The 144179-nt window shown below is 40.4% G+C and overlaps 4 protein-coding genes across 6 annotated transcripts in view; 1 reads left to right on the top strand and 3 right to left on the bottom strand.

Annotated features, from left to right (window-relative positions):
- Positions 1 to 1725, bottom strand: part of ADRB1 (adrenoceptor beta 1) — a 19594-nt gene extending 17869 nt beyond the window's left edge. For both annotated transcript variants that reach the window (XM_068399132.1, XM_068399131.1), the window contains exon 1: positions 390 to 1725. In XM_068399132.1, coding sequence (XP_068255233.1) covers positions 390 to 1664 — 1275 coding nt within the window. In that variant the 5' untranslated portion in view covers positions 1665 to 1725. The remainder of the gene's footprint in view (positions 1 to 389) is intronic.
- A 60903-nt stretch (positions 1726 to 62628) lies between these two features.
- NHLRC2 (NHL repeat containing 2) lies at positions 62629 to 97270 on the bottom strand. 2 transcript variants are annotated; one of them, XR_011048008.1, is made up of 12 exons: positions 96969 to 97270; positions 94780 to 94932; positions 89554 to 90009; positions 87065 to 87186; positions 85463 to 85592; positions 76218 to 76317; positions 75512 to 75743; positions 74928 to 75050; positions 73648 to 73857; positions 72292 to 72517; positions 68571 to 70589; positions 62629 to 62700 (listed from the first exon to the last, which is right to left on the bottom strand). XR_011048008.1 is itself a non-coding variant. In XM_068398892.1 (11 exons), the coding sequence occupies exons 1-11, from the start codon at positions 97129 to 97131 to the stop codon at positions 70324 to 70326; spliced, it is 2181 nt and encodes a 726-aa protein (XP_068254993.1). In that variant the 5' UTR covers positions 97132 to 97270; the 3' UTR covers positions 62832 to 70323. The 2 variants fall into 2 exon arrangements, 1 of the variants encoding a protein (XP_068254993.1); XM_068398892.1 differs by lacking the exon at positions 62629 to 62700 and having other exon boundaries at positions 62832 to 70589.
- A 555-nt stretch (positions 97271 to 97825) lies between these two features.
- Positions 97826 to 117021, top strand: DCLRE1A (DNA cross-link repair 1A). The gene is made up of 9 exons (XM_068398865.1): positions 97826 to 98705; positions 100297 to 101865; positions 103770 to 103903; positions 105076 to 105194; positions 106902 to 107045; positions 107968 to 108113; positions 109169 to 109323; positions 115439 to 115580; positions 116234 to 117021. The coding sequence occupies exons 1-9, from the start codon at positions 98288 to 98290 to the stop codon at positions 116398 to 116400; spliced, it is 2994 nt and encodes a 997-aa protein (XP_068254966.1). The 5' UTR covers positions 97826 to 98287; the 3' UTR covers positions 116401 to 117021.
- A 10371-nt stretch (positions 117022 to 127392) lies between these two features.
- Positions 127393 to 143976, bottom strand: PLEKHS1 (pleckstrin homology domain containing S1). Its single transcript, XM_068399779.1, has 15 exons — positions 143946 to 143976; positions 142629 to 142720; positions 142417 to 142523; positions 140919 to 141053; positions 139504 to 139579; positions 139306 to 139413; positions 138516 to 138611; positions 134851 to 134961; positions 133764 to 133864; positions 133622 to 133624; positions 132240 to 132446; positions 131895 to 131996; positions 130333 to 130468; positions 129446 to 129537; positions 127393 to 127723 (listed from the first exon to the last, which is right to left on the bottom strand). Exons 1-14 carry the CDS (start codon positions 143974 to 143976, stop codon positions 129469 to 129471), a joined length of 1374 nt encoding a protein of 457 aa, XP_068255880.1. The 3' UTR covers positions 127393 to 127723; positions 129446 to 129468.
- Positions 143977 to 144179: the final 203 nt, after the last annotated feature.

Raw genomic sequence — 144179 nt, 5'->3', positions numbered from 1 at the left:
CAGCACCCCCGTGCTCAGGTTCAACCACCAGCACCGTCCTGGGACAACTCACCCGAGCGAAGGGCGCTGAGCCACAGCCCCTTCCGAAAGTGCTTCTCCTAGACATAAGCTGGCTGTCTTTGGGACGGGCTGTTTATTTCCTTTGTTCTCTGGTCAGTGGGTTTCCTGTTTGCTGTAGTTTCGGATGAGGTATGTCGTACACGAGTTCACCTGCTTTTATTCCTAAGTAAACACCCGCTCTCTCCCCGCTAACACAGGGATCAGGTTTGCTTGGCGTTAGCCTTACCACCAGGCAGCTGCTGGGGATTTCTCTGCTCCTGCGTGTCTCCCTGCCTGCCTTTCCCCCTGCCCCGGGTCCGACGCGGCCCCCCACTCCCCCCTCCCTATACCTTGGACTCCGAATCGGACGTTTTGCTATTTCTCTCCTCCAGGCTGGACTCGCTGCCGCCCTGCATGCCCCCGTTGCAGTCAGACCAGGTCCCTCCCAGGCTGCGCTCGGGGGAGCCCACGGTGCTGATGAAGCCCCCGGGCAGCCGGGCCAGCTCCCCGCCGCTGGCATGCAGCCGCCGGTCGGCTTTGCGGGGGCAGCAGAGCAGCCTCTTGAAGGCCTTACGAAAGTCAGGGCTGCGGCAGTAGATGATGGGGTTGAAAGCTGAGTTGGCGTAGCCCAGCCAGTTGAAGAAAAGGAAGAGCCAGTCCGGCACCAGGTCCCTGTTGAAGACGTTGACGATGTTCACCAGGAAGAAAGGAAGCCAGCACAGGGTGAACACCCCCATGATGATGCCCAAAGTCTTGAGGGCTTTCTGCTCCTTCATGGCCATGATGCGGGAGCTCTTCCGTTTGCTGGCTCGGCCGTTGCCAAGGATGGGTTGGTGGTGAGGGGGCGGGGGCGGCTGTGGCTGCTCGTGGCTACCGTAGAACCGGCCCTCGCACCTGTCGATCTTCCTGATCTGCTCCTTGGCCTCTCTGTACACCCGGAGGTACACAAAGATCATGATGAGGAGGGGGATGTAGAAAGAAATGATGGACGAGGCGATGGCATAAGCCCTGTTGGTGACAAAGTCGCAGCAGCCTGGGTCCTGGTAGCACTCCAGTGCCTGGGGGTCCTCGTCCCGCCACCAATGCATCATGATGGGCAAGAAGGAGACCAGGGCGGAGATGGCCCAGACGGTGCAGATGATGCCCTTGGCCCGACCCTTGGTCATGAGGCTCTGGTAGCGGAAAGGCGAGGTGATGGCCAGGTAGCGGTCGATGGCGATGACGCACAAGGTCTCGATGCTGGCTGTCACGCAGAGCACGTCCAGAGAGGTCCAGCACTCGCAGAGGAAGGATCCCCAGAGCCAGGTTCCCCGCACCACCAGCGTGGCCCCGAAAGGCACCACCAGCAGCCCCATCACCAGGTCGGCGCAGGCCAGCGAGGTGATGAAGAGGTTGGTGAGGGTCTGCAGCCGCTGCGTCCGCCCGATGGCCGCGATCACCAGCACGTTACCGGCCACGATCAGCAACACCACCAGGGCCATCAGCAGGCTCATACCCACAACCCACTGCTGCGACAGCACCTCGGGGGGCAACTGCCTGCTCCCGCCCGGCGCCGCCGTCACCTCGCCGCCGGCCACGGAGCGGTTTTGGGAGCCGCAATCGGGCTGCAGCCACCCATCTCCCATGGCTGTACGGGGGGCGCTCCGGCAGCCGCGCCCCGGGCCAGGAAGGCGGCGCCGCCGCCGCCTCCTCCTCCGCCGCTGCCGCCACCGCTGCCGCCGCCACCGCCTCCCCGGAGCTGCCGCATGGCCCCGCGTCTCCGCCCCGCCCCGCCCTCACCGCCCGCCACCAATCAGCATCGCAGAGGGGGGCGGGGCACGCCCTCGCCCCGCCCTGCCCGCGCGCTGCCTGCCCTGCCCGTACCCCTGTGTCTGCCCTGCCTGCGCCCGCCCCGCCGCTGCGGCGGGCGGACACCCCCCACCCCGTACGGGCGGGTGGGTGCCCCGGGGTGGGGGTGTGTGGGGGGGTGTCCGCCCGCAGCAGCGGTGCCCGGTGCTTGGGGGGAGCAACAGGATGGGGAAAAAGCAGGTTTATACCCCAAATATTTACTGCCAATATTTTACTCCCCCTGCAGCCCCGAGGCAGGGTGGGTTCTGAATCCCTGGGAAGATGGTGTAAGTGTTGGGGGACATATCTCATGCCAGAGATACCTCGCATGCCTCCGTCGACAGGCACAGCCATGCGAGCTGCTGGAGCGGGTGCTCCCCCTTCTTTACAGCTGGAAAGCAGGAAATCCCAAATACCAGCGCTTGTCCGTATGTTTAGCCTGGAGAAAAGGAGGCTGAGGGGAGACCTTATTGCTCTCTACAAGTACCCAAAAGGAGGTTGTAGCGAGGCGGGTGTTAGTCTCTTCTCCCAGGTAACAAGGGATAGGACTTGTCCCGTTCTGGGCTCCCCAGTTCAAGAAAGACCAGGAACTACTGGACAGAGTCCAGCAGAGGACTACAAAGATGATCAGAGGGCTGGAGCATCTCCCTTATGAGAAGAGCCTGAGACAGCTGGGTCTGTTTAGTCTGGAGAAGACTGAGGGGGGATCTTGTAGATACTTTCAAATACCTTAGGCGCGGGTGTCAGGAGGATGGGGCCAGACTCTTTTCAGTGGTGCCCAGCAACAGGACAAGAGGCAACAGGCACAAACTGAAACATGGGAAGTTCCATCTGAATATGAAGAAAAACTTCTTTACTTTGAGGGTGACAGAGCACTGGAGCAGGCTGCCCAGGGAGGTTGTGGAGTCTCCTTCACTGGAGATATTCAAAACCCGCCTGGACATGACCCTGTGCAACATGCTCTAGGAGAACTTGCTTTGGCAGAGGGTTAGATGATATCCAGAGTTCCCTTCCAACCCAAACCATTCTGTGATTCTGTGATTCTGTGATGAGAGGAAACAGCCTCAAGTTGTGCCAGGGGAGGTTTAGATTGGGTATCAGGAAAAATTTCTTCACCGAATGGGTTATCAAGCATCGGAACAGGCTGCTCAGGGAAGTGGTGGAGTAACCATCCCTTGAAGGTATGGTTATTTAAAAGACGTGTAGATGTGGTGCTTAGGGACATGGTGTAGTGGTGGACTTGGTAGTATTAGGTTAATGGTTGGACTCGATGATCCTTTCCAACAAAAATGATCCTATGATTCTGTGATTCTTCATTGAAAAGCAATGGACACCCTCCCATCGGACGTCCCTACTGGGGTCAAGACCCGTGCTCACATCCCATGCTCACCAGTGCCTCCTGCCCCAGCCCTGAGCACCCCCAGAATCCCACTGGCCGGAACCCCATAGAAAACCTGGCCTAAGCGATGGTGCTACCAGCTCCGTGCAGGGTCTGTGGCTATGGCTTCTCCCCATCGCACGCCCTGTTTGCTCCATCTTCCCTGGCCCTGCCAGACCAAGCCACTGCAGGGCTGGGAGGTGGAAGTCCCAGCTCCCATTTCTGACTTTCCTCTGTTGCATTGGGCAGGTCTCTCTGGACTTTTTAAAATGCAGCCAGTAGCTTTTACCCAGTCTGGTAAAACCCACACTAAATTTAGGGACTGCTCTAAGTATTAGTACTGTTATTTGGTAACAGGCAATAAAGTACATGAAGCATCCCAGGGCTGTAATGCCCAGATAACAGACAGCAAGCAAATCCCTGCCCAGCTCCCACCCACTTTCATGAAACCTGCTGCTAGGAACTAGTTGGGATGGATTTTCGTTTCCTTGCTCAGCCCACTATTTGGCTCCGAAGCTGGAAGATTACTCTTGGGTGCATTTAACTGTTTTACTCCTCTTTTAAACCTCTTAAAATAATGTGAAACAGCTGTTGGGTAAATGAGAGCGAGGTCCCCTCTCCTTTTTTTTTAATTGTCAGCATGTCTTACAGCAGCATCAAATGTTCCCCACAGCAGTAGTCTGGGAGCAACTGGAAGGCACAGTTATTTTTTTTTTCCCCTATATATATTTATTTTGCTAAGGCTGCTCCCCTGTTCCAGCTGGACCATAAAAATCCCTTCCAGGCTTAGACTTGATTTACAAGGTTGCAACCTAGGAGCAATTTATTTATTTATTTACACGCTGTTTATTTAACCCTGGCTAAAGGCCACACACCAGTACAGACCTGCTGCTTGGCAAACCATTCCCTCGCGTTCCCATGGACTTTGCTTTGCTGCTTGTCATCTGCTGGACCAAAGCGAGGCCCTCTTTGGTGGGAAGGGAGGGAAGCACGGCGTCTTCAAGAACAGAGGGAGACCTGATGCTGAATGAAAAGCAGAAAGATTGTGGCTAGGAATATTTGTCCAGAACTGGTATCTGTAATGCTGATTTAAAAAAAAATATAATCTGAAACCAGGTTAGGACAATGGATCTTTGGGATAGAAACAATTTTTTGTTTTCTGTCTCTAGGTGGAACACTTAAAGTAGGTACAAGCCCTGTGGTGCATGACCACACCAAAGCTTTCCCAGCTGAGACTCTCAGATGGATTTTGTGAATGTGCATAGTGCATTTTAGTGCAAAACTGGCCAGATTAAAATCTGATAAAATCTTAAATACTTTTCCGAAGGTGACACTGACAGTGGGAAGCAGTGTTGGGAGTACCACGTAGCTGTTTTGCTTGCTATTCCTGGAGCATTATCTGTCTGTCATCTGTTCAGATCCATTATTGCTATAGTATCCCTATATGGTTAATACAAAACGTAACGTAATCAAATGCCAGCTCTTTGCCTATCAAGTTGTCCTATCAGATCTCCAGCTGAAGATCCTCATCCCGCTGTAAGCTTAAAGGCTGAAGAAGTAAAGGAAATTACTAGCAAGTATGCAGTAAACCAGAAGACGCAGAGTCATGCATTGCTTCCCAGTATCTTTGTTGGTTCAACAAGCATCAATCTGGAATGCCCGATCAGAGCTGAAGCCAGAATGTCTTTGGGAAACAATGCATCTCCAAAGGAAAAAATAAACAAATTTACGATTTCTGTACAGAACATCCCTCTGGCCCTTGCAGCACAGAGTAGCCAAATAATCACTGTAGGCTTAACCCCTTTTAGAGCATTATCTTTTGCAAATCCCCTTTAACTCAAAATTTCCTAGTTTTTTTAAGTTCAGACAGCTCCTTAACATGATTTTAATATAGCTTTCGTTTTTTTTGCATATTATTTAGGAATGTCAGGTTAAGAGAAGATCTTCCAGAACAGAAAAGGATTGTTTCTACTTGCTCTCCCAATCACAGTTTTTAATGAACAACTAATTTATTTTTCCCCTTGGAAGTCATTAAAAAAACAAAGCCCAGACTCTCAGTAGTTATAGGACAGATCAGTCTTATCTTGCACAGAGGATAATGGATAGATCTGATGAAAATCAAAATGTATTGCATTTGCGGAAGCCTGTTGGCATGAGCTGTGAAGCTTCAACATTTCAGGAACTGAAGTGTGTTATCTACGTATATTTTTAAACCCAGTCCTTTGAGATGCTTTGCACAGCTTCCTGCTTGTCTTCTTGCCTTGCTCTCTCCACACAAAACAGATTGCAAGATGAGGGTCCTGTTGCATGGGTATGCATCTATATACACAGCTCTGGGGAATGTCAGCAGCACCAGCAGTAGGGCAGGAGACTGGAATGGGGCTGGGCACTGGGGCTAACCCCTTCCTTCATTGTTGCAGTGGCTGGGGCAGCACTGGGGGCAGTGGGTTTGCAGTTGACAGATGTGTCCTGGGGACAGGCAGGCGACTTGCTGCTGGAGCCCATCCCTGGATCTCCAGAGATGCTCTGAGCTCTGTGTACCCATGTCTTGTCACTCTCACGTGGCCGGCAAGGTTGGTTGGAGAGGGAGGATGTTGACAGAGAGGTGATGAACGTTTAAAGAAGGATGGTGGGGTTAGAAGATGAGGAGAGTGAAGAGACAATTTTACCTTGTTGAAGACATAATCTCTTAATGTAGTTGGAGGAAGAAAAAATTGTCAGGGAGGGAGAGGAATAATTTAGATGAATACCAGGAGATTCAATGAGTGGTAAAGTGATGAAAGGGAAAATTTGATATGAATATCTGAAAGAGCTTTTAGGACATCAAACCCACTAAGTTTCCAGGAGTAGCAGTGGATGTATTATCACTTGGGCCTTTACAGTTAGGTTTGACAAAACTCTAATTCTCAACTTTGAATCAGATTGCATCATGCCTAAGATCTGGACTTTTTCAGCTCTTACTTTTAGCTTTAACATGGTTTCTTACCATATCTCAGCAACTTGGGTCTTGACAAGTAACCTTCAGTTTTCCCCATGCAAAGAAAAATAAACTCTGTCATCTTTGTTACTGGGTAACCAGCTGGATTTAAGGAAGCTTTACAGGATAAATGAAGTGAAGGAGCAGTTTCTCTGTGGCTGTGAGGCTGGTGTGGACAGAGCAGAAATCTCCCGTGGGCCAGCAGCCAGGATGAGCAGTTGCCTGCCAGGAGTTGGGATGACCGTACTGCAGCTTATGACCCAGAAGGATCTTGTCTTCCTTCTCCAGCCTTGGTCCAGTCATGCCCTCATTGCAATCAAATTCAGGCACCACCGCTATTAACGTAATATCCTCTTAAAATATTAACTGTTTGTTCTCTTAAGGAATTAGTCAAAGCCCACTGAAATGCCTGGAAGGCCTCCCATTGACTTCAGGGAGCTTCATGTTACTGTCATACTTCCTCTGGAGAAAAAGATCTATGTAAAAGCAAATTGAAAATGCATTTACTGTCCCTTTTTCTCCCTGCTGTCTTTCTAAATCCCTTTGTAAACTTAGCATACATGTGAGAAACCATTTTGTGTAGGTTACCTGGACAGTTTGACTAAAGCCTGAACTGAAGGAAAGCAGGTGAGAAACAACTCCGCAAGGCTTCATGTGAAGTGATCAGGCTTCACCCTCTCTGTGTTGTCCCAGGAAGAAACTGTCACTTGGCTCTATTCACATTGGACATTTGTTATTAGAGAAATAGAGACATGATGGAACATTGCCACAAGATCCGTGTCTCTTGTTTTTAAAATAAACATCTTGGCTTTGACTTGACGTTTATTTTCCATAAATGCCTCAGATTCAATTTGGCATTTCAGCAACAGCGGGAGGCTGTTATCCTGTGACAACATGCAATTCCATTGACATTATCCCTTGATTACGTGTGACAGTGCGCCAAATACTGTATGTAGTTGCTTTTAGTTAAACAAAGCCACGAAAATCTAGAACAAATGTATTAAATAACAGAAGCGGCCATACTTTCCAGCCCTATACTGTGCGTGTGACACTGTAATTACACCAGGTACGCTATGTAGTAGTGTGTGCTATGTTAGTAAGCACACTCTGAATTGGACTTGGGGGTCCAGAGTAGTGATGCCTATTAATTCCCCTTGACTCAAGGGCTGTGGTTGATGTGTTGGTCAGCATGTACAGGGCTGAGCATAACAACATTTTGAAAAACTCTAATACAATCTGAACACACACAAATAAGTCCTGATGGTCTGGAAGACCCCGCCGCAGTAACCCAGACCTTGTTCAGAGCATTTTTTCCTTAGGACACCCTCTTACAAGCATGCTGATTCATTAATTCCCTCCAGGTGATAAAAGAGAAGCAATGATTCTCTGTCTTTCTGTCTCTCATACACTGAGTAAAAAGATGCTGAGGAACAGACAAGCCAAAGGCCTCCTTGTCACCTGAAATCTGTGTTGTGTTGTTGCTAAAAAGTCAAACCTCAGGAAAATCCTGAGTTTGACCAGTGAGTTCAACTCCATTCAATCCTTCCAGAATGGACTGAGGACTATTTTTTTTTCCTAGTGCCCTGTAGAAGTGCCCATATTTTGAAGAACCTCTGATTTCCTCTGTAGGATTGAGGCCAGGTCTCTATTTTTCTGTATTTCATGAGAATTGTGATGCGTTTTGTATCCTACCCACAATATTTCAGAAGTGTAAGGCCCTGTACTGAGGTGAGTGAACGAAGGGACTCGGGAAATGTGTCCCGTTCAGAAGGTGGGCTTGGTCTTGTACATGCAGAAGTAGTTTGTACTGGGAGTAAAACTTCTGGCTCATGCCAAGCATATTTATTTGTCATACAGAAGCCTAATTCAAAAGGAGTTACACCAATGTATGCTAGTCGAAGAGCTGGCTCTTTGTCTGTCTAGGTGATGGTTTTCAACATTCCCTCCCCCAGCCTCTCTCTGTGCCTCTCAGAGGAGGTCTGCAGTTCAACTTTTAAGTATCTCACTCAGGAGAAATTCTTATTTTGCCTTTCTCGGTGACATTTTGGCACCTGCATGATCTAGACTTGCTGTTGTTGACTTAGCCCTTGACTGATGTCCTAGTTCATAAAGTGCCTTTACCATTGTGTTACCATTCACCCCACAGCAATGAATTCTCCTTGGGCAAGAGCAATGTTCAAACTTTGCTAAGAACAAGCCAGGTTTGGTGTTTCTGGAAGCAGAGTGTTCTTTTTGCTATTGATGCAATTTTTGCAAAGTAAATCTCCATAATTATTTGACAGACACGTTTCATTTACAAACTGAACTAATATTAATCTGGAGCAATACTAATGCGCTCATTAATACAGATTTTAACCGAGTTGCCTTTCATTACTCCAGTTGCCAAGTCTCACTGTCTGCATCTCCCTATACTTTCTTGACACCCAGACTCCTCCACAGAGACACTGGCACTGTGAGAAAATCCTGACCAAGACTGCCTCTTTTTTAAGCATCAGTGATTCCTTTGAGAGGGTTGGTGAAACATTTTACAGCAGGCCAGAAAACACTGCGGTGGCCAGAGCCTTTGTTTATACAGAGAGATTGTGGTCGGAGACCATAGCGGAGGAGTGATGACTAGGAGTCCTCTGAGATTTTACTCTATTCCTGCTTCAACGCATACTGGCTGCAGGAAGTTGCTTTAATTCTCCATCCTGAAGCTTACCCATCTGTAGGATGAAAGTTGCACGCTTTGGGAAATATCATCTCACATTTTAATTGGAACAAAAAGCTAACCCTTTACAAGCACCTCCTGAGGTGTGGACATGAGGTGCAGTAAAAAGGCACAGTGACACTGTTTTGGTGTCAAGCAACATGCTGGTTAGTGAAGTGTGTAAGTCAAGAAACCGTTTCTTTCCCCTTCACATCATGGAGGACTACAGCATATAAGCTAGTGGCTGGAATGTGCAAAAAGACTAATTCAGATGTCTTGGGATGGAACCAGGATTTTCAGATGTTTGGGAAATCTGTATGTATGTTCTGGATGGCAAAACACTGACTTGAGCAGCGTGGCTGGGGGTCCAGCTCTGGCTGGCTGTGATGGTGGGTGCATGGCTGAGAGTGATTTTGACATCTGGGCAGCCTGGTGTTGTTGGCTGAGTGTCTCCAGATGTAGGACTGAGGCTTTGGATTTTTTAGGAAAATGGGCTAGGGCTCCCACTGGGAGAAAATATATTCTGAATTTTTTTAAGCAAGAAAAGTCAATCGCAGTTCATGCTAACTGAGGGCAGTACACTGGGAAAGAGCTCTGAATAGCTGAGACTATGTCACAACATGCGAAAAAGCTGAATGGTTATTCCTTTTTGTTGGCATTCAGAGTGCCTTGTGAAGCTTTTGGGGGAAGCCGAGTTGCAAATTTTATTTTTTGAACCTGTTTTTCAGGCAGTTCATAATGTTCAGTGGTAGGCTTTTTCTAAGTAACGATCCTCATAAGTTGCCTTAGTATCTTTTAAAAGAAGTGAACTTTTTTTTGTTAAGGGGATGAACAAGCCTTGCCTTAGATTTCATAAGCAGTAATTGCTGCCTGTTAGCATCCAGCTGTAGCCCTGTGTGTCCTCTCAGCTCAAATATGCAGGTAACAGCATATTTCTGATGGTAAATCCTCTGTTTAGGTACCACCCATTGGGAAGTATCTCTTCAGTTTGCACTTAGCACCAGACACCTAGTATGATAAGGTGAAGTGCTCAGCATTCCTCAGTTTCATGGAGGTAAACGAGATAAACATGTGCTCTGGACTTCTAAAAATCTGGCCAGAATTTAAAGCTGTATAACTACACCTTTCAATAAAATTACTGTGGTCTTAAAGCACAGATATAGCTAGAAATAGAGCTGAAGTGACCCTGGGTCTGGCTTTGGCCTCAATGCCTTTCTTTTCAACCTAACTTGTCCCCAAGTCTTTTTTGAGCTAAATTACTCTCCTGCATTTAAAACTCTGTGTTGTGTTGGTATTAGAGTCTGACAATACTCTTCTCTGGCTATAGTCTTTGCTCAGAAATTTGTATCTGATTTTCTCTCCCTGTTACGGACTCCATAAACTCCCAAGCAACATAGCGTGATCCGCATGTCAGCCCAGCCTTGGCAGCTCCAGTCCATCCCTACGCCTTTCCTGACAAGCTGTGCTGGTGGTGCAACCACCAGACTTCAGGGGTCCTTCACGGACGGTGAAGCTTGTTCCTGGAGCCTCACATGCAAACCCAGACCTGGTCTTTCTGCACTGGTGCCTCCACCCCACCACAACACTGGTGAAGTAATAAGGTTAATTTTAGTGTCTTAAAACTAAAGCAATGGCAGAGGGGAGGTTCTGATCCAAACAGGTAGTGCTGGATCAGATTCCCAGGGATTAGGGGAAGACTGGAGAGTACTCAACCCCTTGCAGGCTTAGGCCATCAGTGAACACCCCCCTGATAATTACGAAGTCCTCTTGTTAGAGTCCTCAAGATGAAATTAATTTAAATTATTTTATGAAGAGGAGGGAAGCGACATGCAGCATTACTGTTAGTAACCTCCTCAACATGATGCCTCTTCACGGGGATGTCCCAAAACGTGTTTCTCTTGAAATGACATTGCCTTTTACAACAGATCTGTATTTGCCACCTTAACCATTCTATTCATTTTTATGCTTAGAAAAATTGCCCAAATTCTAGAAATTATATCTTTTTGATCAAAAAAGATGAAGACAGAGGGGTAGTCAGTCAGTGTGAGTAAATCACCAAAGTTGTAGTGACTTCACTGGAGCTTTACTGGAGGGATTTAACATAGCTCTGCCAGTCCTGTGCTTCTCTAGTTTTGTTCAGAGCCTGGTGAAAGAGTCATTCTTGAGTTCTAACTCAATTTTCATTGTAAGAGCCTAATTTTGAATTCAACTTAACTAGACCACCCTTTTCACCCTCCCCTTCAATCAGCAAGACATTTAGTAATATACAAATACCTCACTGTGGCTTCAAGCTAAATTAATTTATGACCAAGTGACATAACTGACACCTGCAAGAAATTCTTGATATACCTGCTGCTTATATACAATGCCTTTGGACAAAAAAGGAGGTTAACCATTTTTTAAAAAAGTTTGCTCTGTTAGCTATTATTCTTAATGCATATAACTCCCTCATATCTGAGTAGCAAAAACTTACATCTGCCAATAAATTTTAAATGCATTAGTAACAATGCCATAATCGCATCTAATAAATACTCTCTCTGCCCTCACTGGGCTTTTGTGAAGCTGAATAGCTGTGAACCACTTTGCAGTCCTCATCTGAAAGGTCTCCTACAGACAGAATAATATTACTATTTTAAATAGCAGAACTGTTATTGAGACACCTCTGTGTTTGAGCTGTTCTTGACGGTAACCACAGGCTACTCACTGCAGCCTCGAAATCTGAAACTGCTAAGCTTGTAGTTAGCTTAGCTTTTCTCACTCAGCAAGCACCTTGTTCCTTATGATTTATTTATCCCTTTATTCTGCAGACTATCCAGGAATGAGATTGGGGTTTTTTACACCTTAATTATTCGTAACGATTCAAGGAGTTTGTTTCTGCAAACACATTTCAGGCCACAGGCTCTCTATGAACTCTTTGCCTTCCTAATTGCTTTCCCTATTTGCTGTTCATCGCGTGTTGTCTGCAGAACTCACGGATCACTGCAACATATCATGTGGCATTGCTTTTTTTCTCTGACTCATGAGTCTCAAACCCAGGAAAGGCATTTCTGGAGTGCACAGGAGGGCTTCTGACATGAATGTTAGGGCTTCTTGCTGTTTCCCAGGTCTCTGCAGCTCTCATTCAACTGTTTCTGAAATCACAGATTCACTCTCACATATTTCTGGAGTCTTGGTTGAGCAGCTGGCATTGCTCCTAACTTCTTACTTCAGTTGCTACTACAGTTGTACTACAGTGGAGGTTGGTGGTTTCAGTGAGATAGGAAAATGACAGAATCTGGCTGTGGTAACAGAAGTACCCTCCTACAGACCTAAACCAGGCTAGTTAGATCAAAGTTAGGAGGAGAATCAAAGGGACAGACAGGTTAAATGACTTTCCCAGTGGCACCCAGAAGGACTGTTGCAAGGTCAGACTGCAACTCGCAACTTCAGCATCTCCATTGGTGTTCAGTCAGTGAAATTACTGCCTACTGATTCCACCCAGCTTGTCTTTTTCTCTTTATACCCATTTCCTGCTCTTATTACTCTGGGCACCAGTTACCACACCATGAAAAGACATTCTTGTGGGAGTAGGACTAAGGGGGTAGGGCCAGTGAAAAGGTTTAATAATACTGACATGCTGTAAGGTCACTGGGGAGTGGTGACCGCTCTTACACAAGCATCACAAGCAGGAGTTACATGCAAGACATAAAATAATCCCTCCACTCTATTGAAAATAGAGTAGCAAATCAATGCCTGGCATTAGTCTACTGGCATTGCCTGTGTCCGGATTTGGGTGCCAACTTTTAGAAATATGTGAGCCTAGTGGCATGATCCCAAAAGCATGCAATGAGAACAGCCAGAGGCCTTGGCATCGTGGCTGGAGGGGAAAGACTGGAAGAACTGGGTTTGTTTACTCCTGAGACATCACTAAGGGACACAATGACAGTGTAAATTGTTCCTGCAAAGAGGAGAGGAATAAACTATGGTCTACTGGATACAGGATGAGAAGGAATGGACATACACTGCAGGTGCAGTAGAGACAGCTGGACTCTAGTCTGGGTTGCCTGGGAAGGGAGTAACTTTATGCAATTAAGTGAGGTCTGCAGGTTAGGAGCATCATTGAGCTTTAGAGTTTAGATGACTTCTATATGTAGGAAAGAGAGATGTTAATTCTGGCTGTGCTTCAACTCTCTTTGAAGAAGCTTTTATCTCTACATTGACTAGTGAGGGAGCCCAGTTTCCTACATTAGCCAAATCATTTAAGTGCCTAAAGTTAAATGGGATGGATCTGGGCCTCAGTGAGTTGCCCTTACCCTATGACTCATCGTCAGACCCTGTCATGGTCTCCAGTTTCTGCTTTCATCGTTGCTTTTCAGTTTCCTTGCTGCATTCAGCAGTGAATCTTTGCTTTACAGAAGTTTGAACAACCTTAGCATAATACATATTTCCTGTTCTTCAGGAAGGTTAAAGATTTGTTTACTGCACCAAACTGTTTAATGAATTGCCCTTTGAATATATAAACATGATTCTGAAGGCTCTATCAGCTAAACCATTTATCTTCTAAAATAATTGATAATGAATAACATTTTACCTAATGGGTCGTAATCCAGTTTAAGTGCTAAAAAGCCAGATTTTAGTCTCAGTTTTCAAAGATTCATTATAAATATGATCAAGTAGAGTAAAAAAACTAGAAAAAAATACTAGAAAAAAAACCACTAGAAAATAACCTAGGAAAAAACCCATGGCAACATCCTAATAATCTGACTGTCCTGTCAGGTCAGAAGACGTAGCATTAAAAAAAGTCTATCTGTAACCCCATTACTGTGGACTAAGGCAGTATTGGGGGATTGTCTTAGGTTGATTAACACCAAACACTGTTTTACGGCAGTGCAAAGATCCCCTCCCCAGAATAATCATACTGGCCTAAAAATCTTGAGGCTGGACATTTAGAAAAACTGAGGTCTGTCTTAAACGCTGTCTGTTTTTTTGTGTGTTTTTTTTTTTTCCTGAGCCTTTGGTGTGGGCTTGCTTTGTTTTTCACATTGTGTGCCTATAATGAAGTAAAAGGTAAGTGTCTCCAATGAACTTTCTGGAGCAGAAACTGGGAAAAGCATAGACTTGAGATTTAAAACTGGAATCAAAACACTTGCACTGGAAAAGCTGTTGCAGCGTGGCAAGAGGTCATACACTATATCCGTGCTTCCACGGTCCCTTTTAACAGGAGAAATGAATGCTGATGGGATGACTGCAAAGTGTGATGATGATTCTAGCCTGTCTTCTCAAGGAAACAAGACTTAGAAACTCACACCCTCAGTGACGTGTGCACATACAAGTCTTTCCTCGTGTCAGCTAATTTCAACCAAGGTTGGCAAAGGACATAAGATCTCCAGTAGAATAAGCTCCTGGAAATGTTAATGGAAATAGTAGTTAGGTAGAGTAAAGAGAGCCTACTAGTGCCTTGCTTCAGGAGAGGCAGCTGAAGACCTCCTTTCACAGCAGATACCAAAGAACCTGCACAGCATAGACCTGTTTGAAATGAAGCTTCCCACAGTTTTAATTTTCACAGGAGTAATTGCTTAAAAGATATTTGGTTGGAGTTATGGCATGCAGAGGCTCTGCTGCCACCTACTCCTAGTCTCCCCAGCCCCAAGTACTTTGAACCCCTTTACTTCATGTCAACAAACTTAAAAAAAGGCAAGTTAAAACAACTCCTGGCAATTACATTTCTCTGTCCTGTGTTTGTTCCCTATGGCTAATCTTTATTTCATACTCACTGCAGTTATTGTTACAAATCAGGGTTGACTTTTTTTTGGTTGCCAGCTCAACCAGGTATACTTGATCCCTTATAATCAAGCTGTAATTTTCTTCCAGCTCTATAAACAGTGAAGCTCCTGGACTCAGCTAGATGGTAGCTACTGCTCTTACGCTGCTGTAAAGGCATGAACTGTATCAGAGCACAGCTTGCTCCTGCAGCTGCTTTGGCTCCAGAGGGGTGTTTGTGTCAGTAAACTAATCACACATGACTTGGACAAGAGGCAGGCAGGAGCAGATAAGGGGCTGTTTTTGCAGAGTCCGTTCTTTGTCCGTGACCATGTTTTGGTGAATGAAATCATCGCAGTGCAGACAGCAGTGTGACTGAACAGGAAAGGAGCCTGGTTGCCCCTTAGTTACAATCCCCACTTGGTTATATGCTCCCAGCCTTGGACAAGGCATTTAACCCTTGTGTGACTTCTTCCCTGTGCAGTAAAATTTTGTGTAAGAACAGTGTTGTCTGGAGGTGGGAATTTTAATACCTCTAAAAATAACGTATATACTAAACAGACAGACAAATGGGAAACATGCTTTAATTTCCACCTAGGAAAGAGAAGTAAAAACCTTCCCAGTGATTTCCTTATATGTGTGACAGAATAGGGAAGTAGCATTTTTTTTTGTAGCGTGAGATTTGTCTCTCCAGTATGAGTGGTAAGCTAATAACTGGGACATTGTTAGTCCTAGTGCCATGAGCTACTTATGGCACAGTGTAGTTCCATTACAAAAAATATATGCTGTCTCTCTTCCCTAGATGCAACACGAATAAATCAGCAGTTTCCTAGCTGAGAAGTTCCCACATTTGTCGTTTTGGTGAGTGAAACAGAGACGGTCTGTCTGTGGGTGCTGCCCACAGCATATCAGCCTGGCTTTCTCCCTGCACAACACAGCCCAGACGCTGGTTTGAAATGAGGGACTCCCCTCTTGTTTCCCTGGGTAAACACCATGACCATTTGTAGCTGGATGTGCCAGGCAAGTACCAATCATTTATTCTTGCTGGTTTTATGGGGTGCTCACAGTGGCCATCTGTCTGGTGTGTAACTGATTTTGAACCACCATGAGAAGAAATGTGGCCGGGGAGGAAAGTCTACCAACCACGCTGGACCTCCAAGTCCTTGAGATCCTGCACAGTTGGCAGAGCAGCACATTTCTTAGTTGCAATGGGGAAACAAAAGAGAATTTCAGAGAGAGGAGACAAAAAACCTGGAAGGCTTTTCTGGCCAAATTGATAGGTAAGACCCCAATGTTCACTTGTGTAGTCCAAGGGGAAGTGAGACACGTTCTCAGTATGGAATTTCTGGTTTCATCAGAGATGAAAGCTTACCTCTGACTGAGATCAGAAGAGCTGGGACTCCCTCTCTAGTGCCTGGGTGCCCAGCAGGAGCCATTCTCAACAGCCGCAGCAGGTGAGCTACGGTGTGCCCTGCTGGGCTTCAAAGCAGGTATGCCTTCAAAACAGGAGCTAGTTTTGAAAATTTGACTGCCTGCATGTGTTCTTAATTTCACAGGAAGATGATTGCAGGAAGGAAAGGGGCACAGGTGAGCTGTGAAGGGGAAGAAAAAAATGTTATATGACAGATATCAGCCCTGTTACGCTGCTGAAGAGGACTGCTGTGAACACAGATGGAGAAGAACTTGTGTGAAAAGGAGTGGGGTTGGCAACATAATGGGAGATGTTCTGAAGAATGACTTTGAACAAGACATTTGAACATACCTAGGCCAGCTGAAGAAGAAGAGGAATATCAAGCAAAACTTCCTGCTAGTGTGATCTAGTAGGCTATGGAGTAGTCTTAGAGAAGCAGCAGAGACCCCCAACATTACAATGCAGAACACAAATGTGATCAGTCATGCTCAAGCAGAAAGGTATGGACTATTCCTGCTTTTGGAATTCAACATAGCAAGGGCTGTCTGCTTTGAGAGAGAGAAAAACTGAGACTAGAGGAGGAGACGACTAGCTAGAGATTTATTTTTGTAAAAACAGAAGACCCATGGACAGGCTGATCCACACAGTTTATTAAAGAAGACAGGCTGGCCTCCATCATTCCTTATTGTTTTATATGTCTTCCCTGCAAAGCTCAAAAATATGAATCTTCATCAATTAAACAATGCTGGATATATTTTTAAAACCTTGCTCAAGAGCCACATCCAGAAACTCAAGACAGCTGGCTGGATCTGTGCCAGTGCGTTTTGACTTGAAAACAAAGAAAACCCTCCTATGAACTGAGATCTGTTACTATCAGTTTGTCTTTCTCTGAAAACAACCATTATCTTCTTCCTTAGGATCAAAGGTAAATAGTTCATGAACACAAGAGGAAAGGAAAGAGGAATCCTTTAGCCAGAGAACTACATTTTGAGGCAGCCTGTTGTCAGGTCATGGCGTGGTGTTTGCATTGTCACTGGTCTGATTAAACAGGGAAATAGGTTATTAAAAAAATGGGTAAGCTCACAATTTTTCATAGGCACGGGCTTCTTGCAGTGATCAGCATCCAGGGTCTTCAGATTGTGACTGTCGGACTTGTACACTGCCCCTTCGATTTCAACTCACCCAGCCTGAGTGGGTGGAGAGTACTGTGTCACAACTCACACTTAGCATGTGTGTTTATTAGCACTTTTGTTGAGTTCTCTTCTCCTACTTCTCTCCATTTCCCACCTCTTTTACAGTCTCAAGGCATTAGACTGTATTATATGTTTGATCCAGAGGTTCCTCTTGCGTCTTTCCTGGTTGGATGGGTTGAGTGTGGCATTGCAACCATGCAGAAGGGTCAGTTTGCAGGTGTTAGGTCAGGCTGGAATAGCTTCCCCTGTATGGGGCGGATGCATGAAGAGAGAGGGCAGGGTGTATCTGTAGGTCCTCGGTTCCATGCCTGCCCTTCCTAATTCTTCTCTGTTTACCCATAGCCTGCTGAGGTAGGGCAGGGAGTTGGGGTCTTGACCAGGCAGTTTTTGGTGACTCACTGCATGGCTGACCATCCCTTGTGCTGATCAGCACAGGTTCTGGAGTCTTGTATGTTGGGGAGTCTGTTATCACAGGGGCGACACATAACTGCTTGACATTGAATGAAGTGCCTCTGACTGAAAGTGCTGGAGGGGGCATGAGGGAGGTATTATGGAGTTTTCAGTAGCTGGTGGTGTAACAAAAACTGCTTACTGCCTGTAAGCAGGCAGAAGAGTAAACAGTCCAACTACTGTTACTATCACAATTTCCCTCTTAAACCCATTCGTAACCAGCCTGAGGTTTGTCACCTGATACTTTTCCCCCAAGTAATCATTTTCACCAAGGAACACGTCCTGATGCTTCTTCCCTACAAGCTCAATAATCCAGCCCACGTTCTGGGTGGAGATCTGCATGGTGACACTGTAACCCTCGTACTTCATTCTGCAGACTGGTATTTAGTGTGTAGATCAGATTTTGATTTTCTGGAGAAGCTCTTGCTGATTTAGGAGGACTTTGGATTAGTGAGACCTAGGCTGGACCGTGGAAACAGCCTACACAAACCCTTTTCTGTGCCTCGTGGCTTCTGTCTCATGCCCACTAGAGCACTAGTGTCCATCAATACAGATAGGAAAGTTTGGATCATTTCATCAATAACAGGTAATTTGTCTCTACTGTCATTATGTTTCGGACTCTGTGCTGGTTTGCTCCTCAACACAGTGAAATCTATCAAGTGTTTATTTCTGTCCTGGTTACCTTTCTCTCAATGCATTAACCATGCAGAGAAACCCCCATTTTTTATCACACTCATTGTCATGGCAACACGTTTGTGCTCTGCTGCTTGCCATTTTATAGCCTTTAGAACTGAGGAAACAACACTGCTGTACTTCAACTCTATGAGCCACAGTACTTCACACTCTTGCTCTGCTCTGAGCTCTTTCCTGAGCTCATGTTAACTTCTGTTTACTTCCCCTTCTCTGGGGAAAACAGCAGGAAGAGGCCAAACAGTTAAAGTATGGGGTGATGTCATGATGGGCCAAGGGGGGAATGAAGGGAAAATAAGAAGTGGCATTAAAATGATTGAGACAAACCTCCACTGTCATAGCACTGATAATACGGGACAAATCCACCCATCCTCTTCTCACTTTGGATGCTTAAACATGACAATCTATTTAGGTAACCCATTGTCTCTCAGCCTTCCCTTTGCTGGAAGATGTTGCAACTTGATAGAAGAAGAGAATCCTACTTTCTAAGCAACTTTTTTCTTTCTTGTCCTCAGTTTCCCCATCTGTAACTGAGGAAGCAATTTAGCCTACTTTAATATGCTATATGAGCCAGGAATTATGTTTCCATGAACAGGGGATGTCATCCAATAATGGGATCACAGCTAGTGCTATATTCTGACTTCTATTCTTCTAAGCACTAAAGATCCCATCTAAATTATAGAAAAATGCCAGTGATTATGTTAATAAATATGACAATCTCAATGGGTTTTAAATAGCACTTCACAGTTTCTACATGCCTGCCTCAAAATTTCCTTGCAAATGAGGAAGTTAACACCTGGTTGGGAAATTTATTAAAATTGCAAATGTTAATTTGCTTCTAGCTTGGCTTGGGTCACTCATCTTCTGCAAGAAAATTGCACAGAGAGATTTGACCCAAAACACTGAATTATTTGAAGAATACTTCAATTTCAAGAATATCTGAATTGGTGAAAAATTTAATGGAAATAATTATGTTCTTTAGAATACATTGATCAGAGCCTACCTTGATGCTACAGAGTTTTCCAGACTGGCCTGGTGGATGCCTCCAGGGACTTTACTTATGATCACTGCATGGAAAGTTCCTGTTACACATTTTTTTTTTTCCCCTGAGAGAACTAGTGCCTCTCCTGGCCCTTGCAGTGCCATAGCAAAAAGCACATGAGAATACCACTCGTGGTGAAGCAAAGTTTGCTTGACACATAATGACATGTAATTGGAAGTGGAGTTGTCTCTGGGAAAAGAATCTGCAGCCTTAAACTTCCTCTCAAACCACTCATGACCATAGGACTGTTTTCTGCATTACTAACACATAACACAAAGATTTGTGTTACCATACAGGCAGTGAAAGGGGACTGAAAAGCCTTTCAGCCCTTGGCAAATGAAAGGCGCCACATAGTAAGATCTGGATATTAATTTGGGTGGAGCGTCCTTTCTTTGGCCTGATGCAGTGAGGGTGTAAATCAGTCACATCTCTGAGTTTCTAACTTGGTACCTCAAGCCGTGGCTGCTGAGTTCAGGGAGGATCCTGGAGTACAATATCTGCAGCTGCCCTCACTTCAACTCTTGTAACTCCCAAGTCTCTGTGGCTCAACAGGGTGATAGACTGGAGTAAGACAGGTGGACTGCATCTCCTGGCGAGGTTCTTGCCATCCCTGTTTTCTGTCATTCTGTGTAAATGACTACGAGTTTGCCTGGTACAACTATCTGTGTTGAATTTCCCCAGCACACAGCAAGTTCTGCCCTTCCTGGTACACAACCTAATTTGTTCCCGTACCCCAGGGAGAGAGATATCATCCCAGAGGATCTGTCCAGGTCTCTCTGGCTCTGTCCCTTCGCCGCGTGAGGCCATTTGGGTGCCAAGACTCGCAGATCCTCCCTCTCAGCAGCTGATGTTACTTCAGCATGAAGAGAAAACAAAGTAGGTTAAGCTTGATTTTAATTAAACATTTCCTGCTTTCACAATGAAAGTGGAAAACACATGTGGGTGTCTCCTCACAAAGTATGAAGGACAAAACAATGCTTTATAGGAATGGCGCAGATGTTAAACCCTTTGGCACATCTTGTCCAGCTCCCTTTCCTTTGAAGTCAGGCTGGGGTGATTTACTTAAAATGCTTCCCTCCTGTGCGTGTGATAGAGTCCTGTAGATGATGAGGAAAAATGAAGACATCCTTAGCGAGCACACTCTTTCAAACAGAAAGAACTCTTCAGAGAAGCAGTCTGTTTTCCCCAGTTCCTAGCTCTGTAAGAAATGATACGATGTGAAATATAATTTAGATTCAGTCTCAGAAAGGGGTATGATATTTTGATTTCAGGATGGCTGGAGGGAATTGATTGTTTCCCCTAACTCTGTGCGTACAAGTTACAACGCTTCTACCTGGGCAAAACCACCCATGACTGCAAGATGCCACTATTGCCCTGCTGCATTCCTGCCACTTGCCAGTATCTGGAACTACCTACCTCCAAAGGTGCCTTTCTGGAGAAAGGAGCTGATTTACAGGAAAATACACAGGAGCAGTCAAATAGCAGTCACAGCCTGATTAACTAGATGGGCTACTGATCTGGCTCAATATGACACTTTATAGGCTCGCATATCTCATGGATGTGATAAGGACACTTACACGTAAGTCTACATTTCCTAGAAGACATGGAGTTAGTGGTTGCATCTATTGTTGTTTTGGCTTAATTCCTGTAACTGAACCCAAACTAGTTGATCATGTGAACTGATCAACGCTCTGGCACTAGGTTTGAGTGAGTTGGCCTCTTGAGCAGAGGGATTAACTGGAGGGCACTGAAGGTCAGTCAGGGATGTTTTCCTTGGAGTGCTGCCTTCCTCTTCCAGTGCAGCCCTGAGGGCAATGAATTAAAATGAAGACACTCTGAGGAAGTACGTAGAAAACACACTGTTCTCCTGCACAACCCATGATCCTGCACAAGTTGTGTGGACGCAACTGGCTCTAACCACAGTTGGCTCCGAGAACTCAAGCCCAAATGCCAGCATAGCAACCAAAGACACGACCATGGAAAGTAGGAGAGGAGGGCTCCACCAGCCCCTGCCCCTCCTCCAGGACAGAACCAACTTTGCCTTTGTCATTCTCACCCATTCCCCACTTGTTTTTCAAAATCTCTTGTGATGCAGATTCTGTGCCATCCTCAAGCAAGCTACTGCACAGCTTCCCTACACTTTCAATTAAAAGTTTTCTTTCCTACAGTCTGAATCTCCCATGTTGCAACCAATGCTTCAGCTCAGGTGTTCCCAGCCTCACATGCAGCAGGGTTACTCCACCTGCCTTTGCAGATTAGGCTCCCAGCCTGGGCAGCCCAGCATGCTGCTCCCCTCTTCAAAGGGACAACATCGAGTCCAGCTTGTAATTCAGTTTGTCCCCTTTCCTGCAGTTAGGTTTGATTATTTCTGCCGTGCCCTAGTCCCTACTGAATTATCTTTTTTCCAGACTTTTTTTTTTCCTATTTGCCAAGGTATTTTGGTATTTTAACTGTGACTGACTGACTTGCAGCCCCTCTCAGTTTAGTGGCCTCTGCATATTTAGCAGGTATAGTCTCTCTTGGTAGAATTGTGAGGTTTGAAATCGTCTATATAACAGAGCTTTGAAAATGGAAGTGAACCTGACATCCAAATTGTCCAGCTCTCCCAGAACTCAAGGGGCATTGGCTGAACTTTTAATAGCCTGCATTAGCATCAAGGAATACATCTGCGGCCTGACACAAAGCTATTGTTAGAGATGTTTGCACTTATCTAATAGAATATAAATGTCCTCAGAAAACAAAGCTTAAGTGAAGCTTTATTAGAGCAGGCTAGTGAAGCTCAGGGGATGGAATGGCTAGCTAAAGGCTTTCAGGTATGTGCCCTTTTTCTTGTCTGTTTGCAGTTTTATTCCAGTGTTCATATTACGATCTTGGCACAGAAAAAAAAAAACATTTGTGTGTGATCAGGAAGCAATACTTACTACCTCATTTTTGGACACTGGTGCAGGGGACAACAGCATATTTCTTTCTTATGCACGCAGACAGATGTTTCTGGATAAGGTAAATTATATCCAAATATTCCTGGTACTAATCTTGATTTTACTCTTTTTTTAATTCAAAAAGGCTATTTACTATTTCTTTGACAAGGTTAGATGTGCAGCCCTGCACTATCAGGCATGAAGAGTTACTGTGACAGCACAAACCACAACACTATCCTTCTACCCCATCAATCACATTTCCCAAAACACCCAATGAAAGAAAGCGGTGCTCTATTCACTTCCTGACTGTTTTTACTCAAAATAAGCAGAAACTATATGAGAATTTCTCGAGTGCAAAGTGAGCCAATGCAATCCTGACTCCAAACTCATTGCCATTAAGACAGATCTATTGCAATTGCAAATGATGATGACATTACGATGGCATTCATTTCTGTTAAACAATGTGCTGCCCTTTCACTCTTGTTCTCTGGACTCTACTTTCCCTCTTAGTAAGGCAGGTCCAAGGGCAGGGACAAAGACCTGAATTCTCCTATCAGGTTACCCTAATGTTCTGTGGGTCTCCTTGACAAGTGGCAGAAGAACCTGACTTGGAATAAAACTTGTCAGAGCTCTGTTGATTTCTGTAGAATCAGGATAATTTATGCCAGCAGAAGTTTTCTCAGGACTCTTAAGAGGAAAGAAACTAGAGGATTACAGGGAAAATTGTGCTGGTATTCATGGAAAAGGCTAATCTTGTGTGTGAATATGGTCATGCTCTGGCTAAAGTAATTGCTGGCACTAGAGAGTAGCAGAAGTTAGAGTCTGTCATTGAGAACAATCTGTCCTGGCTCATCTTGCACTGGTTATCATGCGAGTTGTGGATGGGGTCAGATTATGCTGACCCAGTCCCATCTGGCAGGGCTGGCTTGTCCGTGATTGCAGTGCTCTGGAGACAGCACTGGAGGGATCAGCACAGGGAGCCCGTTTGCCCTTTTAGAGCAACTTATGTGCACTCTCTCGTGCAGTCTTCTGCAGAAGGCAGCAGCGAGCAAAACAAGGGAGAAGGCAGGAGATACATGGTGTTCGAAGACAGACAGGCTCTTATCCATGGTTCGTCATCAGTTTTAGTGAGGCCAAGCAGCTGAGACCATTAGGAGGTCTTAGGAGGACAAAACGAGAGAAGGGGAACTGTTGCAGTATTCGTTAGAGTAGAGCCCATCCGAGCTCAGAAACCCACCGGTGTAACACAAACACAGGCAGGGATAGCTATAGCTCCAAAATAATCTGGCAAAACAAAGGGTTAGCAAATGTCCTGAGATACCCCAAATCCCATCAGAAGTCAGAGGCAGAGCCAGGAAGAGAACTTTTCCAATGATTGATGGTTTTGTTTATTTTTAAAAATTATTAAAATCCCTCCAACTCCCTACCCCACAATTTTCTGGAATTTCATGTAAAGAAAACATTACATTTCAGATTCAAGCATTGTAAGATGTTCTAACATCTATTTTCTTGAATAAAGGGGAATGAAATTTCTAAATGAAGAGCTATTTCCAACTGGAAACCAAACGTTCTGGCTGGAGTTGCCAACATGAAAAATTTCAGCTTTCACCATTTATTGTGGTTTGTTATTCATGGACAGTTGAGCACAACTGAGACAAATTCACAAAACGTTTACATTGCTGGCAAGTCTCCTGATACTCTGCTGAGTCCCACCATGAGGAGCTCCTCCTGCATGTGGCCTGCCAGGACAATTTGCTTAATCTACCATTTTCCCGTTGGCAACTACCAGTATTATTTCCTGTGGCCTATATCACTTGACATAGTAGCAGCAGAAGACAGGAGCCCCTGTATAACACCTTTCTAGACCTGGGGGCTCTAGAAACCCAAAGGGTGTCAGTTCTCTGTGTGTATTCAAGTAGGTAGGGTCGCAGTGTGAGCTTGGGCTATGGTCCATGACACCCACCTACCCCAGCTGTACTACAAATGCTGGGTGCTACTGCATAAAAATGTGCACCACTAGAGCATCTCAGTCAGAGGCTGCTGTTGTAGTAGAAGCTGATTTGTGACAACCTGGAACCTGCAACTCAAGAAAGTCCCCAGTTTGCCTGACTGAATCATGCCAGGGGCGTCTGCAAGTTGGACTACCCACAGGCTGGTTTATCTATGCCGGTAATTATACCGTAGCCACTGAATCTCTCCTAGGCACTCAAGAAGCCTTCATCTTCCTGATCCTGGGAAAGAAGAGATTAAACTCTCAGTAGCCCATATCTTTATTAGCAAGTTCATACTCACCTGATTTTAAAACCATTTTCATAGATTTGTTAGTTTAAGAGAACCTGATTATTTTTGCCACAGAAATATCACCATAGTGCTAACAGAAACTTATTAAACTGGATATTTGGGTGGAAAAAAGTGTTTAGCAGCTGTTTGCAGATGCATGTGGTTTGACAGATACTAAAATTATGTAAAACTGTCTCCTCCTTCAGAGAAATCTTAAAGCAATTTATAGCTGTTAGCTACTTATCTATGATGTGTTAGCTCTTCATAGCTGTTTATAGCATCATGCAGTGCACGACAGGGACACAGGACTTCAGCACCACTGGGAGTTGCCATGGTGTTTGCAGGGGACAGAACATGAGGACCTGAATTTTGGTACTGTTTTCGTTTTGCAACACACACATGTGCACACACGTGCACACACACGTTTCTGGTGCCAGTTACTCACTAGTACAAAAGAATGAGGCTCCCCAGCATGCCTAGAGCAGCACCCATTTACCTTAGCTGGGAATTCAGCCTGCATGATTTATGCTATGCTGCTGCAGGCAAGTACTAGTAAGATATCTGCTGAAGATGGGAACAAGAAAACTTGTATGACTCGCAACAGCTGCAAGAAGCTATAACTAGAAAGCATTAAAATTTGTATGAAGGTTTCAACAGCTTTGCTGTTGAATGATGTTCTGTACGTGCTCCTGGGATTTGTGTCATAAAGAACACCAGAAAATTATGAAACAGAAACCTTCATCTCTGCATAGAGAACACAAGATCCTGAAAAGGGGCGAAATGAGTTACCTTGTATGTCCAAAGTTCAAGCTGCTCTCTGTTCAAGAAGAGGAGAAACACAGGCATGCTTTTAAACAAGGACATTTCCTTTGCTAATGCAGGTTGTTTTTTTTTTAAATGCAGAAGGAGCTCAAAACAGAGAGATTTAACCTGCAATGGTGTCCACTGTTGTCCTCCATCTCTGACCATTTTGGGTAATGACACAGATAAACAGAATTCACTGGAGTCTGGGTTTAAGCTCCTGGCTCATGTTCCCAGGACTGTTGCCAGATTAATGAACTTTGCCCCAAGTTCTGTTTGCAGTTTTCACCCATGGTTTGACAAAAAGTGAAAGGTATTAATGATCTGATGATTTAGTGCTTTTCATCTAAGATGCCAATGTTATATCATCAAGCTTCATAAACAAAGAACCAGATTCTTATTTGTAGTTAAGATGCTTTGTGCACAAGTCAGCATGCCATGCACAGAAACTGCATGAAGATCACTGCCATGTTGCTCTGGTTTTGTTCCTGCTTAGCACAGGCCAGTTCACCCGTGCTGCCTTTGAACTGTCAGAGCTTCTCCGTCTTACCTTACCCTTCAATGGCAATAAAAGGCCAGAAACAATGCAGTTGATGAGCGAGCAGAAGAATGCTGGCCATAGAGTTCCCATAGCTTCCCAAAGAATAGAAACTCTCATTTTACTCCTACATAGCTGGGAGATCATCTTTGCCCTGAAGTGACCTACACCAGGCTGGAGTGTTGTTGTAGAGAGACTGTGCCTAGCAGTGAGACACCATGGCTTTGCACAGGAAAATCTAATCCTTGTTCACTGGGCTAATTAAAAAATATATTGATATTTCTATTAAAACTCATAGGGTTTGGTTAAGTAATTAGGCTCATAATTTCTCAGCTTTATGGAAAAGATTGTAGGATTGGTTAACCCAAAGAGTAAGCAATCTTGAGTTTATGTCTCCTCTGAAATGTGCTGTATGTGAGCACTCTCAGAGACTTGTTTTCATGGGGAATACCATGGTCATTTGCCACTCGCTAGAAAAAATTCTCTGTTAACATATTACCAAGAGGGCAAAATCCAGGTTCATTTCTCTTATAAAGGGCACAATCACATTAACTTATTTTCATTGCCTAGTCAAGTAAGGAGTTGGGTTTCTCCTGAACACTGGTCAGAGCTACTTGGTAAACTGTTTTTTTTTCCCAGACACGCTCCTTGGATAATATTGCTATAATTATTAATAATAAAGTACTCTCAAAACTTCTGAGACATGTAACACAGGCAAATCCTGCTGTCTGCAATAGTAGATAAAGCTAGGACATGTGGAGTTAAAGCCTCCTAAATATCTGGAAATTACCACCATAAAACCTCGTCCTACCTTTTGAGACCAAGGAAATAGGACCAGTAATGGTTAGCACTCTACTCAGGCCATTCAAATCAAAGAGCCTTGCAGGAATGTCACTACTCTTTCTAGGCAGCAGTGGTGTTACAATGATCCAGACATTTATTTTTTCCTTTTTTTTTAGGGTAAAGATGATTCAAAGATATCCTGGTGTGTGAGACATAGCTGAGAGAAGTAATGGGCCTTCTGTGACATATCATGAGGATAATGAGGAAACTGAAATATCTGAAATGGATAAAAGTTGGTGTGACCCAAAGCCCATGCTCCCAGCAAGACTTCCAGCAGCCGTGGCAGCAACGTCTCCGCAGAGCCCATGGGGACTGATGCTGTCTGCTGCTGCAGGACATGGCTAGAAAGGGAACTGCTGGGAGCCCTTGATGACAGATCATTGATTTCCTGTTTTTTCCCCAGCTTATCTGAACCTCTGGACTTGCTTGTGTGGAGAAGAAGGGGGAAAAAACAGAGCTGGCACTTTCTATTGTGTTTTCCCAGCTTTTTTTTCAAGTGACTTGTGATAAAAAAAAAAACATTTCAGCTTAGAATAGCAAAAATGGTATCAGGGAGTTTACAGACAAAAGGAACTCCCTGTTTTAGGTGCCAATATATTTAAATGGATTGTTTTCCCTAAAGCAATTCATCCTCTACATTTCCTTCAAGCTATCTCACAGCAGTAAGTGGAGGTGTTTCCCCTGTGTAACACATGGAGCAGAAGATGCTGAGACTGCGTTAGCCCTAAGTGCCATGTAGCTACCCACCCATCAGTTGCTGGGTGCTTTCAGTAGAACACATCTGTCGGTTTAGGAAAAAGAGTGCTTGCCAGAAACTGCCAAATATTTAGGAAGGTGAAAAGATAAGGTGTTAAACTGGGAACTGGAATAGGACACAAATGCTGACAGGTGTAAAGAGATACAACAGTGATATGTAGAGAATGTTGGTGAGGAGTTTGGTACAGGGTCTCTTTTCAGTGTGAAACAGCGCTGTGGTACCTACAGCATTATGTATGGCAAGGCAGACTGCCTGGATGTGCCTGCCTTCTTACTACAGACACAGTAAATCTTCCAGCACCTTTGCTTCACCTCCCACCTGTGGTCTTGGTAAACACTTTGAGAATAGTTTGGGAGGTTCTTCCTACTACAAGTCTTCATAGAGCCCAGAAAAATAGGACCACAAGCACCAGCTGGAGACAGTCGATGCTTACATCAGTCTTCCACCAAATAAAATACAGGGTTTCAAGATTCTTTGTCAATGAGTTATCTCACCTCCAGTCACACTGTCTTTATTTATACAGCACTTTATGAAAGCAGAAAAGTGTGTGGTTTCATTAATGATTATGTGAGCAGTAAAATTTTCACTAGCACCAAACATCCAAGTCACAAATTCCTCTTTCACAGTTGGTTTCTGCTGCTGGTATCTTAAAGTTGTTTTTCACAAAACGTTAAGCCTTTAATTTCTTTCAAGAACAAAAATTACCCAAATCAATGTTTATGTAACACCAGCAATCACAGGTCTTAACAAAGGAGTTAAAAAAAAAGTTTAAAAAGGAGGACTTGGCAGAGAGCTATGTCAGGTAACCTCCAGGTCTACCTATGCAGAAGTCCTATGCATGCACATATGCTCATATACGTATGTATTTTTCCATCGAATGCTAAACTTTGCATGACTCCGGTTAACGAAGAGTTAATTCCTGGCACATATTTAGATTCATATAAGGAAGTCAAGAATAATGAATAGCAGTCAGGCATAGAGACATGAAGCCACATAGCAAAGGAATAAGACTTTGAGGTCTGTGTTTCTATGCAGAAGGAGTATAATCCCTGACTCTTCTACTGTAGCTCTAGATCCAAGAGCTACCATGGATATTCTTTTGGTCGGTATTTTCCGTGGAGAGGAATCAGGTGTCACATTTGCTGGGGGGCTAATGGTTGAGAATTAGCAGCCTTAGTCTGTATTTTTATTAACTGTGCAGTGGTGATCGTGCAAGACACTTTTAGCACGCAGGAATTAAGAAAAAGTCTGTCCCAAAGAGTTTTCTGCCTTAAGTCAACTTATAAACAGGAGGAGGAGAATGAATCGAATTCGGTTGTCACTCTTAGCAAAGTGTAGCTGGCACATGAGATCTGGGAACCTTTGGTATTAAGGATCACAACACTCATTAAAAACCAAGTAGTCAGCCCCTTTCCCCAAAAGACCATTTATCTAACTTTCATGATTGCAGAGAAACTTGAAAACATAACCTATGAAGACAAAAGACATAGTTTTTAAAAGTACTTTTTGAATTTAAGTCAAATTTTTGACCTGGAGAAGTATGGGGTGGAATGCATCATGTTTTGTCTGCATGATGTGTGTATACTTATTCTGAAATTAGTTTGTTTTTGTGAGAGGAGAATACAAGTCTACTTTGGAACATTTTTATGATTTCTGTTAATTTTTTTTCAGCAGGACTGTCAATTGTGCAATAGAAATGGAGTCTTATCAACTGGTAGGATCTTTGAAAAGAAGCGAATACGTTTCTCCTAACCAGTTCTATTTATAAAAATATCCAGCAGCTGGTGAAAAATGAAGTCTGTGTATCTCACACTGCCCCAGAAGTTGCGAACAGCAGCTAAATGCAATCCTGACAGGCCACGGAGATGCTGTGAGCCAGAAGCTGCATCTGTTCAGTTCCACCCTGGGAAATAGAAGAGTATGAAGGCAGAGAGTGGGAACCTCTTCTGGCCCTTTCTTCCCTGTTTGTTCCAAAGAAGTGGTGAAGGAAAACAAATTGCCTAAAGCTTACGAGGAGAGTTAGAAGGGAGGAGAGTGACAGGACTAATTTCCCTACCTTCTAGCTGAGGATTTTGAGTCTTTGGAATGGTGCTGCAGTTAGTCCAGGAAGCTAAATTATTTCCACCCTTGCAGCACTGAAACAAAATTAGAACATAATTCAGAAGCCTTAATTAGGATGCCAGCTGGCTGTTGCCAGCACAGCTTCTTTGGATTGGCAAAATTCTTAGAGGAGAACAGAACCACAAAGCAATGCAGGAAAGCCTGTGAGGTGTCAGGAAGACACCTCTGGTCTTTGCCTCACCTCCTCCCACGGCAAAAAAAGTAAGTTAATTCACAGTTTTACTTTTCATTAGCTAGTCATTATTTACTACACCTAATCTGTAACTGACGGCATAGATTTTACATTCTGCAAAGTTAAAATATCACCTATAACCCTTAATAACTGATTTTGTAAAGCTTTACAATGTCACCACGTGTCATTTTAAATATATACAGGATTCCTGAATGCTCCTTCAAACAGAAATCAGAATGCCTGTGTCAAGTAACGTGCTATTACACCTACGTTGCACAATAATACTGCAATCACGATGTTTAAACTGCAAGTCACAAGCATGAAGTTAGAACCAAAAGACAATGTCCCTCTCCAATTTTGAAAGGTGTTAATATGTCAAATTCTCACATGCGCTACTGAAGTACAGGGCAAAAATTGTATCCTGCGGACAGAATATAACAGAGCTCGTAATATTGCAGGGAGCTATTTCCATCACACTGATTCTTCTTGCAACCTGGGACCCTTCCTGCTGACTTCTGCATTCAAACAGAAGCTTGGGAGCTTGGCACGCTGTCGGTCTGTCGCTCCCTGGGTCACATAGCCCAGCACATGGGCACAGCACCCGCCGTGTAACTTGTCTCTTCTGCTGCAACGGGGCGAAGCTGAAGATCCGAGGGCTGGATTCAATCCGGTCTGAAAGGCGGAGTACCACCCAGGAGTCATAAGTCCTTGTTTCTGACTTTGAAGGTCTCTCTTCATGTGGGACTTTAGCCAGGTCTACAGTGCATTAGGAGGTGCAATTAGAAGGCTAATTAAATATGAGAAAACTGACACTGTGGCTTTGCCGTATCATACAGTCCTCGTGCCAAATCCCCAGACCACTATTTTCTTCTCACCCACTTACCACCACTCAGATAAGCTTTTCATTAACTCACCTCAGCCATAGATCTAACAGCTGACAACCGCTGTGCCAGCTGCAAAGGTTACAAAGGCATTTTTAATATCTAGAGCTGGCGAATGCACACAGCCCTTGCTGTGCAGCAGTGAAACATCACAGGAGGGTGATACAAAGCCACTTCACTCCCTTATGGTTCAAAGCTGCACCAGGGGAGGTTTAGACTGGACATTAGGAAGCATTTCTTTCCTGAGAGGGTGGTCAAACACTGGAAAAGGCTTCCTAGAGAGTTGGTAGATACCCCAAGCCTGTCAGTGTTTAATAGGCATATGGACAATGCCCTTAACAACATGGTTTAACTTTTGGTCAGCCCTGAATTGGTCAGGCAGTTGGACTAGATGATTGTTGTAGGTCCCTTCCAGCTGAAACAGTCAATTCTAGTCTAGTCTAGTCTAGTCTAGTCTAGTCTATTCTTACGCCCATATGCCAATTAAAGCTGAAAAAAAGGCTGTGAATGCATGATTAAATATATGTGGAAAATGTGTTTGTACTCATCCACTTATGTCATGCGTGTTGAAAGGATAAATTTGCTCTCACCCCTGCTTTCTTGACATCCAAAGTATTTATTTTCCATTTTTCATTTGCAACATGAAGACTCCCTTCTCTTTCCTGTAATCGTAGTTGGCTTCATGGTGTCTTTTAGTTACCATTACTCACAACTAAAACCATATGAAGGTACACAGCACAAGCCTTTCAGTCAACATAAGCTTTTGACAGCTTGTCCCCCAAAAACATTTATTACTAGCTGAGTCATGCTGTCATGTTGGATGACTTCTCTCCGAAGGCACAGGCCTGAAGGACCTTCAACATAGATTTTCACATGTTTTTCTGACACATTTAATAGGTGAGAATTCATCACCACAAGCTGTAATTTCAGCCAAGGGTGGGATGCTGGACCTGTGTATGGATAAACACCACCACCTCAGGCTATACCAATCCTGTACAACCCCAAGATGCTAGAGGAAATATCAGCTCTCATGTTGAGGCAGGGTCACCTCAGACTGTGCCTCTCCGTGAAACCTTACTGGGAGGCAGAAGTAACTTCCTCGTAACTTCTGTACCACCGACAGATTAGTACCAAGTCACACTGACAGGGTGTTCAGCTTTGTGATTTAAGGCTCCAGTTTAACAAATCATGCAAATACTTGTATTGTTTTATACACACAAATCCCTAGGAACAAAGAGCCCAATCCTCCTCTTCTTCAATGTAAACCTTGCGCCATCTGAGGTGCCAAAAGTCCAGTTTCTTCAGATTTGTACTAGACAAAGCAGTATTTGCTGGGTGGTTTTTTGTCTGAGATTTCTTTCTTTCTCCTGTTTATTTCTCCTCTCATCTCTGGTGAGAGTTTAATATGGTAAACTGAATAACAAAAGAAAAATAGCTGCTGCCCAAACTACTCTGAAAACACCAACTTTCCCAATTCCTTCACCATCTCACTTACTGTTCGTGGTATGGTGATACTAATAAGGGCAAACTTCTGCAGCCAAGGTTTTAAAAGGCAATCACCTTTAACCAGTTAAAAGAAAATTAATTTGTCAAGCAGGTTGACAGATTAGTCAAGCCAAGCAGCTGTGTAATCCTACCAGGGCAACTTCCCAGCTCTGTGGCAGCACTAGTAATGTATCTGCTGAGTTGATTACATTTTCTGCTATGTCAGACTTAACTAAAGAAGGAAAAGAGAATAGAAATTTATGTTGGCATCTGCCTGCTGCAGAGATCAGCAGTAGTGCTTAGGCGTTAAGGAGTAGAAAGGAATAGAGAATAACCCCAAATTGATATTGCCTGGATTGATCATTATAGTTTAAGAAGCTCCCTCTGGTCTCCTTAATCCTCTCCATAAAAACCCCCACATTGACACATAAAAAATAACACACTCTTATGGCTGCAGATGTTATTGTTCTAGCACCGCATTTTACTCCAGAATAGGAAGGAACCAGAGACTGAAACTTTCTTTGGTATTTAAGCAGGCCTTTGAATCATAATGGCGTTCTCAGTAGATGGCCTTTCTGAGGGCTGCAGCTGAACTTGCTTCTTTATGGTTCTCTGGACACTTCTTTGGGTGTGCGTGTCCGTAGACAGTCATCCTGTTATAAACATCTGAACACCTCCTGTAGTTATTCTCTGATCCCTCTCAGACAGGGAATTGTTCTCTTTCTCCTTCAAGGAGAATTAAGGCAGAGAGGGATGAAGTTACTGCTCTAGATGACTCAAGGAATCCAGGTAGGCATGGGAATGGACCTCACAATTCAGCATTCAGTCTTCTGGTCTGAATATTATTGATTTTTCTGGCATTTTTTTTCATGGTGCAGCAATGAAATCCAAAGGCAATCCATCACAAATCAGCTACATGACTTGTCTTGGAAGGGAAAGATAGGATTCTGATCTTTAATGACTCTGCCAAGCATCTAGGTTATTGTCTATATCTTTTCAACATACGTGCCTCGGCCCATAATACTATTTTCAGCCACAGGAATTTTCTTACCTGAAAGAAAAATTACTTTGAAGCTGTACAAACGTAAACCACCTATAACTAGAAGATACATGACAGAAACCACTTTATAAGTATGAGAACCAGGCAGGGTCAACAAGGGTTCTAGCCTTGGCAGAATACATCTTGCCTTTAAGAAAGAATTTTAAATGTTGTCTTTAAGAGAGAATTTACAGCAAATTTGTGATTTAGTCCTCCCACAGCATTGTATATAACCAGCTGCACATGGGAAAATTCTCCAAAGGGTGACAAATCTTTTCTTGTGGTGCCTGGGAAACCTTTAGCTTCTTAGTATTAGAAGCATGGAGAAAAGATCTCACAGCAATTAGCTTGCTGCTGAAAATTCAACACCTTCTTGATATTTGATGCAAATTTTTGCCTGTTGCTGGGATGTTTTGGATGTGGGAAAAAAAACTCTCCAGAAGCACTACCTACTGTAAACGGGCATAGACAAAGTATTTCAGGAACTTGTTAAGTTTGGGTAGTGCTGTATTTCCTGGATGAAGACAGTATGTGCAACACTGAAGATGATCTATGAGAAGAAACAGAGCCTAAAGAGATCTGAAGATACAAGGCAGAAAGCTTTGGAGGAACAGAAAAGCAGGTATCAAGGCAACCGGCCTTGGAACAGAGAGCCCCATGCTGAACAACGCTTTTATCTGCTTGACTGGCACTGGGGAGGTAATCATGCTGTAGTTATACTGACTGTGGCAGTGAACAGAGGAAGGTTTGATATTCCTTTTCCTTTAATGGGAAGGAATATCATGTAAAAATATGGTAAAAAGAAAAAATATTGTAGGCAGAAAAGAACAAGCCAAATCCTGAAATATTAAAAACAGTTTCCTACTGAAATTTTAAAAATGTACCACAACTGGAAAAAGAAGAAAACGACCCTCAACTGATCCAATGAATGATTGAAAGAGGTAAAGAATTGCAGAGATACCATTAATTTTCCTTCTGTGTTTTTTTCAATATAATTTAAAAATTCACCTGTATCTTCAGCATTTGTTAATGAAAGAGAACATAAATATATCTGATACAGCAATCTTGCTATTTTTAATCATACTAGAATAAGTGCAAGGCTTTCATTCTTGGGGGGAAGGTGGACTTCACAGAATCACAGATTGGTTGAGGTTGGAAGGGACCTCTGGAACTCACCTTGTCCAATCGCCCTGCTCAAGCAGAGTCACCTAGAGCACGTTGTCCAGGACCATGTCCAGTGGATAATGTCCACTTCAAATACCACATGAATTGCTACAATGAGGATCAACATCGGCATAAGGGTTTTCATCCTGTTTCTCACCTGAGCCTTGTGGTCCATTTGTGTATAAACTCTGCTGAGATAACCACATGTTCTAGATCAGCAGAAGGAACAAGAATGATAACACAAGTGAATGAAGTTCTAGGGCATGAAAGAAAACACAAATCAGCTTTTAAAGTGTTTACCTCTGAATTTTCAGCATGTAAAGCAGAGCATGCTAACCCTCAGATAATTTGTTAATTTGTTTTTATAAAAGCACGCAGTACGTTTTATACTGCGTCAGCCAGTCCGGTATGCTCCATTTACAGCATCAAAGGGACATGAACTTGAACCTCAGCTGAAACAGAGACCATTCTAGATAGTGCCCCAAGATTAAGCAATGTTTTGAAATCAAGTTCAACGTAAGTCTTCTGTCCTCTGTGGAGTAAGTTATCACTAGTTCTACAAACAGAAAAGAATATCTTATGTTTCCCAGAGTAAAAGGGATCCCACAGACTGAGAATCCAGCCAAAATCAGAACAACCTCACTGTATATCATGTTTATTTTAGCTGTATATCTTGGGCTAATGAAGTAATCACTTTTGCAGTGGGCAAAAGGACAATGTTTATAAAGGTTCAGGCAACCAAGCATTTATGATTTTACTGTAGGCGCATGCATCTTTCTGAGGCAGCAAACATACAGCAGACTGAATATCTGTTCCCACTTGAAACAGGAGGAAAGCTGAAGAGGCTGAAGAGCCATTGTGTTTTAAATACCATGAAATGGATGGGTGCTTTTCATATCTATATTTAGTAATGATAAACATTGCACACAGAGATTGATAAACCTAAAGAGGGTACTGAAACCCTCTCGTGCTCTTGTAAGCAATATAGTGGTACCTGTTCCCTTAGTAAGGCAAAAATGCAGCAACCATTTAATGTGAAGAAGGAGACACAACCGTTCCCGAGGAAACTACCTTGTGGTTAACACAGGTATTAAAAGACACCTTTAATTCCTAAATCCTGTTGGAATCATACACCGTTCTTCTTCCGTGATGATAGGAGTCGAAGTCACTTCACATTCTCACTCAATCTGAAGAGCCCAGTTGTCTGAAAGTCGTGAGTCAGAGGCTCAAGGAGGACAGACCACAAAGCTGCCTACCTCTGACATGGAGCCCATACCAGATTGTTCAAAGCCCTGTGACGATGTGCACCATTTATGTGACAATGTATTATCGAGGATGCTACATCTCCCACAAACCTCAAAAGGCCGGTGTCCAAAATGTCTTTGTTCTACATGGGTGCAAATGAGGCACTTCCTTGTGTGCCTAAATTGGTTAAAGAAGAATATAAAGTCATACAGGTAAATCGGCACTGGCAGGTGTGGTCACTTGTTTTGCACCTGCACGTATTCAGGCATGCCACAGAAGACTGGACATGCCTCCAACATTGCTGTCAAAGTAAAGGTGTCAATCTGAGTAACAGCCTGAAGTAAAATCTTTTACTAAATTTAACCACGCATGGTATTCAGTATTCTGCCTCCTTCGCCTTTGTCTGTGTACAAAGGTATGGCCAACGTGCCTGGTGACTCATTCCAAGAGACAAGAATAGCATCAATGAATTACTTGAGTGTTTATGGCAGGACTTGCCAGAAAGGTGCCTCATTCACAATTTTAGATGAGACTCCAGCTGCAGTTTGTCATACGAAGTCCATTTGCTCTGCAACCTGAAAAACTGTGACTTTATTAAGCTTGTCTCAGCTAAAAGTTGCTATTTCCCTATCTTACATTAGCTGAACTTCCACACGGGTCTCATGTTATTGCAAGACTGTCAGAAATCTCTCAGCGGGAGCAGTAAATGCCAGTGAACTGTAAAAGTAAACCATCCATTTCTAATAGCATACTGAAGGAGGGTGATAACTCGTTGAGTCGCTTATCAGGAAACTTTCTTACGTGATAAATCTCTTTAGTCATTCAAAAATACAGGGAGACTGAAAAAGGTCTGGAGAAAACAACTTACGTAATGCAGATCTTCTCAGAACCATCAGACATTTCAGCGGGGTTTTTCCTCAGTCCTAGCTTTATTACCACAGCGTTGCTACAACTCTTCAGAGAAGATCGTGCACACTGTATCTATGAACAGTGTAATCGTGAAACAAGGGTACCACTTCAAAAGTTTACTGTTGTTCCTGGTACTGGAACAGCAAGTTTTCTGCAGAGAATATTCTGATCAGATGCAAAGACACTTTTTTTAAATTTTAATTTGAAAAATGTTTTAAATCAAGTTGAGTTTGGTGGTAATGATCCTCTAAAAAGGCAATGGGTTGCAAATTATTTCATCTGTGAGTCTAAGACTATGTACGGAGCTCTATCTTTAGGTTGTTTCTTAAGAAGGCAGCATGTGGATCCCTCTTAGAAGGAGAACTACATCCACAGATGAAAAAGAACTACTGAATTCCTCCAGAAGTCTCCAGAAAAAGAGTAAAGTGACATTTTTAGTGTTTTTGAAATATACAATGTGCCCTTCTCGTTTTACTTCCTGTGGGTTATTACGAAAAATAATTCACTTTAAATCAACATTTATGTGATAGAAAACTCCTAGAACTGCAAAAAGGCTGCTCTGGGACTGTGTTTACAGGCATCTTCATTCAAGGATCTCTAATGTCTCCATGTTCCCACTATCTGAATTGCTCTACACAAATATACCTACAGACAGAAACACTGTTCAGGCATAACTATACTGGCTTGTCTACGTCTGCATGTATAGTTGAGCTCTTCTTTTTCCTTTACCTTTTCTGGTAAGGCCACTGTGGAGTTGCAGTTCCTCGTGACCATTGTATGACTCTTTTGAGGTGGTAGCAAAGCCTACTCATCTGTGAGTCTGCTGTGGAACTTGTGGTTTCATAGCTTAGCAACTTCAAACAGAAATGAATATGATACTGCTCTTCTACCTTTAGCAAAGTAAATATCAAGTGCCTGAATGTGCTGTGACCTGGTTGACACAATCAGGTGTTGTGGAAAAAAACCAGCCTTCTCTTTGCAGCCTTTAATTTCATTCTTTGATTTCGCAATCCCATCCACTCTTCTGTGCTTGTACAACATCTGACCAGTTTGCTAAACAAAATATTTCAGTTCTTGTGGGTAAACATCTCAGAGAACATTTTTTTCAGTGCTGTGCAGAGCAAGGGCATGGAATGATAGACTCACCATTCATAACCTTCATACAGTCCCTAGCTACTACTTGTTTTTCTAATGTTCTTGTCTGAACACTGTTTTTTAAATCACTTTGACAAAGCTAAACCTCAACTCCCCGTGTATTTTCCAGTACTTCACCATTCTTAAACACACAATCTCTTTTTGCTCACTTTTTCTCCTTTATTCCTCAGTCACCCCAAGATTATTGCTAGACCGATGAAGACCAGAACCCACTGTGCTGGTATCACACTTGCAGCTGTTTAACTACCTCTTCGCCTTGGAGTTCTTAGCACCTACATATACCAGGCAGATAAAGGAATAGAAGTGGACAAATGGTGGGCTCTGCAGTGACAGTAGGATCAGGTATAAATCCAAGTTCCAGTAGATCCTATTTCTTCCTCTAAAATCTCTTTTCCTTTCGTGCATCATGCATCTGGAAAGCCTTTATTTAGCTCTGAAGCTTTCAGGTGACAGTAACTCACTTTGAATGTCTTTGCAGTAAACTCATCTCAGTTGAGCAAGTGGGAAGACCTAAGCTGAGCCGGGAGAAAACTGCCACCAATGCCTGTGAATCACACAAACATAATTTGCATTTCAAGCTGACCTGGTGCATCTAGCTGTTTCTTAATGAGAAAATTACTGAAATGATGCTGTGGCTGCCTACACAGTCCCCTATAGCATGGCACTGATTGCATTTGGGATCAGAGTGAGCAGCTTTGATCTGCATTTTGAGATACTTGCCAGTTAAAAAAAGAAAAAGAAAATAAGTTTGGGGTTTTTAAACTGTAAAATTGTTCCTCAGAGGAAAAGAAGCAGTGTTGCTGGTCCTCAGAGCACACTTTGCCATGATGCTTACTTATCCTTATCCTGCCCCTCCAGCAGGAGTGAAGCAGCAGGTGCCTTTAGTTATATTAAGAAGGATGGCATTTGGTGGCCATAAAGTCATTAAATATGGGAAACAAGACTCGTATTTCCCAAAGACTGTGCTGTCAGGCAGCAGTTTGAATGCCATCCTGCTTCCTTATGGTCAACAGTTGTTTTCATCTGAGGCTGCAAACCAGTCATTGAGACTTTGTTGAATTTACACTAGTTCTTAATGGCCATCTGTCTGTATTACAGAACATTTTATCAAACATGATGTACTTTTAGCAGTGGGGCTGAAGGAAGAATGGGTAGGAAAACTAAACTGTACTGTCACCTCCTATAAGCACTCCCCTAGGAGAGTGCTCCCAGACAGAGAGCACTCCCAGACAGAGCTACAAACAGATGAGTGAAGCTTGCAGGGACAAGTGCTCCTACCCAGGTCTAATAGCAATAGACTTGTGCCTCCATGGCTGTTAATACAACACTCATCCACTAACTGCAGCCAACCAATTTCCTTCTTCATGCTACAACCCACTGGGGGTGCGAGACGCTGAATTTGCACGTCTGAGCCTGGGTGGCAGAGACATGCTAAGTGATGGGAGATGCTTGCTCTCAGTGTACATGTTTAGTACTTACAAAGGCTTATGAGGAGGGAAATGAAGAAATAGCACTGGGTGCAGCGATACAGCCTGCCCTTACTTTTGGTTTAAAGTTGGGAAAGATACAAAACAAGATAGCTGGAAAACTTCAAGAGGATGGTGACTGAGGTACCAGATAGTTAGCACCTGTTTCTGGATGAGATGACTTGTAGGGGGACTGTAACTTGTGTTGAATTAGATTATACCTTATGGCTGAAAAAAGCTGATCGAGGATCTTTTCTTAAATGTAAATGCATTTTCCTTTGACAGTTTTTTAAATGAAATGTTTCCTCTTGGAAAAGGTGAAACATTTTTTATTTTGATGTTTTCCAAATGAAACTTCCCCTTTTGAAAAGGCATATTTCACTAAAATTTCATTTAAAACTGTCTCAAAACAAGGAGCATTAAATGAACTGAATTCTTCAAAAAGTAGAGCTTAAAGGGGAATGAAACATAAAATGTTTGTGTCCCTGAAACTTTCCTGCTTTGTTTTGTCCAGAATTAAACCACTTTCCTCTGACTTTTTTTTAGAGTTGGGACATACTGGGTGAAAACCCCCTATATTTTCCTTCAGCGTAAAGGACATCAATGTTACAGAACATGAGTGGAGGTTAAGTTCTGCAAAGGTTGAGCAGAGACAGATGGCAGCAATAAGGCTGTTCAGATACTACTGCAAAAACACGCCCTTGCTACTCTTAGATCATTTTGTTTGACGAAACCAAAGTAAAACGGCTTGGAAAGGTGATACACTGTGTGTCATCGGCAGTAGGAGCACGCAGAAGGAGATCAGCAATGGACAATATTCCTGCAGAAGATGCTGTGTCTGCTAGGGCTCTTTTCTCCTCACAAGCTAAGTGTTAATCAACACAGCCAGTGGTAAAGGCTTGGCTTTTTGGGGTTTCATATAGTTGAAAAACTTATTGTAGTCGTGAAGCTGACTTTGACTGCATACATTCTTGATGTATGGTATTTGTGGGGGGATGCAAAAAGATGCATGTTGTTTTTAGGCTTACTAACTAAACTGAAGGTTTCTCCCAGATTTAACTGTGTGTTCAGATAGTTGGACCTGAGTAGACTTTTTCTTTTAATTAACTCTCAGTGGCAATTAAGAATACGAACAGAAAACTGGAGTTGCTATTAACTTATAGCATACTGCTTGCAAACTTGTTGCACTAAGCACACACTAACTTACTATGTTTCATATGATTTCCCACTCTGCAGAAAAATAAAGCAAGGAGAGGGCATGGTGGCTCCCTTGAGATCACTAAAGAAAGTAAAAGGACAGTTCTGGGCTCCCACACTGACACGTTCAGCTTTTTAGCACCTATATCATTAAATGAGTACACTACACTGGTGTAGTGCAGGATTCTGGAAATCAGTGTCTTTAATTTTTAGCATCACCATTGGCCTGGCAGGTTAATTTTGACCAAATCAATTTTCTTTCAGTCCCAATCCCTCAAGTACTTCAATTAAGTTTCAGCCTGATTAGGATTTAGATTACTGACGGTGTTGTTGATCTAACTAGTTAGTTAGATCTAACAGTGTTAGCTGATCTAACTAGTTTAGCATAAAATCTGGGGGATATTTATCTCTGTTTTCCGGGTCCAGTGGGAATCAGGTAGGGCCAGCTTTTCTTTTGACCCTGGATCAATTCGATGTCCCAGACTCGGGTGTGCTCTACAGTGCAGCTTTGAGCTGGAGCACAAACCAGTTCAAGGCAGTGGAGTGGACCTGGGCACAGCCAGGGAAATCCTCAGGAGTCAGTCACCCTGGCTGTGCCATAACAGTTGCCTTGCTGTGCATGTCTCATCTTAGTGAGAACAGTGATAGACCAGGAAATCTGGGATGGTCCTATAATTAATAGCTCGTGCTTAGAATGAAAAATCAAGCATGGCCAGTGTCCATTATTGTAGGAATACAGATAGTTCAAAACTGTTTTTCTAAGCAAAGGAATTAAATCACAGTGAGTTGAACAATTTGTGGTTACTTGACAGTGTGGCTTTCTCCAGCAGAAACCAAAGAAATCTCTTTTAACTGATGTCTTCTTTCCAGAGAAGAGTGTGCTCTCTCCTAATGCTTGGATCACAGACAGGCCTGAACTGGACCACCAAGCAGCACGAAATTTGGCTGGTGACTGGTGTAAAAGCAGATTCAAACCCAGATCTATAAAGCCAGGGATAGGTCCCACCTCTGTCGTTTGTCAAATTCAAACAATTAGGGAGTGCACAAGCTCCAAAGCTTGTGAAATCCCATTATTTTCTCTAGAAGGCTTAACAGGAGCCTGGAATTTAAACACTGCTTCATGTATGCAGAATAATGCAGGAGCAAACTTAGATTTCAGGAAGGTATCCCAGACTGATCCTGATTTCTTGATTCTTATATTGACCTTCTTTGCAACTTGCTTTCTGTAATGGAGGAGAAAATGAGGCAAAACCTGCCTCTTCTGATCTGAGAACCTCTTCGAAACATAAATGGGAATATAAATAGGGAGATGGGCACAGGTCCATCCTAGCTTGGTTTCTGACATAAATAGTCTGTTCTGCAGATGCTCATCAACATGCTAAGTCTACTGAAGTACAATGTTTTCTTTACGCCCCAAATTTCTTTTCATCAGTAGAAATGCAAGGCATTGTACTAAATCAACAGGGGTGTCTCACGGTCACTGGATGGTATAGACAGTCCTTTCCAGCTCTCTATGAAGATGTGGAAAAACAGCAAGCACGTTGAGTGTAGCCACTATTCCTTGTAGATCTCCAGCTGTTTCATGAAATAGTCTATCAAAAGGTTGTAAAAAGGATACTTCTGTCTCTGGTTCCTAAGTCACTGCTGGAGACCAACTGTTCCCAGTCTTACTTTATATCCTGCCTCCAGCTTGAAAATGAACAAAACCCCAGCTTTTTTTCACATACCTATTCCTAGGTTATTGCTTGGTTTAGAACAACATTATGTTACATTAGATGTTTAATATTAGCATGGCATTAAATCACAGATACAAAGCTGAACCCACAGAAAACATTTTCCAGCCCAGGCAGTCAGGCCAGCAGCTCTGCTGAGCCTGCAGCTTGCTCGGCGGCTCTCGGCCGTTCCCTGGCATGGAGGGAGCCGGGTGGGACTGGCAAGGAGCACCACGAATTCCAGCAGCAGAGAGCAGAGGGCAGGAGAAAGGCAGTGGCAGAGACAGCATAGAAACAGCCCTTCAGAAATCAGGTTAATTTCTTACCTGAGGTTGAGCTTGAGTATTATTTGCTTTCAGCCTCACACTTTAGAAATGTTATTGCCGGTTATAGAAAGGGTGCCAGAAAGAATGGCAAAGAAAATGTGTGTCAGTCAGATTTTGTCCCATGCGATGTGTCAGACCGCAGACATTTCAGGTAACACTTGGCAGTAAAAGAGGGAGCAGAAAGGCTCTATGGTTGTTACACAAAAAGGTCCATTTGTGGACATATACCTGTGAGGGACCAGAAGCATGAGCTCTTCAGCTTTGATAACACGGATCCCCACCCTAAAGAGACCACATGGGAGCAGAAGGTCCCATACACCTGTGGCCAGCACAGCACCCACACACAAAGATGAGTTTTAGCTAGGCTTCTGAATCCATGCCTGAGTGAGGTGGAGCGGGACAGTTCATGCTCCTCAAGCTGTATTTCTTCCTGGCAGAGCTGAAAAAAATGCCATATCAAGCCTAACTCACTTCAGTGTTTCCACCTAGCTAAGGGCTTGGGGAGAAGGAACCCCCTCCGTTATGTTCAGGTTTTCTTTGCAACACAAAAGGATGTGAATAGTTACTTCAATTAGACTCTTTGGAAACCAATTGAGTCACTGGAGAAGCATTGGTAGGGAAGTCTCACTTTGATCCAACATGCACACACCGTGAATACAAATTGCCAAACAAAAGTTTAAGCTCCAGTTTAAGACGAAGTTCAGAGGGAACATCAGAGGTGTCAACTCCCAGAGCAGCTTGAACACACCTTCAGGCTGAATTGAACAAAGTTCTTGCTAATGCACTTCACCGCCCACAGCCCAGATACTGCCTGTGCTTCCTATTCCATGTGCCCTTCACTAGTCTCTTCCCCTTGATTAAAGACAATAGATATTTTTAGAGCCCACTACTTCTTTTCTGTAATTTCTTTTGTTCAGGCTTGGGGCCCATGTAATTGGCTGTGGTGATGTTCATCACGAAGGAGGTGTGAACATGTTGGTCTCCTGGGACACTCCTTCTTGACTGGGCTTTTTCCTCAAAACGAAAAAGGAACAAAAAGATTGCCGAACACTCGCCTAATTAACACAAATATGCAGGCTTATCAGGGTGTTTAGATGTAAGGAACAGTAAAGGGGAATAAGACCTGTCTTTTCAAAAGGATCTAATTCAGCCTGTAATGGTTTGCAGACACATCCAGCAAATCTCCAGATAATTAGGCTTGTTTCTGGCACACCAAAGTGAGTTGTTTAGATTTTTTCCCCTTTAAAATCACATTATCTGGAATGCCCTCATTGATAGCAGAAGGATGAAGCTCAGAGGCATAAAGTATTTTGTGCAAGAAGACAACACAGCTGTAATGGTCTTTTCCATTAATTTCCGTGACCTTCATTCTTGGACAGACTGCCACAAGACATCAGGCAGCTTTCAGAGCATGTGCATTGCCTGCCACTGCTGTACCTGTAACCTGGACTAAGAAGGGGCAGCGTCATCTCAGATGGACGCCCAAAGAGCAGCTGACAGACCTCTGCTCTCTCCCTCTGCCTTCTCAAAGCCCTCTGCTGTATTGTCACTTTCATTACTACTGAAATGAAAACACACAGAGCTTTCCTGCTAATGCAAAATGAATGTATTCTCATCTATCGCATGCATGTGAAACCAAGCCAAAATTAGTAAGAACTTCATTTTAATACCATGCTGAAAAGGTTTTATTCACTGAGCCTCCTTGCCTCAAGACGTGCTGCTGCCTTAGAGCAGAACTCCCACACATTCTGGTTTATTACCAAAGCTCACATTTTATAGGCAATTCCTAATCCTCACGTTATTTTGTTACTCAGACAAATTTATCTAAATCTATCTGCAGATTTCTGCAAATACAGACTGGGCTGCCTGAGGAGGAAGGAGTCTGGGACTAGCTGCATAAGGGAATACAAAGATCATGGTTTTCATTTGAAGTTGCAAGCCAGGAAGCTCATCAGGCCATTTGAAAACTCTCCTTTGTTGCACGGACGGAGGCAAAGGCTGGCAAAATGAGGCTTACGAACTCCACCCCAGTCTGACTCTCATGCTAGAAAGTGCTCTAAACTTATAAAAGGAACTCCTGGTCTCTCTTCCCAACTGTCACTTTCTAATTCTGGGGGGGAGACCCTGCAAATTCTTTATAACTCGATTTTCATGTGAGTATTGACTTCTGGCTGATTTTCCCAGTTTACCACAGCTGAGGACCTGTCCAAATAAGTGTCAAGGTTTTTCATACTAGCTCTTCCTTCACCATCAATGCATAATTTAAGCGTGTCCTTCTCTTGTCCTATAAAAGGGTCAAAATCCTATGCTTCCTTGATTCAGAAGGATGCAAGAAAGGAGGTTTTAGGAACAGATTTGATCTGTTAGCGTGCATTTAAAAACTACCTCGAGTTTCTTTGGGGTCTCTCAGAAAGGTTGAAAACTCTGTGAAAGCTTATACAAATATTTTAAGTGGAAGGCTTTCCAACTTAAAGCTAAATAAAATAAAATATGCAGTGGAGAAAAAGAGAACTAAATCATTGCTCCACATATTTTTTCTATTTGTGTGGATACACAGATCCATTTATTGCAAATTGAAGCAGACCCACATTAGGCTTAACACTTTCAAAAAGCCCCACATGATGTTCCACCAAACCACAGGAACTCATGGATCATTAGATGGAAACAACTGAACTAGATTTCCAAAGATTTCATTATGCTGCTCACAGATACATTCATTCATTGTTGAGAACAGGATCTAAATCTATAAATTAGAGGGGGATCGTCCTGGTACCTTGCTATTTTCTGCATTTTGGATGGCTTTAAAGTGCATTCTGAATCTTTAATGTGCATCATTGATTTATGGAAATGGATCATCATTAAACTAATTTGCTTTAGACAATTCTGTTCACCTGAGAGTTTCTATTCTTTCTGTTCCATGGAAAGAATATAAAAGAAAGGAAAAGGAAAAGGACAGAGTCTCTGGAAAACCGGGGACTTGACTTTAGCCATCACCTAATTACAGTGCTGAACTAAACCATCAGCTTTCCATTTCAGGCTTGTTCAACATTAAAACTGCAGAACAGTGGTAGGTAGCAGTTACGGCGAAAATTTGCATCTATATTACAGGTACTGTCTTGTAAGATGTTAAAAACCAGTAAGATACCGGTTTGTGTACAAACTACTAAAAACTGCATAGGACAGTCTCAGCACTAAGTAAATGACAGTGCTCTGGGCTCCCAAATACTCTAAGAAGTATTGCTAGGCTTACACGAAAGTAAACTTCATTATCATTAATTTTCACATGTTGAGACACAGAGGTTAATCAAATGATGCAGCTTTTAATTTTCTCCTTTTAAATCTCTGTACAGTACTTGTGATTTGATATTTCATCTCTAACAGTCTGCCAGCTGGGAATGCTGGTGTGTAATGGGAGGTTGCTTTCTCATTTTCAAGCTTTGGAGTAACTAAGCTACACAGCAAAAAAGCTGTAAAAGGGGAAATAGATTCATCTCGTGCTGCTGAAGTTTTCCTATTGAAAACTCTACAGAGATGTAGCAAGAATAAAAGTAGCGTGTAATAACTAGTCCGGACTTTTTAGTGGGAAGAAGGGAGAAAAGCTATATGAGTATTTGCGCTTCTAAAGCCTTAGGCTGAACTGTGATAAACTAATGACATGCAATTTAACCCACTTTAGTTGAAGTGTGATGGAGAGAGAGGATGCTCTCCTTCCTCCTCTCAAGCCCTACTTGCTAGCTCATCCATTTTGCTCTTGTTTTTAGAGATGCATCTTAGTCATAAAATCTGACTTGGAGCAATCGCCATCTATGAATGCCACAAAGGGCAGCCTTTTCCTCATGTGGACTGGTACATTTCTGTTAGGAAGACTGATACGGCAAAAATGTGGAGTCAGGTTGCTCCTAATTACTAGATTATCCTTAACTCTCTTATTTACTGCATGTTGTTCAATGATGGCAACAGGATTGCTCCTTTAGATGAAATCTGCCATCCACTTAAACACACAGACAAAGAGCCCAGGAGCCCTGGAGTAGGCATATGCTGGGTGCTCTTCCAGGAAAACGTAAGCTAACTCTGGAAAGTTACAGATGGCTTTAAGAGTGAAAACCCATGGTGTGGGTCTGTCCCAGCTAGGGGGAGAAAGTATTTTTATTAACAGAAAATAATAAACATAGGGAAGGAGTCCTGTGTAAACAAAGAGGCTTCTGGATGCAGCTCTGTAAGTGAGCAGCTCAGAAGAGCAAACAACCCTTAGCACTGCCAGTGAGTCACTCCCACTGTGTAAAGGACAGTGATTTTGTGGAGCTGTTATTTCGCAGCTATTCTACAGAAGATAAAATCTGCATTAGGCTATATTTCTTTTGTTCCAAGCTCCAGGAGGGTGCTATGATAAAAGCACAGGCTGGAAAGGAGATGAATCTGAATTCTGTTAAGCTTTTTTTTTTTTTGTGAGCTATTTATTTTCTCTCTCTGTATCTCAGTACCTGACGTACATCCTTCTGAGACAGCTATACCCATGATACAGCTGAAGTTTGATGCATTAATGTTTGAAGAGATATTTAAATAGAAGCGAAACATAGATCTGCATTTAAACTAAGATACATACACATCACTACTGCACTGATTACTATTCTTTGTATATAAACTTCTAATAATGCCATTGTGTGTAGTGGGGCTATTCTGGATTCTCACTGTCATAAATAAGATTGAGATTCTATTGTGATTAAGAAATGACTGCAAGTATGAGAGGGTTGGGCAGTCTAATCCTGGTTCACTTAGTACAGGGGTATAATGCTATGCCTATAGATTAGTATCACCTGCAGGACACCTTTCAAATGCATGATGCTGGGAGATTCAAACTTCATTTTGTAGTCATATGAAAGTGTATGATGGCATTCTCTTTGGGGTTTATTAGGAACACAGGACAGCAACAGGACATGTACGGAAAATGCCTATAGAAATGTTGCTGCTCTTCATGTGACCTGTAGAAATAAGGTCAAGCCTTAAAGCAGAATCTAATAAACCCAGCTTTCTTCAACTCAGTTTCTACTTCTTTAAAAAGCTACCTTAGCTTATTTTTCCTCCCAAGAAAAGTTTTAAAGTTTAGATTTTTTTTGTTTGTTTCTGCTTCCCTTACTGATATCGAAGGAAATTTGGGAAGAAATCATGAGAAGTCCAAGCGAAGAGAGTCAATATTGCTCTCTGGGCTGGAGAACCATGGCTTCTTAAGAATTGCCAGCAACAAGCCGGCAAATCCAGAAGCCAGAGAAAGGGCAGCAGTTTTAAAATTTCTAAGCAGCTCTGACTGTCCCTGGTAATCAGCATTGCTCTCAATCAGCTGAGGACGGAGAATAGACTGACAATTCAAGCTACTTTTTCCCATGGCATTTCAGGCTCCTCTCAGGATGATAATGACCTGCAAGTAAAGTAAGGATGTAATATTTCAAATGTTACAGCAAGCAGCGAATAAGGCTTTTTAAAGTGCTGATATCATCACCACGAGGTCCAGATGAGAAAGCAAAGGGAAAAAATTGACTGTATAAAAATTTCCTTGGTAATTCTAAACAATGCACTATTAACTTTGATGTGAAGTGACTCCTAAAATGTGCACTGATAAAACTTCTTAAATCTTTGAAATACACTGTATTATTCAGTGTTTGAACTAAGATCTACCTGGAGAAAAGCTAATTTCATAGGTGCTAGAATTACAGAACTCGGTAACAGAAATGAAGCAGATGTCCCTGCTTTGATCAGGTTCATATGCTCTTGTACCTTTTTTAATGCTCTGTTTAGCCTCATTTGAGCAAAGTGAATTTCCACATTCCATTCATTTCCATACACCTCAGAAACAAAATAATTTACATTTAAAAGCATATTCCAATGACAGAAAGGAAGAAAGCTGTAAGTTTAATAGAAAATGGCTCCAGTGTCTAGAATATTTAGGTAAAAGGGCTACATTAGAGAAGTTAGTAAGGTGGTGCTCTCCTCTGCTAAACTATTGCAGTGGAAAGTACATTTTAAGGCAGAAAAGAAGGAGGAGATTAAAAAAAAAAAAGGCACAGAGAGAAATAAAAAGCCAAATAGTAATAAAAAAAGAAATCTATAACTGAGCTGGCAAAGCTACATGCCAAGTTTCAGCTAAGGACATTGAATTTCAGCTGACAGGTTCATCTAATTTACTGCTTTGTTTTGGACATCGGGTTAAAACTCTTTAAAGAAAAGCTGGACCAGCACAGCTATGTCCTGAGTTTTCCAAGCATGATGAGCTCAGCTTGGAGAAGGAACTGAGTATTTGACCTTACTGTGCAGAGCTTGGGTTCTCAATTTTCTTTATTTCTTATTATTTTTTAAGAGGGTTATTAAATCATATATCTTATCAAGAGAATATATTTTCAGGGCAAGGATTTAAAAGCTCAAGAAGGACTTCAGACAACACCGAAATAAGGACTTGCGCTTAAGGGTGAAATTCAGACTGCTTACTCAGGTGGAGCGTAAGTCTAGTCTTGGAGAGCAATCAGATTGCTTGCACTCCACCAGTGCCCAGCCCCAGAAGAACCTAACCACCATCTCCATATTCGACTGCTGAAATCTCTGCATGTATGTTGAGGCACCCAGGTGTTTGGGAGGGCCATGGTACTCAAGTGCTAGTGCTTCCCTTCCCCCTGGGACAGCAGCAGTGGCCGAACAGCCCACTCCTGCTCGAGCACTGATGCTCCACTTGCAGGGCTTGTGCCGGGGAGCCCTGGCAGAGTCCTTGCTCAGTTAGATGGCTGTCATCTGACTGAAACCCATTCATGCTGTGAATCCCAAGTGGATAAATGGATAATTACTGGTCCTGACTGATGCTCATGGACAAGAGAAGAAAGGGATTTTACATGGACTTCCCACACAAGGCATTTATAAGCACTCGCTCTTCCTGTACAGTCTCGGAGGAGACAAGAGGGTTCCACTTAGGTACCATTGGCCTTTCCTGCAATTGGATAGAGAAGCCATTTGTTTAGGCATTTTGTTTAGGTATTCTCAATCATTTACACGCGTAGGTATCAGTTAGCAGTTGTGGGATGAAGCATCTCTACAGTTTAGGGATTATTTTTCCCTAAAGTGGGGTGCGTGACAGAACAACTCATGCAATTGGGTCTTCTTAGAGGTCAGTTTTAAGCACATACCTAGCATCTAACCTAACACCATTACATTAATTATTCCTTTGTCAAATGGTACTCTAATACAAGGCTCTTCTCTTGTGTAGTCATTAAAAAGCCCTAACAATAGGGTTACTATCTCCAGATTCCAGCTAGGGCAGCTACTTTCACTTTACCTATATTTTCCATGTGATAGTATGTCAGGGAGCAATACATATTAAGTTGTTATGTATGTCACGTTCCTGTATGATATGCCATAGGATTGTGTTTCCGTATGATGAAAGTGGCATATCAATATGCTGGTCTGTATTTGTATAGCCCTTAAGTGACCTCTCAGATGAAGGGTGCTACGTAAACTTAAGTACATGTTAAGAATGGCAAACTCACTTCCATAAAGCCTTGTCTCAATCATCTCTTTTGAAAGTTTAGCTTGAAAGTTTAGCTCACAATTGCAATTATTAGTGTCAAACCTCACTTTCCAGACCCTAAGAGTAGGAGAGACACTTGACATAGGGACAAAATTTTCCTGTCCCACTTTGAAGTAGATTAGAAAAGTTTACCTATTGTGTAGTGTGTCTCAAATGAAAATTGGAAGCCTGGGTTGTCACCTCTCTGCTGCTCATTCCCTATCACTGCTAAGATTTTCAGCTTCAAACAGCATGCCTGAGCCGTAACGAGCTGCAGAACCTTGCAGCTCCCAATGACTTCCCTTTGCAACTGATGCGCATCTAGCACTGGTTTGTCATTGCATCCTAGGTCCAACTTGAAGAGCAGACCACAAAGTGAAGTGAAGTTGCTTTTTGTGGGCACATGTCCTTTTTTTTTTTAAATGACAAACAAAAAACCCCAGATGAAACGTTTTGGAATGCTGCAGCATGCATGAAGGGCTCAACCCCAAGGATGTCTAGTAACCAAATAATAGCAAGCGATGCTGCAGATGATGACTTAGATGAGCTGGCAGAACAGCCTAAGGTCTGTACACTCTGTTGCCTAGCCACATTTTTAAATCATTCTAATTCCCAAAATAGTCTAGAAAGTCTGCTCTGTCTTTCACCTTCCCAACATAAATAAAGTCATGAACATGTTGGCTGAATTTAATTTGTGTATCTTTGCTTTCTGCACATTCTTTCTGGTTTGGGATAGAGAGGTATACTCCTCTCATCCACAGAACAGGCCCAGTCCTGGCAGCCGCTATGCAAGATTAACCACAGCTGGGGATGAAATGTACTGCATAAAAATGGCTGTTATTGTCTCTTCAGCACTGTGCTTTAGCTCAGTTCTGGAAGGACCTGCTTTAAAGGCACTTGTCTTTCCCAATTTTATCAGTATTTTTGTCTTTCTGCAGTCAGCCTAATGCCAGTTAGCGATGATGATATATTCTTGCAGGGTGGCTGCATGACCACTGAGAGTAGACCGAAACCACCAATAATAGGTATTAAATAGATATTAAATAGGTATGAGTTGTGCAATGCTTGTTCGCTTCCTACTTGGAAGTCTTCTGGCAAACAAAAGTTCTGGTTTCTCACACGAATGAGTAGAGTTTTGGTAGATGTAACACAACTGAAAATGTTATCTATATAAATGAAACCCACAATATTATGGGTTGCTTCCACTCGAGATACTCTATGATTCTAATATTCTATGAATACTTCTGTCCTCCTTAACACCACACGAACTATCAGAAACCTTGGTTTCACTGTTAATGGATTTTGTTGCGTATCTGCTGCACGCTCTTCTGCAAACTTTGCTTGTGGTCTTTCTCTCAGAATTTTAAATCAGCTTTACAGAGAGCTAAGGTCTAACGCTCTGCAAGTGTGGTGATTTAATCAACTCCAGAACCACATGCCCAGGTATATATTTTCCTACAGTTTCAAAATAAGCCTTTCATAGCTGGATGATTCATTCACTTTCTTGTCTGATGTATAATTTTAGCAGTGTCACTTGTTGAAGAAGAAAAGCAGCAAAGGTCAAGCTTTAGCTGGAAGGTAATACGCAGTTTTGAGGCACTTGTCATTGTCAGGGGAAGTAATGCCAAAAGAGACAGGGAAGTGAAAATCATTTTTGGATTCCAAGGTTGTGGAAGTGCTTGTTAAGCATTTGCATTGTGCAAGGTCCTTAAAAGTGGCATTCTTCTAGAGCTGCTTTTTTTTTTTCCAGTGAAAAACAGTCAAGTTGCTTAAAATTTCTCATTGAGTTTGTCTAGAATTTGCAATACCATTCAGGTGACTTTGCTTCTGTTATTGCTGCCACCTTGAAGCTGTGGTCTTCTAGTCCACAGCAATTGCAAAGTAATATCTAAGTTACTGTGGCCTTCACACTGTGGGCTCACTCAAATAACCCTGCTGGTGACAGGCCATAAATGTCCAACTGATCTTAAGTTGCTGTAACTTCGCTTAAGATGTAAGAATATTTAATTTCTTTCAAAATACCCTGATGTGCCAAGAGCTCCCAGTTAAAGCTTGAGCCCTGTTACACTGAGTCAGCGACATTCTCAACACACACGAAAGCTCCCACTGTCACCTCCACCACTTCAGCGAGGTTTAGGTGTCATGCCAAGACCCTCATTCGGGATAGTGATTTCCAGCAGCCCCTGGCAGTTTGATGCTCACTGAAAGACATTTCATTACTGTCAGTGCCCTTTAGTTTGAGTCTGAGCTCTCCAAGTATCCCCCCCAGACTGCTGACCTATGGATGTGAAAAACTGCAGCCATACCCCTTCTGGAAAATGTCGTCCTGGCTGTCTAAGCAGATTTAAGAAAATCACTGATAATAAATCTTCCAGTTATTTCCTTTGTATATAAATTGGTATCTCCATTTCCCATTTTTCCTGATACATTTTATTCCGTGATTTATAGCCCACACAGAAGCAAAGCTTTTTAAATATAGAAGACCTAATGATGCACAACTGTTACAAATGGTTTGTAGTTAAATTAAATGTATTAAAAATATGTTCTACACTTAAAAAAGAGATGAGTGATCTTTGTTGCCTCAGTTTATAGATACCAGAAGAAAAACAGCCTGCTGTTCAGAAAGCAGTAAACAGCCATCCTTTGAAAATTAGATCCATTTGAGGGAACATAAGTTGGGAATCCCAGAACTGAGTGATAAGTGCTTAAGCCACTTAAAAATATTTAGAACAGAGAGCTCACCTGACAATGTGGAAACACTAGAGTGCTCCCAGGATTTTCAGATTAAAGACTTTATGGTAGACTAGTACTGCATTGCCAGATTCCTGCTTGATATATAATTTAATTTTGAACTTAAAGCTGCTTAGGTTATTTGATTTTTTATTGTGTTTATTGAAGGATGTGCTGGGTGAAAGTGTTCATAGATTTTAAAACCAAGGGAAAAGAAGGATTCCAGGAGATTAAAGATGAGAGTGCATTAACCCTCAGATTTAGGATGACAGAGCACTGTACAGTGAACACTATCTTGGCTTACAGGATGGGGAATGTGTACTACTGAACTGGCACGCATAAAAAATTTGACAACAGATATTAACCACCTGGCCATACCACTGAAAGAATCTGTTTTAAGAAGCTGTGTAAATAAACTTTGATAGTTTGCATAATAGCATGTTCTTATCATCTCTGAAGCTGATAAGTTCAAACAGCAGGACACGGGAGATTAGCAACATAAGCCTTTCTTTGGAAGTGAGATTCAGATTCATCTGTACCTTGAAAAGGCTCAAACATTTTTTGCCACCATGAGAAACTCTCATAGACACATTATAGATTTTTTTTTCATTTTTACATTTTTATTTTTTACAGTAAATGGTACCTACAAGCTTAATTCAGGGCTTTTAACTCCTTTTTCACACTGCAGAAGGTTGCCATTAAGAATGCAGAAAATGCAATGCAACCTTTCAAATACCAGCCTAAGAAAAAAACAATCTAGGAAATGTTTTTTATGACAGGGCTATTTAAATATAATCACATATCTGTCATCATACAGACCTGCTTATAACAGGTTGTCAGTTCTCCTGGAGAGGGGGTGGTCTGCAGTCAAAGGTTTTAAGTAAGTAAGAGTGTGGGATATTTAAAAAGTCTATAATGGGCATCTAAGAAAGAATCTGTAATTTTCATCATTTATTTCTATTAAAGCAACACTCAGCAATCACAAGTTAGGGCTAGAGCTCTACTGTGCTAGGCACATGAAAAAATTAGTGTGTGCTTATGCAGCTATGTGTTCATTTATGGGCAGCCCTCTACTACAGTGAATAAGTTCTTTGCTATCAGCAGCAATGAGCCTGGACAATGAAGCATGTACATAGCTTTGAATAACTGGGGGACAACAAGTAGGCTCTACAAAGATCATAGTCTTCCAAAACAAATCTTTTGTAGAATTTGTTTTCTAGGGTATTCGGTCACAGAAACAATGTCTATACTAGCAAATCAAAGAAGACCTGTCATGGAAGAGCACAGATGCTACTAGGCTCTCTGCTTGTAAACTGCCTGGCCCTGCCAACAACTCAACCCTACCTTGGAAATTCTGAGAGTGGTGGTACTTCTAGGCATCAGGCAGGCCAAGGACCACTCTAACAACTTGCTCGTGCTTACTGTGCTGATCTGAAATGTCTCACTTTTATTTTATTGCACTCCCTCTGCACGTAATGTCCAGCTCCTGCTTCTTAATCTTTTCTCAGGTTGTTGTTTCTTCTGGGCAGGCAGCTCCTGTTACGCACAGTCCTTCCCTGGCCACAGCTGGGCTGGACATTTGGGCTCTGGTGCAGCACCTCTGTCTGCCACATACAGTTCATCAGGACACACAATTTTGTCTCCGGGGAAATGATGACACTTAAGAATGAGTTTTCTTTCTCAGTAGGAAAAATATGAAAATGATTTTACTCTGATTTAGAAGTGATTTCGTAAGTCAAAACTGAGAACACCCCCCCCCCTCCAAAAAAAGAAGTTTTTCAACTGAAGGTAAACAGCTAGATATTTGGGGGCAGGGGAAAGATAAAGTATTCTAGAAAGCTGGCTCAAATACCTTGTCTACATTCTTCTAACTGAAAAAAACTGAAATGCCATTAAAATTGTCGGTTTTGCACAGAAATTTGTAATTTGATGAAACAATAAGCAGAAAAGCTTGCCAAAAACATCAGCAAGCCAGTACCAACAAGAACAGTGCTTAATTATGGTCTAGGGGATTAGGAAACTGATATATAATCACAGAGAACTGGGTACTCTCAACTGCTGCTGCCATAACGGACAAGACCCGACTTGGACTCTGTTGTGTTTTATGACAGTTTTGGTTATGCAGCTTTACATTCTTAATTAAAATATTAATTGCATTACCTATAGGCTTTTTTAACCTTAAAAGATATATGTGTGACTCTCTTAGGACTGTAAAATAAATAAACCAAAGTTAGAGCTGGAAAAAAAAAATTACGTTCCTAAGGTAGTATCTTAAAGTTTTTGCTGCATTTTATGGGTCTTAGATGCTTATTTCCCAATGATAATGTCGTGTACTAGGTGCTTTACACTTCAAGTCCCTCCATTTTGCACAAAAGGGAAAACAGCACATTGTTCCTTCCAATATTTTCCTTTAATACGGTGTTATCTTAAAAGGAAAATCAACTAGGGGAAGGTGTGAAAGAGTTAAAAAGGCAGATTTTAGTGAAAAGCTAAGCTCAGGATCCCACGCATACTGGAATGAGGCTTTGCAAGTTAGTTCTAATAAAACATAAGAAAATAGAGTTAGAATATCAGACAGGAATTCTTCAGGATTAAAGGTAAAAATAAAGCAGGCCAGGCCAGAAGATTTATGTACGATTGCAGAAGTTCCCCAAGAAAAGGCTTCCAAACCATCTATCTGTCTGGGTATTTATACCTGGAGTACTCCGGAATTCCTCTCTGACGCTGAGGTCTCGCAAAACTCCATCTCAGGGCAAGGCTTTCCACCTTCTCTCGTTGACCAGGAGACATCGACCCTGGCAGACTGCTGGCCTCAGTTATAAATGCCTTTCATTACCTCTTGCCTGGACTGTAGCCGTGCAATACTGAAGATGAAATCATTACTGTTCCCTGAAGTACAGCAAAGTCACAGCACAGCAGCATGTCCCAACAGCAAATGAGAGGTCATTACATGTCCTCCTTCTCTACCGAGACAGTCTTACCATGGAAGAGTGCCATCTAACTGGCATTAACAGGACTTAGACCACTGCCTTTCCTCGGAAGAAATTACTTATGGTCCAAACAGCCAAAAGTGTCACCCTGGCAGAGGGAGCTGACAGCTTCTTAGGAGGATCCACTCCATCCTGTGCCACTCTGCAGGAGCAGCGGTAGCATGTGTCCCCCAAAGGATACAGGAATGATTGGAAGCAGCTTCTGATGCTGAGTGTAGAGAAGTGTGGAGAGAACATCTTACATAGAAGAGTAGACCTGTGGCTGAAGAGATTGAATCCTTCTGCTCAAAATAGCAAGTAAAATCCATGAAATTGTTCATGATCTTCCAGGTGCTCAGTGCCAAACGTAAAAAAGTCAGGTAGGTGTTAAGAAAGAACATTGGTCAGTCACTCAGATCTCCATATAAGGGTAACAATCAGCAGTTCAGGAGACATCCTTGTGTCTTGTCCAAAGCCATGGCGTGAACTTCTGTGGAAATTAAACATAGCCACAAACCTCATCTCCTACAGACACTCCAAACATGCCCTTTGCAACAGCCCACAACAGGAAGGCCTATCCCTTCACTCACATGTGTGTAGGATCTGTTGTATTTTGGTGGAAGACAGAGGTACCGCAGTGCAGGATCAAACCCTATGTCCGATGTTCTTTTGGTTTTTATCTGTTCCAATCAATCGTCTCTTTATCCACTAGAACAAACTAAAAAAGCCAACAAATATTGTGAAGACAGATGCATCTCTAGCCAACTTCAACATTTTTTCAGCATGTGATCAAACACCCATATAAAAAGCATAATAAAATCTTTGGACCCTTTAGGACTTGAACCTGGAGAGATGTCCAGCTCAGCTGAACTCCATGCGCCCTTCCGGAATTCCTGGACTAAGGACATAATCCCCCCAGTTCAGGACGGTTTTTTAATTTATTTGCTTGTACATTGCTGATGCTTCAGTGGGACAAGCAATGGGAGATTCATCTACAAACAGATAGGCAAGGGCAAGACATTGGAATGATGGAAGCAGAAGTTCAAATTTTGTAGAAGTAATTTATTTTATTTTTCTGGCTTCTGAATCTATTTTAAAAGCTGTTTTGCTAAGATTAAGCACTGCTAAGGAAACAAACTTGTCATACCAACTGTTATTATCATTTATATTACCATGGTGTCTAGGAGTTCTCAGGAAAAACTCCATGGGATTAGCTGTTGTGTAAACACACAGGGAGAAGAAAGTCCCTTATCCATCAAGAGCTTACAACCGATGTACAACACCAGGCAACAAACGATACATTGCAACCAACAGACATGACAGCGAACAATGAGATATTGTTGGTTTAAGAGTGAGTAATCTCAGCCCAGAAGCGCCTAAATGTTGACAATATTTCAGTGTCATAAGAAAGGCTTTGCCAGCGTTGATGAGGAAATCCTTTTGAAAATTAAGGGAAGCCTCAGAGGTATTTTTTGCAATGTTTGCAAGATTAATAGTGGATAATGATGCAAAAAGATGAAAAAATCAGAGGCAGGAGTTGGTATCTTGAAAATTAAGAAAACCTCACAGATAGGATATGACTATGCTGTGAATGGCATATTGAAATATGCGGAGGTGCAGCATATGCTTGATGCTAGCAAGTACGGAGAGCTGGCAGTTGGATTCAAGAAAGTAATGTTTCAGTCATCACCCTTCGGGCTACAAAACCAACTCTTGAAAAAGTCACATTTTGGTGAGAGCAGGACAAGATTCTGTTAAGTAACGTGGAGTGTTGTAGTGACCGAGACATAAGGTAGAAAACCTTGAACAAATGTTCAGACTAGGGAGAGAGAAAACAAAAGATGGAAAAAAAATCTGCAAAAATTCAGAAACTGTCCAAATGCAAGGACCTAGTGAGATACTGAAATCTGAATGAATGCTGAAGTTCTAAGGCTTGTCTGTATGTAATCAGCAGGATTGCCTGATAAAGGAAAGGAGTAACATGAAGGAATAGTGAAGAGATGATCAGGAGTTTTCAGCTATATTAAATTTTATAAAGTCAAAGGAAGATAAAGGAGGAGACTTAAGTTTGATAGAAAAAGACCATTCTGGTGGAGAGAGGTAGGACTCTCACTCCTCAGCAAAGGTGTTTGCTGAACTTTGTACAGGTTGCTGAACTGGAGACAAAGTGTGCAATGGGAAGACGGAAGGAAGAGTGGCAGTGCAGAGGAATTCCCACCAAAAGCTGGAGATGGGGAAGATGAGGACTATTCAGCCAAGGACGTGATGAAGGAGCAGTTTCTAAAGTACGCAGAGAGCTGGAATAAAGGGATGTACAGAAGTAAACAAAGTGAAAATTTCAAAACTAAAAGACTGGTTGTATATGTTGAAGGCAACTGGTAGGCCAAGAAAATTGAAGAGATTTGGCTAGCAATAGATCATTAGAAACCTTGCTGAGAGCAATTTCAGTGGTCAGCATGGGGACAGCCAAATTAGTGGGATGTAATACAGAAGTGAAACAGAGAAAGCGGGAGCTCTTGCTAATAGCACATTTCATGAGCGTTAAAAGAAAAGGGAAAGGGATATACAGGTCAGGAATATTTTTTTCTCAATATGAGAGAAACTAAATGACTTTTATTTCATGAGTGAAAAGAGCTACAAGCAGATAGCTGATGAGATGCAAGCTTTGGGAGAAATAATTAGAGATGTGAAAGTAGAGTGAAAAGGATCAAGTTCACCATGAACCAGCAATGTGCCCTCATGGCCAAGGTGGCCAATGGTATCCTGGGGTGCATTAGGAAGAGTGTGGCCAGCAGGTCGAGGGAGGTTATCCTCCCCCCTCTACACTGCCTTAGTGAGGCCACATCTGGAGTCCTCTGTCCAGTTGTGGGCTATGAAGATGATTAGAGGAGTGGAGCATCTCTCTTATGAGGAAAGGCTGAGAGAGCTGGGTCTGTTTAGCCTGGAGATGCTTACAAATACCTTAAGGGCAGGTGTCAAGAGGATGGGGCCAGACTATTCTCAGAGGTGCCCAGTGACAGGACAATGGGCAACAGGCACAAACTGTAACATGGGAAGTTCCATCTGAATGTGAGGAAAAACTTCTTTGAGGATGTCAGAGCACTGGAACAGGCTGCCCAGGGAGGTTGTGGAGTCTCCTCCTCTGGAGATATTCAAAACCCGCCTGGACACGACCTTGTGCAATGTGCTCTAGGTGAACTTGCTTTAGCAGGGGGTTGGACTATATGATCTCCAGAGGTCCCTTCCAACCCTAACCATTCTGTGATTCATTCTAAGATTCTGTGAAGTGATAGTCATTAAGAAGCAACTCGGCAGAGATAAATGCATCTATTTCCTGCCTGGGAGGAATGTATAAACTCCACTGTGCAGTTAGAAGCAGGAAAACTTTTTCCACCTAAGGGTTCAGCCTTCTCATTGTTTATATCAGAGACTCAAACTTATGACTGAATCTGTCTCTTACCAAATTGAGGATAATTCAGTAGACTTTAATGCTGAGATGTTCTATTGAAGTGTCGTGCTGGAACATAATCCCTAGTGGATTTTCCTCACTGATTTCCTTGTCTGACAAAAAAATGGACAGGATATATGATTACTTACAATAGTCGCCATAACTGTTAAGCTCACAGGTCAGAATTGCTTCAGAATAACTTGATTCCTTTTTCTGAAAATTTCTTTGCTTGACTTTAAGCATTTCTCACTCTAAAATAGAGAAGTTTTCTAGGCTAACAACATAAACTCATTGGGATTTTTTGCAAATAGCAAACCAGCTCTTTCCTGGGACCACTTTAATCATAAATATGAATTTCCTTCAAGACTGTGAGAAGCTTTAACACAGAGTAAATCCACGGAGAATCTCTGTGATTCTGTGAATCCTGATCATTTTTGCTTGCTGCTGTACAAGGTACTCCACAAGCTTTCTGCGTGTTAGGAGAAGGTGGAAAACAATTACTATGACAGGTTCATCTGAGCTAGACTGTTCTTGGAAAACAGACACATGCCTGCTGTCAGATATCTATAATAACGTAGTCTCTCCTACTGTCAAGACCAAAACTGTGATACGAAGAGTCCCAGAGTGATTAGGCTACCACAGGATGTGAAAGCAGGAGAGACCCTGAACCAAGTGTTTACAAAAAATATATAACCACTTGAAAGGGGATATACTCACATAGACCAGATGCAGGTCACAAAGTTGCGGAGGCTCTCCATCCACTAGCACTTAAAAATATGTATTTTTTAAAATCAGCAAGCTTGCTGTATATTAGAAAAAAGATGCTTACACTTCTGAATAAAATATAGCATCCATCCTACTTTCACTTCTCCTGGTAAAGTTCTGTATTTTTCCTGTATTTTATGCATTTCCATGTAACTTAAGCCTACTGGAAAGAGAATCGTTCTGTTCAGCATCCTCAAGTAAATAAAAAAATTTAATCCCCTGCTAGTTCAAATTCATAACTAATCCTATTATGATTCAGTAAATGTTTCATTTTACACTTACCAGTGAATTTGTGAGGCAAATTTTGTCAGTCTTTATGAGGGACTCTATTTCTGAGCATCCCAGTAGATCCTCTGCACTTTCCTCATACAGTCTATGAAGTTCTGCCACATGCACCTCCTTTGATTCGAGTCTGCGATAACAACAGCACTTTATAGCACTCCCCCTGCTAAGAGCATAGCAAAAAAGCTAATTAAATCCACCTTCTTCACTCAACTGCATAAAGGAGAGAAAAATCTAAATGACGAGTTTCTCAGTAGCCCCCAGCAAATTTCCCTTGGATTTAACTGCCATTTAGGCATTGATCTCCTACGCGCTGTTTGGTGCATTTCAAATCTGTATTCTCTCCTATGATTCCATTTGCTGAACGCATTAAGATTCTGAAAAAGTTACATCTCCCGTTCTTAGCGATCTCTGTATTTCACTATCAACCTCAGATAACAACGTGGAAAACATCACAGCTTTAGTCAAGTCATGAGTGTGTCAGTGTGCATAAGGAGAGGGAGCGAAGGTGCAGAGGCCTTGATGTAACGACTGCTTATGCTTGCTGCTGACCACTACACTGCTGACTCTGCTTTGCTTAAAACATGTCACACACATGCGCTGTCATCTCAGATGCAGGGTTCAGACCCTTGCTAGGGAAGTGATGTGCTTTTCCAAGCCCTGCTGTGTAAAGAAGATATTAAACCTGATGTGCTGCCTTCTCATTAGTAAATAAAGACAGCATTAGAACAACTTTTCAGTTCTCAAGGACAATAATCGCAATGATAACTTCAAAGATCAAAAATAACATTGCAGTTCCATGGTGGATGTAACTCACAAGAGAATATACAGCACAGGGGTAAACTTGACTAAATATTTCGTTTTACTGAAGCAACCTTTTCACTAATGTGTAACTACTCCTTAATATTGCAGCTTTACTCTGCCTAAGGGAATGCCTGAGATAGGAAAAATACGGGGAGATTTAACTAAGGGTTACAACTTGCTAGTAGAATTTTGCTATACACAGCGGCACATCAAATAGCCATCAGGTATCATTTTCAGCTTCTGGCAGGATTGTGTGCATGAAATACCAGGGTGACAGGCAGAAAAGACAAAATTCAGATAAGGCAGCAGGGTCATGATTTTGAACAGCTACAGGAAACTACTTCAGATGGGAAGGACAGGGCAGGGAGAGAAGCTGTTTAAAGACCCATCTACCCAATTTCCGGATAAGTTCCTCTTGGCAAGAGATTGCAGAACCCCTTGCAATAACAAGAAAATATCTTGGCCCCATTAGCGAATTTCAAATGAAAGGCTCCTTTCCCTTGCTTTTAGAAACAACCTAATTAATTGTTTCCTAGAGCAGTGACTTTGCAACCACAGAAATCTCTACCAGGCAGTGCCTTCCTGGCTCCTGGCAAAACACCAAGTCCAGCTCAGTCACACAAATGCCATTATACACATAGGCATCTACAAGTTTGCACATCGAATGTGCAAGTCTGGGTACACACAGGCTTATTGTTTTAAGAAAGATAAAAGTTGGGGGTGAAGGTGCCATTTCAGAGACGACGACTGAAGGCAAGTAATCTTTCAGCTTTATGATCCGAGGCAAATGCTCACTCAGATGCTGCGAGATGACACCACCCTGCCTAAGCTAGCTGCGTTAGGCTTGGCAGAAGCTTTAGATATAACAAAACATAGAAATTACAAATAAATTTGTTTAAATGTTTGTCAAATTCAGACTTATTGCATATGGCTAAGCTGAGTACATTTACTCTGAATGGAAATCAAAGAAAGCTGACTTTTTATAAGTAGTATGTATAGATGTTTTAAATATCTGAATGGATAAACAGTCATGAGGAATGATCTTTAGCAAGAAGGAAAAACAAAACAATATTGCTACACTACTATTGCCAGGGCCCACCTATAGTAAATACGCCAGAATTTTTGGCATACGATGCTTTCATTAATGTAAATCATTACATACATAAATAAAAACATGATGAGCAGCATAAATAAGGTATTATCTTCGTAGGTGTGTTGGTATCAGTCCTCAGTTGTATCAGTGCACACAAGAAGCCTGTATTAGTACTCTGTATACGTATGTTCTTAGTCAAAGCCGCAAAACTGTCATCCACATAGAACAATTAAAACAATTATTTTTTTAGACGCTGCTGTTAAATATGGTTCAACCACAATTATTAAACAGCCACCTACATACTGCAAATTGTGGCACAGTTTAACCACATTAATATGGCTAACAGTGCTTCAAAGGGGAGCGCAATGCAGCGAGATCTGTTCCAGTAGCTAAGCTTGCTCTAGGATCTCTGCAATAAACTCAAGGCTACAAAACAGTCAGTCAGTGACTCATGCAGTACAGCATTTCTCACCTCTCCTATGTGCAGACATGGAATAAAACCAGATCTCTTGTTTCCAGACCACCGTGTTAACAATGAAACTGGGGAGTCCTCACGACTGCACGCTGTTTTATCAACTCTTGGGTCACTGAATGGCCAGCTGACACCTGCGACTGCAGAGCCCTGTGGAAGAGTGTGAAACTAATAGTACTTGTTAATTAAAGGATTTTAATCAAGCTGTAACCCCTTATGGCAGATGCATTTCATAACTTCCATATCTACATTGATATAAAGATAGACAGACAAACCCAGCCTTGAAAGAAAAGATAAAATTTTTAATGTTTATTTTTCCATGAAAAAGCTTTACAAGGAGAAAGAGATTTCACAGGAGAAAGAATACATTCTTTAATCACTGTTTATTTGTTGAATTGATATCTGAGGCTGACATTTCTTCTACAGTGTATTTACTTGTTCTCATAATATTACAGGACATTTACCTTTTACTTAAAAAGGATCATAATCCATGAATATTTTTAAGAACGTTATTAGGCAATGCTGTATGTGAAGAATTTATGCAATCTGCATCAGCTGTAGATGAAGTGCCTTCAGTTTTAGTTCTTCACATATTTTGTAGCAACAAACATAAAACATATCTTTTAAATGTTCAGATATTTGAAAGGCCTTGCATCACATGTAATGGAAAACCAGAGGTTTAGTATCCCAAAGAGCAGACAAAAATATTCCAACGTCCACAAAGCAACACTGAAGTTCTCAAGGAAGAAAAAAAACAAACCCTGTCTTTCCCCTTAAACCATATTGGAGACATGTATTCAGGTGTTAAGCACTCATATGTGACTTTCTTCACTAGTATTATATTGCTGGGATTTTTAGACATCCCAGCATCAGAACCTAAATGAAATTGTATGGTTTCACAGTGAGAGAACCTGACCCGTCGTAGCTGCCTCTACACACAAACCTCTGCCATTTAAAGAATCTTTCTTGATCTGTAGAACAGGAAAAAAAAAAAGAAACCAAAACCAAAGACCAATCCTCCACCCCTCAAATACCAAGAAGCATCATCCTCACCCTTTTAGATCAATGAATGTTTTGCTCTCTATCTCATTCACATCATGGTTTGAAACCTCCTTGCCAAGTTTGTTTTGAAGTGTACAAAAGAGGTAACAATAGTTTCAGAAGTAGGTTCACAAGACTGTGAAAAAAGCATTTTAAAGTACTTTGCAAGAACAGCAGCTTGAACAAAAAGCACCTTAATTTCAGCTTAATTCAAAAACATGAAGAAGGAAAACTCTTCACAGTTTCAGAATTAGTACAGAATTAAAACCCCCTGAAACTTGCAAATCATGAAGGTCAAATACCTTATTTCAATCAGTACTCCAACATTTCTGTAAAGATACACTTTCAAGTATTTTTATGCAAGGCACTGATTTTTTCCTTCAGCCATCACGATGTAATGAAAATGCAGAATTTCTGTCACCCTGGGCTGAACTACTGGCCCTAAAGATATTTGTTGCTAACCTTGGAGCACCTGGATTTCACCCAGTAGCAGTTTTACAACTACTTTATTTTTCTTTATTAATTTCTTAATAAAATCACAAAGATCCACTACAGGTTTTAACGATAAAATGATTAACGGTACATTAATGGTAATGATTTATAGAAGAGAAAGTTAATCACCTTAATTCTCCTTTAAAAGTGAAATTGGATACTTTTGAAGTTAAATATTCAAAATATAAAACATTTAGCAATTCTGTTCCTCTACTATCAATTCTAAATTTTTAAAATCTGGAAGCCAGTTATCTGATATAGGAAACTTTCAGGACAGATTCTTTGAATGCATGGTTCAAAACCAAGTATTTAAGTTTAATCAAAAGTTTGAAAAACAAGCTCTTATTCTTAAAAAACATGAATGTAAGATCAAACTGGGAATCGTTATCTTGCTTTCTATCAAGTCTGATAATGGACAGCTGGGTTGAGTTTCTAAATACTTAGGCAAAAGGGGAAATATACAGTGTGGAATATTATTCTTCTGAGGCATGTTGAGTACAGAGCATTAAATTAAGGTAGACTTACGAACAGATTTTTACAAGTGGCATTTCTTCAGCTCAAAATTGTCAATCTTTCAAAGGAACTAGGCGAGACTTGAAATATATTAGTAATTCTTTTGCTTAGCCCTAGGGCCTGCGATTGGACAAAAAGTTCTCTAGTATACTTGAAAGCAATGGACCAACAAAGAGGTACACTAAAGAATAAGTAATTATAGCTGCACAAACACTCCCCAACTTATACCCAAGGTTTCTAGTTTTTCAGCTGTGACAAAATGTGTTACACTCTGAAAAGAATTAATCACAATGTGCAACAAGATAGCAAACTGGGGTATCTCTCAAATCACCTAATAGCCAAAGTATTTAATTTGTAGTATCAAAGGTTCCCGAAACTAAGAGCCATCAAAATCCCTGCACAGGCTACTTGAGTTTGATGGGATGCTCTGGGAGATCTAGAAACAACTTCAGGACCTCACTGGACAGGGCCAGAGGTAAAGGTAAAAATTTTGACAGTAGCTGCGTAAGTATAAAGCTTGATGAAGCTGAAATGAAGATAAACTCAGAAACTCAATCATAGGTGTGCTGAATCTTTAACAAGAATGATCCTCATCCTTAATGAGAGTAAGCGATTTTACATATGATAGTACAAAAACTGCAAAATGTAAGAACAGCTGCTTCTGATGGAAGACAGTAGTCAAATTTGGTTATATGAACATAATGAAATGTAAAATATTAGAAATACCCTTTCTAAATTCATGATCTGTTGTAGAATACAAAGACGGATGTGGTGGTTTAATTAAAAAATAACCAGGTCTCACATTTTCAACAACTGTCTCCAACGAATTGTCACCATTCTTATACTTTCCCTGCTTGGGACAGAGAAGCTCCTCTAATCCCTGACAAACCAATTTCAATGAAAATGATAATGATTAATTCTAAATACTAAATCTTTGCTAACATAAATCAGTAATTTTAATTATTATGTGAACAACTGCGCTGGCAGATTTGAGTGGAGAGTTACTGTGGGTGGTTGATAAGCTGCTGTGCATGGCAAATTCTCCTCAGGTAGCACAACTGCAGCCTGAAGGACATATATACACGTGTCACAGTGTCTCTCGCACAGTATACAAGGAAGAAAACTTACTTTTGAGTTACAATACATAGTTTACGAACATGCTTCCATGGGAGTTTAGCTGCAATGTGTCATTGAGGTAAGTCTTAACGAATAGGAGATTTTAAAAAATTACAGATCATAAGAATGAACATAAATCTCTGCTATTGTCTGCTAAACCATAAGCCATTTTCAACTAGATATACCACTCATAACTCTACAAAGTCAGACACTTAAAGCTTCCATGTATGTAAAAAACCTTGTTAGGAATCAAAAATTCCAGAGAATTTGTGGTCAATAATACAACTCTCTCTGCTAAAATAAATAGTCAATAACTAAAGGAACAGAAGGACATGCCCCTGCACGAGAAGGGAAGTCACTTCATTCTGATCATCCCCCTCCTCTGAGCAAGAGATAAGGAATATGTTTTTCTCGATGTTCTCACAAAAAATAGTTTTACCCATGGTTTGAGCTACAAGATTTGCCCATTGGTATAAAAAAGTGCATTAAGAACATATACAATGTACTGGAAGCCATATGCACCTTTTCTGATGCTATACAGATAAGGCATTTACATGATGCTATAAAACTTCCTCACGTATTACTCATCTGGTCTGTACTTGCTTTGTATCGTGATATTACCACAGCATTATACAAACATCATGCTCTACAAGTGGAAGACATGAGAGGCAAAACGCAAACTATGAAGAAGTGCATCCAGTAGAAAAGCCCAAAATGACATGTGAGAATCGAACACAAAAAGGAATCAACTAAAAATATATGCATAAAATATGTGCCCATCAGTAGGTTTACACCGTCAGCATCCCTACCCTTCCTTCAACAGAAGGGAACAAACTACAGAAAGATACTACTGAATTCGAACAACATGACGGAGATATTAAAACACATTATGGTCCCTCTTCGGAACCACATTATCTTTTTTCCTAATCTAATGAAGAATATTGTACTGTAATTAGATAAAATTTCTAAAAACACCTCATGGAACTATCAATATATTCATTCAAAACCAAAAGCTGTTCCAGAAAAGCAAACACTACAACTAAAAATTGCAAATGCCACTGAACTTGTTTCCATTATACAATACAACCATGACCGATATACTTTAGAGATTTGCTATAGTAATTTATTACTTTATTAAGGGCTGATGCAAAACCTATTAAATTCAGCAGAAAGGCATGTTTTGAAAAGGCCTTGAATTGCATACTTTTACTGTAAGATACAAATTTGGGAGTGCTGAGCCATACCAGTCTGCTTAGAATTTTTATATCAGGAACCACTAATAAACTGAATTACCATACAAAGAGACAGCAGTCATCAATATATCTGATTTTTTAGCAACATTTTCTATTTTCTTGAATTATATTTTGAAGATGCTTTCTGGTACTTAAATAAATTTCTGTACCTTGTACATGCTATTTTGTTTGCCTGTCTGGTTACATTTATGGCACTTGTAGCTGTACTGTAGGAGCATCTTGTAAACCCGGGAGGAAGCAATGGAAATAGCATCCCTAAACATCATGAGCCTTTAAAAACCGTGTTTTTCTAATTATGGAACATTCAAATGACTGTATGCCACAAGTGAAACAGGAGTGACTCCAGGAATGTGTATGCTATTCCTTGGACAAACAAAACATAGTGCTAGGCTATATGATTAAAGGCCAATCACAATGGATGCACAGACTGAGTGAGGAGCAGAAGAACCCCAGTAACCTCATCAGGGAGAACTGGAGCACACTGAGAACCAGCTGCTTCTAATATGATGAAGGAAAATTATTAGACCAGTGTCCCTGCATGAAACCCACTAAGATGAGTTATGAAAAGCAGCTCTCCCTTACAAACTGAAGGGGTTATTGCCTAAAAGGGTTTAGGACTTACTGGATGCAAGGGGAAAGCATTTTGGGACGTGCAGCTTTTCTCTGTAAATAGGTGGGTTGTGTGTCTTTTTGAGATGGCATCACACCTTCTGCCTCTCCTTTAGGATAAACCCATTACACTGCAGTAGCAAGGAATGCTCTGAGGCTTTGTAGAAAGAGTAATAGTAATACAGATATAGTATACCACTCCCCACTCCTCTAGTTTATATAGGATTCACTCATCTGCCCCAAGACATGGACTTAAAAGATAAAGAAAAAACTGGTTCAAATAGATACATTCCCGCTCTTCACTAGTAAAGGTGAAACTGTTTTCCTTGAAATACAATTGTTTAAAATTTGGCTACAACTAAATATTTAAAGGTCTTTTACAATTTGATCCTGGACTTCCGCTTGATGCTTATGCAACAGTTTTCCTACTGCCTACTATCAACCTTTTCCAATAAGTTTATAGTGGTTTACAGTGACTAAAATTCAAAACTTGAAAACAAAAAGGATATGACACTTAAACACACACTTTTATATGTACATTTAGATAAAAAACAATCTACAATACTATATTTAAACATTACACATTATATTAAATAAAGTTAGGAATACACAGTCTTTCCCCTACAGCAATACGTTAATTAAAGTGTCAATAAGAAAACAGATTTCTTGACTTTTTTTTTTTGAATACAGGCAGAATTTGATGATCTCATCCAATTGAAATAGACAAATATAATATTCTAGTTGAAAATGAGAGGAAAAAATCCATCTGCTGAATTATATGTTCAAGATAACTGTAACAGTTTGGTTCGATATTCTGAACTTCTGAAACTAATGCTTGTTTTTTTCAGTCAGCAACAGAAAATTTGTGGGCTAGCTGGAAGCTGATCTAAGGTTCCCTGGCTACTATCCAAACTTAAACAAACAAACAAAAAATTCTGAAAGCGTGAGTTGTATTAAAGTGTAAAAAATGATAAATGCCCAAATCAGTTTCTTTACCTTCATCCTTCCACAGCATTTGCAATCTGTAAACATAGTAGTAAAGCTTTCTCCTTCTTCAAAATGGCATGTGAGAATTGAGAGGCTTACCCAAAGGAGCCGAAACACTGCATTAGAAAAGTTGTTTAAAAAACAAACACAAGAAAAATAATAGTTCAGCCCTTGCCTTGCTGACAGGTGAGATAACCATTTCTGGTACTACAGAGAACTCACAGACTGGCATTTCAATGGAAGGAAAAACCACACCAGTCCATATGGTTCCCTTAAAACAAAAGCCTCTTGGGTTCACAACCAACATTTCAGTCAGCCTTCAAGTAAGAAAGAGCAACAAATCATACTGGGATTTACTGACAGCTGTCAGGAACAATGGTGATTGTTTTAGAAAAGACTATATAAAAATTCTTTCACTACTGTGCTTTATAATATATGTTAAAATACTATCTTCAAACAAAATAATCTTCTCAGAACTGATCCTTATGACCAGAGCACAGAGCCTAATCCAATTACCACTTAAGCACTGTGAAAGCTCCTCCAGTTCAAGTAAAAAACTTGCACCCTCTCCTGTATTCCTGCTTCTTACTATGGCAAATTGAAGGAATTTTACTTGCAAAACACTTAACACCAAAGGCAGAGTTTTGTAATACAGTTTTAAAGCACCTTACTCAAAGATTAGGTTACCAGTTTTCTAGTAAAAGCTCAGAACCTCTAAACGAGAATGTGAATAATCCATTATTAAATATACAGTTCTGGTTCAGTGGCCACTATTACAGATCAGGGGACTAACAGTGACTTCAAAAGACCCTGAATCAGCCTTCAAGAGTATAACATTCTTCTTAATATTATGTATTTGCAATACAGAAGTCTTCAGACAAGTCTTTACAGAGAAATCATAGAAGCAGGAAAGTGATTCACCCTGCTTAAAATGGTTGACATTTAATTTTTGCAGTTTAGATATTCAACCATTATCTACCAATTACTAAAAAATGTAAATTGGCATGTATCAAAAAAACTCCAGCATGGTTTTGTGTTTTTTTTTAATTCATATATATACACATTAGAGAGGCACATTCTTTGTTAGAGATTAGCATGAAATTCTTCTGTAGGAACTTGAACACTTGTTTTCACAGAAATTCTTCCATGAAACTATGCCCTTCATATAAGGTGGTCATATCTAGTTAAGCAAAACACTCAGTTTGCATAAAATTAGAGCTGCACCTAGTTTAAGATGTATTTTCAAAATACATGTGTCATAAATGTCATTACAGAAAAATAAGCAAGATAGTTCTTTTACAGCCTGCAAAAAGAAACTCTTAGTTTTGACATTCCATTAAAATTTAATAAGGGCACAAAAGGAATTTGTAACTGTTAGTCCAAAATGATCTAGCTATTCTAACAGTATGTGCAGTGCAAAGAACTTCTTACAGTAACATCATAAAGTAACACCTGTTCTTTCAAAAGGACTCTAAAAATTGTTGCTCCTCGCTTAGAATGGCATACACCCAATATATTCAGAATTGGCAACAGAGTCTAGAGTATTACAATATTATTCCTACTACCGTAATGAAATGAGGTTGTGACAATAAACTTTCATGTTAAGCTGTAGGGAACTCTACTTCATTTTACCAAGTATATTATTTCTTCGCTTTGTCATAAGCTGCAGGAAAATGAAAAGCAGAGAAAAGTTATCTATTTGTATTTTCTCCTACAGAAATGGCAGAGAGTAAAATAAAGTATGAAATCAGCTGGCTTTGGGTTAGTTGGTTAAAAACGTGTGTATCAGTTCAACTTGAGTCAAGCTGCCTTGGTTGGTACTAGCTATCCGTAAAGGCTGACTGAATGAGATTCCTTTCATCATACAGGCACTGCTACCTGTGCTGCAATAGTAGAGGCACGCTTTGACAGCCAGGAGAGCTTCAGCTGACAGACAGCTCCTGGGTAACTGAAATGGAATGACAGTTTGACAGGAAACATCCTTTATTTCTCCAGACAGACACTGTCCTTGAAGCAACCAGGCATTATCTGTAAAAGAAGAACAAGTTTTATCATTAGGATATTTAACAACACATCCGAAACCTACAGAAAACACTAATTTTACCTATAGGACAACATGGACTTTCTTTCCATGTGCAACATGAGGGGAAACTTCGTTCCTGATTTTTTCAGTCATGGACAAAGAAAAAGTAATTTACAAATGCCTCTTTAGCAGATATTTAAAGATGGAGAGATCCATAACTTTGCTTCAGAACTATAGGTATATATACAGTACATCTTACTTAAATGCAATGGATCTGCAGTTTGTCCTATATGCTCTATTAAAATTTATTCTGAGATATGCAAGCAAAAATCCTTAAATAACGGACTGCTATACATTTGTATCAGAGGTCTAGTACTCCAGGTAAGATACCTGCCATAAATGCATAAAACTGCAGGTAAATTATGGCATTTCCAAAGAGAAGCGTTGGTTTTACAAGTGGGTTGCTGCAACTTAGCAATGTTCACGTTGACTGTTACAACACAACTTGAGTTTCACATTGATTTAAATATTTAAGAGTATATGAACTGCACAATAAACGTACCCAGCTCACTGCATTGTACCCTGTATTTTACTGTGGGATGAACAAAGTGCTGGTTTTGACATTTTTCAGAAAATACCTAAAGGTTGGCCCTAGAATTTATGAGCTTGACATGACTTGTTGAGTTTAGGTTGCTTACATTCTCCGTTGAGGAAACAGCCTCAAGTTGCGCCAGGGGAGGTTCAGATTGGATATTAGGAAAAATTTCTTCATGGAAAGGGTTATCAAGCAGTGGAACAGGCTGCCCAGGGAAGTGATGGAGTCACCATCCCTGGAGGTATTTAAAAGATGACTAGATGTGGTGTTTAGGGATATGGTTTAATGGTTGATTTGGTAGTGTTAGGTTAACGGTTGGACTTGATGATCTTAAAGGTCCTTTCCAACCAAAATGATTCTGTGATTCTGTAATTTTACTAACCCTTGAAGCTATCACATATATATTTACTTCAACAATATTTGGAGGTTCTGTAGGCCAAAAAGGGTGCTGACTGCCCTGGAAATAGTCTATTTGCACTCCAAAAGCACAAACTGGAATGAGAAACTACTTTAAATCATGAGGCATATAAACAAATTGCAGTGCCTGTACAGTATTTGCTAACTGCTTTTAAAAGCAGAAATATGCAAATATGAATTAGGATAAAGTAGGTTCAAAGTGGTTAGGTACAAAGGTACCTCAAATACTTTTTGGAAGAGACAAAAGCAAAAAAAAATAGGAATCTCTTTCAGGAATATCCTTCATCTTCATGGTGAGCTTTCTCTCAGAAACAGATGGTAGGGCTGGAATAAGCTGTTCATAGAGACAGAGTGGAGAGGCCAAGCATCTAAGGGGGATCAGTACCTTTGCAAGCCCTACCAGTGGCTTGTTCCAAGAAAGTTAAATAAAAAGAAAACAACACAGCATGTATTAATTCAAGCAAAAAGCAGCCTATCAGGTGTTTTTTTTTTTTTAATCTTTGTACTCCAGCTGTTAAATGTATCAACTCTAAATAACATGTATGGCATCACGAGGTCAAAAGGGAACACAGGACGGGGAAGGACATTTTGATTCATCACGCTGAGATCCCTCGTATTGCAGGCATGTCATGATATAACCCACTTTGTATCTTATCTACTCCTGTTCAACTGATAAAACAATACAGGCACTTTACCTTCTGCTGTGATAAACCAGGAATTGGGTGCTTCTTCATTCAGTTTTGAATCTGGAGGAAGCGTTAACTTTAATAAAAACTGAATTGTCTGGCCAGGAGCTACAGTTAGTGAAGGAAGTTGAATATTTGGTGCAGATTTAGGCAGTTTTGGAAGGTTTGTTATCTTATCCTTTTGCACAGGCAGGTTATCTGGAACATCGCATGCTTCTGGATTCAGGATAGGCAACTATCAGTGGAAATCAAACAAAATACTTATTTTTGTTTGTTCTGAAAACAAATAGGCTTTCACAATACAATCACAGTTTCAAAGCTGACGTGTAGTAGGAAAACTAACACATGATAATATGGCTAATGGACTCAAACTTTCTGACAGTGCAACGCTACTACAACAACAAAGAAAAAGGGAAGGACAAAATGATTTTTTAAAATTAAAAAGATAAAACTGATTAATCCAAATAAAAATAATATTACTATTAAAACCATAAAATCTACAACTACTTTAGAGTATCCACTACTTAGAGCAGCCTTTAATTTAAAATTTTAACAGCTGCATTATATTTTTACCTTAAATAAAATTTATAGGTATTTTCTTGTAATCTAGTGGTAAACTACATGCTTTGGTAATAAAATCCAAGATTTTAACCATGGAGATTGCACAGTAAAGTAAAGGGTCACCTCCCAGAAAAGCCACCAACACGTCATATGATGTGAAAATTTAAACGCACATTAAGATCATGTAATATTAAATGCAAGAAACATACAAGAAGATAGTTGGACCATTATGGCATATATATATGTGTGTGTATATATATATGAAAACATTAAGACATAGTGCCACTGTAAGACATACAGGAGCACGAATTTGTTTTGCCTTCATATTTATAAGCAAATACAGCAGCACTCAATTATGACAGTGGTTTTGATTTGACACCTTGGAAGCCTGCTATGTATCCTGCTTTAAGTCACTGACTTCCCAAAATCATCTCTTACAGCTTAATTACAGGAGTTGGTAATCGATTTCAACTTCCACTTGTTACAAAGTGCTCATGAAATGCTTTTCATACTGAAAACCTGCACTGTATTTTTTAATAACTCATTTTTCTGTATTATCTTTTTCTGGAGAACCATCACTTCGTGTTTTCATGCAGAAGTTGCCTTTCCAAAGACTAAGGCTTTCAATAACTGTGCTAACAGGCAACGTTTATTTGCCAGATAATCACAAAACATTCTGTGAATATAGCTACTGTACCCAAAAAGTTTATTAGCTATATGATTTTTATACCACTTGACAAAGTCTGTAATAGTAATTTATATCAAGAAACACCACTATCAGTCTGTTTAGGAAGTATTACTTGCCATGGAAAGAATTTTTGTTTCCAAATCCAGCACTTTAATCTGATGATTATTTGTGTCTGCAACATACATCAAGCGGCCTTTTTCTTGAACACACAAACCTCCAGGTTCATTAAAAGTTGACTGTGTAAAGCTGAAACCAATAACATTGCTTGCTTCTCCTGTGCCTGCCAGGGTGGCACAGTTCTTCGTCTTGGGATCTACAACCTTAATCTAAGACAAACAGACACAAAAAAACTTTTCTGAAAAAAACCCAACATGATTTAGTAGTTCTGCATTATCTTATGTCCCACATTTTCAGAAGCCAGCACTAACTTTGAGTACCTTAGCTACCAAGTGTGTGTCCTAGAAGGTAAGTCACCATACTTTATCAAATGACATGTCACATCTTCCCCCCTGCCTCCATTCCCTGCTGGACTTCACTTCTTCCTTTGCTCTTCAGTGTTCCCTTTCATAATTTCAAAGGCACCTACTCCTCTGGTATAAAAGTATGCTGAAACGCTTGTTTTTCTACTGTTTGTTGCTTTCTGGAAACACTTGCAAAATAGTTAAGAGCATAACAAAACTGGCAGGCTAACTTCTATATAATTTTTTTTCTAAAAATAGATGAGGTTTTTTTTTCTTAAAGTAATAGCGAAAAAGTTTATGTTTTATACAATACCTGAAACAGAATTTCATTTGCCACATAAATTTCAATAAGCATTTAGTGTTATATACTTTATTCTTCAAATTAAAACAATTTACTTCTTTTAATGCATTTAATCAATGTACAGTTAACAACCTTCTAGACATAAAAGCTTATACAACATCACATAAGGACAATCATGCAAAACAATCTCTCTTATCTCAGAGTTCCATGGAGGCAACCCACAATGCTTCTTCTCAAAACTTGGGTGCCTTTGTTAAGGAAAAAGCAAGTCCTCTTGTTCTCACAGTTTTATCAAACCTGCAGTATTCCTGACTAAGCACTCCTAGCTCTTTTGCTCTAGTTCAGCATCTTCAGGAAGATATAAGGAAAGGGTCTTTAGTCTTAACTGTAACTCGGCACTTCAAATTCACCTTCGCCAAGGGACCATCATATTGCCACAGCAGCATGTGACAGCGAACAGAGGTAAAGAGAAGGACCCATAAGGGAAGGAAGGAAAGAAAAAGAACCCACTAAGGAACTCGTACCATTGGTTTCCTCAGATTAACTGAATCAAGCACAATCTATGTTCGTAAAATAATCCTTAATAGTAGTAAAAATTGCAAAGCCTGTATATAACAAGCTATTATATGCTTACCTTATGATTATAGGAATCTGCCACATAGAGCAGTTTTCTTTTCTTGTCCCATGCTACCCCTAAGGGATGCTGCAGCTTTGCATTTATGCCTGCTCCATCCACATCACCAAAAGCAAACAAATTCTGAAAATGTATTTTATTAAATTAATACATTTGATTATTCAATGTTGACATGAATTTAAATGATTGTAATTAAATGGAAATTCACTGACATAAAAAGGAATAAAAAAATCAAGGCAACTTCACAACAAGGATACTGGAAACTGGGAAGTGTGGATGCTAACCATGGAAATGGAAACTCTCACATTTAAGTTATCAATATGAATCCAGCTGGCTTTAATGACCGCACAATGCTGAATCAAGTTGGCTATTTTAAAAATAAGTGAAGTAATTTCTTATCTGAGGAGCAACAATCTGCACTACAACCTGAATGTCACAACTGGCACACATTTGCATTCCAAACATTGAAGTTAAGAAATTGATGGCCACGGAAACTGATTTACCCTCTCACCCCAAAAGTGGTTCCTCCAGGTCAGGCTTGAGGAATATTAGTAGGGCAGTGTGGGGAAGTTTGAAGTGATTACCAATGGATCTCTCTCTCCTCCTACAAGGTGCTTCACTGCTCCGTCTTTCAAAGAGATGGTTCGCACAGTGCTGCTCTCGCTATCCGCTACAAAAAGGCAGCTCCATGGTTCCTCGGAAGCCAGGGAAAGACCCGACGGCTGTGCAAAGCCTGCCTTATGCGGGTATGCATTGTTTCTGTTCTCTTCATTTCCACTCCCAGCAAATCGAAGGCAGACTCCTTGCTTTAAATCACTAAAGGAAAATAGTACCCAAGTTCAAGAATTAATTTGAAATACTTCGGACATTATGCATAAACAGAAGCTATAGAACAAGCACTTGTGAGTTATAAAATCAGCTGTACTGCAGCACAAGGAATTATTCAATGCTTTTGTGGTAACTTTTATTTCACCTTAGTGTATCATTCATCACTATATAATTCAGCAAATGCAATGAAAAGTAACATTCAATTATATGAATACACCTTACCAAGTCATAGTTTTATAGCAAAAGCAGCATCTTTCATTTCATCTAACAGATGTGGGAAAAAGCAGGCAGACTTTAAAGGACACATGCCTTTTAAGTCTGAACAGAAGCAGCAAGCTTCAAGCTAAGTACAGTCGATAAAAATTATTTTTAGTTTAATTCAATTATGTTTCTCTTTGGGGTTTGAAAGCTGTTTATCAAGACAAACAGCAATTTCACATGTCTCTTATTATGATTTCTTACCTTCCCTTTGGTAGTTTTCCACCTTCCAACATCAGTGCCCATACCTGATGAGTGCCTGCCATTGCTATCCATAAAACATCATCTTTCTGGGTCCCTGAAACTTTTAAAAAAGGATGTATAAAAAACAGATGAAAAAAAAAACCACTTTGAGAATGTTTTAGAAAACAAAGAAATCAACAAACCAACCCGGCTGTCGCCCCTATGTGAGCTCACCTTTTGCCACGGGGAAGAAAAAAAACCCCACAACCAAAAAACAGAGCATGAGAAGGATATAGAGAGAATGCCTTTCATTTACCAAAAACTCTGCTACTTTTCTTCTGTTCTCTTCCCAAGGATATAAAAATTGTGATTTTAATATCCCTACCTGATAAAGGCAATACTTCAAATGGGATTTGCTCTTTGCAACATTTTGCTATTGGGTCCGTGTTTCACCTGTTATTTTTGGATTCATGCTGGCCAACAAATATGTACATAACTTAGCTAAGCATGGTTTTGGGGGTGTGGGGGATGTGTGTTGTTTTTTTTTTTTTACTACACTAGTGAAAAAATTAGGTATTCCAAAAAACTACTGGCAGCTGTTTACAGGTTTTGAGAGAAATAACCATGGCAGTACCATTGTTACATTATATACAGAGTACATAATGTTTTTAAGATAAGAGTAACTGATGCTTGTGTGTCATGTAGACTTTTGCTCTGGAGAGCAACAACTGCTGTTTATTCAAACATTAGATGGGATGTGGGCAATTACTAATGTGCCTCTGCACTAACCATCCGGTTTCCAAGTTGTACTCCCTATGCACATATACATATGGTATCACAAATGCAAGATGTAGATCTGTGGAACAGTGACCTTCTGATCAAGTGTTCAAGTATGTGTCAAGCATCTAGTTTTTTTCAACTCAAAGTATAAAACTACTATTCACTAATCCAAATCTATAAATTACACAAAGCTTGCCCAGATAATACTTCACAAATAAAATGATACAAATGGAAAGAGAAGAACATATAAGTGCTCTATAGCTTTAAACATATCCCGTTACAGCATAAGAAAGAATGCATGAAGGCAAGTTGTGAAAGACCATTAAAAAAACCCCAACAATCCAAAACCAAAAGAAATTTACTCATCTTGGCCTTTTCTGAAAATCTTAAGGAACAGAAAGTTGACATTTAAAACCTGCATTACAATGGGGACACTGTTATCTTTCTAACACCATACTAGTCTATGCACACTGTATACAACAGTCCCATCTAGTCAGAGAGAACATTAAAATGTTTTTCTAAATTAATGTATCAGGTATTGGAATAACTATTAGTCAGTCAACAGAAAAATACCTTCAAATTGCTCACAGAAACTTTTTATTCATATGAACTTATAAAACATTATGCATCTCATAGCTGTTCCTGCAAACAATCTAATGGATACCTCTCCCCTGGCCCTGCCTAATTTTGGAGTTTCAAAATAAAAGCAATTATATTTAAAATGCTTGTAATAATTTTAAACCTGAGAAATTAGCCCAAATCCATCTTCCTAAAATTAAACTACCACCATTCCCCCAACTGAGATCCTGCTGTTGTTGTTCTAATCCTAAACCTTTCCTACATTACACACTGCAAGAGGGGAAAAAAAGCATCCTTCTGTCTCCAGAATCAATTTCCACATACTGTGAGCCCTCTTCAGAGTAGTACTGGTATGATTTTAATGTAGTTTATCTTCAGTCTTTTCCGTTTCTTGGATCAAGATACAAGTTTCCAAGACTGTGATCAAAGGAATTCTGCTGATTCTTTCCTGCATCTCTACGTGGCTCCATGTTTTGACGCAAAATAGAGCTCCAAGAATAAAAGTCAAACTTCCAAAACACCTAAAAGCTTTTCGTTGAGCAGGAAGGTTTGCAAAATGAGTTGGAAAACATGCATTTTATGAGTCACCAGAGATGTTCCCAAAGTACTGGCAATGCCAAAAACATCCCAATAAAAAAAAAAAAAAACAAAACCGTACAGAATCACCTTTGATTAGAGCTTGTTTCTAAGAGATTTAAATTGAGAAAACAGCCTATGAATTCATTTCACTACTTTCTATATAGCACATGGTCAGCTTCAGGACTTTATGTTTCTATGATGCATTATCTGAGTACCCTAGAATGAACAATGCTAAAATCACCGGTCAATTCAGGAAATGAGCTTTTTATCTTGCTGTGCTGTGCAGTTCACTCTAAGGAATCTCAAAAAGTGCTTTGTTAATTATTTAATATTTACTTTATCCACCAATGAAATGAAGGAGTAAGACTAGAACTGAGCACTTCAGAAAAATCTATTCCATTCTTCATCTATTCAATGCTCTAATTCCACCCACTGAAAACTCCCTTGTGACAGCTATACGTTGAAAAATTGAAAAGGTTTCTTACTCTAATTCTGCACATTGAAAGGCTTATCAAATATGAGACACAGGAGAAAAGTACCAATATTAATTTCAAATTATACTGAATATGTAAGATGAACAGAGAGAAGATTCTTTCTTCAACTAGAGAACAAGACAGGAAAAATAAGTAAGAGGTCCATAACCGTCATAAATTGTAATGCAACTTAAACATTTTCTACTGGATGGCAATTAGAACAAAGAGAATGAATGCAAGCATGGAAACAGCACAAGCATACTGAATTGTGGAAAATATATCAGAACTTCAATTAAAAAAACTACACAAAATCAGCAAAGTAAAAACAATGCCTATAGTTGCTCATCTAAGGTATTTTATGACGCAATGGTCCTGACACTACAGAGTTCAATGCTTTATGTTCTGAAACAAAAGACAGAAAAACCTCTTCTTTGAGGAGAGAACAGTCTGAGGACATGTCACCATTGTCATCCTTGTACTGTTCTCATAGGAGAAGGAGGCCAGGGAGAACCAGCATGCTAAAATTGTGGTAATGCCATCATTATTCATAACTCCTTATCAACCTTGAATGGAAAGAATTTATTTTTAAAGAATTTATTATAAAACAACATAAAAGAACAAAGCAATTCTTTTACATTTACTCAATTAAGTACCACATTCCAACCTATCTTGAGCTGTTTTAAAAATCCAGTGTAGTTTCTCCTTATAAGGGTGTGTGCTTTCTTATCTTTAGTGCTGCCTGTATCAAAGCAAAGCATGGCTTGCAAATGTGACATACTTCTGTTATAAAGATTCACTAATAATGAACTAGAGCTCTGAATGCACTGGTGTTCCATATTATACGATGCTTCAGTGCTTTTCAAGTTCCTGAATCTGCCTCTGCTATGTATCTGTGTTTTAATAATTTACAGTCCTGTTTGTACACACACACACAACTTCAAACAGTTCAGTAATACTGCTAACCATTAACTGTGAGTCAATCTGAAGGCACAGAAAAGACTTTATTTCGTACCAGTCAACAGCAGTATCTGTTTGAAGAGATTCCATTCCCAGAACTACCCACACTTCCAGCTTCCCTGTCTGGGGGACTGCATTCTTACTTCCAGTCTGGGAATTAAAAGCCTGGGAATCAAAATGACTTTTTGTGGTTGGCATCACTGACATTTTCTAAATAGACTGAAGTTTGAAAATATTATTCTCGTCTACTAATTTTATCTTTAAAAAAAAGAAATAACAAGGAAGAAATCTGTTGGCACACTCATCCTCTGCAAAAACACGAGGCAAAAAGGGCTATACACATACCGTCTGGTTTACAGATAGGCATGCTACCTATATGCACATGTGAATGCAAGTCTCGTCTGCATTTCAGTCAGTGGAAGTTTAGCAAATTAAATCCAAATCTGACTGACAGAACAACTAGAAAATCAATGTTGTTCTTCAGTAACACAGAGACAGCAAAGCCCCAAAGAAATGCTTTCGCATCGTAAGCCTGGACTGTTACAAGTACACATCATCTTCTTCAGAGGAGTAAAAATGAATTTTCTTCCTTTTTTCTGTGCTACCTGGCACTCTTTCACACAGTGTTGCATCATGCAAACAGCATAACCCTTTATGAAACAAAATGCTTCTGGAATTTTTCTCCTTAGTTAACATACCTGCCCTCTCATCAAGGGAAATCCTTCGACATAGGTACCAAGGGGATGTCATACAATGGGAGACAAAAGGAAGCTAAAAATGATGACTATAATGAAATATTTTCATTTTCCCAAGTTTTCTAACTCAGGCGTTCTGACTGTAATGGCAGTAAATACTTGAAAAAAATTCAAAGTTGAAATGCTAGCATTTGTTAACATGGAAGAACTAATTCAGATTAGTTTCATTCAGAAGCAGGAATGAAAGGTGCTTAGGGGTGACAGAACCTGCACATAAATTATGTTAAAACATGTGGAACCTTCAGTTAAATCTATTTGTCCCTCTCCGTGATTCTGCCAACAGTACAAAGCTGGTCGACCCACTCAGACAATATACAGAAGAAAACAGTGTGCTTCAGAAGTCCTCCCAAAGCAAGACTGGGTAACGTCCTACTTCACTGCAGTCCTTCACTGTAACTTCTTAATGCCGTATTTCTCGAAAGACTTTTTCTCCTTAAACAGTTCTTACACAGGAATGAAACCCTGTAAGTCTTCCACTTTATTTTAGCCCTATCTTTAATGAAGAAGTTACTTTGTCTTTGAAATTTCAAATATTTTAAATGAAAAATAATTACCATTTACAAGTAAATTTAGGATCTAGTTCAAGAAGAGAAGACAGACAATACTGCTTCGTGTCAACGATGTCTCTTAACATGACCTTCTGTGGAACTGAACTTGTAAGAGCTCAGATGCAGCCCAAAGCTGAATGGGGTATCTTTGAGTCTGTACTTTGTATAGGAAACTGCTAAAGAGATGAGAAGGCCTTTTGCATTCCAAGTAAATCTACACTGATACATCATGCAGTCATATTACATATGCAACATATGTTTAGAGTAATTCAAATTTTGAGCTGTCCAGAAAAATGATTCCTAATTAATCCCTGATGATCACAAAAGCAGCTCTTTTATTTTCAGCTATTATCAAGGAAAATTCCTTTCACAGGACAGCGAGGGCTAGAGCCTCAATGCCAGAATGAGACCAGACGGAAAAAGAAAAGTGACATGTAGAAAGCACACTTTCAAGATACAGACAGTTCAGTCATAAACAGTTCATATATATTCTGAGCTCATCCAGGAAGTGCTAACTGCTTATTGCTGAAGTGATTATTGCTTTATTTTTTGTAAAATTAGTGAAGAATCACCATGAGTAATTCAGAAAAAAAAGTGCTTCCTCTGGAATGCAGAGGTACTAAATAATCCTCTAGCAGAAACACGGAGAGAAAAAAAATCTTACATACTTTTGCCTTTCAAGGGCTATAAAAATTGTACCAGTATGATAAGGTACTGGACTTTCATTTAAGTAATATCTATGCAAAACCTAAATTGACGTAAAAATTTCCAACTAGTTTACTGAAAGCATGGTCAATACTGTACTTGGGAGTTTCTATAAATAGATTACAATCATGCAATTTAAGACCCGATTTTGGGATGTGAAACACACAGTTATGTCACCAAGCACAGGTCATTGTCCTGTTCCTCCCAGCAAGAATGCAGCTATCGAGAACATTTCACGCTCAGATCAACTGTGCATTTCTGTATCACTTGCTTTCAACACCCACTGAACAAAAATAGAAGAGGACAACAGCGAAAGCTAAAAAAGCACACTGTAATTTTATAATATATTTTTAAGCTGCTGGCCCTCCCCCTGTATTTCCTGCACAATCTATGTCAATGCAAATTTCAGCACCAACTTCAAGGAAGCTAGAATTAATCCATGGAGTTAATTCAAGAATTTTTAAGAGGGAGGGTAAAACACAAGCTCAGTGGCCACAACTAAAGAAATAAAAAAGGTGACAAGGAAGAATACTGTCTGCCTGAATCCTAGCATGTGTTTTGTCTCCATTAACTCCCCCACCTTAAAGAGAGACATTTGTCCCAACTTTCTTTTAAATGGTATTTCACAGTCGTTTAACCTCTTTGCCTCAGACTTCAGTATCTGTATAAAATGGGGAAACAAAAGCCTATTATCTCATGGAAATACTATAAGGATGCTTAAAAGCATGCTACTTAGTATTATCTGCTCTGAATATTAACTTATCTGTGCTCTCAAACTTTTTTCCTCAATATTTTTAATTTCACAACAAACTATACATTAAGATTTTAAAATGCAAACAATTAAGACTTTCAATTGATCAATACATACTCTAAACTGTATGTAGGAGTAATCTCAAGAAATACAAATGATACAGAAAAAATTTTTGTCTTAAGAGGTAACCCTTCCCTTTGAGACTTTGATAAAGGTCAGCATAAGCTGTTCAATACTATCTAGTGTAGTACATAAACAGCTTAAACATTTAAACTTTTTTTTCCTCCCTTTTTTCTTCTGAATAGCATGGCTTTGGACATTAAAAGGGAACTCACAGAAGCATCACTTCTTTAAAAACTATACAATCCATAAATCTATCTTCTGAAAAGAAAAAGTGCCTCTTGTACACAGTTTAAGCTACATAGACCTAAGAAAAATGGGAATGTATGATGCTATTTCCCATATGCCACACCAGTTAACATAAAAGTCAAACATGAATTTTCTAATAATGAACCTAAGTTGTTCAAGTGTACATTACCTCCTGCAAGTTGCACAGAGATACAGATAAGCACATGTAAAAAATAGGCTCCGCTGTGTGGATGTGAACAAAACGTAATTTTTGAAACTCTCATCAATTACTTCATCCATCCAAATGCATAAATAGACACTGGCATACCAGTTTGTAATATACTGACCACAGGGTATCTACTTGTAGGACAGCACACTGAGAATCACCAAGAGAAGGTTGGGTCTCTGTTCAGGCCAGTGAAGATTTCCTACAGAACTGGGCTTCGCAGGCATTTACTGAATCACAAATGCATCCTGTGATATACTGGATAGTAACATAAGATCCTACTAGGCTCAAGCAATTTGCAGTAACAGTACAACTTTGACAAACTCTGCTGCAATGTTGACAAACTATTTTGATGTCTGGCAACAAACTTAAAGAAGTCACTGCAGCTCATGACAGTATCTATGCTGTAAGACAAGTGCATTGCAGACTACATGACAGAGTCCTGGTTCCTCGTGCTCTGGGACAGACTCCTGTTAGCATTCTACTCAATATAACCCTCCGTTTCGACAACTCTCTCTGGTCATAGTTTTCTGAAGAGTTTTACATAGCTATTACAGTAATTTAAATTTGTCCTAGCTAGCTTTACTCACACAAAACCATATAAAAAAAAAACTTAAAAAGAAACTGATAGCACCCCGCACACACACCAGTTTATCTATTTGGCCTATTACCTTCTCAAAGAAAGAATTTAAACTCATTTAATCTCTTCTTAACTGACAGATTGTATTATATCTTGTAGAGATTTAAATAGACAACTGACTAGTAGGTTCTAGATGAAAATTTAAAAGTCTATACTGGTCTGAACAGAGTGCATTCAGACGATCTGATTTTTACATAAACACTTATAAAAATTCAGCAGTCAATGCTGAACAGTGCAGATGACTAATCCTCTACAGATGACTAATTCAGTGATTACTGTGTTCATGTTGATAACAGTCTTATCAATTAACATTTAACAACCAGAGCTCTCAAAAATAAGAAGTATCAACAGATATTCAACTACTGGCAGAAGCAGAAGAAAGCATCATGAAAAATGAAAAGTAAAATTACAGGATATTTTGAATAGTTCTGTTAACTAGCTTAAGTTTCTGAAGCACTGATGAGTTATTAGTCGCCTCCTCTGCTGATCTGCAAAACAGCTCTGCAATAACATCCCACAGAGATCAGCTTGCTGGTTCAAGACACCTTGAAAACTATACCATCTAGTCACACAACAGCCTACTGGTTCACAAAAGGAAAATCAGGCTGGTTAAAATTCAGAAAAACTCACGCCTTCATTAATAGCAACCCACATCTGGTGAGATTCTCTTTCAGGTACTCCTCCTTTCTCTTGCCAGTAGGATTCCATACGCTCAACACCAATTGTTAAGAGTCATTGACAAAGCCTTTGAAAAAAGTGCCTATTTTTTTGTTTTGTTACTGAAAGTCTTGAATCTAAAAATTGATGCCGGTTGCTTATTTAGGCTGTCAAGGCTGCTGGTGGTACACTGCCTGTACTGACAATGTATTTGTACCAGAAGACTTCTATACAATCAGCATTTATGAACTAGCTTCATGTTCCCTTAAACTTCATTTGAGTGTGTTTTCTTTCCTCGTAACTGACCCAAGATTATAACAAATGCTTCCAGGTCAATAAAATGTTCTAATTTACTAATCTTGCAAAGCACCTTAAATTTGAAGTTATCAGACTTAAATCGTGCTACTTCCGCACCCCATTCATCTGCAGATTCAATAAATCCCAAAACTAGAAGTCAATTTTTATGCCTGAAATACTGACCGGAATTTTACACCACATTAAAGCATTGTTCTGTCATTTTTAAGAAACTGGCATCTGCAACTTTTAAATTATATTGAAATTGAAACATGCGAAAATACAGTATCAACTCACAGTTAATAACAGTTGAAAACACGGCAGTTATGTGATGACAAGCTCAGGTGTGTGTTAAATGACTCAGGAAAGAAAGCTACTTAAATCCTCAGGAGCTGATTCTTCCATCCTATTATGCAAAGATCTGATTTTCACTCCCTGATGCTTGCAAGGTTTTTTCCGAGGTATTCCTCTCCTATCTGATGGACTCTATCACGATGTTGAGTCTAATGATTTTATGTCACCTAAACAGGAATAAACAGAGCTACCCAACCAAAATTATTTTTATTTCCTAAACTCAAATATTTACAAGTGGTCAGACATGTCTGTGTAGTTAAGGAAAGGAACTTCTAGACAATGACCGCTTCCTGTAAAACGTAGCTGCTTCTTAAGTGATCCTGGCATAAAGCACTGGCCTAACAAAAGGAATCACAATTTCCTTCTTTATTTGGACACAGTAACTATATAACTGGCTACAAAAGAATTTTTCTTCCCATAAAGTAACAGTTCACATTTTTTCAGGATCCAAAGCAGAACTGCAGTTCTCACTTGCAAATGAAACCACTGGTTTTTAGACTCAGCTGTAAAATAAATCTTTACTTTTTCATATTTCAGATTATTACCAAAACAGGAAAACATTTAGCAAACAGTCATGCATGTGTAAATATGAGATGTTAAAAGCTAGACTGATACAATACCTGAATTTCCAAAGACCACATCCCACGGAGAGCTGATAGGCTGTTCTTCTCCTTTTGCTCCACCTTCCTTATCAACACCTTGTATCCCAATGCCTGCTACAGTGGTCACCATCTCTAATTCCAGGTCAATCTACAAGAAGCAAAATTATACACACTGAATGTACAACATTAACTTGACTGAAGTTACAGATAATTTTGATGTCAAAACCAGAGAGTTTTTGCTGACAAATAAAAACCAAATCGTAACAATTTTCAGGTATTTGTTTATGTAGGAAAAGAATTAATTTTACCACAATGCTTGGTGATGGCGGGGGGAAGGGGGAAGCCGTGGGCAGTGGGAAAACCATGTGCCTGGAATTCTCTTCCACGTGCAACAAGAAATAACACTGCTCTGTCAAGGTTTGTTCAGCAGTTGTAGAAGAAAGCACCAAAATTTTCTAGAGAAATACTCAGGCAGACAGTGGATGTGGATGTTTTATTTAAAACTTCTATAGGAATATGACATAAAAATTCAGATACTGTAGTAGTATCTCCACCTCTCTATAAAATAATGTACAAAGCAAATTATTTTTGCAGTTTATTTCATGCCCTGAAGCAAAAAATATTTTTATTTTATTTCATTTCAACTTAAACCCCTTTATTTTTCCTTCCCTTTTTGCATGTTTCTGTGCTGTCTTTGCTACCTGCAACACTTAAATTTCCTGTGGTCACCAGGCTACAGTGATGGATATCAATCCATCACCAATCTGGAGCAATCTACTCATTTTCAGTAACAAAGTTTCTTTACTAGCAGGGAGCCTTGGTCCTTTCCAGAATAAAACCTGGTACCCAACTACAATGAATACAGTGCAGGGAGTTTGTGGACTATGCTTTGAAATGAAACACAGAATGAACCTACTTAACAGTACAAAGGCACGCCAAATTCAGTAAGGATGTACCTCCTCTGATCATGAATCACACATATTGGTGAGGATGCAAGCACAAGATCTTCTGAGATGCATAAAATACTTTTAATAATAAGGATTGCTTCAACAAACTTAACTTCTGCTTATTCTACATTTGACCTAACCAAATGTAAGATCCAATGACAATATATATAGAGAGTAACATTCCTACATGCTAAAACCTTGCAAGCATTTAATGAAAAAAAATCCACACGCAGACAATTCTGAAATTAAAGCAGTTACCTGTACTTTAGAGACCCAAACAGCTAACAAAAGTTTAGATAGTCACTGAACCATAGTAGTACAATAATTTTAGATAAGAATCTGATACTACTGGAAGTGAAACAAAAACAACTTTTGCTTCCAGTACTAAGAATAGATGTTTCTCATAACAGGAAAGTAAGACTCACTAGGGAAAAAAAAAAAACAGTTATGCTAGAGTAAGTAGCACATATCACCTTCATTTGAAAGGAAGCACAGAAGTATATGTAGCCCTTTAAAAAACAAACTGCACAAAGCACTTATTTATAAGATATTGGGCGAAATTTCCTTCCTGATGTTGAGAGTATTTGGAGAGTAATTAATTTGGTGTAAATTTTCACTGAAGTAGAATAAGGTGGAAGAGATTAAATTTTGAATTTCCTCGTGGAAAATTTACCTTTCTAATTAGGTGATTTTCTGTATCAGCAACATAAATAACATTATTTTTTATAGCAATCCCTTGTGGTGAGTTGAAAGCTGCCTCTGAAAATCTTCCATCTCTCCTTCCACTGTTTGGACCTATAAATGAAACAAAGCAAACTCAAAACTAATTTTAGAAAAAATAACTTAAAAATAAAGTGCATACATTTAAACCTGTAAGAGAATTACATACTCTAAGAGATGCTGTCACAGCACCTTGTACAGTTTACATTATTAATATTTTGTGTAGTCTCATTTTAGTCACTGTGCTATGTAATTACAATAGCCTGGTGCTATTAAGTTTTGGACTCGTTCTCCACAAGTCCTCTGCTTCTTTAAGCTCATCTTCCAAAGAGAAGTCTTAATAGCTCCTGTTCCCTTGCACTAAAGGACAACAGCAACAACAGAAGACAGAAATAAAAAACTACATCTTTTTTTATTCCTGACTACATCAAAGCAAGCCAGCAGGAAAAACTTTAAATTCCAAAACTCAGTTCCATTTCAATGGTTTAGCTTTTGGTATAATCACAAATATCTGATTAGCAGCATTTTCTCATTAATAATAGTAATTAGGAAAAAGATTACATGGAACTAATGACACAAAAGAACAGTGAGAATGATGGAGTGACAGTCTTCTGCATGGAACAATCAACAAATAGAAAGGAACATGACCTGAATATAACAGTATGAAGGTAAGCATCATATTTCAGAGGGAGTAACATTTGAAGTGTATTAGCAGTATGTGTCAGCAGAAGACATTTAGATATATGAGTTATGTATGCATCATGATTTATGATGCAAGTATAATAATTTCAACCTTTGTGCATGCCCACACTTATTACTGTATTATCAACTTCATTACATTATTTTCCACACACTGAATCATTTAACTGAGTCACTGAAATACACAAACTTTTACAATCTACTGTCAGAAGACAATTGAGAGCTTAACAGACATGAAGCAGTAAGGTGCTGGCGTGTCAATAGTTCCCCTTGGTAAGCCTCAGGGTGCAGATCCCCAGGGAAGGGAAGAGCACAGAGTGCCACAGGAAGGAGGGGTACCAGTTCAGATGTTAGCACACTTCCCTCTGAATTGCTGTTTAATGACTATCCCAGAACACTAAAGGGTACCTTGTCAGCAGAGACTTCATCTCACATATCAAACAGAAACCAAATTCTCTCACTTTTGTCATAAGAAATCCTGTTTGTACTTTCCATAAGTAAAGGGCATTATGACTAATGACTTTATCAGGTTAACTTGGATAATTAGCCTGTCTATCCAATGCACTGTTACTTCAAATGGCAAGAGATTTTCTTCCTTCCTTTAAACAGCAGTGCCATCCTAATTTTTATGAGGTTTGTAGGATCCTGCCACAGAACAGGCATTAGTCAATACCAAACTAAGTAATACAGGGCACATGAGCATACAGGTTATGATTCTGAGACATAAATGAACCGTTGTTTGCAATGATTTGGGGATTCCACCACTTCCTAAATCTGTCTATTATGGCTGCTCATAGATGGACTGTCCTAACACCTACATACTTGGTGCATTAAGATGTAACTTTGACCACTGTAAAAGATTACAAAAAAAGAACAAGTCTGAATGTTTCATTTACAAAAGAGTAAAGCATACAAAGAGTGTGCAAGCTTAAGTACATTTTATTTGCACTGTAAAGCAAATAGTAATTTTAGAAAAACAGTTTAAGGGATTAGTTCTTTAAAGCAGAAATGTTACTAACAGAAACTTTGTAACAAATGTAATTAAATTTAAAATATTTAACTTTCACTATTTTCAAAACTTGATTATATGTTACACCTCAATTTTGGTGAGAACACAGGCCTTTTCATATATATACTAAGGTAACTTCATTTTCAGGTGCCTATGTGCTAGTGCAATGCACTGTTCTTATTAACTCTCCTCTCCTCTTAAAACCAGAAAGGGATCCTATAGAGGAATGCTCTTGATTTAAAAAAAACCCAACAACCACCAAACAAAAAACACACCCCAAACACCTCCCTACACACCACCACAATTCATTTTTTCTATTGGAAGGGAGGCATTTCATATTGGAGACATAATTGTCTCTTTTCCTTTCCTTACCTTGCTGCTGGATGTGGATGTACGTCACTTAAACCTAAACCCGTTTGCAACCCTTTCAGAAGAATACAAAATGGTTTTTTTGTAACTCATATTAGACATCACAAAAATTCAAAACTTAAGTCAATGGAACAAAGGAAAAAAAAACAAACTAGACATCTCAAGCAGTTGCACTACCAGAGCTTCACATTGATGGTACTATGCTATATCCCCTCATATCTGGTAAAAGTGATTTTAGCAGAAAAAAAAGAAAAGAATTGCAATGCTTATAAACTGCTAGGTCTTCTAACAATCAGCCGAGTATGCCCAGCGAACATATTCTACTCCTAAACTAAAATTATTATAATAAACTTAAATACCCTTACCTCCAATAATGTGTAGAATTTGTCCATTTTTTTGAGTAACCAAAATCCTATGATGTCCAGTGTCTGCTATTACCAGCCTTTCTCCTGAATTATCCACGGTCACTTTGCCAGGAAACAGCAGGGGAGAAGGTGGGAGGGAGTCTCTGTATAGCTTTATTCCAATGTTGTTATCTTTGATTTGTCCTCTCTCCTTGTAGAATTTCAGTGTTACAGAAGTAAATAAAAACAACTTCTCTCTGTGTCCCTCTCCAACAAGCGAAAACAGCATATTTCCACGAGGCCCAAGAATGACCAGAGTTGGCCAGCAGGACACTTCCAGTTCATGCCACAGTGCTGCATCTGCATCATTTACTACAGGGTGGACAATATTATACCTCAGGACGGCACTTTTAATGTTATCCAGAACTTTTTCATTTGGGAATTTCGCTGAATGGACACCAACAATAATAAGACCATCTGAAAGGAAAAACAAAGTTGTGCATTGAAACATATTTGTATTTGAATTAAAGAAAGTAAAAATGAAACACAGTTATCTCACAATGTGACTGACTGCTTTCCAGAATGAAAGAGGATTTGAACAAACAAAAAGCAATCACATCTCAGTAGGAATATAGATAGCTATGTATACAAAATACTGAAACTCAGAAATAACATTTCAGTAAAATTACTGAACTTTAGGACCATTACTTGCCCAGATGGTTAACGTTAAATATGGCATAAATTGTTCTTAGTTCCTGAACCTCTACATACTAAGGCAGAAAAATACTTTCAAAATAATTATGGATAAACTGTAGCAGTTCAATTCAGACTTTGTTTTTTTTCAGATGTTTATGATACCGCTTTGTCTTTTGATTCCTATACACAACAATGGTGTTTTAGAAAATTAATTTTTCTCCACTGTTAACTAGGAATCACAAAGGAACACTGAACTCTGGAAGTCCAGAGTTACCCTGGCATATCTAACTCTAGCTTTTCTCTCTTAAGTCTTCCAGTTATGATGGCAATTAGCAAAACCCCGAATTAGCGCTCTGAGGAAAACCACACAAAAAGTAATTTTTTGCAGCTTGCATAATGCACCTTTCTCCTTATCAAAGAAAATAATTTTATTTATTTAGCATTCTAGCATTTTAATTTTTAATCCACAAGAAGTGTACTTTTTCCCGCAATAACTCACCTATCTTATACATTTTATTTCATGCATCAACTGTTTTGTGTCACACAAGAAGTCACTCTAAACTGGAAATTTACATATCAGATCTTCCTGTTATTTGGCATTTACCACCTAATCCATTAAAGGGCTTCACTATTTGTAAATCTTCAAGCAAATATGTAAAAGTAAAATGCTTTTGTAAAACAGTCCTCCAAAAGCCCTGCAGTTGAACGGTGAAACCAGGCCTCTGATGAGAGCGGGCCTGAATCAGGGCCCAAAAAGCTACAACTGTAAACAACTGCATCCAGGGACGTGGTTTGGAATGGAATGTAGTATTTACTTTTATGCTTTTCTCCTGCCTTTACGGTAGAGGTGCAATCTGGCTACCTGGACAACTTTGTTCACCCCTCACCTCTGGTTTTGTGGTAGAAATGTAAGAAAGGCAATTATTTCAGGTCTTAAATAGCTGTATTACTTGAGCTCAGATGAGTTTGTTTCCTTCTAAAAACACCAATTTAATCTCAGGTTGGCTTTTTATTCAGTTACAGAGAAACAGAAAACTATTTTTCTCCTTTAGCCCTTCCTCTCAACCATAAAACAGTGTTAATGGAGAAGAACATCATCTTCAATGTGACAACAGGACAGGGGAAAGTGCTGCACAATAAAAGACTTAGTTGACTACAACTATTTCACAGATACAGAGTTAAAAAATCACTATAACTAATAGAGTCTTTATCAATCCTATAGGCGCAGCACGCTGCAATATCAGACAGCTGAAGTTGTACTATCATTCACTGCTGAACTCCAAACAGCAGGTCAAATATTTTAACTGTAATAGGATCATCATCAGTGCTTACATTTGTCCTTCAAAAATATCATTAAAGCTAGAAAGACAATTCTATACTGAACACCTGAACAGCACAAATAAGCTATAACATTCTCTCATGAAGAAAAATCTTGTGGAAAGTGACAGATGCTATGCTGAGATATAAGAATATGTACACCATTTAAAACACTTCATTTGAAGGATTATAACAGAGCACAACACTGGACTTCAAGCTATTTCTGAATATTAAAAAGTACTCCCTCTTATAGAAGTCATTTCTGGACTGCTGATAACATGAACTGAATATGCACTGGGGTTTAAAATAACTTTCTGAATGCCACTTGAAACACAGAAATAGCATCACTGAAGATAGCAGCGAGGACATATCAGATAAAGATGCTAGGCAACATTTAATCCTATAGAAAGCAGTCTTCATTTTGAAACAGATCTCCTGAAGTTCCAGACAACAGAACTATGTGCATAGGTACAATGATATATACAATGATTTAGGATAATCCTAAAATTACAGCTTCTTGTGTTCAGACTTCTCATGTCTGATGATCACACTGCTGAAGTTTCAACATACTCCATGTAAGAGGGCATTTGAGCCACATTAAAAAAAAAGTAATCAGAGTATCAAAAACGTATGTACATAATGTACAATGAAAAAAAGACACAATATCAATATTGAGGTTGGTTCTTAGTTATGCAAAAAAATACAGGCAACATTCCTTCAAATATTCAAACAATAGATTAAATATCCAAATGTATTATGAGATAGATGCTTTGTCAGAGCAAGATGCTTGTTTTCCTTCTGACTAATATTGTCTGCTAGGTCAGCACCCTCTGCCACTTCTATAGCACGGTAAACATATACATGAAATGTGTAAATAAATGCTATGTTTACAAATCTGAAGTTTAATAAAGCTGCAGTTTCACTATATATTTAATCTGTCTTGCTGCTGCCAAAAGTTGCTCATCTTTTGCACCAAAATCAGGTTTTTTGCAATCACAAGGGGATAGATTTCGGAACTAACCCAACCAAAAGCGAAGGGACTTCCATTAACTAAAGAAAAGAGCAAATTAAAATAGAACAAAACTCCAGAATAAGGCTGAATACCAAGATGCCTGCATTAATATATCTAGACCTTCTTAAAGCATTTGTGTTATTCTTCCAACTTTTATCTTTCTCAAGTTTCTCAAGTCAACACCTTTCCCTTCCTCTCTCTCCTAGTGATTAGTAAACCATCTTTGCCTTTGGTGAAGAAGATGCACATTGATATAAAACCATCTACTGACGTATTTTTCTATGGCTTAAAAAAACACAATCCTTACTGCCTTGATATATTTATACCTATTACTGTAATGCTAACATTTACACACTTAGCAAGCAAAGAAAAATTAAATAATCCTGAAAAGGCTGACAATCAAAACATGAAAACAGCAGAAAACAACCAAAAGGGAGATCTATAGTGAAAAAAAAAATGTATTTTTCTTTTTTGTTTGAACCATCAAGCACCTTAATCTCTTCCTGAATCCAACTGCTATCCTCTGTTTCCTAATGGATTAAATTTGAGATTAATGTTCCACACACCTGCTCTTCTTTCCTTTTACCTCCACTTTCATCCCAAGTATCTTTTTTCTCACTCCGGTTCCTGTAGGAACAGGATAGCTCAAATCCAAAAAGGCCTTGTTAGGATAGCTCAAATGCAAAAAGAATTTATCACCTATCAGCAAAATACTTTCCTCAAGCAATAACGCCTATGACAGGAAGTTTAATACAAGTCAAACAAAAAAAAAAAGTGTCTCCAAGTGGACCTCCAGTTCCGTTCAGAGTGCTGCAGCATCTTTTATACCAGTATAGGGATGTTCAAATACTTCAAAGAGAAAGCTTGTGGGTAGAGGTTGTTAAAATGAATATTTTGTTATCAACTGATTTAACAGCTTGGTGTCAAAAAACAGATGAAGTATTTGACAGCTATATTAATACAATAACACTATGCTACAAAATGTTTATCATTTAAAGATATTCTTATTATATGATCAATGTAATCTTGTGAAATCTCAATCTAGACCTTCTTCCCAGCATGCCTGATATCCACAGCAGTCCGTTTATCATTTGCTAATCATCTTCCACTTAAAACTGCCTCCCTCCCAAAAAAATGCCATGATAGTTTTTCCTTATTAGATAAAGTTCCTCATATCTGAAACATTATACCAGATCTCAAATTTCTCCAAAGCAAACAGCTAAGCTTTCCAAGGTAGAAGAATTAGTTTGAGTCTTCTGTAAAGCGCTATGTAAACCTATAATATATAATGAACTACTTAAAGAACTTGACATTTCAAAGACATTGTAATTTCTTTCTATAGTGAAAGAAAGTAACACATGAAAATAAATGCTGCCAAAATTAAAAACCACCAGAAATGCCAATGGAGAATCAGAGACTTATACATTATAAGATAATGTTATTTACTACATATATATATATGACATTTAATACATTTTTTTTAGGGCTGAAAGTAACACTGTTCTTCATCTCACTGCTGAGTCTATTAAAATATCCAAGATAAGTGAGTAGCTGATACATTCCATGTAAGACCACAGCTTATCTCTGACAAGGCATCATGATGACAAGAGACTGCATTCTAAAAAGTAATCACCCTGCATTTTTATTCACTCAGAGGGAGAGAGAGAGACAGATTTTATCTCAGATGTGAATCTGAAGAGCTTAATTCCCTCTCCAGAACACAGGACTACTAATGGTATATAATTTGATGCCAATACTAAAAAAAAATCTAAACCAAGCTTACATATTTTGTTATTTCAGCTGGAATGGAAAAAACAAGTAATCATAACTATATCCATGCCACCACCTTTATTACATTCTTCTCAGAATTGGTTACTAAATCAAGTGTAGAGGGTTACATACTTATATTGAGCCCATATCTTACATCCTTGCACTGGTTTTTGCAAATACCCTTATCCATGAGGATATCAGATTTGGGCTTTAAGCACATATCCTGTTTCTTTAATTATACAGACACAACAGATGCCTTATTTAACCCCATTTAAAAATGCGATGCCAGTACCCACAGCCACCTTTTTTAGGCCACTTAAAAGATTAGAAGACATTTTTAGGCACCCCTGAAATTTTGCCAGCTGTTTAGTAACCAGCAACAAAGTGACTCAGCTACTCCGCCTGCAACACTGCCAGGAAATTCTATTCCAAGCAAGCTAAAGCACTTTTACCTTTATCAGAGTACTGGTGCTCTAACGCCTGGAGATCAGGCAGCAGGTGCAAGCAATTGATGCAGCAGTAAGTAAAGAAATCCAACACCACAACTTTTCCACAAAGGTCTTTGTGAAGAGAAATAGGACCTTCAGTGTTTAACCATTGCAGATCTGGAATACAGAGAACAGAGATACCCAGTTAGGGGAATGGTATGGAAAGGCAGACACTTATACTAATTTGCTCAACACCACACAATGCTCCTTGTACATTTCACTAAAAAAAAAGTTCAACATCACTTTCTATGCAGGCAGAAAAGCAAGCCAAAAGTGTTCTGGTTATCAAATTCACCCTTATATTCCACAATTCTTCACAGTTAGTAAATGAAAAGAAATAGCATTAACAAGATTTAATGTAATATTGAAAGTGCAGTTCATATATTTAAACAGGCACCTTTTAATTGAAAAAACATGAGAGCCTCAGAACCATTTTCATACATTTTAAAACATGATCTACATTATTCAAGCCCTAACAATGTCATATGGGTAACAATTAATTATTTAAAACTCACATAAATGCTAGTAAAACTAAAAAACTGTTAAACTCTTAATGATTTTTCCAACAGTTTCGTAAGAACTTTCAGAGAAATCTTTACTTTTGTAAAGATTTCAGAGATGATAGAAATATTTTTGTGTTTAGAGTTTTGATCTTGATTTTCAAAGTTTAAAATGACAGGTATAAATTAATCCTGTTACATGGGAAGAAATACAACCTTTTCAGATATACCCGGCAGTACTCCTGGTCATTTATTTTAACCACTTGATATGAGTCATGAAAGCATTCTTTTTTCACTGGTAATTGGTATTCCTTTGATTCCATTAGAAACTAGTATCAAGATAAGAAATAAATATCCTAGAACATGATCCGCTGTCATTACCAGTTAACATTTCTGAAAATAACAGGGGGAAAAAGATAGATGTGATACAATGCAAAGCTGAGTTAAGTTTTTGAAGGCCTATTTTTTAAAAATGTATGCTGACTAATCTAAAAATCCTCAAAACTTCCACTCTGACAGTTTCAACAAACTAAGTTCTTATTGCCCCAGGAGAAGTTATTGCTGCTGAAGTCAGCAGGTTTGATTTCTGTTTCACTAAGAGGAGGATTGATCTCTACTTCCATATATTTATTAACATAAATGGATGCACACACATTTAGATTTGGTGACAATAATTTATCAAGCACTTGCATTATTTCCACAGGATAAGGGCTTTACTGTTTACTTTTTAAAAGAAAAGAGTAGGTTATTTATTTTATGGCATTGCTCTGCTTTTCACTAGAATTAAAATACCTTCCATAAAAAAATGCTGTGAATGAAAAATGTTGGCTACATATTTGAGCTCTTTTTGGAGGAGAAAATGAACAGGACACAGAAAGTGAAGGAATATTAATGACAAAAATGAAAATTCAATTCAGGGGTCCAAATCTAGACAGAAAGAGCATTCACTTTGTTCCATTGGTTAAAAGTCAGAATTCATTCCCATGATACACGTGTGATTTTAAACCTGAAGTTTACCTCCTGAGGTGTCTGTTTTGCAGTCAGATGTGAGCTCCCAGAGTTGCAGAGAGCCCCACTAAGGTTAAAAGGACCCTGAGCAGGATCTGCAAGATCTTACAAGACTCAAAGTTTAACTTCACACTGAGCACAAGAAGAGATACACAAATGTGTGAAAGGGAAATGGGCACACTAGCAAAGCAGAAGGACATCTCCAGCACTGTATGTATTATCAGGAACATGAAAACTGACAAGCACAGGTAAGTCATGGGGGAGAGAGAGCTGGGGAGCATCCTAACCGGCTGCAGTGAAACCAAGGGAGCTCGAGAGAAAGCTGCGAGAGTTGGTAAGGTTCTCGCTATGACCAGAGGAGAGATATCAATACACCGTACAGAAGGGAAAGGCTTGTCCTTTCCTCCTGGTGCTTTCAGGAGTGACATTTCCTGTAACTAGAAGCACCTTTTAAAAAAGCAGCTAACGGGGCCGAAATTACACGGCCCTCGCAGGCAGCGGGACTTCAAGGAAAACGCCACACGATGAGCGTCGGAGCTCAGCCACCTCCACCGGGGGAGACCCTGCAGCCGCCCGCCCGGCGGGGCCGGGACGCCGAACCGCGCTCCGCCGCGGGGCCTGACCCGCTCGGGCCCCGCCACCCACCTCCGCCGAGCTCGGGCACCGTTAGGTCCCGCTCCCGGCTGTCCATCTTCTTCAGGTACTGGTAGACCAAGTTCTCCTTCTCCTGGGGAGTATCGGCGTCGAGCAGGGCGTACTCCAGCTGGGTCTGCGCGGGCAGGAGCCCCGCCAGGCCCCCCGCCGCCATGGCGCCTCCCGGGCGAGCCCGCCGCCAGGACGGGCCGCTGTTTACCGGGCTGCCGTTTCACGACCGCACATTCAGCACCGCCCACAGCGCGGGGGAGGAAAACTGTAATTAAAAAAACCCACCAAACCAAAACCTAAGCACAAATACGCAATAACTCGTCTGTCTTAAAGGGGGACCTTCTCACTCATTGCGGGTTTTTACACAGCTTTGATGTTCACAGAAGCGTATTCGTGAGGAGAATCCCCAGTGGTGATTCCAGCTCAGCAGATTCAACACAGCCTGCTTTTACCGCCCAGTCACTTTTTTATTTGTAAGCGGAATAGATGTGAAAATCGAGCGGTACCGGGACAAAGTCCAAACAAGGCACCAATTATTTAGATAGTGGGATTTTTTTGGGGATGGGAGATGCTACGAGAGAAGCGGAAAGTTGGGCGACAGCCGTGGTGACGAAGCTGCGGAAGCGAATACGTTGCAGCGGCGGCGAACGGCTGAGGAGAGGCGCCCGCCCGCCAACTTCGGTAGCGGCGGGAGGCTGCGGGGAGGCAGCCGCCCTCGGTGCCCGCGGCGGGGAGGCAGCCGCCCTCGGTGCCCGCGGCGGGGGGCTGCGGGGAGGCAGCCGCCCTCGGTGCCCGCGGCGGGGGGCTGCGGGGGGGCAGCCGCCCTCGGTGCCCGCGGCGGGACCTACGCGCAGGGCCTCCCGGCAGCGCTGTGCCGGTGTCGGCCTTGGCCGTGCGGTGACTCCCGGCAGCGATCCCGTCGCTGAACTCTTGGGGGTAGCGGGGTGGCAGGCAGGGGAGCGGGCTGGCTGGGCTTCACCTTCCGAGGCCGGGTTGGGTGCTTACGAGGGGGAGCTGGAGGAAATGGCTCACCCTGCAAGTCTTTCTGCATCTTACAGACTCGGGTTTTGTTTAACAGGAGTAATTACAAATATTCAAAGAGACGCTCATTAAATTATTTTTAGGATAGGATCCACCATGCTTCTGTCCCATCACGGGCTGCTGTTTGGTTTGTGGCCCAGTGTTGCTTTTTTAAAATGGAGTTCAGGTGCTTTTCTTCAGATAGCAAAGGGGGGAGGGAAGAGAAAACTTACTAGCGGAAGGAGAGGTAGATTTGTGAACTGTTGGTTAAAAGAAAGGAGACTATTTCATGTGTTGCCATGTCTGAAGATGCTTTATTGGAAGAGGACATTTGGGAGTACAAATCCATTAGGAGGCAAAAGCATCAGAGTAATTCAGAGAGCATCTCTACACCTGTGCAGAAAGTAAGTGATGGCAAGTGCAGGCCAAAAAGAAAGAGAAATAGAAATAAAAAAAAATCTGTAGAAAAAACTGATAAGCTTCAGAAAACCGAGCAGGGATCAAGGCCAAACCAGGATGTAGATCAATGTAAAGACGACAGTAGTGTGCACTCCCAGGAAAGCGTGGGTAGCCTGACGGAACAGAGCTCACAAAATGCAAAGCCCATTTATGATGGATACTGTCCGAGCTGCCAGATGCCTTTCTCTTTGCTGTTGGTCCAGACACCTCGATGGCATGTCGCTGAATGTTTGGATACTCCAGGATCCATTGAAAAAGGTATGAATAGAGTAAGAAAAAAGCCTTCGGAGAAAAGTTAAAGGCTTCTCACATAATGTTGCCGTAAACTTTGTTTTTCATATTTAGTTCAACATCTAAGATGGTAGTTGGCATGATTTTTAGAATGTTATTACTGATCATTCATCAGCATTATTTTTGTATGAGATTTTTAGTTCTTTGTGAAGAACATGGAAATCTGACATGAAAATCTCATCTCACAATCTAATCTCAAAACTTTGTAGAGTAGTGATAAAGATTCATGGTTGTTTATCAAGCTCCAGTTTTAGTAGTTTATTAAAGAAATTGAAGGTGCATATTTACCGTTCTGAAATAATGGAACCTGTTTCAATTACTAAGTCAATGTCAGGAAAAAAAAAACCTCCTTCAGTTAAGAGGCTGCTACTTTTGACACCGAATTTCTTTCTCCTTAGGTATGGATTTTATTATCCTGTATCCATGTTTCTGTGTGATTTGTCCAGTTGTCTCTGTCAGAGACAGAGGTACAGGACAGTTTGAAGCTGAAATCAGTCTGTTATGCTAATTTACTTGAAATGTTAGCCTTTGGTCCAGTATGCTTCAGAAATTTTATACAGAATTATACATGAAAATTCCTGTATCATAAGACAACACAGTTTTGTTTTGAGTTCTGTACGAGAGGAATAAAACTGACTCATTCCAATTCCTAGTTTCATGTGGGGAAGTACCATGTCTGAAAAGATCCAGGTATCCAACTCATGTTCTTAATACACTTCATAACTTTTGAAAAACTTGAGTAAAGGCTGCTTTAGATAACGCAGTCACGTTCCTTTTTATATCTTTGTAACTTTCCTTGAAGTTTCTTCTTCAGAACAATGAAATGTGAGTCCTTTAATCCCGATTTTGGCAGTGGTTTTAACTTAAGTCAGATGTGTTAACACTTAATTTCCATCTCTTACTCCAATAACTAACAGATGAAAAACCCTTCTGATTGATTTACGTGTCCACCTTATAATCCTCAAAAGTTAGGCTAGCAAACTCTCAACAAAAAGTTTAGGGAACAGCCACAGTTTTTTTTGCTGGCATCTCAGTCCTGAATACTTTTTTCACATAAGGAAATACATGACTTTTTTTTGTTTTTTTAATTTAATGTGTAACCCAGCAGACAATTTGAAGTGGAATTTCAGGTTGATTCAGAACGGAGATTTGGTTTATTTTGAAACATGTCTACTGGCCTTTTCTGGTGCTACTGCTCTGAGGTCATTGCTTGCACGTGAGACAATTCTAAACTAGAAGCCATGTGATTACATTAGCACGGCATTGAAACACAGTTAAGTACTCTTGTTGTTAGAGGGCTGTATTAATTCAGGCATAGTGCTCTATTAGCAGCAGCTGTTTGGTTTTAGGTTGGAAGCATTCTCATTTCTAGCCAGCTCAGGGCAGGAGGTCTTGGCAGCTTGAAAATTACTTTTTACTTGTGCCATCTGTCCTTCAATAGCTGCATTTATAAGAAAAAGCTTTTAAATTGTGTAATGTGTGATTTTTATTTTAATAATTATGCCAACTATTTTTGCAAAGATACTAACATTACTCCTCTGTTTAACTCTTTTCATAGAGTGTTCTGATGGTTTACTGTGCACTTCCACCATTCCATCCCACTACAAGCGCTATAGCCATTTTCTACTTGCAGCAAGCAGGGCAGGAGATTATCTTGTAAAGTCTTCAGCAACCACTTTGGAGGGGAAGATGACATATTCTACTGCAAAGCCCAGCTGTTCACGAAGTCTTGTAGAGGAAATTTCACAGAATGAGAAACCGTCTAATAATGTAAAAAATGTCCCGAATGATGACTGTACATTGATGGTACAGAGTTCACTGCAAATGAAGTCTCTAAATATAACCAGTGAAAGTACTTCCTCTTTTACAGATGTTCAAAAGCCTCAACAGACATGTCAGCTTACACAAACCACAGATAACACTTGTAAATTTGAATTTTATGACTTTGTATCCTCTCAAGAAAGTGGAACAGGACAAGATCAGTGTAGTCGGAAAGATACAAGTCAGCCAAGTCTACTACAGTCAAAAGCAGACTTCAGTGACTGTGAAATTTCTTATTCTCCACTGAGTACTTTTGAGGAAAGTGAAGAGGAAACTGAGGAAGAGGAGAAGAAAGTAAAAATATCACAAAATAAGTTATTCAAAGTTGAGAACTTTGAAGATGAAGAATCTAATTCTGTGGTGTTTAAAACATTTGATGGACTTTTCATACAGCAGAAGCCTCAGTGTGAGCATACCAAAATGGGAAATTGCATAGTTAAAAAAAAACGCTGTGAGGAAGTAAATACATTGAACCATCTAGATGGTAGTGTAAAAACTGTTTCTCGGGGTCACATGAACAGCAAGTTCTGTAATTCAACATGTGTAGATAATCAGCATCAGCAAGAGGTGCTAGCCAGTAGATCCTCTTTTCCTTTTAATTGCGAGGAGGCTGAACAGCCAGAATTGATTTCCTCTGCTGCTGAAGCAGGTAACGCAGGGTCAGAGGATCCTGGTACTTGTGCTTTGGATTCTGCTTGTGTGAGTTTTACTGAGACATCATCGCTGCTAGTCAGAGAAGAGGCTGGGTCTCTTCTGACACAGAAAAGTAATGTTTTGAGGGACCCAAGCAACACTTTAACTAATACAGATAAAATGACTGCCAATGCAATTGGAAAAACAGCTCGCCAGGAGAGTTTGCAGTCAGTGGTGGAGGAAGAAGGAAATCTTAATACAGCTGCTCTGTGCTTTCCCAGCCCCATCTCTAAAACTGTACCATCTCTTTCTTTAGCTAGTATGAATGCCAGATTGAGTTCTGCCAAAGAACTCAAACAAATGGACATTGGTGTTTTCTTTGGGTTAAAACCCAAAGTAAAAGAGGAAAGCAAAGGAGAGACGTGTTTGAGTGAGGGAAAGCAGATACCAAGTTCAGCAACTCCCAATGGAAAGAGGTCCAGACAGCAAAAAAGAAAAGCTGAAGGGTCTGTGGAAGATGTAGAAGCAGTTATAGAAAGTTCAAGTAAAAATGGAGCCTTTGCAGCTGTAAGTTCTGGTGGCCAACAAAGGTGGAGAAAAAAATTTAAAGAATTATCTACTACAGGTGAAGGAATAAGAAAAAAACACTGCCCTTTCTACAAGAAAATACCAGGTGAGAGGTAACTTGCTTTTTGTAGAGGTTAACTAATTTTGGCTTGAGTGTTGCATTTTTTTTCCTAATTTTAGGCTTCAGTATTCTTCATAATCATTTAGACTGCAGCTCATAATGAATTTTCTTTCCTTTATTTAAGTTGATAAAATCCTGTGTAGGTGCAGATCTCCAAAAGAAGGTGATTCCAGAACCAGAGTCAGCAATGGCTGAAAATAGTGAAATAGTTACCTCAGGGAAATTAGTTAAAGGACTGACTTCTGAATGTTTTTGACAGACCAAAAAACCTAAGCAGTATTGAAAGATGGATCTACTTTCTTAAATATTTTTGAATATATCCCTTGCTAATATTCACTCCTAATTCCTGAATTTAATCTTTTACATCGCTTCAGTTGTGCCTGAAAATAGGGCTGTCAATAGCAATTATTTCCCTACACTAAGTTAAAAGAATTGAGTTTAATTTTGCATTTGAAATTCAATAGTATTAGAAATATAATTTACTACAATTGTGAAAACAAAGAAATGAAAACCAAGCAGAAGAGTTTAGTTAGGAAACAGCCAAGAGTTTCTCAGAATCTCCTCAAGCAATTACATAAATTACAGGATGATGGCTCAGCGGCTTAAAAAGCTTCAGATCCTCACGGTTCTGTTTACGACTAAAGGACCGTCTCAGTCTTAGGTAGTTATTTGAGGAAGCCAAATAGAAATATATTAGTGATCCTAAGTGCCAAGCTCCTGCTTGAAGACTGGTCTGTAAGTCTTTGTGGGGCTACACCAGTATCATGGGTTCCACAGGCTTAGAGAATTTTCCATATATTATAAATTTGAAGAGCCGACTCCTATGCCTACAATGCAATATTAAAGTTGCTTTGTTATTATCTTGTTCTATTTTTGTTACTACATTTGAAGTATATTTGACTGTATTTTCTATGTTGCTAATGATACATATTTATCAGTATAATTCAGCCTCCCTGAAGTTTTGAGTCTGGTACCTCTCAAACACTTGGGGATTTTTTGGTTTGTGATTTTTCATTAGCAGACTGCTATGCTTTTTTGGAGTTGCAAATACTTGAAGTTCTAGCCTTAAGTAAGTAGAACTATTTCTAGTTCTCCTAGAAGATCTGGGAAATTTGCATAATATAAAATGAAAAATATTTGAGTGCCACCAGATGAATTAGCTCTACGCGCTCTTTGGTGGTTTTAAGAAAGTATAACCCAATGTGAAAGGACCATTTGTCAGTATGTTTGCATTTTAAAAAAATATATTTGCAGAGGAAAGGACCATCTCCTATACAGCTGTCTTTATGCAACATCTTTATACAAACAGCACCTCACTCTCACTGAAAGCATACAATAGGAAATCAGTCACGTTTCATCTTGGCAGGTATATTCAAAGATCCCAGATTGCTTGCTTAATAATTATATGGTAGCATGTTTTAAGAGGAATATGAAATGTAGAATAATTGAAAAATTGCAGTTTGATTGCAAAATGTGTTTTGTTAAGCTATAGTTACCTGATTTATTTTGTGTTAAGACGTTAGTATTAGATTTTAATCCATGTGAACTTTCAAAAATATCAGCTGAATGGCGATAAAGGTGTTCTATTTGCTTAACCAGTTGCCATCTGTGTAGGATGGCAGCTGAAGAACAGATATTCTGGAGGCCTGTGAAACTATTTGTGTGTGGACACTTTGTTAAATTTTTATTTTAGTAAGTGAAAATCTTTTTTGTGACTGTTGAATTATACTCAAACTGTGCTCATCTTTAAATGGCTCCTTCAACTGAATGCAGTGTAACTGTATTACCTCTTAATGTGAAAGAAAAAATAACAAAAGGAACATCTAATTAGAAACTAGTTCTGAACTATGCATGTTTACTGACTGGCTTCTCTTCTCTTTTTGCTGTAGGAACTGGTTTTACAGTTGATGCCTTCCAGTATGGAGAAATTGAAGGCTGCACAGCTTATTTCCTTACTCATTTTCATTCTGATCACTATTGTGGACTAACAAAAAACTTCATGTTTCCAATCTACTGTAATAAGGTAAGGTTTTCCAAGACTGCTAGATATTATCAAATCCATATGCAACTATAACCGCTTTTATACTGATAAAAGTAAATAGAAGATCAGAGGTTCCATCGTTGGGTTGATTAGGCACAGTGGATATGGATGGGGGAATCTGGGTTTCACTTGTAAGAAATGTTTACCCTAATTTGACCGATGAAGAAGATTTGTGAAACTTCCCTGTCTAGATACCATGAAAAAATTCAAGTTTAAAAGGATCTTTAGAGGTCGTATAGTCCAATCTCCTGCGCAATGAGGGTCTAACTTCAAAGTTAGATCAGACTTCAGAGAGCCTTTGTCGGTCAGATTTTGTCTGAAAATAGAGATTCCACTACATCTCCTCGCAACCTGCTGCAGTGCTTACCCACTCTGATGAAATTTTTTCCTAATATACAATTGAAATGTCCCTTTTTGCAACTTCAGACTGTAGCTTGTTCTTTTTGTGTGCATCATGGAGAAGACTCTGGCTCCATCTTCTCTTTAACTCTATTCAAGTGATGGACATCTGAAATTAGATTCCACTTCAGCCATCTCTTCTCCACATTCAGTAAATGGAGTTGTTTTAGCCTCATCCTGTGTGTCCTGTGCTTCAGGCTGCTGAATGGCCAAGACTGCCATTAGCTATCAGATGTCCAGCCATCTCTTCTTTACTGATAACATGGTAGGGCACCTTGCCTAATCAACCCATCCAGAACCTGCATCACAAATATATTTCTGATTTACTCTGGAAGTCTGGAATGCTTGTGTCCCATGTTGCCCTTCCAGTGGGTATTGGGGTGACTGCAGTTCTTCATGATAAGATCCAGGGTCTGTGACGTAGAAATTTCTTCAGTTGCTTAAAGAAGGCTTTGCCCACCTCCTCTTCTTGACTTGGCAATCTGTAACAGATGTTATTCCCCCTTGTTTGCCTCCTCCCTGATTCCAGTCCATAACCTGTTGACAGGCTTTTAAAAGTTTGCTTATTTAAGACAGCTTTTTTTCAGTTTGCTTTTTGAGAGGTGAAATGCTACTGAAGGCTTGATTATACCCAGGATCTCATAGTTTCTCTCTAAGCCAGACAGTCTGGCTTTGAGAGCCTTTGTTTCTAAAATAAACAAAGGCTTTTTTTAGATTTTGTTTCTATTCCATATTAAATCCTTTCCCTGTTACAGATAACTGGCAACCTGGTGAAGAGCAAACTTCGAGTCAAAGAGGAGTACATCCACGTGCTGCCAATGGATACAGAATGTATAGTGAATGGGATCAAAGTATTGTTGCTCGATGCCAATCAGTATGTGTCATGCATTTGTTGTGGGATATTTGTATGTATAGAGTATTAAAGATAAATAGCTATACAGATACAGTTTGTTTTCATGATTTTTAGGTTTCGGTGGATCTGAAAATATAAGGGTGAAAATACTTCACATTCCTGAGTTGGCTTAGTAACATGCGTTTTCACTTCAGAAGTGAATTAGGCATGTAGGAGCCTAAATTTCTTTCAAGTAGTTAGCTTTTGAAATAGGTGAATTATTTTTGAAAATGAAATTCAGGCTTTTTTGATAATTTTAGCTTAACTTTATTTTTTGGTTGTAATGAATACATAGTGTTAACCACACATAGCTCCATAATTTTTAAGCTTGTTGAGACGTTGAGTGATTTTTCTAGTGGTCTGGACACTTTAGTTTTTGGTGTCTAGTTGGGAACATCCTAGATTTGATTATCAGAGATGTTAGATTTCTGTAGCTTCAACTGAAGGTAGTAAAATCTTCAGCTAAAGAAAAATGTGGTACTTTGGATCCCGGGAGAAACGAAACCTAGCCAACATTTTGAAAACTGAACTTTAAAGAAAAGCCTGTTGAAATGTGCAACAAGACTTCTACTGGATTCGGTGATAAAGGGTGAGATTTTTGTCCAATGTTACACTGGCACTGTGTGGTAATGCTGGATTGAAAGTTCAGTAGCACCTGACTTCCAGCTCTGTGCTCTTGCTGTTCTGCCTGTTGGTACCTTATTTGGCTATGGGCTAGAGGAAAAGTCCTTTCCCTGAAGTATATATTGAAACACAGCACTGTGTCACAGCTGGTTTGAATATTACTTATCTTAGGATTTGTTTATAGTTGGAGAGATAAGATTCCATGAAGTCCTTTGAGAACCCTTTCTGGGAATGAAGGAAGCCTTATTGCTTATGTAATTTGGACACTTCTCATTTTTCCTGTTTGTCTCTCTGATCCCCTGCTTCAATTTAAAAGGCATATAAACCTTAGGTACAAAGTTCAGCTTTTTGGAGAGTTCACCAATTCTGTCATTTTAGCTCTGATTGATGCCAGTTTTTCCTTTTTTTTGAGATTTCATTTACCGTTTACAGATGATTCATGTCTGAAATTGTTCCACTCTGGTTTTCCAGTCTGAGCACTTGCCCTTCAGACAGCTTTGGTGAGGAACTGCAGAAGGTGCAATGGATTCGCTGTGGCCAATAAGAGAATTGTATTTATAACCAGGGAATTCTGGATGGAGGATAATGTTTAAAATCTGCAAATAAAATTTAAAAGGAAATGCTTCAGTAAGTCCTGCAGGAATGAAGATGCATCTGCAATAATACAATATTGTTTCTCCTGAATGCGGCTTCTCTTTGGTGTGCTGTTTCCCCTTTAAATCAAGTAATAGAACCTCAGAGATTGCAACTGAGGCAGCATCTCTGTCATACCTAGAAGAAGACAGAGCATCTGAAAAAGGCAGTTAATGCTTGATTACTTTACTGTTGGTGTGGTTTTTTGCTTCCCTCCATCTCAGCTGAGAACTCCAGCCTACATTGTCTATGGCCATAAGGTTAGCTTTAGAATTCCTTTAGAAATCGTGAATTTCTAGCTAAATTAGGCTGTGATTTAAAAAGCTGTTCTGCACATCTTCCTGCTACTGAAGGGTGGTGTATCTCATAGGGCAGTTTATCAGTGTAGAGAACTAACATAATTTGTATGGCGTTTTTGTTTGTTTGTTTCAGTTGTCCAGGCGCAACAATGATCCTTTTCTGTCTACCGAGTGGAAGTGTTATTTTGCACACGGGAGACTTCAGGGCAGACCCTTCTATGGAGCGCTACCCTGCTTTGATTGATCAACAAGTCCACACCCTTTACCTTGATACAACGTAAGTTGTGTTTAATTTTTTTTTTTAATATAACCATCTTTTCAGTGTAGTATGACTATGGTAAGATTATAGGAACGAAATAAATGTAAGCATAAATGACAATTCTAACACTTGTTATCTCTATTTAGCATTGTATAAAATCAGATATTTATCGAAATTCCGTGTATATCTAACTTGTTCATCTCTTATGCTGTTACAGGAGAGAGAATAAAAGTGGGTGGTAGAAAAGATGCTAAAGTATTTGCTGAGATGGCCTTATTGTTTATAAGTGGTACTAAATTCTGGATGTCAAAATTTATACATTGTGTTCACCTCTAAAACAAGAGGTTCGTGGAGCACTGGTCTTAAGTGGATTCAACTCTGTTATGAAAAGGGGAGTGGGGGAATTCAAAGAGTGAAAGAATGCCAAATGGTTAAATCAGTTGTCCCGGTTTTCATTAGACCTTTCTCTGACTCATGTATATAAAATTGTTTCTCTGTGTACGATGACTAATGCCCAGAGGCAGTCTTTTATTTCTGTTCCATATGTTTCTGCAAATGAATAATGCTTTATGTTATGGTTTGTATGCATGACAAAAAATAGACATAAGGATGTAATTAGTACGTGATACAAATATCTAGCTTGAAATACCGCTTGGTATTTACAGAGAAAAAATTGCAGACTTGAATGTGAGTGTCAGACAATGAATAGCTGTAGGGAAAAGACTGATATACTCAATGTAAATTTTATTGCAACTATTTCATCTAGGCAACTCAGTGGTTTCTAATACATAATTTCAAGTAGACTGAAATTATATAGAAAGATAACATCTTTTTCGTTACTTATGTTATTGTATGCATGCAGTTTTGAGGGCCGCCTTGGTAAACTCAGATGTCTTCTATCTTGTGTAACAAAGCGGTATATTTTGTTTCCATGCCCCAGATACTGTAGTCCTGAATACACTTTTCCTTCTCAACAAGAGGTCGTCCAGTTTGCTGTCAATACTGCCTTTGAGACAGTGACTTTAAACCCACGTACTCTAGTTGTCTGTGGCACCTATGCCATTGGGAAAGAAAAAGTTTTTTTAGGTATGTAAAAGAAATGTACTGGATCAAATAACTAAATAAATATCTAAGTTGGTGTTAAAAGGCCTTTTTCTTGAAGATGTAAAGGGTCACTTAGTCCTGATGGTCAGATATTGTGTAAAGAAATTAAATACATTTGATAATCCTACTGCTAGTATTTTAGTTTTCTAATCAATAAGTTTTAACTTTCTGAAAGAAATATTTTTCTGCCATGTTTACAAACCCCCCAAATATACAGAAGGCCAATTTGGATACTAAATGGATGAACCTATTTAATTGATTGTGGTGAGAAAATTGCTAATGGCAATTAAAAAAACATAAATGAGGTCTTTATGACATTTTTGGTGTTAATAACCTCATATTATTATGAGATATATGGGATATAATTATTTTTAAACTTCTATTTTGCTAACAGTTTTTCCTTCCAGATTTATATTATGTATTTTCTTAAATACTTATAGTAAACAGTTTTAATGAAATCAATTTTAACAAAGCATTCCCCAAACTAAAACACATCTTTTCTGACTTAAGGAAAATCTTGTGTGCTGTGCTTCACTCGGTTACAGCATTAGGAGCCACCATGATTGCTCAAATGTGTACTCTAGAGCAGGCAGCTGTGAACCATTTGTGCTTTTGAGTATATTTAAAGTCATCAATAGAAGATTTGCTTTCACTGAAATTTAGCCTGTCTTTAAGGTGGGCTGTTCATCGCATATTCCAAAAACTGCGTGTGTTTCTGTCTTCTTTGAAATAAATACCAGTTCACCTCGGTAACATTCTACCAAAGAAATATGACTTAGAACTTATCAATGTACTTCTATTCTCCTCTTTCCAACTGTCGCACACCATTCTAGTGCTAAAAAGTAGGAGCCAGAGTTTTTTAAAAGCCATTGCAGGTTTCTCAATTTTAGAATATGAAACACTGTATCCTGTTGAATATGGATTTTTTTTCAATAGTAAAAATGATCCAGAGCAATAATTAGGAATATCTCCAAAACAAGCAAAAAATGAACTCTTATAATTTTCTTTATCTGATTTCTTCCCAATTTATCCTAAAGCAATTGCTGAAGTTCTGGGCTCAAAAGCAAGTATGTCCCGTGATAAGTACAAAACACTGCAGTGCTTGGAGTCAGCAGCTATTAATTCCCTCATCAGTGTGGACTGGGATGGTACTTTGCTTCATGTTCTTCCCATGATGCAAATCAATTTTAAGGTAAGTTCAGAAAATACACTCTGTTGATTAGCCTGCTGGCTAATCTTACTGCTGGCTTCTTCCAACCAGTGTTGTTTGGTGCTTTTTAACCTCTTGTCAGATCATATTTATTTAGTAAAGTTTTGACATGTAGCAATACATTGAAATGAAATGCAATTAAACATTAATATCTGTCTCCAAACATGATACACAGAAAGTGTAATTTCACTTCAGTGAGGTGCTTGTACAAGATAAGATGAGGTTTGTTCAAAGGCTTGCTCTTTGTGGGCCTTTTTGAAGTAGATTTCTGTAATGACTGCAGGATCTGTCCTATTAGCAATTAATATGTTGTGACATGGAGTCCCTGTTTTCAGTCTGTCTTTTACCTGGTGTGACGTAGGAAAAGACAAAGGATTTTCTGCCTGTGAGTATCTCTGTTTTGAGACAGCCTATGAACATGTCCAACTTCCAGTCTGGTGTTTGTTAAAAAAGGAATAGGCTTCTCCACGTTCCTCTCAGTTCAATTTCCACGTATTTATAATCATATTTTCGTCTTTTAAAAGAATATTCTCTCTCGTTCTGTGCTGAAGGTTTACATGGAGATCAGAACACTTGAAAATCAATGAAAACTCACACATGAACAAATACCCATTGAGTGAATTGAAGGACACCTCATATATACACATGCTTTAGTTTTTCCACATGGTCTTCTCTAATATTTGTAGCAAAAGCAAGTAAAACAGTTTATTTTAAGACATTGGTCCATTTAAGTTGACTTCAAATGCACATTTCAGTCGAGATTTGAGACAGTGGGTTTTTGTTGTTGAGAGTTTTTGTGGGAATTTCTTAGTTAGGAAAGGTGACTAATTCCTGGGGGGAAAGAGAGTTTTTCTAAATAGACTACAAAATACAGAATGGCATTAAGGCAGAGCAGCAGGCTCTAGATTAAAGGTAACCTGGAAGAAAAACAATGGTCGCTTACGCCTTACGGACTTGGATTCATTTTCCTGCTTTGCTTCAGGCCTGCTGTGCCATCTCAAGCAAATCCTTCAGAGCAGGATGGTATTTAGCTGCAGGCCAGTCAAGGTCGGAGATGACCTAAAAAGGAGAAAAAGATTTGGATGGGAGCTGCAGGAGATAGAACTTAATATCTTAATGTTTTAATGTTGTTCTATAATCTTTTCCATGGTGGGGCAGAAAATGAGTAATGGAAATGTGTATGGATTTATTTTTAATGTGTTTTGCTGTCTTACACAGTAATATATTTTAGTTTCTTCTGCAGATTTTTGTGTTGTTATGTGATTCTGCTGTCATGTGTCCCAGCGTGTATGGTGTACTCACGTAGCTGGACTTGCAGGCAGAGGGTGTGATTATACCACAAGGATGTCTAGACAGCCTTACTTCTCACGAAGAAGCAGTTGTATCATGTGCAGGGTCTTATCTCTGAGAACAGGAGTTTCTAGACTGCCAGAACCGATGCCTGGACCCTGGAAAGGGCCAGGAAAGATTCAAGGCATAGTGAGCTAGTGGACAAGAGTCCTGGTGTAACAGCCATTGTCCTCCGTACCGGGGCTTTGACTTCATGTGTGAAGTTGTTGGAATGTGGTCTCATGCTATTATTAGTAATTTTGTGTCCATGTAAGTTAGGCATGCTAAGTAGACTTCCAGAGTGCTAAACATCTGATGAGGCCAGTAGGTAGATGAATGCCCAGGTGGAATGTAGTATCAGCAAAATGTGGAGAATGTCAAATGCTTACAGATGGGTTCATATGACCATTTATGTTATTTCTGCTCCAGCAGAATCAGTAAACATGACCTCAGAAAAGACAATATTTTTAAGAATAAATTATCTGATCACTTGTAATCTCGTTCTAGTTAAAGAATGATGAATGAGATCATCATGTTTTTACAGATCATGTAAATCTTGATGTCATCATCTCCAGTTGCACGTTTTTGTCTTCTGGATTATACAGGTTTTGTCCTGAATTACTAGCTCATTACTGGGAAAGCCAGAATTTTTTAGTGATCCTCATCACTGAATGCCAATGCCTTTGTTATCTTCTGGGTCTCTCTTCTGTTTTATTTGATCCCTAGCCCTACTTAAAAACACAATCCTGCTTCTTAATTTGGGCTAATTTCCTGCTCGTGTAGTTACAGCTGCGAACCTACAAATCCATGAAATCCTTATGAGAGTGTTCTCAGTCAAAAGCTCAGATTCAGTCCGTATTTAGTAAACTGAGTACATCTGTGATCTTGTCCATCAGTTGCCTTTCTGGTAGAATGCTAATAGCCAAACTATTTTATAGCCTGGTGGTGTATTATAGTTATCTTTTAGAAGCCCCAGTTTTATACCCTTTTTTTCACTTGTTATGCTCTTTCCTAAATGAAAAAAAACAAACTTGTCTGTGCTCCAGGCTTGATAGTCTTTAAGAACTGTAACATGATTATTCTGACTTTTATTATTGAAAAACTTCTCTAGTCTGTTTCTAGATAAAGAACAAAAAAAAGCTGCATAAGCTACATGTGCTTACGACAACTGAAGCCTAGTTTGCGGCAACTGTTGATAAAACTGTACTTGCCCAAAGAAAGCTTCCACGTTTCCATAGCTGGCTGCTCCCAAGAGTAAATCTGGATGCCCGCAGCTTTACTTTGTACCCTGAGTAGAAAGGAAATGAGTTCATCATTTTGAGATGCTCTTGCATATGCTTCCCTTTTCACAGGCTTTTTGCTGTGGTCAGGGGCTTTTTTTTCCTGATCATTGAGTCTCCAGATTGCTGGGGAATGTTATAATTATTTTTAGAAAATGAATATTTTTACATACATATTCAGGAATTTTAGAAGTATTTTTGCAGTCTCTGTGTTGTGGATACTTTTTTCCTTTTGGTGGCATTGTCCAGCTGTTTAATTCCAGTTTTGGGGCTATCTGAAATCTGCTTTTCTCCATGTTGATTTTCAGGAGTAATATCAAGCATGTTTTTTCATTTTGGAGTCAGCTGTTTTATTATTTGTGAACAACTAGCTTAGCTGTTCACGTATGATTTATAAACACTGTATTGATTCAGCAGAGAGCTTCATTCACCTAAAAGCCACAGCCGCTTAGAAAAGTCCAGAAACCTCTCTCTGTCTTTCCCGTAGTTGCCAGAGTTTAAAGACTAGTATTGGTACCTGCTGCCTAGAACTGAAGCAAACAAAAACGAATAGTGACCATAATTGTGTTAAATCCACTATGAAAAGCAGGTGGATCAGTGAATGTTTTTTTGACAGGTTGAAAGAGGATTTTTGTAAGCCCACAGCATCCTCAGGATATGTGCTATACCCTAGATTTTCGCTTGGCCAAAGACTTGGTGACAATAATGCATGGTGCGTTTCCCTTTCCTGCTTGAGCTGTCTGTGTCAAGATGTGCATGTTTCTATACAAATGCAGCCACAATGAGGAGAACTGTGCTACCTGGCTTTTTTCCATCACTTTTTATCTTCAAACATATATTTAAATATTGAATTCTGGGTGATTTTTTTATCGCTGTATCAGGAGTTGCATCACTGTCCCAAAAAATCTGTTGAAGAAACAAGTTCAAATTTGAGAAGAAAGCATATCTTTTCTGCTTTATAAATTCATATAGATAGTCTCGATCTGTAGTTAGGATGAAAGCAGTCCCATTCATAATATTGAATACCTGGCCAGATATCACCAGACTTGGTGTGTTTAGTCCAGGCCTTATGACTGCCCCCTTGGAAAGAACCAGTACTTGAAATGAGTGTTTGGCTAAGATGCGTGAAGTCTGAAGGGTAAAACTAGAAGGAAGCCATAGGGGATCGGAGGCACTGAAAATACAGTGGCAGAGGAATAAGCTTTTTATGGTGTTGTATTACTGTTGGATTGGGTGGGGTTCTTTTTGTTCATTTGCGTTTTTTTCCGATGTATAGCTCTGGCTTTCTTGAGGAGTTTGTTTATTAGGAGTTGATATCAAACTTTCATCATGTGCTGTCTGGGTCAGAAGTGAGATGACATGCTCTAGACTGATGTTCTGGATATTCTTAATTGATAACATTTACATTAATTTAAAAAAATAAAAGCCTCATAATTTTTATGTGTGATTTTTTAAATTAAAATATTTATTAAAATAAAACATGAGTTGCTGCAATATTGCAAGTGTGCTTGATGTAGATATGGTACTTCACTGCAATACTTGTTTTTACTCAGTAAAATACAGAGATTGCTGTATGTACTGATGAATATCTCTTTGTGAATAAGTCAAATGAGTTTCAGTAGTGTTAGGGCTGGTTGTAAATTAACTATTTAATCATGTTTGAGTCTTCTCGTACTTATGGCATCTGTTTGCACCTACCGCTGACTTCAGCGACACTATAGATAACAGGCTGTCATGGTGGTTGAAGGAAGCTGATTTAGCAATGAAATATATTTTCCATTTTAAAAGAATGGTAGTTTAGAACAGTGTTGGCTAAAGCAATAAAAGAAGAAATTGGAATGTGTGTTTATAGTGGACTTGTTATAAATAAACGCTGTGGTAATATGTTTTGTGGAAAAAGGCCATCTCTTCTAAAATGAACACATGGTTCTTTTGCAATAAACAGTTTTTTGTAACAGTCAAAAATTGAAGCTTCTGCCACTTGAATATGCAGTAGAGGACTTAGAGACAACTGGGGTCTTCAGGTCTGTGCACGTCTTATGTTGCTTAGCTCAGTAATGTCTTGTACTAGCACTGAGGTGAGATTTTCAAAAGTGCCTGGGATTGAAATGCACAAATAATTTTTTATGAGATTGAAATTGTGCCCTTAATGTGAATGTTTCACACTTGATTTATAACAAAACTTGAAAGCAGATTAGCATTATTTAATGTAATAATCATTGTATTTGAAGTACTGTATTTCGATTTCATTAAAGCAAGGGGAGCAAATATGTGAATTATTACCTTAAACTATGTTAATTTTCCTACAATGAAGTGTGAAGGAGGATTAGACTGCTACAGTTATATCTTTAATCTAGTAAGGACTCAACATTTGCAGCGTGTTAAGACTCATGGCAGCTAGTCGTAATTCCTGTTGCTGAATGAAACGTGTGTTGTAGGGTTTTTTCTGTTGTTCTTTTATGTGCCTAGTTTGATGGATCCTGTATGTTACTACTGGACATTGAACTGAAGGTGCTATTAAATGTGGCAGTGTCACAGGCAGCTTTCCGCTTCCCTGCTTAATAATTTTCAAGTATCTGACAGGTTAGTTGGTGTTCTATCACAGCCTATCTATTCCCCTCTCCCTACCTTTTTTTCGTCAGTTTTTATTTTGTATTCCTCTTCTGCTGCTGATAGAAAGTTTACGATTTTGCAGTCTATAATCTTGTACTGCTTTCAAATGGAGAATGTGCCTTTAAGATTTTATACAGGACACGTGAAACTGATTTTCTATTTTTGGTTTGAAATAATACTGACTTCACTTTATCCAGGAATAGGATTGTACATTCCTTATACATCCCTCTCATCCTTTTCCCGATCCTAGCTTAAACAACACCAAAGGCTAATTTAGCCAACTTGGAAACTTTTTCAAGTTAATTTTTTTTAGAGTGAAGAGATGAGGTGGTTTCCTTCCTATCATGAATGGAGATGTGGTAAAACATGGTTTAGCGCTTAGAGCAATACTCAACTCATGCGCTGGCTTGCTGCAATTTTTTGGGTAGCTTACTTAATTCTGAGTGCTGCTGGGCATAAGCAGATGTCAGCACTTTAAATTTACCAGATGATTTTGCACTGAAGCAGGCTTTTACCATCTTTTGTCACCACTCATCTGCAAGAGTGCTGACCTTCAGCTGAGAGGAGGAAGTGAATGACTTGGGGAGCAAGATCTGTAAGAAGGTGTGGTTGTGCCATATGTGTTCTGATCTGTAGTGTGTAGCTGTTAATATGTGCTTATTCAGATGAAGCAACTGAGATCCTAAGGTACAAGGTGCTCTGCAAATTAAATATTTATCATTAATAATTTCAAGGCAGATGGTATTTAAAATAAAAAAGGTCATATCAAAACGTGAAAATAAAATTTAGTCTGAAGTTTCTTATCGTGAAATCTTCAACCTAATGACTAATGAGCTATTTAATGGGGTTAAGTATATGCTATGTTCTTTTCACAGAGCTTGCATGATCACTTGAGTAAGTTTTCTGAGAATTTTGATCAAGTTCTGGCTTTCAAACCTACTGGGTGGACCTACTCTGATTCATGCCTTTCTCTGGTGGATATCAAACCTCAGACAAGAGGAAAGATCACCATATATGGTATGAATGATAAAGATTCAGTGCATTTAATTTTGTGTGGATGCTTTTCATATTTTTATTCTTGAAACTCCTACTGTGCATTGTAACCAATGATTTTTTTTGATAACTTGTTGAGAAACTCAACAGATGGATCTCTCCAGGAGAGATCTGTGAACTGAGTAATTGAGAACACTGTAAATGCAGATTTTTACGTACATTTTGCTCCTGTCCCTCTCTTGCAAATAAAGGCTTTTATCTGATATATGTAGAGACTTCAGCGGTGAAATCTTGTCCCAACTGATGCTGGTCGCAGTGCAGTTCCAGAGCCAAGATTTCATTCCATACTTCACTTATTTGAGAGACTGTGGGTGTTCCACTTCCTCTCAGTTCTTATTGGTGGGTGAAGTTGAATCTCTTAAAATTTTAACATTCATTTAACCAAATGCTTGGTGTCACTCAGTTTGCACTGATGAATGACCTGGTAATGTAATGCAAGGTAATTTTTCCAGAAGGAAAATCTGGATTTTCATTTTACCTTAGCTATAAACTTTAGATCTCCAATATGAATTTAAAAAAAATATTGTCTAAAGTAATTCTTAGCTGGAAGGCTTGCAAAAGTATTTTGGCAAGAAGCTAAGTAGGCTGACAGATCGCTGTGATTTGTTTCATTTCAGGGATTCCTTACAGTGAACACAGCAGTTACCTGGAAATGAAGCGGTTTGTTCAATGGCTGAAGCCACAGAAAATCATCCCCACTGTAAATGTTGGTGACTGGAGAGCCAGAAGCTTGATGGAGAAGCATTTTAGAGACTGGATGACTGAGGGCAGTAGGCATAAATAAATATAAGGAAGAATGTATATTTCAAAGGAGGTAGGCTGGAGTGGGAACTCTGAGTTCCTGTGAGTTTTATTTAACTCCTTTTTTCCACGGAGCTTTCTTTGGGAAGGACTAAGCTGCCATTCTCCTGAGAAAGCTGAATTTGAGGAGGAAGAAAAAAAAAGGCACCTTGCTTTCTCATGTACCTATTACTTGTTTTTCCCATAACTTAGTAACTTCTTTGCAAATGCATATTTCAGGTTATTTTTGTCTTGCTCCTTTTTTCCCGTTTTTAATTTTCCTCAGATTGTGGAGATGCCCAGATGTATAATGCTGGGGGAGAAACTGCCTCCGGGTTAATAATTTCTGAAAAGAAGTTATTGTAATAAATGAGATGATACTAAGCTTTTGTCACATGCTGTCAATTCTGGCTTCAGAGAAGCTCGTTTCATGAGGCAGAGCTGGGTATTGTGATTTAAAACTTGTAATCAAAATTTACCTCGTGAGAGAGGATTGTCTCGGGCTCTTGCAGCACACATGCTTTGGAGAATGATTGTATAAAAGACATTGCTACCTACATTCTGCTCAAGACTTTCTGATTCTTTTTAAATTTTTTTTAAATAAAGAACCTACATGAAGCCTGTGTATTCTTTCTCAGCAAAATGCATTTCTTTTCAGTACCGTAGTTGCTAATCTGAGAAACCTGTCTGTAATATCTTCGGTGAACGTTTTGTGTATGTTGCTTGTATAAGATTGCTCTTGCATCCTGGTAGTGCAAATTCTCAGCGTGGGGTCAGAGCACAGAAGTGGTTTCTCTCCGTGCAGTCTCCTACAATGCATTTGGATTTGCAGGGTTGTACGTGCAGGTTTGTTACTTGAATTCTGGAAAAGCAAGAAAGGCAAATATTAGTACTGGCAGCAGAAAGGTAAGTTTCATTTTGCAGTTTTTCCCCCGAATCCTACCAGATTATCAGTGCTGCTTTTCCTGTATCTGCTTGGTATTTATGATACTGAAGTAAGTGGTTGCATGCAGGCACGCTAGTATAATTATAAGCACTAAAATAAAAACCATTCCAAACTTCTAGGACTTACAAAAGTTGCATCATGCATGAAGAATCATCCCCCAACCCCCCAGAACAGCTCGTCGGAAAACTTCAATGCCATTTTTTGTCACGAAACCATTTCTTTAATGATCAGTGTAAATACAAACAGATCCTTGTCTTTGAGTGACGAGCCCTGTAACGTGAACTTTGTTTTATTTCTGTCTTCTGAGAGAAATAACTGTGTCAAACTGATGGAAAAAAGTTCTTATACTGATTCACAATTCTTTCAGTACATTCACTGAAATATGGCATTTTTTTCTTATTTTGTATAATGCATTATGATAGCTCTCCTTATCGCAAGAACTGCTAACTGTCTTGGGTTGGCATGCTCATTCCGAAGATTCCACTCCTTTTTGGAGTAGGTGTGTGAAGAAGTATCTTTTACAGCCCTTGCAGATACCGAATCTGAATTAATGCCTTGCACGAGTTGGAGCAAATTTGAGGATTCTGTTTGGCAGGCAAGTGCTTCTAGCAGTTGAATCGTTAAGGAATTTTGCATGGTTTTTTGGCCTTCCAAGTCTTTTTCCTGACTGATTTTGCACCAAGTACGAGGGGCTGGAGTAAGCACGCCAAAGTCAAAAATCTTAATCACAATTCTGACATCCTCTTGCTTCCATAGTTGTATTTTCAAGAATGAATATTCCTACTGAGAATGAGTGTGTGTGGGGGCTCTCCCCATGCTGATGCTGTTACACTGCAGCTGGTAGGTGCAAGACACCTGCTGCTTCTCTGTGGCTCTTTACTTTGTGCTATCAGTTTCTACCCTATTACCCAGAACGAAAGGTTGGGGCTTTTTTTCTTTTAAAAGGAAACTTATTTCTGAAACTAACCACAAAAATGATGTATCTTGGAAGACACTGACTGGACTGACCCAGTTAATGCTGTCCTGATTTGGGACAGATGGTGATAGGCCCGCTTCAGTCAGCAAAGCAGAATGTCTTTTTTGCTGGGTTTCTTTTTTGTTTCTATGTGCCAGGGTCTGTTTCCAGTTGTCTGCTCTGCTGTAGGTATTCCTGCGTCAGCCTGCTAGTTGCTTTCATTCCTCCCTCTTTCTGGTTTGTATTTGCACTTCTACCAGATGTTTTTTGTGGGCAGACTTGAATTCTGCAGCATTTCATCCACCTTTGTGTTAGGAGATCTCTATGTTACCCAGTTACTTGGCCTCCTTCATATGGAAAAAAGTCTTTTCAGAATCCAAACTCGGGAAGAAATTATTGTTTTTGTTCTCATTATTGTAAAGGAAGAAGATTAATAACAGGATTAGATTGCTTAAATTGCCAAAAAGGACATATAAGCAGATGTGGAAAACCATTGAATTAAACAAGAATTTTGTGGGAAGTTTTATAGCAGGACATTTTCTCTTCCCTTGTCTAGGTTGTTCCAAGGGACAGCTCTCTGATGGCAGCAACTTAAGTCCTTTGGGGAGCACAGACCTATGATAAACCTGATTTCAGTGTTACTGTGCAGGTGTAATTAATTAGGGAGTGGCTCCACTTTTCTAGTGGAGGAGTAAATGTTTTTTTCAGTCTTTTGGCAGTGTTGGCATTATAGATGCATGAGTGAAAGCATTTGTTATTTTGGTTTAGAATGGTGGCTCTAACTACAGCGAATTTACCACTTTTTCAAAGTCAATAAACTGGGATTTTTGGTCTCTGTGTTAAAAGACAAGACCAGAGTCCCCTTGACAGGGGCATGGATGAATCAGTCTGTCTCCTTACCTTCACATCAAACAAGTGTCACATGCTGACACAAATAAAATCAGATTTTACTAAAGCAAGATGGGCCTGTGAACATCGCAGAGGCTCTTCCAGTTTGTCTAGTGCTGACAGACTCGGGGCAGAAGGCAGCAAACGGAAGGGGCAGCTGTAACACTCGCTTCATCAGTGCCCGGAGTGGTTTTCAAAGCCAACCACTCTAAAGAATCACTTTGTATTTCCCATCAGGACTCCTGCTCTGATTGCATATCGCCCCAATAGGCAGATAAATGAGCTAAAAGCAACACTGTTAGAAAAGGGTGGAGGGAGGGGAAAGGGGAGAGGGGGGAAGTGGCTCACTTGCTGTGCTGACTCAGGCAATGGGTTTCAGGCTGGCTGCGATGAATGAAAGCAGCTGCATGCACCCATGGCCCACGCTGGTCACTGAGGTGGCTTCTGGGAAGGCAAGTCTGAAGACTGCAAAATAAAAGCATACGGGCGATTAAAGGGAGCTTCAGGGTGCCAGGTATCTTTTTAAACCTTGACATGAAATAACAATCGATAGTAACTTGAAGCAGAGAAAGGAACGGAGATGTCATTGGGATGGTTAAAGCATTTCTTTTATCTGATCAAACCTGTCTACTTATATGTGCTTAGCAAAGGCTATTAAGATAAATTGCCATTTAAGTTTGTTTTTTAAGATAGCGTGACTTCAGATACATCCTCAAGCAATTGAGGATTGATTTTTACAGACTGTGTTTTGAATTTGAAGACTACTTAGGGGGATTACGTGGGAGACTTGTTACCATGTCAGGCTAAAGGTGCAGTTAGTGCCTTGATGTGTTTTCTGTGTCTATTGAATAATTTTTGGTGAGTTCTTTGGTAAGACACAAAAAGCAGGTGAGTTTTGAGAACAAGAGAATGCAGCCCAAACTTCCCCATCCTCCCTTAGCTACAGAAAACCAGCTGCTTCTCGTTTCAGAATCAAAACAGGTAAAAGCTTCTTTGGAGGGTGGGGCACAGGCTGATCTATGTCTTTAGGATTTATAGTGAAATTATGCAATTTGAAATTGTATTAGATATCTGCTATTCTAACTCAGCTGTGTTTGCAGAACAGTATTAATATTTGTAAAACGCACAGTATTAGTATCTAGGGGGGAATATGACAGGGATGAATGAAATTCACAGGAATCCTTGAAAGTTTGTCAGTACCAATATTAGAAATTGGAGCTCTTGTACTTAAGTTTCACATGTTGGTTCAGATTATAAACGTGCATTTGGAGCGCTGAATTTAATGTTCTTCCCAGAAGTGCATAGAAAAGCTAGGAGCTTACAGCCCTCTAACAGAAATGAAGGGACAAGACAGGCTGTCACTGTTTGCAGATAAGGAAAACGGGAGAGAAGAGCTAGCTGCCTCCCCACTGAATCTAATCCAGCTCTACCCACTGTCTGCAGGCGCGAGCTTCAGTGGAGGAGCCGTAGCCCACAAAGGCAGAGCCCTGCACCCCCTGGATACCTTCTCTATTTCCCCTTTCAGCTCTGAACCTTTACCCACTGTTGTACAATGGCACCTTGTTATCAAATCTCCAGCAAATACTTTGGCAGGGAAGAGACTTTTCCACTCTGTCACATCTGCTCTGGTATCTCAGAACAGATACTGACTTGTTTGTGCCAGTTTCCAATAAGTACTTACATAAAACAAACAGTTTTTAAAACCTCTAAGCTTTCACATTTGGCATTTGAATTTAACTTTATTCCCTTTTCCTTCTGTATGTTGTATTGGTTGTTAAGGATGGAAGAGGAAAAAAATTCAACATCTCGGGGAAAAAGATACCAGCAGTGCACCCGAGGAAAAGGTGACGTAAGGACACAAATGCGAACAAGGGTGACTTCGGAGCTGAGTTCAGCAGGGCTGGCCATGAGGTTCTGCATGTACCTACTCCCGCTGCCTCCCACCCCTCCCAGCTGCCCACCACCTTCCTCCACGCAGGGCGACAGTGATTTCAGTGAACTCTGTTGTGAGAAGCAATATTTATGTTTTCTGATCGCTCCAGTCATTTGTCAGTTCCTAGCAGAGACCTCCTCAAAGGCAGCACTGCCAGCAGCAGGATCTAGTCCACTTTTCAGCTCCTGTTTTAGAGAAGAGCTGGAGTGGGGCACTGATCCCAGCAGGGCTTCCTCACTCAGAGAAACACAGGTTAGATTTCACTTGTTATTGAAGCTGTGTTATTTGCTTGGCTCTCTGCCCTGCTCTTGGTTGCATCTATTGCCTGAACAAGGGAGGTAAAGCTGAAATGCAGTTCTTTGTGCTGCTACCCAGCGACCGTCTGAGGAATTGAGCGCTGCAGTGCAGCAGGAGCCTGTTTTTGTTCTAACACCTTCATGGTCACTCACAGCACAGCTCATTCCTCCTGGATCTTCTGCAGGGAGAGTGGCAGCGGGGCCCATGGCCGGTCAGGGGAGAGCGGCATCCCACGGCATCGCTGGGCCAGCGACCGACAGCCCTGGGCTGGGGGGCAGAAATGGGGTCCTGGGCCATGGGGGATGCCTTGCAGGAGCTGGGCAGGGCTGTATGGACTATTGGTGCCCTTGGGGCCCTGACAAACGTTTCCAGCAGTGGGTGCATGTTCCTGGTTTTCTGCCGTATAAAACAGAAGTATTCTGTTTTTGACAAAGCAGCAACAAAGGCAGAGAGACAAGCGTGGCAGGACAGTGGTATGCTTAGTGACAGCTTGTCAGGTAATGACTGACTGACTGACTGACTACCAAACTGCCCAAACAGATTAACGGGGTGGGGGGAGCAGGGATGCTGTCCCCTGCGCTCATTTGGTGAAGGATGGCTCACAACACTGGAAAAGCCAGGCTGAGGACAGCCTCCTCCTCCAGCCCGTCCAGATCCCTCTGCAGAGCCTTCCTACCCTCCAGCAGATCAACACTCCTGCCCAACTTGGTGTTGTCTGCAAACTTACTGAGGGTGCACTTGATCCCCTCGTCCAGATCATTGATAAAGGTATTAAAGAGAACTGGCCCCAACACTGAGCCCTGGGGAACACCACTTGTGACCGGCCGCTAACTGGATTTAACTCCATTCACCACAACTCTTTGGGCCCAGCCATCCAGCCAGTTTTTTTACCCAGCAAAGCATATGCTGTCCAAGCCATGAGCAGCCATTTTCTCCAGGAGAATGCTGTGGGAAACGGTGTCAAAGGCTTTACTAAAGTCCAGGTACACAACATCCACAGCCTTTCCCTCATCCAGTAAGCAGGTCATCAGGTTAGTCAAGCAGGACTTGCCTTTCATAAACCCATGCTGACTGGGCCTGCTTGCCTGGTTGTCCTGTACGTACCATGTGATGACACTCAAGATGATCTGTTCCATAACCTTCCCTGGCACCGAGGTCAGACTGACAGGCCTGTAGTTCCCCGGATCCTCCTTCCGGCCCTTCTTGTAGATGGGCATCACATTTGCTAATTTCCAGTCCCCTAGGACCTCCCTGGTTAGCCAGGACTGCTGATAAATGACAGAAAGTGGCTTGGTGAGCACTTCTGCCAGCTCCCTTCAGTACCCTTGGGTGGATCCCATCCGGCCCTCTAGACTTGTGTGTCTCTAAGTGGAGTAGCAGTTCGCTAACCATTTCCTCTTAGATTATGGGGGCTTCATTCGGCTCCCTGTCCCTGTCGTCCAGCTCAGGGGGCTGGGTACCTGCAGAACAACTCATCTTACTGCTAAAGACTGAGGCAAAGAAGGCATTGAGTACCTCAGCCTTTTCCTCAGCCTTTTGTCACTACGTTCCCCCACCACATCCAATCAATATGCTCTAGCTCTTCCAAGTTTTTTTCCTCTTGTCTCATTTTTCTTCTGGGATTACAAGAGATGGAGGCTTAGATTGATTTCTTTTTCCTTTCTGAAGCAAGGGCTTGGGGATTTCACTTTTACAAGGAACTTCTGCCATGTGGAGAAAGGTCAGTATACTTTTTGCTTTGATTTTGTGTGTGTGCGTGTGTGTGTGTGTTGTTTTTCCATTTCCCAGGGCCATTGGAGACAGGCCTGCACCACACCATGGTGGTTCCAGATAAACGCTGTCTAGAGCAGAGCTACAACAGAAGCGGGCTTCTGGGAAAGACGGTCTCCATCTCTAGCTATTTGGCCGATCTGTACTCACAGTAACACTGCTGAAAGAGGCGGCAGCAGTGTTCATGGCAGCAGCTGTCTCAGATTTTCAGCTAGCCTTGATTACAAACCATATAATTATCCTACAGCACTGCCTGGTATTATGTATGCTTAAAACAGTGTTATGCAGTTTGTCTGGCACGATCAGCATTGATGGTCTCTGTCACTGGAAGTGTCAGGGCCAAAGGAGGAGCAGGCGTGTGGGCAGCTCATCTGCTCTCTGGCCACCTGGGAGCTGCTTACCAGACTTTGCTCTTGGCTCTCACCTCCTTTAATCAGCCTTGTCAACCCTGTTTCCTCACCATGATGGAGGAACTGAACCAAACTGGGAAGCGGAATCTAAGGAGACCTTGCAGACCGAAGCTCTGGTCCCATGCAGAGGGTTTGCTTGCTTTGGTGACGGAGGTGTTTAGTTCTTTGGAGAAGAGAACCCTGGGCCGACAGCCTGCGACTAGAGCAATTCTTGAATGACAATAATAGCAAACATTCAGCATTTTAAAACATGAGATTAGCACCACTGATAGCCATGGTCTTAGCGTTCCCACCAACTGCTTAACTTCTTCACCCTCCAGTGCTGAGTTATAAAAGAAACCAGTTCTCAGGCACAGATTGACCCAGACACCCCAGGATGGACAACTCAACATGGCCAGACACTTGCTGCTGCAAGTCCAGTCCTGCTCCCACCACAGTGGCTTGGTGCTGCCTGAAGAGCTGGTCCTGCTGTATGATGAAAGTGGGACGGCTGAGCCAGTGAGCAGCTGTTAGCAGCAAGCAAAGGGCTCCTGGCCGCAGAGTATTCTCGCCGCTGCAGTGCGGAGACGTGGTTTCTCTTAAGGTGTTTCTGCTGAATGGAAGATTTGCATCAACCTTGGCTGGCCTCTCCTTTTCTTTAAATGATGCAATAAATTAGAAAGTGATAAGGACCCAAAGGGACCATTTGAAATTCCAGTGGCATTTCTAGGAACTGCCCGGCATGCTCCAAGTTCCTCCCAGCGACCTGCTGGCCCGCCTGCAGGAGGGAAGCGGCTGGCTACAGTGAGGCACGTACATGGGACGGCTCTTCATCCCTGGGAAACAAACCAAAAAAGCCCTCAGAGCGTCTCAGATTACATTGTCAGCTCCCCAAACCTGAAGGTAGATGGCCCCGTGGTTAAGGCTTTCTGCTGAGGATTCAGTACACTCTTTCTAGCCCCTGTACTGACAAAGGGAGCACCAGCAAGGGAGTACCCTTGTAAATCTTAGTATGTTCCCTCATGGGGCCTGAAGTACTGGATGAATCCATTTGACTGAGAAGGTTTCTATAGACCCTGCTCGGCGCAGCTCTCCGTAAGCAGCACACAACCTGGGCAAGCCCGTTCCCTGCAGGGAAGTGGGAGCATCGCCTAATGTTCGCTCATGACGGTGCTGTCTGAAGCACGACTTGAGGGTAAGCCACGTTTCTGCAGGGCACTAAGGACAGCTTCTCCTTTAGCACTGAGTGAGCACATCAGCATCTCTCCACAGCATGGGGCATTGAGGAGCCAGGCCCCACACCTGTAGCATACAGGTCTGATGGAGGTGTTTCCAGCAGATGTCCTAGGAGGGAAAGCAATTCATAGTATTGAATGTGATGCTGGAGATCGTGTTCATTGTAAGAGAGAGCATGATGCAAATGTGCCTGAAATAACGTCTTGAATTTTAATGAGTGTGTGCAAGGAAATGGCTCCCCTGAGATCACCAGAAAATTTGGAACAAAACACAGATTAAGCACCTGGTGTTCCCAGCTCACCACTGATCTGCTCTCCCCCTGGTGTGCAAGGTGACATCGCTTTCCTTTACTGCAGCCGCTCCTCTACTGACTCCATTTGCTGAAAGTCCATGAAGCATGTCTGGTTGGGTACCTCAGGTTGGAGGGACTCTAAATAACATCCAGTCCTATGCATCGCGGCCAGATGCTGTGCTACGCAGAGCTTGTCTCTGGCTCAGTTCAGGATGGACACAGACAGCACAGATACCCTTTCCTGGCTGGACTCGTTCTCCTGCAGGACTTGTGCTCTCTCCAATCAGTGACTCCAACCTCACTTCTCAGTGGTGTTGCTCTTGAGAGGAAGCGTGGAGGCTCTGTGGTCTGGTTTGTGCTTGCTGTACAATGGGCTTTTTATTTTTCTTAACTTCAATGACCTCACACCAGTTTGGAGACTTCTCTTACCATTACTTTCTCTCTGTTCCGGAACCTGCTTTTCTCCTGGACAATTGCCATTTTCCTGCTGGAGAAGGGTACAAGAGTGGTAGAAAGAGCATGATTCATATTTGGGAATTCAGGGGGGAAAATTAGCAGCCACTAATGAATCAGTACAACATGGAAATGTGCCATGAATTAACAGCCAGGGAAACAACCTAAAGGCCCTGGCTGTGTTCAATGACAGGAAATAAAATAGTGAGGAGCATGTTAATCGTTAGCTAATCACGTAATCTGTGTTGCAGTCGGTTGGGTTTTGTCTCTCTTGTACACCCAGTTTGCAGATGCTGAGTGATTCAAAGTGACATGTTCTGCAGCCAGCAACGGTCCCTGCTTCCAAGCAGGTTACTTCATGGGGTCAGTAGTGAAAGAAGGTTTCAGGATCTGCAGCCTTCTTCCAGCTATGTTTTACACAGATTCGCTAGTCTGTGGATTCACTGAATTTCAGCTCATGTCAATTTAAACATCAATGTCAGGAACCCGCCATAGCCCAAAACTTACCTGGAGACCAGCTAAGAAAAGATTTTGATACCACAGAGCATGCTGCAACAAGAAGCTCCAATATCACCTATTTCTTTAAGAGTGTGTGCTTACATGACTCATTCAAAATGCTTATAGGTGATCTAAAAAATTACCAGTTACCCCTCAGACAGCATGGGTTTAAAGACATTCCCTTCAGGTCTTGCAGTTCTGAAAGTGAGCACTGGGTAATACTATGCATGTAGGCTCCTGCCTTTGCTGTTGGTTCTAGAATCAGCCCAGAGATTTAGCAGAATTTGCTGATCTGGAGAAAGGTAACATTTTCACATTGGAGGTTGATCTTGTTTTTTTAAGGGTAGCTTTTTTTAAAAAGGCTGTTTGGTGCCTCAGCTGCAGGTTACTGGGAAGTTACAGGTAGTCTTTGGAGGACGAGGAGGAGCTGTGTCAGGAGAAAGTGAGGTATTCACAGAAAACCATGTGTTGTAAAGTGTTAACACATTTATTAATCGTATGCAGGCAGACAACTTCACACACCCTACCAGAATTTACTGTACCAATGTAATTTCCATATTGTATCTCTGTAAGTGTTATGAATCAGCTAATATGTGACATTAATTATCTGCATTTATCATTGTGCAAACTGATTATGGGGTAACACAGGAGTAACTGTTTACTGAAGTCCAGAAGTAATCCCTCAGTGTTCTGAAATATTCTGGAATTACCCTGTGCATGCTATATCTACCCAAATCCTATTTTTGTCCAAAAGTAACATTATTCCGAGAGGTGCAGCATGCATTGCTCAACACCTGCGTCAGCAGCAATGCCGCGTGCAGGTTCCATGGCAGTGGCTCTCCTCCCTCCACCATGTATGGTTCACAGCTTCTTTGCTAGTTCACCTCTTTTTGGAAATGTTTCTCTGTGAAGTTCCAGGAACTTGCTTCAGGGCTGTCTCACCTCCTTTGTTCACCCATAACTGGAAACACGAGGTATTTGTCTCGCAGTTCAGTGACATATGTCCACTTTCAGGAAACGTTTGAAAAAATGTTGAAAGAATGCAGGATGTTTGGTCTAAAAAAAAAAAAAAAGAGAGAAGGAAAAACAGGTAGAAAAAACACCTTCCAGAATGAAGATTTCTCTGGAGACAGTAGAAATGAAGCATTCCCCATTCCCACTGAAAACAGGGCAAGAAAAAATAAGGCTCATTTTCTGAATAAATCATCTAGGATAAATATTAGAAAAAAACTTCCTAATTATACAGAGAGATGAGTCTTGGAACAACACAGGAAGGTTTGGACTTTCCTTTTCTGAAGTTCAGAAGAGCTTTGGCAAACCTTGGGAAGGAAAGGTCGAGGGTGACATCCTTGGTGGATAATCTTGAACTAGATGAGCTGTGATTTTAGGATTCAGGCCTAGAGGACTGTCCTAGCAGACTGACACAGTTACAGAGCTGGAAGAAGCCCTGTATGGTGATATCCGGCCATCCTGTCCCTCAGAGACTCCTTAGGCAGAAATGGATTTATTGTGCTCAAAGAGGCGGTGCAGAGCAAAGGAGTCCCATAGCAGCTTTGGAGAAGAGCTCCCAAGGAATGTCTTTTCTTCCATTTTCAGCCTCTGTAGTTCTAGAACTGGGGTTTCCCTCTGTCTTTATGCAGAATTCAGAACAAACAGGTCTTTGAACACCACTGAAAAAGAAATATCAAAAAGTGATCCTTTCCCACCTTGAGAAATAAGCATGTCCCAAACACTCTTATCTCAAAAGCAGAAGAGAGGGCTGTGGAAACATTCAGTGTAGAAATTAATCTTTTGAATAGGAGCCGAGTCTGAACAGATGGCATAAATATTTGTGTGTGTTTGTTTTGATGCTGTTTTCATCTTTAGCTAAATAAAATTTTATAATGATTTTTAAAAAAATCCAGACTGGATTCTAAAGGAAGTATAAAAAGCACATTTGTCAAATTTACTACTGGAGTAAGTGGCACCAATGCTGATTTTAGTGAGTGTAGTTTCTCACTGTAGTAGCTGACTTAGCCTAATTCAATTGGAAGCAGGACAAATACCTCCTTTGGGCCAAATCCACCTTAATCAAAGCTTATATAAATCTTTTAACATGAATAATCCTCTGCTTGCTAAACCCAATAGTTATTTTGGTTGTATCTGGCAAGATAAAATTATCTGCACTCAAAAACAGTGATTTGGTTTGTTGCCACATCATTGTGTATTAATACTATCTATCTTACAGCAATATGTATGTATGTAAATACACCCGCATACAAACATGTATGTACAAATGTGTACATATCCGTATAGAGAACGGGTAGGTGTTCTGCATACACGCCATATCACACCATGTTTCTGTAAGCAACAGAGGTCACTGTAGTACAGGACAAAGCTCCCTTTTGGCATCCACTAAAGGCACCACTACAGTAGTCCCATATCAAGCACCAACACCTTTCGATGTGATACTAGCTGAAAATCAGTCATGTTTCTATGACAGCAATGGAAGCAAGACATATTCACAAATAAATATTTACAGGAAATGACCTTGTTTGGGAAACAAATGAGCACTTGCTCTGGAAATGCTGCGGTACCAGTGACATTCCTATGGTAGTACTTGGTAGCATTAAAACTCTTTCAGTGAACTGTGTTTGCATTAGGCTGAGAGCACATGCCTTCACATATAGCATTTCTCTCTCTGGGTTTCCCAGCTGTCTTGACCAGTAACACTTTCACAGAGCAGGCCAGCCCTCCTCTCTCCCAAACCCATTCATTCATTCTTCACTGAGGGCTTATTTTGGCTGTCAACGAACCCAAAGGTGCTCCAGACACATTCCTTTTCTCCAACCAGCTCTTTTTCCTGTCATCCCTTGAATGTATTTTTGTGACTGTAACGTAAGAGGGACATGACACAAAAGGAGGCCCCACTGAATCACTACACAACACTTTATTTACCAGCCTTCCTTCCAACACTACAGCTCTCAGCTTGCCTTTGCCTTTTTGTTGCCTTCTGCTAAGGGGAAACAAGGGGAAACATGGCTTTGTTCCTCTAACTGATTAGTTCAGTATAAATCAGTGTAACTCAGTGTAAAGAGGCGAGCAGAGACATGAAGCAGTACTTTCTGCTGAAGTACAAAGTATACACTGTGCAAAGGTTTCATAAATGATTTGACCCTCACTTTTTTCATGTAGCTGAAGTACATGCCAACATGAAATACAAGGCAAACACATGCCATTCATGTCAACAAAACAAGTTATTGGGACATAAAATGAAAATTAAATCCATGTTCTTTATTCTTTGTACTTCAGCAACAAAAGATGTCTGGCAGCTTTAGAAGATAAAGATTACCTCCATACACTATATATCACATTTTTCTCCCTGATCTTTTCCCTTGAACTTTGGCACTTACTTAATCATTAAGGTCTTTTTTTTTCAGGAACATGAGCAGCCTTTAACATGGAAGGTATCTGAATGTGGAATCCTACATACAGTAAGTTTCACCTTAAAAAAAAAAAAGAGACATTTACATAGCTTGTTATATCTGATCAACATTTGTGCTACTATCTATCTGACCTGTATTTTAACTAGCTAAATAAAAATGCCCTATTAAGAGAGATACTTTTTCCTTGCTGAGACTGGCTTTCTTTTCTTTAGATGGCAACAGCATCTGATGACCTCAACTTTCCCAGCAAAATTCAAATATTAAGTGTGTTCAAGTATGGGTCAGAGAACCTGGATTCCGAAATATGAGTCCATCTGAGAGAAACATAGGTATCAACATGTAGTAGATGACAGAGGTGGTAAGGTACCACACAGAAATCTCCCACACTCTTCAAAAAAAGTAGTATCACTCAAGGAGATGCATAGTGCTTGATAACCAATAGGAGGTAGGAATCTAGGGCTCTGCCCTCAATACCCAAAACCATTATAAGCAACTACACATCCACTGGAGGCAATCGTTTATTTCCCAAAGTTTGCAATTCATGGGCCTTAGCCAAAAAATACCAAGTAACTCTAATTTACAGTTGCCCAGTAGTATCTCTTGGGGTTGCACAGACCCTTTGAGATCAAGTCCTCAAACACAGCAGTGCTGACTTTGCATTCTCCAAATAGCCCAGGAATAAGAGATGCTACATCAGAATGATGCTCAGGAGCTATTTGGTACTGAAGTTATTCATGTCAAACTTAAAACAGAGTAAACTGTTTTGAATGGAGCCACTTGAAATGCAAACAGCAACTTGCTTTCTCATTTGGCTTGATTCATTTGACTATGACCTTCAGGTTAGTCAAACTTACATCATTTCTTGTGGACCTGCTGATGAAGAAGTAAGCCTCCTCCACATCCTGGGGTTGCAGATCATTCACAGCCACTATATGGTCTCCGTGGTTAAACAAACAGCCCAGTCGGTGAGGACCAGTCCACTGTGAGACACTAGGGTATTTGAAGGACAGACAATAAAGGAAACATACGGGATATCCAGTTACTGCTAACAGAATGGCAATGGCTGAACAGGATTGCATTTATGGTACTGCCCTCTGGAAATAACACACAGGTTGAATGACTTTGCAACTTTTTGATCTGGTTCTAGCTGAAACCAAGCTGCTTCATCCATCCCAACGTGTCCTCCTAAAAGAGCACATGACACTGACATTGCAGCTTGTTAACCAGTGAGACTGGTGCTAGCAAGGTCACCAGTGAAAACTGGGGATTCCAGTCCAAAAGCAGAGAGCCAGACTCACTGTAGATGTTTTAGCCCAATGGTTGACTGAGATGATTTCTGAAATCATTCCAAAAGAATGAAATTAAAACTTATTATCATGTGTTTTATCTATGATATAACTGCAAGGATCAGAGATCCCTTGCTGTCCTGATGGAATCCTTATGGAAATTCCAGTATCTCCTTCCTGCTGGTCTCTGATAGACTCCTCTTGATCACAAGCTATTTAGGATTAGCTGACCTGACAGTCAGACCTAGTGCTCTGTTCCCTTCCAGAACAAGCCCCAAATTCTTTCAATATGAATTTCCACTGAAAAAGCTCTGTAAACTTAGATGTAGATCCAATTATGGAGGTGAGGTCCCATTTCCAGTCCCTTTTGCAATGGTATTTTTCCTCTTGCTGACAGTGGCTGAACAGTGTCTTGCTGTGCGGACAGTGCACCTGATGGCTGTGATTATGAGAGCAGCAGCAAAAAGCAGTCTCAGTGCTGTGTGGCAGTGAAAGATCAACAGGAAGCACAGGAGTATGCATTGAACATTTTTTCTGCTCCATGCCCTTTATCCTAGTCATTGATATTGATGGTCTAGGGAGAGCACTAATTTCCAACAGGACTATTAAGAGGATGTATGTGCTGTAGCCTGTAACACTTACTGCCTAGCGCTCATTCCTAGCACTGAACCACTGCTGGGATTAATTTAGAGATAATTTTGTGCTCACATCCCACTCAAGTAAGCTTGAGGCCCTGTTTATCCTATCATGAGATATATCCCCTCACTATATCTCTGAGACACACCATCATTGTGGTTCACCAAATCAAAGGTAAAACTGACTAGCAGTAATTAGGTGATTTCATACCAACATGAGAAGAATAGCTTTTGGGGTGGGACTTTCTTGCTCATTATTACACAGTATGCTGAGGGATCTTGATTCTATATAGCCCTTTTCAACAGCAATTGAAATAGAAACTGAAGTACACAGAGTCAGAGCAGAAAGGAATCACTGAAGTACCAGCACATACTGACCCTGCCCTGTTCTGCACTGCCAAAACTGTACATGGATGTGTACGGTTGTACACTTCTGTACCTGATTGTCACTCATTTGCATCTGACAGGCACTGTCACAAGACATCCAGGACTCACCATATTTGTCCTGCTGCTTCGGTAAGTTTTAGGTAACTGTTAATATCAGCCAAGGGGACGAAAATATCCAACTTCTGCAGTTGTGTCTCATCTGTAACTTGACTGTGAGAGAAAACATCAGAGACCATAGAATCATAGAATATCTCAAGTTGGAAGGGACCCATAAGGACAAGTGAGTCCATCTCCCTGCTCCTCACAGGACTACCTAAAACCAAATCATATGACTAAGAGCATCATCCAGACACTCCTTGAACTCTGAAAGGCTTGGCACGCTCTACCAGTACCTCAGCTGAAACTCAAGAACACGTCTGTCTTCTCTGCAATGAAAATGGAGAAGACACTTACCTGAGCAGTATAGACAACTGAACGACCGAAAGTGGTAATGAATTTTGCATTCTCTGGAGGGTTGGCTGCTGGCTGGTGCTGCTTTCTGGGAATTTTAGGTCTCTGTTTGCTTCCAAGTCTCTTGGACATGTAATGTTGTCCTGGCATTTGGGAGGAGACAGGAGCCCATCATACCTGCACATGAGCTGGCAGCTCTCATCCACCAACCTATTGAAGAGGAATGGTGACAAAAAATGACCTGGTTTGATCATTCCAGGCTTGCTTGCTGTGCTTGAAGCTGCATCAAATAGCCGTCAGTGAAGCAAAGAATAACAAGTTCTTGTAGACTATCCAGTAGACAAAATTACAGCTAAGTAAAACAAACGATCCTTCTAAAAATGGAGCATAAATCCCAAAATAAACCTTTCCAGTATTTAAAGATTATTTATTAAGTCTGAAAACATTTCAGCTAACAACGTGCCTTGACAAATAAACTGACTACAGATTGTTGGCCTTAGCTGTACTGGCTTCTGCAGGGATGTAACACTGTCCCCTGAGAGGTACAATAACTCAAATGTGTTTGAACTCATTTTAGGTTTATTTGATGACCTGTGTAATGCCTGGAGCCAACTCCTGTCCATGTCCCAAACAAGACTGGGGTTTTGTAGCGAAAACTACTCTTGGTATATTTTAACTCAGATGGCATAGGCTTGTGAGGTTTTTATAGTAATTCCCTCCAGGGGCTCCCAAAGACACAGACAAGCTTGAATAAATCTATTGGAATAAACTGGTTTGTGGCTCTGCATTTCCAGTTGCCTCCCAATATGTGGCATAAGACCTGACTGTCTTGTAGGTGGCAGGCCATAGCTAACAGCTAATGACCAGTCCTCTGGCTCAGGAGGTATGGTTTTACCGTGTAGGCACACTTCAGTATACTGTGCTATATTGTGGAGGTTGTAAAGTTTCCTTGTGTAACTACAACTGTGACGCAAACCTCAGGTCTTTCTTTGTGACATGCCAAACACTGTACCTTCAAAGTGCACAGCATCAGACCCGTTCTTTGGATGGGAAAATGGAAGGAAGGAGATGACCTACTCAGAATCACATAATTTCTTACTGGGAAAGCTGGGAGCTAATGCCCCCAGTCTACCTTTCTCTTTTAACCACTAGACAATGCTGCCTGCTTTGGACAGTACCTGTCTGAAAGGTTGCTGGAGCTTGGCTGCGGTATCTGAGTAAAGTGGTGGGCTGTTATGTCGTGAAAACCTAGAAAAAGTGTGAGTCAACAAAAAGTGCTGCATCCTATAGCCAGAGCCCGTCTAAATGCATGAGTTTGCAATGTGAGTTTAAATTTCATGTTGATGAGTTTGGATTTCACTCTGGTATTCCCACAAGTTCTGAACTTTCTGAACCAAGCCCAAAGAAGGACTCATTCAAACAAGATGCAGCCTCTAGATATTGTTATGTAAATACCACAGATGACAGATCTATCTGTACCACTGTGTCACTTTTAATTTGCAAAACCTTAATGAAGTTGTTACTTACAGTGATTTCATTGACATATAAATGATTTCCTTTACTGGGTTCCTCTGCACTGGCTGCTCTTGCACAGGGACATCAAACCCAGCTATAGGGTTAGTAGTGCACTGTTGGAAACACATAACAACATAAGATGTTAATATCATTGCTCTGCCTACAGAAAAAATCTTCTTAATTTCAGTTCAATGCTCATGTTGTTTAAACACATTGGCTAACAGAGCTTGGCTTTCTCCAAATTAGTCAATTCCCAGAAACCATGAGCTAGAAAGGTAGTTAAAACTTACAAGTTAATGCTATCTGGTATTATTGACACTTTCAGATTGGGACATAACCAGCTATATCCTAAAGTGCTACCACAAAAATTTTGTTACATTTTAATTTAAGCAGGTTGAAAAAAGACTCTTGTACTTCAGGTGTGCTTAACTTATAGCACTTAGATTATATGACAAAATGATATTGTTGATGTCCTTCAGTTAGCTGGACAGTCTTGGGATAGAGGCTGTGACTTCTGCAGAAGACTGACCACTTAGCTTCTCCTGACCACTAACTACATGGGAAGCCTAGAAAAATTAGCCTCCCAAATGAGGTGTCAAAATTTGTTTAAAATTACCAGTATGATTCCTCCTGCTCCCTTGTTTCACAGTGAAATGTAGATAGCAAAATGTTTCACAGTGTTTTTAAAGTACTGCTTCATTTTATGCAGCTTACTGATGCTTCAACAGAATTACATTATAAAATATATAAAAATAATGTACTGTTACAATTTCTAAATGAAGTTTTCACTTTTTGAAAAAAAAAACCCTGTTATACAATAGGCAAAAGCCATTTACAATGAAACAGTCAATTTGGGGAATTTCAACAAAATCAGCAATGTTTTTGTCAAAATGCCACTTTCTACCAGAAAGATCCTCTGAATGAGTCTAGTGTATTTTTTCTTATACAAATGAAAGCTCTATTACCTACTGCTTTATCTATGTATTTCTTTTGCAAGGTACTAGAGGCTCCTCATACCAGTTCTTCTTTGGCTCACTAAATGTCTCCTGTCTCCTTGGAGCTGTTAACAAACCAGCAGAACTCACAACTGATAAACTACCTTTGCTAAAATATTGCTGGGAGTTTGGTAATAATCTTCTTCGTCCTTTTTGATGTCTTCATCTGTATCCGATGACAGCCGATTTTCCTCACTCTTTCCCAGATTTTTGTCCTGTTAAAAGAATGGTTTTGTATTTAACAGGTTCAGTTATACGGATCGTTTAACACGTATTTTTCTATTCACATCGAGAAGTAATAGAATCAGCAAATATCCACAGAAAACATGAGAAGACGTGTTTTGCCTTTGAGCAAGATATGCTCAGAGCCAGTCTGTTTTAGAAACAAGATTTCTATATTTGTGCTCCTTCCTGTATTTTTGAGATCCACTTCACACAGACAAAACTGCTATTAGTACGTCTAATAGATGGATTTGTGGTAACCGGGGAGTTGCAACTGATGGCATGTTCACAGCCTGTTGTTTTGTTTAAAAATCAAGTGGGTTAAACACTTCATGTATGAATCCACATGCATTTAGGGTCACTTGCGTGGGAAAGATTTTTTATTTGCGTTCAGTTCTAAAGTCCTTACACTAGGAAAAAAATCTGTAGGAAATCTAGAAGTGGATATGGATATATTTGTCCTTTTTTAAGCACCTTTTAACTGCTATCAAGTAAAGAATGAATTTGGGACTTCCCTGACTAATGAGAAGTCTATTTTCTCGTACTTCTCCATGAACTAGAACATACCCCAGAGGGCTGGAGATCTGACATTGAATCCTTTGTGTTCTGAGTGATAATCTGTCTTCATAAATACCTGAAATACTAGGTTTGTGGCAATTTGGTAAGTCAGGGAGAAATTAATCTCTCCATCAAGTTAACCTTTCTAAGTCACAAAGATTAATTATTTATTTTTATGTCTCCTTGTTGACTTCACTGTAGTGAAGAGTATGGTAATTAGTATTTATCTGCCTTCCAGTGCAATTCTCTGTGCCATGTTTGTGATGCAACCGTTTTTTATCTCTCCACTTACATGCTTGGTTTCCATGGTGATCTTTTCAATAATTGCTAAATATGCCACAGAATATATTACTGTTTTCAAGGTAAAGTAAATTAAACTAATTACTCTCTTACAGGTAAAGAGAAGAAACTGTCACTGAATAGAAATTAAAGATGAATGTATTTTTGTTCCTTGTTGTTATAAATGACATAAAAAGCAACTCATGCAGTAGGAGTCAGAAAAAACCTGCAAACAGTCCTTCAAGAAGTGCATAACCAAAACTACAGCAGGAACAAGACTGGCTCTGTGGTCATGATCCAAAGCCATGAATGAGTTTCCTAGTGATTTTTCAGGGGCTTTGGATCAATCAAACAAGTGAACACTTGGGGAGAAGGGCAAAGAGGAGGTGATTTTATGAAGTCTTCTGATCCTCCAACTCCTAGGAAATCTCAGAGAGCAGACAGCATTCATCAGCTTCCCAAGCTGAGCCTTCAGTCACTGACAGTGGCTACATTTTGCCAAATGCGTAGTGTTTCTCCTTGGCACCATTGCAGATTATAGGGACAATGGGAAGGAGAAGGTTAAGCTGCAGCAGCACTGTGTTTCCCTAAAGCAGTGTGCTGGCATCTCCATTCCTCCAGGTGCTCTACCACCAGAGAAGTGCAGTTAATGTCAGTGTACAGTTATTCTCAACTGTAGAGTTAAACAAGTTCTTTAAGCCTCTGTTGAACCATGATGTGGATTTACATTAGAGAGAAAGTAGACTATGGAGAAAACTGGCTGTAGCACAAGATGGAAATGATATGTGAAGAACAACTGAGTTATTAGTTACTTATTATTAGTTACAGGTTCCTTAGGGAAAGTTATGTGTTGCCCTTGGACAGAGGAACTTCTCTTTCAAAAAATGAGGTGTGTCTAACAGATCCCAACAAGGATGCCTAGGTGCCTGCAATACAGGAATGCGCAGTACAGTGTGATACAAGTCACAGCTCCTTATTTTGATGTATTTCAGATATTGAAAGCTGTTTATCAAAATAGCTGATACTGAATTGCTGAGTCAGATGTGGTTTGGTAGCTCCAAAATGTTTGAAGGGGAGCCAGGTTCCCAGACCTCTCCAGGATTCTTGCCTGAGTGACTAGACTCAACTGACATTGAGAGGCCTGTTTGCATGAGTAACGGCTACTGACCAGAGAGTTTTCAAGATCTGGGCCTGGATGAGGGAACCACTCATAAAAAGCAAAACGAATCAGATGATAGTAGAAATGTGAAGTCACACTTCTAAAAGGAAGTAAATACAATGGATTAATCTGGAAGTCAGCTGTCTAGACATCACTGAGCAGAGAATAGATCTGGAGATGTTAGCAGATGCTAAACTTATGAGGCAAGTGAAATATTTTTATCGAATGAACAAACATTTTTCTTTCTTGTTAGCTCTGTGGCAAGGTTATTTTCACACATGCTGAAACAGAAATACGAGCTTCCTGCTATTCCCGCTGGTTCAGGCTAAAAAGGTAAAATCCAAATTCCTTATCTTTTAACTCGCATGGTCAGTCTGTCCTAGTCCAAACAGCTGCATATAATATATGCTCTCTGAGGCATCATAAGTATGAGAAGAATTAATAAGACAGAAAAGCTATGTGCAAGAAAGAGAGCCTTGGTATACATCCAGAGCAGCACTAGTTAAAATCAGACTAAGGATTAACTCAATGTATTTCACAGCTCAGACTCACAATTGAATCATTGCAGCTTCATAAAGTACTGTGCATCAGCTGAGCTGTGCTAACTGCCAATGGCATTGCAAATGTAGTTTCAACTATTTTCACTTCTTTCCACTAAATTTAGCTGTATTATCTCATACTTGCTGCCAGCCTACATACATGGATGGTGACTGCAGCACGTCATTTACCACCCTGTTAGCTATGATAGCAGGACAGATTCTTTTCCCTGTATCTCAGCCACTCCAGATCATAGTCCAACACATAAACTGCCAGTGAAGATGGGTTTAAACTCAGCTGCCAAACTGCACACTGGTGTGGCGGTGCCTTCTGTTCTGTTGACTCCGCTGCAAAGGTAGCAATCCAGGGCAGAAGAGGGGTGAAAACCATCCAAAACTGCTGCAGGGGTTTGTGCAGGGAACATGGGTCAGAACATTTAGCCAGTATGATTAACATGATTAACATTCATCATTGTATCTTTTTAAATCACTCCTGCCAGATACGGAAGCTAAATTACTTGAAGTCACATTTATGGTGACAGTAGGTCAGTCCTGAGGTGTGCCTCAATTTAACAAGCCCTTGTTCTGTAGTTCCGTTACATTGATTCAAATGCTACTGGCAGAGGCTGCAGAAAGAAATCATTTAGTAAGACTGTGGCCCAGCTGAGAAATGTGATGGGAGGAGCAAATCCTCAAGCAGTGCAACTTCAGAGTTTCGTAGATCAGGTTTGTAAGAGCTGCCACAAGTTGCAGTTGCTGCACAGAAACTCTGAGGATCTGCCTCCAAGAAGCAAAGTAAACAAAGGGTATTTCAAGCAAGTTCTTAGAAGGTTATTTTCAGTGCTAAACAAGACAAGAGACTAAATATTTAAGAAACTTTCATAGTGAAAACCAACTCAGTGTGCTGGGAAAGTAGGTGGATAATCTATAGTTACAGATACTCAGGTGAGATAAGAGTCAATAGTCACTTCTGCAGACTGAAAAAGTCCAGAGCTGTTTGATTTGTTCTTCTCACCAGGCTTGAAAAAACTCCTCTTGGTGAGTCACACTGAGCCTGATGAGGGCCAGGATCTGAATTAGGCCTGTTCTTGTCTTCTGATGAACCATTTTCCTGTATACAAAAGAAAATAGTTGACTCCTCTTAAAGATACACTGGACGTGCTTCACCTGCATTCAGCTTCCTCTAACTGGGCCATTTGCACACAGCTTTGTGACTAGAGAAAATCACAATTCCTTGGCTGCTATTCAGCCTGCCACCAGAGGACGGGGGACTGCAATTGCTTTGGGAAAGCAGCAGTGCTTTCCTGCCTTGCCATTTAAATATTGAGGGGGAAGGTCTGGAAGGCACAGAGAAACTGGACCTGAACTCCCCTCTAAGCTTTACAGCTTGAAGAGAGAGAAAAAGAAAAGCACAATCTCAAACAGGAGGAATGTGGCTAGCAGCTGCCAAAACAATCACCACATGGCTTTGCCAAGGCATGTCAAAGCAAATCTTCAGGGGCTTACTTCATGCCCACTAATCTTTGCCAGTCAGCTGAGACAGCCAATGAATATAGTTTCTCATTGCCGTCAACACCTGCCTTTACTTATATGCAGATTTCTCCAAAAGTCTTTCCTTTGTGTGGACTCTCTGATGTTATCACCCAGGTCCTACTCGGGAACCCCACCAGAGAGCAGAACAGACCACCCGGCACTCATTGCACAAGCTCTGAAGAACTTTTGGTGGAAAAAAGCAACTATACAAATCAAATTTCACAGTCATCCCTAGGAGCAAACTCATTATTAAGGATGGCTCATCTGCTCACCTTCTGGTAGCTTTGCCCTTCCGGGAAACTGGTCGTATCTACAATATTCAACAATAGTGGCAAAGAGGAGGGCCGGCTTCTGACTTCCGGATTTGGAAGATGTTGGTTCTAGAAATAAGATAACAGCTGTGTAAGAAGACCGGCACCTGATGGGCATGGGCTACAACGTACCAATGCATTCCACTCGTCTCATATCACCTGAGAGCAGCATCCACCTCTTTTGGCCTCCCTGCAGACTGAAGATATCATGGTGACCCAGTCCTCTGTTTCCTGCCTGTAGGTTGGAACAACAGAAATCAAAACCTACTTGCAGGTAAAACACAAGGCAAACCTGTTTGCTTACCCACTTCTTCATATGGGGCCCTGAAATCAATGGGGAAAATCTGCACCTTCCTTTCAAGAGAGAGTGCTTGGGTGGCCATAGCCAGATGGCAAAGTTTGACCTCAGAGAGGTGCAGCCCAGGACTGGGAGCTAAAAGGTATGCACGTGTGCAAGAGACACGGAGAAGGAAAGAGACAAGGAGAGGTGGGACGGTGCTTTCTGCTTCATTTTCTGTGTGTAATGCTGCTCTGCCAAGTCCTGCCCTAAAGACAGCTAACAAGGTTTGGGAAGGTGTATGGGTGAGCGGGACGAGGAACATGCCATTAAAGCACCCTTGAAGCCCTGTTTCATGCTCATGGTGGGTTTAGTTGGCTTAATTCTGGAATGCTTCCCACCGAGTGCAGGCTGTGAGAGCAGTGCTCTGGGGGAAGGCGTGGGGTGGCACGCTCAAGTAACACACAGGTATGTGTTTTTCTTCTGCGCTTATCAGCATTTCACACATCAGCTGCTCTTCTGCACAAAGGCAGAAAAAACCCTGACATGCTTGTGGCTGGGAAACTGAAGAGGAGAAGTTGGGAAGCAGCAGCAGAGGAGCACTGTGCCAAACGTCCTCCCTCACCTAACTGAGCTTTGGCTGATCACCTCGACAGCAGCAGTTTCTGCCCTTGGTGAGGACTGGATTTCAGCCTGGGAGAGCAGGGAACACACCACCCTGCTGCAGTAAAGGCCCCAGTCATTCCTTTAGGGATCTGTTTTCCTTCGGGGGAATTTTCCCCTTCAATCTGCTTCCCTTGATTGACAACCTACTTTACAGGGCAAGATTATTTCCTGTGATTTATCCATAAGCAGCAGAAGCTTTCCTAACTCCCAGGAGCCGCTGGGTGAGAAGACAAAGCTCTCTGCTCTTCCTTGACCCTTAACTGGTACAGTTTGACACATTACTGCCACACTGATGTACTGCCGCTGCCATCCCCACTCCCAGCTGTGTGCTTCCACTACTTCCACATGTTGGATGTTGTAACAGTGTGGCTGCAGGGAAGGTTAGCTCACCTGTCTGAACCAGCAAAAATTAACCCAGCCATGGGGTGAAAAATGACCTAGAAAACAGCAGTTTTCCATTGGACCAACCAGCTGAATCATTTCATCCCGGAGCTGTGCCATCAGTAGCTGAGACATAGGAAGGGATGGGAGCAGCTCTGAAGGAGCAGGACCTTGCCTTGGGGCAGTGGCTTAGTGTTACGTTAGCTTACCTGTAATGTCATATTGCATTTGCACATCTTTCTATGCCCACCTGCTGCTCCCAATGAGGTAGTAACATCTGTTTCCAGTACTGATGGACATCACCTGTTCGGGAAGGCATTTAAACATCTTCCTCACCGTTTCCATAATTTCAGACTTGCTTATGCCAACTTCTATATTTATGATTCTGTTAAGATAACCGTATGAAACATCCTATATAACTATACATACATACAAACATACATATGTGTGTGTATATGCATATTTTACTTCAAGCACAGCATAATATGATGAAATCTGCATGGGAAAAGGTAAGCATTTTTCCACAGAATAAATTCTCAAGAAAATAAGTGCACATATTCAAAATAGATGGTCTTTCAATGAAGAAAACTTCCAAGCAAAAAAATAAAATCAACTTTTGCAAAGACTCGTGTCCAGATTTTGGATCCTAATTTCTGAAAATAGAGGTTGTTGGTCTAACACAGTCTTGAAAAGAAATGATAATAAGCAAAATTCCTGGCAGATGTTCTTGAACCACTACAGAACAACACATTTGATTTGAAACTAATTGTATAATAACAGTGTTTTAATGGAGGAGAAGAGGAACAGACAAGAAGTACTCTTAATGGATACTTAAATGGAAAGACTACTTCCATTAACTTCCAAGAAGTTAAATTAGTAAAAATAATAACAACAATAGTGATGGTAATGATGTAACCACATACCACTGAGCAAGCTGGACTTTTTCAAAAGCTTCACAATGTAAATCCTTTTAATGGAAGAAGCACAACAGCAATGTGAGTCCAGTGACCTCCATGCCTAACAATTCCAGTAGCTTTTGTATTAAGCTCCAGGTCTGACTGGCAAAATCTTTACACTTCCCTTTACACTTATCGTTTCCCTTCTATGTATGTCATACTAAATGTGACATGGTAAAGGGTGCTAGTACCAAGCCAATAACACCGAGCCTTGCTGCAGTGGGCACTGTGCTGAGAGGAATGAAATGACCAACCCAAATGAGGCAAGCAGAGCAATTTCTCCATTGGGTAAGAGGCAGTGGAGCAGCCAGCATCAGCCCAAAGGGCTACATGAAAGCCAGGAGACCTCTGCATGACAAAGCACTTTGTAAAGCTGTAAGGTAGGAAAGGTTGTGTGCCACAGTTAGGAGTGGCATAGCCCATCCTTACTTGTGTGTGAGTGAATGCATAGCACTGTCCTCACAGGAGATAAAGTATCTACAGGAATACCTGTAGTAGAAGCCTTTGGGATCACAGAGCCAAGATGTCTGGTTTGCAGATATCACATCACCATAATCACTCACGTAAATGTATCAAACTTCATCAAAAACATTTAGGATTTTTACTCCTACGTGTATCATACACTATAAGTTGCACCCAAAGCCTACGAGAGCCCAAAGAACTCTTTTCTTGCCTTCAGTGGGATTTGGATCAAGAAACTCAGTCAGGAACTAGTGCCTGTACAATCAGTGGCCATTTAAGAGTGATGATACATGCTTTAAAATAAAAAGTTGATGCATTTGAGTTACATACTGATCAACAGCTATGGAGCCTTTTATGTTCTGGCCTTTTAGATACTTCAGGATGTAATTCCCCTTGCTGGATTTGGACAGGATGAAAAAACGCCTTTTCCAGGAATTCTGCCAAAGAGAAAGTAATTCGTCTCTCATTAAAATTCAGGATAGTAGAAATAACAGATGCTTGTTGAAGGATTGCTGGGATATGATTAACGTGTGCTAGTATACCTGTGAGCCAAAAAGTTGAAGAGGTGGTGATTTGATGAGGAATCCGTGCTTGCAAACTCCACCTTCAGGGCAAAACGTATTTTGAGTTCTCTCTGATCAAAGAGAAATGAACAGCAGCATTACTCAATTTGTTGCCAATTAATCTCTTACAAGGACCTGCTTGAACTGGAAATTGTTACTGAGCACTGGGTTTCCATGTTTAAATGGCTAAAAAGCACATTACAATTAGAGAAGACAAACACAAAGCTACAAAATATAGGACCAGGCCATAGTCCCTGATGTCAATGTTACTGCTGACAACTGGCACAAACTGTAAATAAATGATAGTGACAATGTAGGGTGCTCAGAAGATATCATGAGCTTCTGTCCTATTTAAATGGTCTTAGTTAACTTCTGGGGTCTGGTCTTATTTAACTTCTTCATTAGTGATCTGAAAGACAGTAAACAACCCCCTAATGAAATTTGTAGATGGCATTCAATTTGGACAGGTTGCAAACACAGCTAAGGTTAGGTCATCTTACAGCACAAATCGTGATATGACAACTGGAAAAAGTTTTGCAAGTAAAATATGAGCTAAAACATCAGGGAAAATGCCTGAACATATTTGTTCACAACTCTGCATACTCTGTGGCCAGCTGTCATTTAAGATTCACATTTTCTAAACACTGGTGGATTTCTGATCAAAATCTGTTTTAATACACTTTAACACCCAATGAATGGAGTGGCAATCTCATTTCATTTTTAAGCTGTAAACTGTGTATGGGAAATCAGGATTTTTTAAGAACCCAGTGACTGAAGGTAACATGGTCAGCCTCATTTTCGATCTTCCAGTAAGGGACAGTAGAGGACATATACAATATAAGATGACCAAATTTTGTGGTGATGCAAGAAACACTTGGTTCTGAAACCCCCTTACTATTGACTTCAGTGAAGGTAAGACTTCATCATCAGTGTCTTGGAGATACTGACTGTACCTTCCAGTTGCCTGTTAATTTTTAATGATTTTAATGTTTTTTACAAATGTCAGTCCAACCTCTGTGTCAGGGACAAGAAAGATTCTGCTGTAAAGGGAAATGCTGCATTTAGGACAGATTCTTTAAGGAAGGAAGCAGAGGGGCAGAATTAACACACTGTGTAAGTCCAGATGAGATCTCCAAATTTTTCAATATGCTGTTTTCCCCTGTTTTTCACCTATTGTTTACCACAAAATCCTTGGCAGCTGGAGGGCAAAGAGAAGGGTATCATATATTGATAAGAATGGATTGAAACCTGATTCAGCCCTACTCCTGACAAATCTTAGTAAATGAAATTTTGTACCTGGAGAATTTCTTTTACTTGTAGAAGCCATCCTGATTGTTTCTTCCACCCAGATAGCAAAGTGAGCAAAAACCTTGAAGCTAATTCCTTTTGCTCTGCTTGCGGCTGAGCAGCATTTCACTGCACGCACAGTTGCCTGAGAAAGTAACAAATATCTCACAAGTGTTTCTTTTCATAGTGATGATTAAACTACATAAAAATAAACATAGAAAAATCTATAATAAACTATATAAA

The sequence above is a fragment of the Nyctibius grandis genome, chromosome 4 (genome assembly GCF_013368605.1).
Source record: "Nyctibius grandis isolate bNycGra1 chromosome 4, bNycGra1.pri, whole genome shotgun sequence".
NCBI lineage: Eukaryota > Metazoa > Chordata > Aves > Nyctibiiformes > Nyctibiidae > Nyctibius > Nyctibius grandis.
This window is presented reverse-complemented; position numbering and strand designations above follow the sequence as displayed.

Excerpts from the sequence above, each read along its gene's own strand:
- NHLRC2 (XM_068398892.1), bottom strand. The coding sequence starts at position 97,131 with ATGGCGGCGGGGGGCCTGGCGGGGCTCCTGCCCGCGCAGACCCAGCTG. Across the intron at positions 75,744-76,217 it reads GGAAAACTACCAAAGGGAAG|TGATTTAAAGCAAGGAGTCT; the intron begins GTAAGAAATCAT and ends ATTTTCCTTTAG. Across the intron at positions 75,051-75,511 it reads GAGGAGAGAGAGATCCATTG|AATTTGTTTGCTTTTGGTGA; the intron begins GTAATCACTTCA and ends ATACATTTTCAG.
- DCLRE1A (XM_068398865.1), top strand. The coding sequence starts at position 98,288 with ATGTCTGAAGATGCTTTATTGGAAGAGGACATTTGGGAGTACAAATCC. Across the intron at positions 103,904-105,075 it reads TTCCAATCTACTGTAATAAG|ATAACTGGCAACCTGGTGAA; the intron begins GTAAGGTTTTCC and ends TCCCTGTTACAG. Across the intron at positions 109,324-115,438 it reads TGATGCAAATCAATTTTAAG|AGCTTGCATGATCACTTGAG; the intron begins GTAAGTTCAGAA and ends TTCTTTTCACAG.
- PLEKHS1 (XM_068399779.1), bottom strand. The coding sequence starts at position 143,976 with ATGGCTTCTACAAGTAAAAGAAATTCTCCAG. Across the intron at positions 139,580-140,918 it reads TACCTCATTGGGAGCAGCAG|GCAGGAAACAGAGGACTGGG; the intron begins GTGGGCATAGAA and ends TCCAACCTACAG. Across the intron at positions 129,538-130,332 it reads GCAGGTCCACAAGAAATGAT|GTGAAACTTACTGTATGTAG; the intron begins GTAAGTTTGACT and ends TTTTTTTTTAAG.